The 129,107-nt window shown below is 39.8% G+C and overlaps 1 protein-coding gene across 4 annotated transcripts; it reads right to left on the minus strand.

The window, feature by feature from the left end:
• Window positions 1-1,375: 1,375 nt before the first annotated feature.
• Window positions 1,376-106,801, minus strand: LOC129099932 (kazrin-like). Of its 4 annotated transcripts, none has more exons than XM_054609381.1 (9): window positions 106,245-106,801; window positions 47,500-47,606; window positions 18,767-18,958; window positions 8,613-8,749; window positions 7,924-8,091; window positions 7,359-7,442; window positions 6,151-6,340; window positions 4,282-4,418; window positions 1,376-3,913 (listed from the first exon to the last, which is right to left on the minus strand). In XM_054609381.1, the coding sequence occupies exons 2-9, from the start codon at window positions 47,534-47,536 to the stop codon at window positions 3,743-3,745; spliced, it is 1,116 nt and encodes a 371-aa protein (XP_054465356.1). In that variant the 5' UTR covers window positions 47,537-47,606; window positions 106,245-106,801; the 3' UTR covers window positions 1,376-3,742. The 4 variants fall into 4 exon arrangements, with proteins under 4 accessions (XP_054465356.1, XP_054465355.1, XP_054465358.1 ...); XM_054609380.1 differs by having other exon boundaries at window positions 7,924-8,094; XM_054609383.1 differs by lacking the exon at window positions 7,359-7,442 and having other exon boundaries at window positions 7,924-8,094.
• Between the last annotated feature and the right edge of the window lie 22,306 nt (window positions 106,802-129,107).

Raw genomic sequence — 129,107 nt, forward strand, 5'->3', positions numbered from 1 at the left:
TAGGACACAGGAAACGGTTTTGTTCAAGCAATCAATCCTTAAACGTGCCCTTCAATAGCTGGTGTAATGGATGTTATTGCTACAACACAGCAGCGTTTCTGATCTGATGTCACACTCGGGTTGAGAAGTGAGGAACAGGTAGTGTTGTTTACCAAAATGCGTGTGATACACTTGTTAGATATTTGACATTCATCAGATTTTACAGTGAAAAATGATTTTCAATTTAATGGATCAAGAGTCCAGATGGACATTTAAGATACATGATTACATCCAAGGTGAGTAAAGAGCCTTACATGAACAGATCTATATGTTGGGAAATGTGCTTTCTCCAGACTGCTGGCCGTAGCTTGAATTTCAGTATAAAGGAAGTTAAAAGAATAGTTTATACGTTTATTCACTTTCTTGCCGAGAGTTAGATGAGAAGATTGATACCACGCAATAAATATGAAGCTACAGCAAGCCTGTTTCAAGCCTATGCTAAGCTAAGCTAACCGGCTGCTTGCTCTAGCTTAATATTTAACCTACAGACATGAATGTAGAATCAACTCTCCACAAGAAAGCAAATTAGTGTATTTCCCAATATGTCAAACTATTCTTTAATCTGCTAGATTCATGAGGATCTGTTAAATCTGAAATCTGTGTTAATATTAGTATGTCATAGAAACTTTGAGGAAGAGGATGCTGTTGTAGTGATATCTGTTATCATGAAAGCACATCACATACGGTAGCACTCGATTGTTTTTGGACGATTTGCATCAGAAATAGATTGAACTTGAAGAAGTGCTAAGTTTCCAAGGTCATTCTGTGAGGTTGTTTGAGAGTTATCAGGCATCTGCAAACACAGCTCGCAACCCAGCAGCACAGCTCATTTTCAAAGCAATTGGAACTTGTGTACCTTGGTCTTACTGAGTCTGATTGATTACTTCTTGGGTCACTTCACTGTGTTGAGAGTCCGGTGGAGGTCAGGCAGGAGGGGTCAGTGTTAGTGTCAAATCAAAGCAGAGCATTATTGACACCATGTGCTGACACATATGAGTTCTGTTCCAACAATCTGACATGGCTTCCTTTCCAATCTCCTCTGTTTTCTGATCATTGATTTCCATATCAAAGAGGAAGAAGTAATGCTTTTCTTTTTTTATAAGGAGTTACAATTGGGAAATATTGGAAAGGAGGCCATTTGGAACCTTTTGGGGATGCAGTCCTCTCACAGACGGACTTGCAGGGCTGAGGGAGTATGCGCACGTGTTAAAAATGGAATCCCCTCTAGCATAAAGGGACGAATCAGGATTAGAGCCACACCAAGACAAATGAACATGTGAACACACAAACATTAACACAGGGAAAGAGAGGACAGCCACATGGAAGTTCAACGTTATTTATTTTGTTTTAAAATAATCTTATTCTTAGTTCTTTTGAGCGTAATTTTGTTGCCATGCCTCTAAAAGTTCGCTACTATATCCAATTCTAAACATCTCAGGACCTCACAATAGAAGTCCTCCAATGAGGCCTACATCTTTGACTTTAAATAAAAACTCTTTAATAATAATATTAATTTTATTTCTGTAATGTTATCTCATTTACAAAAAGTAAAATATTTGTGGAAAATAAAAACAAAAAAACCAAGAGACCGTGGCTCAAAACATAAAAATAATACAATGTTTTTCATTTGATATGTTTTTTTCCACCTCAGCAGAGGTCTGTTAAATGAAAAAATAGCCTAGACTTCCATACATCTCATTAAATGCTAAATGAAATAAAGTAGTTGAGCTGTTGTTCTTATACATACAATTAAATACATGGTGACTTATCTATGAATTACCTTCGGGATTCACCTCTAAATCCAATATCTGCGAGCCAGAATGCAGGTTGAGCTAAATGATAATCTTTGACAAGCACTGTGGCTGAACACAGCTCCATTGTAATCTGTGACTCTAGACTGACAAATACCCAGTGTTAGTTTAATATCAGGGAGAGAGAAAAGATTTCCTGGGGGTGGCAGTGCAGACTCCGGCTCCATCCAATGAAAGGATGAAAATAATCCAACGTCTCTAGTCATTCTTGTGCTTGAAGAAACGCTATTAACCTTTGGCACAAAGTTAATTGCTTTTTTTTTCAGCTGGTGGCTTGAACTCTGCATCAGAATTTGGGGGTCGTGGGAGAAGGTATGAATTTGCTTCAGTTTGATTAACCTGCTTAAATATGATTTTTAAGCTCGGTTGGCACTCGTTATTGTTATAACAGTTCATTTAATGTCTGCCTCACACTCAGGCCTTTAAATTGAAGTTCAGATTTTCTGGTTAATTGACCTAATTCCTGAGGTTTGGAAAAGCCTTGACCATCAGCGTAATATCTACAATATCCTATGCTATTATAATAGCTTTCTTTTTTTAGATTAACTTTTCCTTTAGAATAATTTTTACTCACAACAGACTTATTAAGTATTAATAAAACGATAAAGTTACAAGCTACTGTAAGATCCTACAGTAAGAAAATGGTACAAAGCCTCATAAATAAGTGGGGTCATATCTTAATCATTCAAAGTATAGTGCTGGGTTTTCTTTTTGACTGTTGACTTTGCTGACCTTTTATATATTTTAAATGTAAATTTGCATAAAGAGCCTTGTATGTGCAGATTAAACGTTCTATGTTTAGTTTTGGATGTTAGGCTCTACAAAACAAATCTAATAACTTAATTTGTAATGGAGAAAATCATGAATAAACATCATGAAATTAGTAACTGACCTCTCTTTTTTTTAACCCCTCCTCGACAACATACCCAGAGAAAGACATATCTGTTTAGCAGGGTTTTGTTCAACATGCATTTGGGGACCGGGACTATGTGCATGCATGTCACACATGTACCTAAGGCATGTACCTTCTATCTTGACGGATAGAAAACACATTTTTTACATTTCCTGTTTGGCTTGTGGAACAAACTGTTCTGCATAGAAAGTTAATTCCTCGCTTAGCATCGTCTTTGAAGTTTCATTGAGTGAACATCAAGGAGTGCAGTTTTCTTGGCGGCTGAGGGATGTGTTGTACGACCGAATTAGAGGCGGATTTGAGGAGTCTGCATGTTGCCGACAGGAAACTGTTCTCATCATGGCAGCGGGGAAGGAGGGGGGATGGACCAAGCAGGACAATAAACAGGGAGGAGTTCAAGTTAAAAAGGTAGTGAGAGGAGGGGAGTACATGTCAAAAAATAACAAAAGGCATTCAGGACAAGGAGACATTTACACGCACAAAGTGCACATCAACTGTTGTTATTTACAAGTACAGCAGTCCTTCAAGTTTCCAGTTGAGTGAAAACAAAAAGTCAAAATGTAAAGAACAATTTAAAGATTCAAATACACAGCCGTTTTGGAGGGCAGATACAGTAGAACATATCCACATGGTCGCTGTGTCACACTGTCCACTCTATTTACAGGACTGTACATACATACAGGTGCATTTTGCTTGTTAAGGTTCACACATCAGCGAAGCTAGACGCGGCCCCAGCTCCTCACATGGCCTCTGACCATGGACGACACACGCATGCAAACACTCCCACACACATGGAAGTATGGATGTGTGTGAGACTGCGCAGGCACACACATTATTATTTCTGTACACGCTGACATCAAACACACACCCATCCTCTCCCACACACACACACACACACACCCACACACACAACACAATGCTGTCTTCTGATCACTGCCATGAAAGGCTCTCCAGCTGGTTTCGCTCGGACAAGTGTGCTTTACCAGTCTGCATCTTCCTCTATGTAATAATCAGGCGTTGAAGTACCATCAAACAAACCAGGGTCGAGGGACTTGCGCTGCTTCCCCCGGGCGAAGACACGCGACAGAGAGCCCAACCCCATCTTCTCTTTCTTCTTCTTACGCTTCGCCTCCTCCAGATCTTCTAGGGACTGAAGAGAGAAAGAGACAGCAGAGGGAAGGAGAAGATGAAGACATTGGCGGACGGCACAGAGAGATACAAGAGCAGAGAAGCCAGGGAAGTGGTGCAGAGTGGGCGATAAAGACCAGGAAAGATAAAGATCACAACACAGAAGGGGAAGTGTCACTTGACATGCTGCCAGGCATGCACTTATGCAACAACCGCAACTGGTTTTCACATTAACTCAAGTCACAGCTGCAGAGTGAGAACATGACACGCTGCGTGAGGCAAACATGAATTCAGCCAGAACGATGGCGTAAAAGAAAATGACAGCGGCCAGGGAGCAGTACAGCCGGCCGTGACTACAGAGGAGGGTGAGAGGTGGTGGGCAGCTCTTACATTGCAGAGGGAGTGAGTCCGATGGCGTGGTGAGTTGATGTCGCTTGGTGTGGATGACCGGTCTCCCTCCAACGCCGACGCATCGGAGATGATGGAGGGCTGACGCGAGTGGCACGGGCTCACTCGCACGGCAGCCACTAAACGGGACAAGAGGGAAAACAGAAAAGACTTGTTTTCTTTTTGGGGTGTGTTTGGGCACCAAAAGTAGTGAGCAGGGCACATCTGATTCTTCTCAACAGTGTCACTACACCCTTAAATTAAAATATATTTAAAAAGCCCCTGACCAATACCCTGAAATTATTCGCAATCATATGTAGTTGCTAAGCAACAGAGAAAACAGCTTCACAGAGGTTGATCAAGTGTGTGTGCGTGTGCGTGTGTGTGTACCAACGAAACTGATACACACACAGTACGACCAATTGCAAAGCAATTTAGGGGTTCACAAATGTTCACTTTTTCTTACTTTTAATGTATTTGTCTGCTTCTTCGTCCAGATGTCCCCAACAAGCCGTTTGAGCCTTTTTAAAACAATCTCTAGGCGGATTGAGATGGACACCTACTCTGGTTGAAGCAAGGCTAGCTTTTGTAGAACTTTCTTTTTTAGGCTGAGATGGTAGTCTTTAAGTTTACAAATGTTTAGTCCTATATTTCTTTTTTAATTTTGTTCTGTGTGGTTGGCCCAGACCCTTTACTATTAATCCTGAGGGGGAAGATTATTTAACTATAATGTTACCTTCAAAATGTTTTATCTTGTTCAGTTAATTTATCACGTACCGACTCCCCTGTGCAGACATTTGCTGCTAAAAGGCTTCTTTTTTTATTTCAGTTAAGCTTTGAAAACAGATGGGTCCTGATTATCTAGCCGCACTGCTGCAATGCAACACAGGAAAAGAAAGGACACAGTTCTATTTGCCAGCCACAAGGAGTGACAAAAGTCAAAGTGGCTGAGCTAGGCAAGGGAAAGCTGCCTATTAACTGTGTTTTGAATTTCAAATGGTAGTCATTGACAATTCATGCTTTGGCTTGCAGTTCGCGATGGGCTTCAGCTGCAAATGTGTGCCTGCAGGGTGAGCCATGGTTCATTCAAGTAGTGACAGATAATGTTGGTTTACCGCTTTTGTCTGTGGTGTACAGTACCAGTCAAAAGTTTGGACACACCTTCTCATTCAACTACTTTGAAGAATCTAAAATATAAAACATATTCTGGTTTGTTGAGCATTTGTTTGTTTACCACATAATTCCATATGTGTTCCTTCATAGTTTGGATGTCTTCAATATTAATCTACAATGTAGAAAAAAATAAAAATAAAAATAAAGAAAAACCATTGAATGAGAAGGTGTGTCCAAACTTTTGACTGGTACTGTATGTGAGCACAGGTCAGTAAAATAGTGAAGCTACAGGAGCAAATGTTGTGAAGGTCCTGAAAAGTAGAAATAGGGGGAAAAAAGCAGCAAAATATATATAAAAAAACCGATTTCCTTTAGACGATGGGTCATTTCACTGCTACATCTAAGACAAAACGTATGAAGTCAATTTACTTCTAATTGTTGGTGAAATTACATTTAACCAGACAGAAACAATACTTAACACCCAACTGATCCTCAGCTGCCACTATTTGTCAAATACAGAGGAAATATTTGTGTTCGGCAAAGACAAATGGAAGCTGTAAAGCCGAAAATACGTTCACTGTAACTGCTACATAAAGCGCATGAAATGAAGTGACCGTAGCATCATCGGCGGCCATCAATCTGGTCATACTGAGCAGAAGACGGGAGTAAATGTGTGTGAAGCAGGTCCACATGAGCATGCAGAGGCTAGAGGACGGTAAAACCACGTGGTCACGGTACGTGTGCTCATGTTGTTCCTACCTTGTCTGTCTGTGGGATGGCCCGTGTGGACGTAGAGGGTCTGCTGACTCTGTCTGATGGCTGCCGTCAGGGGAAGGTCAGCCTGCATCACCCACTCCTGGTTGTTGCCGTTGACAACTGTTTCCGTGGGCATGGCCAGAGAGTGGCGCTTGGGCACATCCTTGGTCAGGGTTGCTAGTGACTGTTTGGCCTTGAGAAAGTTGACAAGATGCAATCAGTCAGAAAGAAGAGAGGGAAATGTTTCTGGGTTTTTTTGAGTGAATTGGTGTTTTTCCCTTACTGTTATCGTTGTCTTTATTTATGTGTCATATGTGTGCACATGTACAGGTTGAGTTATGTATCCAGAATCCTACTAAGTCTCAGAGTGCATGCGGGAAAGTGAGTTCTCCCCTGGGCTCCTCATGTGGTTGTTGCCTCATGAAAAATGCAGCTGTATTCATGTTCGTCTTTTGTTGTGTGAAATCTCTTCTTACCGCTCCAGAGAGCCCAGAGAAGAAAAAGAAAGGAGGAGAAAACAATATCTGGAGGAGGTTTTCTGCTGTTTGGTTCCTTTCAGGGAAGAAAGTCAGGAGATGGTGCGGTGTAAAAATGGAGAAACTGGAAATTATGGAGCTTTCCTTGAAGTTTAATGAAAAAAAATTCTCAGTAGAGCCTAGTCACAAGGGGTGGGGGGTGGGGGGTTGCAAGTGTTTTTTGTGTCTGTCAAAAGTTTTGTTTCTTTGTGAGTTTGTTTTCTGATTAGCCTTGACTTGTAGGTGTTTCACAAATCATTGAATTGTTTATTGTGCAAATCCTATCATGCCAAGCAACAACAGGCTGCAAATCAACACTGAAGCAATCAGCTTCTTTGCAATCATCTCTACCTACCAGAGGTGAAACGATTATCAATCATAGTCTTTGACATGCAAAACAGAACACAATCACAAACCTCTGGACTAATCATTAGTTTTCATCATTAGAATATTTTCCCCCAAAGCATTTCTTCGCTCAATTGAAAACACATTCAGATCAATCATAGCGGGAATCCGTGGGGATCACTGATGTTAGGATCACTGGGATCGATCAGGGTCGGCTAAGGGTTAGTCCAAAACGTGCAGCTGAGAGAGGGGGGGGCTTTCCAAAACGACAATTAGGTCACAAGTAGGAGAGATTTCCAAGGAGCGGGAGGGTCAAAAAGGTCAAATTTGAAAGCTGGGGGACCATCTTACCGCCATGACCCTAGGAGAGTAGTCCCTGTCCGCAACCCGCTCAAACACCCGGATCTCCATTCTCTGATTGACACTGTTACTCATCTGGGGGTTGGAGACATGACGGATGGCTGTTCTGTACATTCAAAGGCTTTCTGTGTTTTACTATATGCAGCATAGACAGACAGACGTACTACACACCCTTGAAACAGTAAGGAAACTTAAAATGTCGGATTTCTTATTCGTATCTTTATATACTGCTAATACTTGTTGCGATAAAGATATTTTCCCTGATCTTGTCAGTAGTTTCAACTTGTGTCATATCCTTGATAACTGTACTGGTTGTGTTCAGTATGCATTAGTTGGCCTTTATTCTTTCAGATATTGGCGGTCTTTTGTTGGGGACTGTATTTTAAAGACATAAAAAATACAAAGTATAAACAAAAAGATACTAAATATGGAGAAAAAATCTATATATCTATATATTTGTTTTTTAAAAGCATTAAAAGGGAGTCTGTCTCTTCGCCTGCTTGTCTGTCTGTCTGTCAGTCTAGTAACCCCCCCACCATCTGTCTTTCTGTCTCACCATGGCCAGTTCAGCTTCCAGCTCCTTGATGCGGTTCTCCTTGAGGTCAAGCTGGGAGCGCAGCATCCCTGTGTGCTCCGTGGCTTCCTTGGTCTGCCGCCGCAGGTCCCACTTCTCTCGCTCCAGCAGGTCCTTCTCTTTGGCCAACGCCTTCACTGCATCCTCGCTCTCCTAGTAGACACAGAGATCCTGATGGATTGTTTCACAAACCAAGCTAGGTTTGACTCATTAGGTCTAAATAGACCTAATGAGTCAAACCTGTTAAATAATGGCACCAAACCAAAGTCAAGAAGAGGAGAAGGGTCTAAATTGCTAATTTCACCACTTCTTTTGTTATCTTGTCAGTGGCCTACCTAAACCTAATGTATATGTTAAGTCACAGATACAACCACATGTTATTTTACTTGGAAATGACAACATATAACGCAACAGCAAAACCTGACCATCTAATCTTGATGCCAAAACAAACTAAATTGTTAGTCATGTTAACATCCTCCCGGTCACTTAAGTTACATAAGCATGGAGCTAAACAATTTGGTAATTTCTCTTTAATCTTGAGTACAATGTGCACACACCCATTAAAATGTGCATGAAACCAACACAGCTACACAAGAAGAGACTCTTTTTGGGAAATTGTTTGGGCATGGTCTTGTGTGAGACTGTTTCCGGACAGAAAATGGGGACCATACTTTTCTGTGCTGCTCATAGTTGCGTATGAAGTCGCGAAGCTGCTCCTCCCGGCTCTCCAGTGTGGCATAAAGCTGCTGCATCTGGTTCACCAGGTCCGCCTTCTCCACCTTCAGGCGCTTACGGTCCGACTTCATGGCTGCAAGGAAGATGAGGGGGGGAGAGAGAAGGGAAAAATTGTCAGAAAAAACAGAGTTGTGTACACTGTGATTGGGAGAAAGAAAACATGTTATGGATGTCTATATCCACAGAGCAAATAATCAAAAATGAATGCTGCCTTCCTAGGAGTGCTTTTAGTGAGCAAAATTATTTTTAACACTGGTTAGGCCTTTTAAAATGATCGTTGTTTTGGTTTTGGTCAAAGCAGACATGTTAACTGCAGAAATGTGATTCATGTGCAGCATTTCTTTTTTAACTCTGGACATGTTTTTCACAAGCCTTGATTGTAGCAGTTTATTCATGAATAATTATTAGGTGCTTTCAGATATGAAGCGTTTTAGGTAAAAGCATTAAATACACCTGCTGGTCTAATGTAGCGTGACGGCGTGTTGATAAAGGGGTGAATCACACATGAACCGTCTTGTCAATCTCCTCTCTGCCGCTGGATTCTTAAGAAGCTGGGTCTCTCGTTTCATCTATCTCTCTGCCACACACTCTCTCTAATCCTCTGGCACCTCACCCACGCATCGCGATAAAGAATATGGTTTAGTGTAGTTATTCACAGAAGCTCTAATTTCCTCCAAGACAACATATCCTCTTTCTCTCCTCTGCATCTCCTGCTTTCTCTGCCTCTCTTCATGCAAGGCTGTTTTCCCAGACATCTGCTTAAAGCCGAATTCCCCTCCAGCTATCTTCCCAAACTGACAACATAGGGTTTATTTAGATTTTATGTATTCTCACTGTGTCTGTCCATCTTTGTGTTCTTCCCTTTGAAATCTATTTCCTTACAGCACAGCAGCTCTGACTCCTGGATATTTCATAACCTCACATGGTACTCTGTTTCCCTCTTGATGCTTGTTATCATGTGTTCACCTTTCTTTTTCTTCCCTCTTTTTATCCCCCTCCGAACTAGCTGTGTGTCATTAATTAACTTATATCACAGCCTGGTTAATTGCATGACATTCACAAGTCGTCGTCTGGGGAGCACGCTCAGGCGAGTGGAATCGAAGTGCACTTTTACAAGGACAGATTCACCCTCTCGTTTCTTCTCCTCCCATCCCCTCTTTCATATCTCTCCCTTTCACCCGTTCTTCAGAGGTGGCATTCCCGAGCGAAAGCAATATGCAAGCCGAACTAGCCAGCGAATGAAGACAAGAAACATCTCTCATTGGCCAAGAGAAACAGGAAACCTCCTCGCACCTGCCTGAGGAAGTGAAATCAAAGCCGTCTTTGAGATGAGCCAAGTCACTGTTGCTGCCTCACATCCTGCACCTGTGACCGTTTGGCAACTTCAACCATCCTGGTGTCGGATACAAGAAAGCACTCACTGTGACTCGGTAAAAAGGGTCCATTCACATTCACATCTCGTGTCAGTACTGTTACTTACCATTTATAAACTACACATGAGCACTCTTATTGAACAAAGATGGTCCTGGGCTCATTGCAGTTACATTACACTAGAGAATGTAGGTGAGATGGGGAAGAAGTAACATGTCTCCTCCTGCTGACAGTCATATTAATGACTAGCATTCTCTGTGGCTTGATGCAAGCCTTCAAGAATTATTACCAGATGAAACTAGAGGGGACCACCAGGGAACCATACAGAGCTGAAACTAATGTGTGTGGAGCTGGAGGAGGAGGCAGACATGGAGAGGAAGCTATTGGAGAAGCTTCAATTTAATGGTTGTTTTATGCAGGAATGATACCCGTGCAAGCACCTTTCTTCTGCTTTGCCATGTAGTGCAGGAATATAGTTTTTGTATTTTTGTGCTTTTTCAATCATATAGGGCTTTCCTATTTTTGTAATGCACATCAATGGTTGTCTTTGTGCAACATTGTGTGTGCCTGCATGAAAATCCAGATACTAAAAGCATAAGAAAAGCAGATCAGGACAATTATTCGCAATTATTATTATCAAAAGCCTAAGCCACTGTTCCGAATGCTAAATGTTAAAAACCAAAACACCTGCCTGTATCACGTGTTCCTGACATTCTCTAAAATCTGTGGAGAGTGTTATTTAGCTCACCACATGAAGGCTCTCCAGCTAACCAAAGCCCTTGTGTTATAAAGTAGTTTAATATGTGCATCTACTACTGCAGTCGGCTAAAAGCCTGCTGGGCTCTTCTATAACACTTTGCTACTGGAGGGTTTAGATTACCTGCACCGAGTGGGCAGACTCATTAGTTACTACAGTGGACACTTTGGTATTCAAAATAACTGAAAGGACAAGTTTAACACTTTGGGAAAAATGCTTATTTTCTTTCTTTCTGATAGTTAGAAGAAGAGATTGAAGCCACCCGCATGTCTGATAAATGTTTAAGCTACAGCAGCAGCTGGTTAGCTTAGCATTGAAATTGGAAACACAGGAGTCTCCGCTGATCGCCTGGCAACTTGACAGTGACAAGACGACTCAAGGAAGTTACCACGGCCGGCCAAGAAACTCACATAACCCCAATAAAACTAGTTTTCTTATGGATTAAACATACATGTTAAATTATTGAGCTTCAGAGCTGTTACAGACGGAGCCGGGCTAGCTGTTTTCCTCTGCCTCCACTCTTTATGCTAAACTAAGCTAACAAGCTGCTAGTTTAGCATAAAAAAAAAATAGTTCTAGAGTCACATTAAGTGTACAGACATGAGAGTAAGCATATTTCTCAAAATGTCAAACTATTCCTTTAAATCAATAAATGTATGTACATACATGTATATTGTATATAAAATAGATATAGATAAACATGTAATGACGGGCTGTATCGTGGTCAGGATAGCAAAACAAGGGAAGCTGACGAGCTGGTTACTAATTGAGCAGTTGTACACTCAATTAGTTATATTTGTGTTGGGTATTTGTCGTGTTTCTGCTATCTTAACTTAGTTCTTTGTTTGCTCGATGTTGAAATAGTATAATTTGCCGTTCTGCTTCCTCTTAGTAAAGTAAAAGGGTTGTTAGGGTATGTTCCAGTCACATCATACTGCAGGAGGAGACATGTCCTGTACTTGTAAACATGTCACAACAGGAACTCTCTTTGTAAGTGACAGGATTTCAAGCTGACCAGAGCTGCTGCTGTTTGTGAAGAAGCAGACTAAAAAACGGTTTTACAACCAGCTGCTTTTAAGCCTACAGGGGGGCTTTGTTTGACACCTTGTAAGATATCATTTTAAAACACATTACATGTTGTAAGGCCTGATACTTTGTGGGTAATACCTGGGTTAATCAAGTGTCAAACATTATTCAGTGACAGGAAAAAGAGACATCATGATACTTGATTGTACAGAAACAAACTCAGCCATCTTGTTCCTGCGGATCACTGTGCTTCATATTTCACACCCCACTCACTGCTTCTCTATGGTTAAATAACAACCCTCATTATCTGGTCAACCCAATCTATTATGGTGCAAATATAACAAGATCCGAGCTATGATTTCAGCTGAATAACATTTCCTGCCTTTCTGTTTTCAACTTGCGCTAACAATCAAGTTTTCTCTTTGGTCTCTGACTGAGGAAGATGAATAAATAGAGCGTGTGTCAACAATACAGACGTCTTTAAATAATTAATGTCCTTGGCATTTGCAAAGTTTAGTTTTCTTTTAACTAAATATTGTGTTTTAGCAAAGGCCGCTATCTAAGTTCACCTGAAACGACAGGGTCACAAAGGTAGACCCACTTATCAACAATCCCCCAGAAAATGATGTTCTTCACATCAATGACTGAAACCACTCCACACTGACGCTACTCCATATAACTTCAGACCAAAAGAGAAGGAACAAGCTTTTAGTCGGCTCTTAACATAATTATTTGGGGGAGAGAACAAAAGAGACATTGGCTCATTGGAGGGAATCCACGGTTCACGGTTCGGGATTTTAAATCTGCCAGCTGAATAATGAAGTAGGAGCCTCAGAGCTGCACAGTGTGCTCACCTCCTCACTTCCTTAGCAAAAACAGACTGCTTGAGATTGCTTGGATGAGGTTTTATATCTGCATTGATGCTGTATAACAAGTTTATTAAAATGAATTAGTGTTTAATAATCTACAATCAACAAACCTCAACCATAACATTTGACCTTCCTCATGATTTAATGCTCAACCTAGAAGGTAGCCATTAAAAAAAGATCAAACGTGGCACCGTAATATGTGATCTGTGTACACAAGCTATTTGAGCAGCAGAGCTGACACATCAGGGAATCAAGAGGAAAAATCACACTTTGATCCTGTAACAGCACCTCATTACTCACCTCTCTGTCCTCACTGGGTTCCAAAACAACATTTACTGGCACTGCAATCTTTAAAGGGGCTGAGCCATAATTTTTTAAGGTGCAACCTATGTAACAGGCGAGTACAAAGAGTGAGTCAGCTGCGTCTTAGATTATGATTCAACGGTGCTGGCACAACGTCTCTCTGTCTTACAGAGGTGCACTTGATTAACACTAGGGGGCCACTGCAACGCAACACACATTCAAGACTATCAACAGCAAACCATCCTCATTACCTGTTATCATGAAGCTGCTGCCAGTGAAATAATTCACAAAAAGACTTGCAAAAACACATTAGTTGACTGAGCTGACAATTATTTTCTTAATTTATTTTTTCTCTCTTTTTTTTACTTTTTCAAGAAAAACTTAGTTTTGTTAAAAAATAAGAGACACCACTAAAACTGCTGCAATTACTTTAATGTTATGATATTATGTAGCCTAATGAAATATCAGCGCATTGAGTGTGTGCCTGTGTGTATTGGTGTTTAAATGCCTAGCGAAGGAAGAGGCCTTGGAGTCAAGGACAGAGCTGCTTTCTGGGTACGGTGTAGCGTGAAATGACACTAAACAGAGCAGGCAGACTGTCCTGTGATGATACATAGCTATCTGCTGCTTTCTTTGGGCTATGAACTGACTGGGAGTCCCTCAGTGAAAGTAATTAGCTAAAGCAGAAATAGCTAATTAAAAACTGCAGAGAGGGCCAGCTATACTCATAAAATTCATTGAACACAACTTTGAAGAGAAAGTAAACACCTTTCAGGAACAGTCCAACTGGATTAGCCTTCACTTTAAGCTTTTGAGATCACCAAGACAGTTTCAGTTCATCATCATTTGTGTACTTTAACATTTTGTTGGGGATGAAATTACTTCAAGCAGCAGCTCTTGGGTTGGATCGAGTGCCCACACGCATCATAACAAAACCTGCAATTGAGAGAGGTTGGCAATTACCCGCGATTACAATTATAGTGCTCACCGGCTCATGTCTGGCACACAGTGGGAGTGAGCTCAGGCCTTAACATTGAAACAGTGTGGGCATCGCAACAAACAAAGGCAGAGAGGGAGACAGCGAGGGGGAAAGCAAAGAATAAAAGACCGAAAAGTAGTGTTCCTTTTTGCATTCTCCATTTTGTATTCATAGGAACCAGAAAATCTGCACGTAATTTAACCGAGTGAACCATTACCAAAGTAAACAGGTTTTATCTCAAGAGGTGGAGAGTAGAGAAGGGGATGATGCTTTTCATTCACGCTACTTCATCACTCTTTTTCATCCAAAGCAGAACCACAGGAAAATAAATACATAAAAACTAAGAAAAAACACAAAGCCACTCTGTTTCACAATAATTGTTGGTAGCACTTCAATAAAAAACACCCGGGGCGCTTAAGTTCTCCAAACATTGCTCTCATTCTTCGAGGAAAACTCTTTGCCAGAGCATCTGGTGGGACGTTCACAATATGCCATACTTGTGGGAACTGAGGGATATCAAATAGAGTCGACATCTTGCCTCCAATCAATTGGCAGCACAGGGAAATTGCTGTAGTTAATGAGGTATTCACAAGGACATTAGGCCTGTGTTTTTGTAGCCACTGTAAAACACAACTATTTCCAACTCCAACATCTAATGAGTATTGTTTTTTACTATATTATTAACCCTTCAAATACAAGAAATCAGCAGACAAAGAATGTTGAGCACTTCAGGATTATTAGAAGTTTACATAACCAGGTTCTGTTTATCCGGAAGTGATCCAGTGTAAACAAGACTTGGACTTTGTCGTGATGTATTGCAACACAGTGATTGTTATGCTCGAAGTAGCCAAACACATTGTAATAGTAATGTGAATTCAAATGTGTGCAGGGCAATAAAACCAAAATGTGATTTCAGAAGTTAATGAGATATACTAGATGAGTCAGAATATGTCACACAAAGTGCTTGTGAGATTGTTAAACAGCATCTGAATCCCTCTTTGAAACAGAATCAATGGGGAAGCGACAATTTATGTGACTTTGCTGAACAGACAATATTAACCAGCACAAACATTTTAATCAGCAATTAACCAAGTGTACCAAGTGATGCAAGGATTAAACTTCCTTTTAAGCACTCCCTTATTATGAACAACAGTAAAACAACAGTCAACATCATGAATGTCTTTGAGGACAGTGTGTGCTGCAATCCCCCTTTGTAAAATTAATTGCATCTCGTCTTTTGGTGTGATGGCAGTGTTTTTGCTCTGCTCTTGACTATGGCTACAAACACTTCTGTCTTTAGACGTTGCCAGATGTGGATGATCCTTTGCATCAACAAGTTTGTGTCATGAAACTTACCTACTGCACAATAGAGAAAGGAATTGCTAGCTAGTATAGTTTTCTGTTTCCGCACCTTCACCATAAATGTCTTTAATTGCGGATATTTGTACTTTTCATAAAACATTATCACAATTATTAAAAAAAATTCTCCTCATTGTCCCTCATGGCCTTGAAAGCTTATAAACATATTAATAATAACAAAGTAAACTTCTGCATGCTGTCAGCTATCACCAGTATTGTCTAGTACCATGGCCAGCCAGTACCTTCAACACAGAACATGAATGCATTTCGTGAAAGAAGCTGGAAAAGCAGCACAAACTATTTTAGATGATAGATTTGTTTCTACAAACAACTGCAAATGCTGTGGGCAAAGCCAAAATTGACTGGCTGCAAACAAAAATGCAAAAAGAGCTTAAAAAAAAAGTCTGAGCGCACCACAGTGTTGGTGTATAAAGATGGAGTGTGACAACCGTGGACTAACAAAACAGCTGGGAAACAGCTACTGCTGTACAGGCCAGGTCATGTGGAAAATAACAATGAAAAATATTAATAATTCATTTTTTCCACTGGTCACTATCTGGACAACATATCTACTAACTTGAACATCAACTTCTGCTCTGTTGCTTTTATAAGAAAAGCTCTTAGAACAAAAACAACTAAAAAGCAGCAACACTAAGACCTTCTCACTCAAGCTCAGAGTCAATTTGACTCTCTGGACCTACTCCAACAGAACCAAATTGACAACAGGCAATTTCCTGTTGTCCTCCCACATACCCCATACTAATTGCAGACCAGATCCACCCTGCTTAACGTTTCTGGACCTCGTAAGCCAACCAAAGTCCCCCTTTATGAAGCTTTCATTAGCTGCTGATTAATGTTAGTGCCTGCTGGGCTCTGTAGGCTTTGGCCTTCATTAACAGGCCTGAGTCACACAATTGACTGTATGAGCCTGTGTGCAGTCTGTTCAGACAGTCAAACGTCACTATAAGAGATAAGTATTTATTTGATGTGTTTATTCTACTCTGCCCCAGTCTGTTTTGTTTTTGTTCAATTCTTCCAAAAAGCGTAGGCTGCAAGTGTCAAGTGAAATGTCGCAGCAACAAAATCCACTGACAGCATTTTGTGTTAGTCTGATACCGAATGCCGGTTTTGTGCTCTGCCTCATTCCATAGGGCGATAATTCTTTGAAAAGAATGATTCACTGCCACGCTGATGACATCTTCGCTTTATGCCCTGCAATCCACTGTGCACTGCCTAGCAGAACTCCTTTGTAACTTTACCCTGTGCAAATATGAAGGCAATATGTAGGGGTAGTCCCATTTTGGATACAGTCATGCAATGAACTGACACAGAGCACCAGTGGTTGTTGGTATTTCACACTGAGAAATCTGTACGAGGGGTGGGCCATGTGGCCAAAATCTTTTTTTCCCATAGCGATGTATATCACAATAATGTATGTTTTCTGGTAATTCAATAAATAAATAGTCTAAAAGAAATAACAACACGTTAAAGACTATTTTTGTATATACAAATGAAAAGCACTGAGTATTACCTTAATTGCAACATAAGCAAATCAAGACTCATTGAACTGAGCAGTAATGTAAAGTGTGAGGCAAAAACTAAATTTCGATGTTCAAATGATATTGCATGAATATATTACAAATCAGATTTCCAGTTAGTATGTGCTTGTTTTTTATCAATTTAGAGGACGTATTTGTGTATCCCAATATCTCGATATGTGATTTAATCACAATATGACTATAAAAGACAATAAAATATCATATTGAATTATTGCCAAGCCTAATCTGTACTACACATAGGTACTTCATCGGATAATCCAGGGTGCTCTCTTTTGATAATTACGTTTCTGTGGTAACCTGTTGTCACAGGGACACTGATTTTCAACTTGAAATATAGAAATACATCACTAATTCACAGAGCTTGTTATTCTTATGAGACAAATACAACTCAAGTAAAAAGTCTTCAGAAGAAAAATTACGAGTCAAGAATGAACTCTACCTTTACCTTTGAAGTTTGTGTGTTGTTTTTTTTCTCGGTAATTTAAACAACATTTTTTGTTTAGTGCATTGCTCTGATAATAAAATCATTAAGGAGTGCAGCATGCAAGACCTGCTTATTATTGTCTTATATTTCTTATTATACAGTTAAGGTGAAGTGAATGCAGACATGTTAAATTTTTTTTTAACTCATCTTCCCTCATCTTTAAATTAGCCTACAGCGGTGATACGCGGGAGCTTCTACAGTACATTGTACTGTACGTAGGCTACATCAGGACACGTGGGCGGTGCAGAGTAGGAACTGAGCTGCGTGATGTGCCTGCAGCGGGGAGCGGCTTTTTTGAAAAGTTAAAGCTCTCTGGGCCGTAATGCAGCTAATGGGGAGCATTAACCACACTGTTATAGACACTCATGTTAAAATTAAACAAGTAAAAATGCACCGGTTTCAAGCCTTAAGGAGCAAAATTCAGCAGGTTTTCTCTGAGTGGCAAACAGAAAAAAATCTTAAGCAGCTGGGAGCAGAATGGTTACAGAATGTTATGAGCAGGAAGTGAGAATTGCTGCAACTTCACTTTGCTTTGCATACTTCCAATGTTGCCAGTTTGGCCTAAAAGGGAAAATCCATCCACAACTACTTTTGTTGTGTTCATTAAATTAAGGTTTAACAGTAGGTGGATATCAATTACCCCTTCTCATTGAGGATTGTAGCAAATTCCTATGGGTTTTACTGTTTTTACAGATTTTGTGTGTATGTGTACTGAACTAGCCCGTGCGTGATAGTCTGTCCAGGGTTTATCCAACTTCGCCAAATGTCGGCTGAGATTGGCTCCAGCCCTCCCCCAACCCTGAACAGGATAAGCGGTTAAAGTTTATGGATTGATTGATTGATTGGTACGGAACTGATTTCCTTTTTTGTGACAATAAAATAATATAAACATTTACTACGTTGGATAACTTAAATAGACTTGATTTTATTTCAAAAAGTAGTAAAAGTTTCCATATCTTCTCAAGTTAAATTAAAGCAAGTAGCTTCCAAAAGTGGGGAAAATCATGTAAATATTCACAAGATTATTAAGGATTGGAAATCTGTTTTTTATTCACTATGGTTGAAATTAATCATTCATTTTTTCAAAAGATGTTTGGGACAATGAGAGAGCATGAAATACAACAAAATTCTCCATACAGTCAGAATCAAACAAATGGACATTGCAATAGCCACAAAAGGTCATAAAGATGTTTATCAAACAGTTTATCACTTCAAATATATAATTAATAAAACTAATTATCAATTATTTTACCATTCAGGTACCACTGATAACTGTTGACATTATCCACTAATACACTTGGCCTTCAATCTCTTTGAAGAGATTGAAGATGTTAGTGTTTTAAATATCACACACACTTTCTTGTTCACTGGGGAGGTCCTTACCTTGCAGAGCCTCCTTGGCTCGATCCAGCTCCTGCTCCTTCTGAGCCAGCTGCACGCGGAGCTCGGTGGCAGAGAGCACGTCGGCCGAGCAGCCTCCCTGGGTCTCTTCCAGGTCCTTACTCAACATGTCCTTCATCTGCCGCAGCAGGTGCACCTCCTCCTGGAGCTGGGCCACCTCCTCACGCAGCAGGACTGCAACACACAGAGACAAAACAGAGCTTTGGTAAGCTGACATCAAAACATGGCCCAATATATTCGTAGTATAAATGTGTGTGGTTTTGAATTTGCCAGACAGCGTTAGCAGTGAATTAGGTTTCAAGCCAAAGTCACAATTTAATTCCAGTAGCTAGAGAAGGTCATATGCATACTGGATTACAATCTCAATCTTACAGAGGTGTGTTAGCTTTGGATAGCTACACCACTGCAAAGAGGATTATGTCTGAAAGTCGATTTAACATCACCATAGGAGGTAATTGTTTAATTTGTAATTGAGATAACTACATCACATTACATCGCCAAATGACTGCTTGTAAGCATCACAAGGGTTGTATGGGGTCCAGTAGATGAGTAGAGACAAGTCTTTAATATAATAATGAAATGTATCTTTGCTGCTGCCTGTTGAACCTGACTGTTGGCAGAAAGTATGAGAAAAGGAAAGAGGCCTGTTTAACATTCAGTGACTGGTGCTATAAGAGCTCCTACCATGCATTGTCACAAAGACCCAAACACAAAAATGAAAACAGCAGCGGAGAAAAATAGATTTTTCTTCACAATTTGACTCACTGAAAATGTTTCAAAGTGCTCACAAAGTATCAGCGGCAGAGAGAGGACTTCACTGGGTTTAAAAACAAGCCACTTCAAGTTCTCACATCAAACCTCGAAAAAATGAATATAAATTCTAAAACTATTTTAGAACGTTGAATGTGCTTGTCTAGGTGGAGCATATGGGGAGTAATTCATATAAGGATGAGTGGAGACATTCTACTCAATTTCATGCATCCTCAGGGCAGAGGGTTGGAGGGGTGGGGTGGGTTAACTGCTCAGCCCCATCTCGCGTGGCTCCACTATCAAGTGCCTCGCATAAATTACACTTCACACTCCCACATCCCAGCACCGATATTACTGTCGGAAAAAATAAAATCCATCAGATATGAATTGGAGAATTGAGAATAGGAGACTAAATATGCCAAAGCACTGTGAGATGAAAAGAAGAATTCAAGACAGAATACATTTTAGCTTTTTAGTAAAGTTACTCAATTCATCTGCTTTGCATTCTGTGGAGCATCAGTGGAAATAATCCCATATATTTGCATTTATTGCCCATTTAATACTGCTCGGTGCCATTCACTATTGTTACACCATCAGTGAGATTAACAAATCTGGAAATGACCATTTAGAAAATATTAGGCAGCTTTACATTACCATCAAACAATGCCTGGCTATAACAGTCCAATTTTCTTAAAATTAACAATAATTGAGCCACTTTTTGTAAAGTTGTGTTATTTCATATCCCAGAGAGGACGGTAAAGTAAAAATGTCTCTGTGAAGTGCAGCTTATTCTTTGTTCATGTGACAATTTAGGTATGAATCTTGAATCTTTTAGACTGGAGTATGTGCAGTAGAAGTAAAAATTAGACGAGTCACGATAGAAACGATTAATACAAAGTAATACAAAAAAGCTGAGGAGAGCATTGCATTTTCCCACAGCTAGGATTTCTGATTTGTGGTCATTTTAAGTGCAAGTGTGTCAGTCAACAGGATGATTATAGTCTGAACCATACATGGATTATTATTTTTTTTTTTAAAAAAGGCTTTGTCTGTCATTAACAGGGAGTGTTTTTGTTATATCATAAACAAGGACTTAAAATATTGCACCTGGAGTGAACAAGATAAGCTTCCCAAAGGCAGTGTTTCTGTTTTTCTGTGTATTCCCTGAATGCATCAACTTTGACACATTTATTTTTGTTGTTTGTCGTTGACTGTCACCTCTGGGAGTAACACATGTATCTTTAATCCTGTGTTTGGGCCATGACACTTGTGGTTCATTCTTCACTCCTCTTACAGCAGACCTGGCGTTACACTCCCATCTTCCCCTCCTGCACACCACATGGATCACTTTAGCTCTTACCTTTCCTCCCCTGAAACTAAAATGAACCTTTCAGACCAGATCGGTGCTTGTACGTTGAGCACCTGCCTACCAGGGCTTCTGAGTCCTTTAATTGGTGTTCACTGACTAAATGTAAGCGGCTGAGGCTAAGAGCTGCCCGCTAAATAACGAAAATGAAATGTAAAAGGGGTTATTAGGAGAGAGGTCGAGAGAAAAACGTCTGCTAGCGGAGTGTCATTATACTGAGGTATACTTAATGGACCCGATAATAGAACCACATTTTACAGAGCAACTCAAGCAGCAACACCCTCATTGGCAAACCAAGAGCTGGCCTGTTCTGGAAACCATCGACCACAAGATACAGTTCATTGGTGTTTAAAAATCATATTATGGTCACAGACTCCATTTGATTACTTATTCATTTAGTTTGCATGTATTGATTGTGTAATGTAATCTATAAATCGTGGCTGTACCTGGACCGTGGTCGTGCATCCTGCTACGGCCCTGCTGACACCGACTGCTACCACCATTATTATTACTAGTCACATTACTATTACTATTACCTGTACCATTAAGCATTTTAGCTTTACTTCCACCCTGAAGCCCTTTTGCTTTCTCGTTCTGCAGGTTTCCATGAATCGTTGTGGTACCTGGACCGTAGTCGTGCCTCCTGCTGTGAGCCGACTGACACCCACTGCTACTTCCATTATTATTATTAATCACATTACTATCCCTATTTTCATAACTATAATTCTACTGTAATAATTGCTGCTGTTATTATAAGTAGTCTTATTATATGAATCATTTATGTCATATACATTGAATGTGTTGTATCTGTTATGCTGTTCATTCTGTACACATGACATCTATTGCATTCTGTCCATCCTGGGAGAAGGATCCCTCCTCTGTCGTTCTCCCATAGGTTTCTTCCTTTTTTCTCCCTGTTAAAGGGTTTTTTTAGGGGAGTTTTTCCTGTGCCGATGTGAGGGAAGGACAGAGGATGTCGTATGTGTACAGATTGTAAAACCCTCTGAGGCAAATTTGTAATTTGTGATTCTGGGCTATACAAAATAAACTGAATTGAATTGAATTAATGGCAGCAAAACAGGGAGTCATAAGCATCGGGCAAGGACACTGAAAATGTAGGTTTTATCTTTTATAGCAAGCCATAAATACTAGCTAACAATGATGGTTTATATGATACTCACTCCCTTATAGAATTAAGTTGCTTCTTTGATAAATAGGGCTTTATGTTGAAAATAATTACAAATAAAGTCCCCTGTACAAATCTTTGAATGTAAAGTATAAAGACATTGATTTTAAACCTCCCACAGTACATTGTTATAACCACAACTTCAAACCTAAAAAAAAAATAGATTCACCGCTGCAACAAAGAGAGAAAACTTGACTTGTTATTGCAATCTGCTCAGGTATAATTTTACACTTCTAACTGTTTATCACAGTGGGACATAAAAAAAGAGTAAATAAATAAGATAAGATAATCCTTTATTAGTCCCGCAGCGGGGAAATTTGCAGGCTTACAGCAGCATAGAGTAAAGTGCACACAAGAGACATAGTAAAAGAAAGACAAGATAAAAATAAAAATGAAATAAAAAAAAGTATTATAAATAAGCAATAAAAAAACAGTAGAAAATCAACAATAACTGAAATATTATATTTTACAGACAGAAAAAACTATTAAAGCTATAATTGCACAGTGTATTGTAATACACTGTTGAAATACCATTTCAACAAAGTAACGGACAAGGAACATGGTAAATTATTCTTTCAAGGTTCAAACTAGACAAAGAAAATGAGCCATTTTGTTATCATGAAACACAGAGCTTACGCAAAGTTGAGATAACATAAGACGCTCAGTGACTTTGACTGTAAAAAACTAAAACGGGACATATGCTCATTATCAGGTTCATATTTGGGGATATAGTAAAATATATTGATATGCTTTAATGTTAAAAAAACCTTTAAATTTCTTATACTGTCTGTCCAAATATACCTGTATCCACCCTCTGCCTAAAACGCAGAGTCTGCTCTGATTGGCTTTCAAGAAAAATACGGTGCACCTTTGCCTAGACAGCTCTTGATAAACTGACCGGGTTGTCTTATTTCACAGTTTGTGGGTTACCCCACATCTCCAAATGTATGTGCACAAGCACTGCAAAAAGTCTGTTTTTAATTTCCCCTCAAAGCTTTCATCATCATCCATCTTGCCCTTACACCCTGAACAACTTTATATTTTAATTATGGCATTGTACTTAGTACTTTGAATTACCTTTGTGAATGAAAAGTGTTATATATCAATACACATTGCATTGCCTTACGGAATTTTAAGTCAATGTCAATGGCCAGTTGACTCTACATTAATAAGTTTGTCAGACGCTTCCAAAGTGATTGCATTCAACCTCTACAGGAAACCATAAGTAAGTGTCCTCATATTATATATGCATCCCTAACAAACAACAAAGAATGTGATCAATCCTACAGCACTTAGAGGACTAGACTGAGGTGTCGATGTGTACGTGTTATAAAGACATATATGTACTCAGGAAGTGTAATTGCACCACAAAACTATCATGAAAAACATTATTTATATTATTTGAACACACGAACGCTGCATACTGTACGTGAGATGTAGAGAATACGCTGCAGACAAATATACCAATTCTCTTTCACCCTTTCTCAAAAAATTCATGACGAGACAGACGCTTCATGATAAAAAATAGACCTATGGGAAATTTAATTGAACATCCTCACACTGATTTAAATAAAACACTTAGTGTTTCAGTTATATGTCAAAGCACTGACAAAGACAACAAGGTGGTCTACAATGAAAACTGTTTGCATACTATTAACCAGCAAGAGGACCGCCACATCTATGATAGGAAATTCAAGATGAGCTGTCATTAGTTGGGAGTGTGAAGGGGCAACAGATATGTTATTGTCTCCTCCAGCTTTGTGCAGGCGAGCACAGTGCTGGAGCTCGCTAGATAAGACAGTCAGAGGGGTGGGGGGAGGGTGGGATGGAGGAGGGTTGGAGACAGCCACCTATTTTTCAACGTCTGCATCGTCTCCAGGTTGGTGAGAAGCATGCACTGCAGCTCTGCATTACAAATCACAATCAGAGTGGGAGCCTCCTGATAAGTGCAATCTCCCCCGCAGGACTCCATGCAGCTCGTTCCCACAGAGAGTCCTCCCTGCATCGTCTGCCAACGTTCGTGAGGCTTATAACTTAGCATGCTTATATACTGTGTATGCAAATTAACAGAATAATCTTGTTTCTTGTCTATGGTTTTACATTTTGCCTCACACACGCATACACACAAACAAACGCATATACAGTGCAAATAAACACACATGTTCTTGCTAGTTATTTCTAGGGGGGACTGCCAGAGTTTTATTGTTTTGGACGTTGTGTTTGTTAACAACTGAACTACCAGTACACACACTGCTGAGTCATCCAGGCTGCAACCTCCAGTTCTAATGAGTGAAGCCAATGCGGAAGTGTCTGAAACTTGCATTCTCTCTGCTGACCATTAGGGGGCGACTCCTCTGGTTGCATAAAGTCTATGAGAAAATGATCATACTTCTCACTTGATTTATTACCTCAGTAAACATGGTAAACAAGAGTCTATGGTCTCAATTGTTAGTTTCAAGTCTTCTTCAATACAGCATGATGTTCATTTAGTACATTATGGTCCTATTTAGAGTAAGTAGACCATAAAGTGAAGTATGTTTTAATATGGGCTTAATGTGAATTACAGGTCTCTGTCACTAACACAGCATCACTATGTCACTCCTCTGCATCCAAATACGGTAATTTTCTATTCACAGGTTGCAATAAACCAAGATAGCGACTGCCCTAATCCCAGATGGCAACGGCTTCAGTTTGGATAAAGTGTGTTTTATGACGCCTTACATCCCTCTACTGTCTACACAGAGGGTTAGCCAATTGTGGGTTGTATTCATTCAATCCCACAATCCAGCAGTGGTCCTTTAGACACACCTTTCTAGGTGTTTAATATACTGGACATCCATCAAGTGTTTCCCATTTTCTTCGGATTTAAGAACATAAAATGACTTGTGTAACACATCTGGTGGAGAGATTTCCATTGGAAAACATCTCAAAGCACATATTATGAAAATCATATGTTTTTATTGATGTAGGGGTCTGGAAGAATGAAGTATCAGAACAACTTAATTGCCATATCCCTGAAAAAAGCATGAAAACAACAGCTACAATTTGTAGCTTTGTTTATTTGATATTTTCTTTGAATTGTAGAATAGAATGTCACTCTGAGAGAAAAATAATATAAATATGTTTTTTCAGATTGTATTCATGAAATAATTTGACTACAGCAAACACAAATATCAACATCTTAAAGGCAGAGGTTTTCAGCTCCACTCGTGGTCAAATATTCACACAAACCTTCTGGCCGTAATAACTTCTCTTTCAAAACAGAAGAAAGGAGACAACAAATATAAAAAGAGATGTTTCTGTCGGTGTAGGACAAACAGAATTTGGTTTTCAGTGGTGTGACTCTGTTGCCATCACAACCTCTGTACTGGCAGGTATGATAGGTTGTATCTCTCCTGTTAGCTCAGCCTTCAACATCACATGTTCCCCACTGGCTGACAACATGTTTTCTGCTCCTAAATGACAGATTCACATACATCTGACAGCATCAGCATCTCAGACTTTGAGCTTTGATTTTGTAGGCCTCATTTTTGGAAATTTCTTGCCATTATGTCCATCTATTATAATAAGATTATAGTCACCAAAGTTATTGCTGAGATCTGGGAGCACAGTAAATATCTATCTACTAATATGTCAGACAGGCTTAACAAGCCAAGAGTTAAACAGATTATCTAAATCAGTTTATCTGGAGAAGAACCCCTTATTGCACACTAACACTGTGAGGACAAACTCCTACAGTACAGGAGGTTAAAGTTGAGTCTGTATCCTGTAATGAGTGTTTAAGTTTATGTTTTGGCCACTTGGGGGTCACGGAAACAATTTGTGAAGATATCGCCGCCTTACAAGTTCATATGGCAAACTTTAGCAATCATTTGCTTATTAACACATCTAACAGTTATGGGGCAACATTAATGTACTTCTGAAGTCATTTTTTTGGGGCATCTGAGATTTGCAGGTCGAATATTCACTCTTTTTTAACTCTGTTTTTGGTAATTACCAACTCCTGAGGGAAATACCTGGCTCTACAGATGTTTAGCTGCTAGCCACTCAATGTGTCTTTCTGTCATTTGGTCCTGAGTAGGTAGAGTACAGTAAGGTTTTTAGTTTTTTTGCTTAAAATAGCTGCCTGCTGCCACCGAAAACGACAGTATGAGAGCAGTGAGGCAAAACAGTAGTTTCCAGTTAGCTAAAACTCACTGTAAAGCTCTGTATAGCCGGGGGAGCTGCAGAGTTGGGTGAAAGGTTCATCACTATGAGCAAAATAAAGCTGATATAATGAAGCAAATACATTACATTACATTGTAATGCACTATGATACCATAAAGAATCACAAAATATAGAGAGAAATACCTAAAAAAAAAACATTCTCTAAAATAAAGCTGATGTTTGCATTTTCTGTTCCTAATATCCAGAAATAGTTTCTCTAAATAGTACAGGCTTAATGTGTTTCTCCAACTGAAGTCTTATGCAACTGTGAAGTGCCAAAGGGACTAAACTGAGGCTAATGACGACTGATCTTTGTCTCTGACTCGACTGGCAAAGAAACATGTGCATTCATTGACCCTCCCTCCATTTCTGCCTCCATTCCGTTCCAATTCCCTGAACAGGATCGCTGGTTATTATGATTCATCGAAACAGTAAATAAAATCTGCATCCCCGGCCACTGATGTAAACGACAGCTTTAATGTGTTCATTTGCATAATAGCGGCCATGCATCAGCTGACATGCAGTTGGTACAATGAAATATGAATCTGATCAGTGTCATTTCCTATTTGTGTGATTTAAGCAAAAAGACAGAAACTGTCTTCTTAAATAATCCTGCAGCCTTTCTGTAACAGACTCGGTATATAGAGACCAGTCATAAAATGGTTCCAAAATATCAGCACTACTCTGCGTACCCCAAAACTGTCATCTCCTGGATTTAATGGTGCAAAAAAACAGATTGAACATTTGAGGACAAAACACATCCTATTTTTCAAAGATTTATACTTCTCGCTCCTGTGTGTGAAGTTATTGACTCAGAAAATCTACTATTTGTCTTAAAATCTGCTATTTTTCTGGGTCCTCTCTGCGTCTGTCTTTGGGTCTCTGTGTCACTCTCAGGAGCCGCACGATATCAAATGTGAATTAGTCGTATTTCCATCAACTAGTTTGATGTAAATAAACTTGGCTAAAACATAGTTTGGTAAGAAGTGGGCGGTATAAGCTTGATGTCTGTTATTCTCCAGAAGTAGAGCTAGTGAACCAGAGACAATACAACTCATTCTACCTCAACCAAAAGAAAAAAAATGGAGAGAGGTCTTCATCAATTTGTTTAAATTTGGCAAGTTTTAATCAGGTCGGGCTTTAATCAGGCTTTCATGTAAGGTAGTTTTGACATCGGTTCATGCTGCCCTGAGACAAAGACAAGCATTCACATGTCATTGGAATATCCAAGAAGGTGCTGACAACAGAAACAGCTCTCACTCATGTGAGTTAATGTGCGCTAAGACAGAATTGATTGGGCAAAGGTGTTTCCATAATTCATTTAGCCCATCAACAAAGACAAAATCCACCTCAAGCTAGCCTAAAAAACACTTTTTTACTGTTTCCAGACAGGTTTTTATAATGCGATACTTCAAAAACATGGAAACATGGCCAATGTCCCCTTAAACTTGTCCTGTACAGTTCTTCCGACTTCCACTTCCTCCTTGCACACTTCTACAGCAACAACAGCATTAAGAAACCAAGGTTTCAAAAGGTCTAGCAATGTGTCAGAGAGTCCAGTGGCCACGTGGCAGCTGAAATTGGACTTGGCTGGAACGGGATTGGAGGTTGAAAATTGATAGGGAATGACAGGAAGTGTCTAAAGGGGGTACATTTTTAGATTGGTTCTCCATCTTCAGAGTGAGTGGGAAGGAAAGACGGGGTGGGGTTCAATTTTTGCCTGTTACTGGAGACAAAATCAATTAATGGGCCTATTGTTCCCACAGAATTCTTATTCAGTCAGCTTGCAGAGGGAGGACACAGCACAGGCAACAGTAGAGAGCAGATGATGGCTGCTGCTATATAATGGGTACATACACTGTATGCAGGCTTCTTAATGTATGAATAATAGAGCAGACACACTAACTTCGATATTTATGTCACATAAATATGTCATTTAGACACAGTCTGTGTTTTTATACTGCTTCAATTACTGAAATATAATATTCCATCTGACAAAATCAACACATCATGAGACAGAAGACCAAGTCCAGCTACAGTGCAACATAATCAATTCCTTCACACATACATCTTCATGAAGAATGTTGCATTTAATGACAGGGCAATGCTGTAAAGAAGTGCAGCACTAGCTTGTTTACTACATCATTTCTCCAGCAAAGATGTCTATGTACAGTTATACATTAAACACAGTATGAATGGAGAGCATATTGTACCACGTTTGTTCAAGACAAAGTAGCAGCCCAAATCAGGAATGTGTTAAATATATAAAGGGGATGAGGAGAGCAGTCGGGGTCAAGAATTTGAGCAGCAAGTGCTTTCATGACGGGAGGATACAGCCCACATCCTCTTGTTTGTTTTGGACCAGGCAACTAAGCCATGGCCATGCTTGAATAATTACATTCAACCTTATTCTCTCTTAAACCCATCGGAGATGCCACGTTTGGTTAAAAGCTTCTTGGCACTCCTTTTGAATATATTTGAGAGTAAATAAAGTCCTTGATTTGTGAACACTCATGTACGGAAGCCGTCAGATGCAAGTGGTGAATTTTTTTTTTCTGGTGGTCCATTTTCTAAGTCTAATCTAAATTGATTTCTCTATACTGTTTATAACTTAAGAATAGGTGAAAAAAAGTTTTTGCCAGGATAATCTTTCTAAGTTCCTTACCTCGTGTTCTCAGCTGTGAAACGGGGAGAAAAAAAATAAGAGTACTCAAGAAGTACTACCCTGAGCCTTCCTCGTAGCACTTATTGCATTCATATTAGTTGTTGCACTTACTGTATTCATATCAGTTCGCTGCACTTATTGAATTCGTATTTGTTTACTGCACTTATCCTATTCGTAGTAGTTTGTAGCACTTATTATATTCGTATTAGTCTGTTGCAATTATTGTTTTCGTAGTAATGTGCCTCTGCACTATACTTTTGCTCTGGCTTATGCTTTAAGATGCTTGTTTAAGAAAGGAGATGCACTTATGACTTCTGGTGACTAGTAGTTCTCTTGAATACCTATGTTGAATACACTTCCTGTAAGTCGCTTTGGATAAAAGCGTCTGCTAAATGACTGTAATGTAATGTAATGTAAGAGTATGGCCAGGTTTTTGTTGTTGTAATATTCATTCCAGCCACAAGAGGCTGAATTCACCAGACAAGACTTTTTCTCAGCTGTTTTCGCGGATGAAAAAGAAAGTAGGAAAGTTACTAAGATTATCATCAGTTTCACAAAAAAATGAAGGTGCTTAATGACAACTTTAACACATTAGATAAAACAAATCAGATCAGAACACACAACAACACACAACAAAAATCACAACATTATTTTTTCTATCTCAGTAGCCTATCAGGGCTTCACTAATCAATCCCTACAACAGATCTCAATTCGGGGTCTTCAAGTTCAGTTGGTATTTGACTTTCTTTCTCAACCTGTTGCCTCTATTACCTGTGTCACAGAGCAAAGAGCAACAGAGCCATCACTACCAGCTAGACTTATAGAAAATATGAATCCATGAGAATCAGCTGTGTTATTCAATAGAAAACTACATGCAAGGCAGCCTCCAGGCTAATGCACCAGCTCCGACACGGTCCTATTTCCCTGTAATGATTATATCCCAGGAAGCACATGAATTTCATGGCTTTATCCACAATCTTCAATGTTAGAAAATTGACCCAGAGGGGTATTGAAAATGCTATGCACTTAATGGTGTTGTGGGTCGTTATAGATATACATTATATTTCGAGAGCATTGCCTTTTATTCGCAAAACTTATTCAATTTTCTTTCTTATTTAAACTCAGAAATACTCAGAATGTTAAGTTTTGTTTTTTATTCATGTGAAACATTCTGCTATACACACACACACTTGGAAAGGTATGTGCACACCCCCACACATTACTGAATGCATGATGGGATACTGATTAATGTTTGCCCTTTGCAGACATGTATGCAAACATCAGCCATTATGTGACCTTTATATTCCGAAGGGAATCTGTTTGTGTCCTCAGGACAAAAAAAAAAAAGAAAAGAAACATTGGACAAACTGCATTGAAAATGATGTTATCAACTTTTCTACTTTGGCTGTAACTTATTCTGTCTAGAGATTTGGCCTCATAAAAGTACCACACCAGTGATTTAAACACATTATTTATACTTTCCGTCATAACTTACCATTTTGCAAATGATGGTGTTTGACTGCATTTTTTTAGTTTAGCTGATTTCCATAACAGCAAATATGATTGTAAAGTTACTTAAGTTAATGCACAGAAAGGTAATGCAGTTTTGACATTTTCAAATCAATCAGCACTTAGAATACCACACAACTGTAACACTTGCAAAGATAAATGCAGATGCACTGTGCAAATAGTGATTAATTACACAACTGAAGCAAGTTTCAAGCATCTGCGAAACCAAGACTATCAGCATAAAGAAATAAACATGATGTACAAATGTACATGACATGCAAACACACTGATGTGGTTCTTTTAATCTGGTTGCAACTGGCTGCCTGTGATTTGAGCTATTTGATATTATCCGAGTGTTAAACACAGAGAGGGATTGATCAACGACAAGGGTGCAAATTAAGTGTCTAAAATCAGCCAGAGGGGCAGCAATGGTGAAAGCATCTTTTTCAAATGAGGGTCCTTGCAAAAGTGAAAGCACATGTGCACACTTTCACATCAGATCCTGAACACCTCATCCAAGGCAGATTGCCAAAATGTATTTCATAGAGTCTTTCATCCTGAATGAGATGCAGGAGTCATTAATAAAAGTCAGAGTGTGCCTCCATCTCGCACACACACTCATCTTTATGGACCATTGATAGCAAATTCATCAGTGGCTCATGACGGTAGTAACGCCTAAGCGCTGACTGATGAAGGCAGCCTGCAGTGTCTGCTCTGTCTTGGAGTGCTCTGCTCTGGATTAGCTAGTCAATTCTCATGAGCAGAACAATCTCCCTGCGTCGCCTGAGGAGATGACAGGGTCACGCCTGATGAAAACGGAAAAAAAAAGGAAAAAGCACACCTTGCCTTGAGGCACTCCATCACAGAAAACAGACTCTAATATTCTGTATTAACAGAGACAGTGATGAAGAGATATTGGTATTTAGGATAACTCATACAGGGATGGATTGCTATTTATTGATGAGCACACCAGTGTGAAGGCAAGCATGTCACTGAAGCTCTTAACATGCCAATGTTGGGGATGAAAATGTAAGAAAATGACCCAACTGAAAGCTCAAATTGTTTGTTTGGTCTGACATGGCATCCAAAACTAAATATGCAATTAACAATAATATAAAACAAATTAAAAAAATCTGCAAATCTGGATCCTGGTACCAGAAAAAAAAAATCTGCAAACTACAACCTGAATTCCACACAACTCGAGGCCGTCGCAGTTAATTCACATCAAAGACATTTAAATGAGGATGTCGCTCCCTGCATGACTCCCTCCCCTCTAGTCAGTCAGTGTCCATCAAGTAGTCTGCGCTCTTACATCACAGAATCTGACATCCACATGCTGGCAATCCTATTTCATGCTCCAGGTCCTTGGAGTAATGGGGGCTGAACTTATGCTAGAGTTGGGTTGGAACAGAGCTCGACAGTGAGCGAAAAAAAAATGATCAGAGGGAAAGATAAGACAGTAATCTCAACTGCATTCCACCACAATCCGTTGTCTTAAAACCCTCTGGTGTGTCTGTGGATAGCATCAGCCACACTGGCCAGAAATTGCATTGCTTTTCACAGAATAACAAACATGCAAACAGAGATCAGTTATGTATAAGTATACCCTATACCTCTCTTTATATCTATAAATATATATATATATATGCATTCAATCATCTTCCTTTTTGGTGTCCCTTGACACAGTTACATAAGCAGCCCTCTCTCTCATTTTCACAGTCTGTACTTGTGCCAAATTGATAGTAATCCGTCAAAACAATGCGTCGGCTTTAAAGTCGTTCTCCCATCTATGACGTGAAAACCACAAACAGTGAGATTACTGTCGCTCTTAGGCTTCAGATGGACAGATACACTGGACAGGATTTAGAATTTCTTTCGTCGCGGAGATTAGCAGTAGAGTTTCCATGAAACTGGAAGAGGTGCTGCTCAGGTCATGAGGGACAGACGGTTGGAAAAAAGATAAGATAGCTGATGGATAAAGCCATTAAAACACAACTGGGGGAGTCAGAGACTGCAAATGAGCCCTTCTACAGAAGTGATAATGAAGGTGCAGGCTGGCAACTTTTCTCCTTCCTGATCTTCTTATTAGGTCTATGTGATTTATCATCCTCCAGTATTTTTTATTAGCAGGCAATAAGGTGGCAAATAAATGGTGCGAAAAATTCACACAGAGCCAATCCTAGGATACTTTATAGCAGAAATATACACCATGTGCTTATTTGGGGGGGATAACTTATAATGTGTACATTGCTCTCTGAGTTGGTACCTGTATGAATTGGTGCTTTACTTAGTTTTTCCTTCCAGATAGAAGCTACAGTTTGTGCTTTTCTTATGGACAGCTTTCACTTAATATGATGAGAATGTTAATTGGTTGCGTCAGGCCAGGCGATAATTGCTGCTGGTTATGCTTGATGAGCTGTGCTGGTAAGAACATGTCATTCATTCAGCCATGATACAAAATAGCATCTTTGTGAATACACAAGCTGTCTACATTTAACTGGGTTTGTAACATCCATTTTCACTGGCTTTTCCTTTTAGTTCCATTTTATTGTTACACGTTGTTAACATAGCGCCATTATGTTTTTCTCATTCCCCACGGGTGTTGCTATTAAACATACTGCAAACAAATAAACACTTATTTTCATAGATTAGTCTTGTTGTGCATGAGTGGGAGTCAAGTAGAAAACAAAGCAACAATATCTGATGAAAGTGGAACAATAAAAAAGCTCTGTTTTAGAGAGAGATCTTTGTAAGATGACCAGGACACTCTGCCAATAGCTGCACAGAAAACATATCGAGATTCAACTGCATAATCTTATTAAGTGGATGAATGGATTAGCTGAGACAAGTAGCTTAGAAGTGTTTGGATGTGTGACAAAGCAGTGTGTGTGTGTGTGTGCATCTGTGTTTGTGTGCATATAGTTGAGAAATGACCTTTGGTGCCGAAGGTTAACAGTGCTGTTATTTATAGTCTTGGCCAAATGGGAGGGCAGACACTGTGTCACCATGGATACTTCATGAACTTGTGGAGTCCACACATACGGCATCTGCACACCTGTGTGAGGTGGCTCCTACCGCTGCGACTAAGACCCTGCACTTCGTCAAATCAGCAAAATAAACCCATCAACAAACCTGCTCTGCCGCCAAAAATAAATACCGCCACCTAGAAAAGCCAAGCCAAAGTGACAATGATGATCTGGCAGACAAAGTAGAGTACGGCAGTGGAGAAACAACCCTGGTTGCCTCTTGAGATACCTAATAAGATTCTGGGACTGCAATACATAACTAATGGTTGTGGAGTTACATTTGTTCCCAGTTTTTGAAAATAAGCAGGGATCTGCTGACAGCTTCAGCAAATAAAAAGCTGCAAGACTGAGAAGTCTGTCACTGCAAATGTGAGCTACCTTTTCAGTGACTTACAGAGTCTGTCATCCACCCATGTGTACTGGATGAGCTGAGGAGGAATGGGCAGTGTTTGAAAACGGCAACCAACAAATGGAATAAATCTGATTTCTGGTGGTGACAAAACAGCAAAATTTATCTGATATTTTGCTTGAGAGCAAATGTGATTAGACGCCAGAGAGTTTAAACAGAGAGCGATAGATGGAACATAATAAAGACTCCCATCAGTCCATCCTCATTATAAAACAAAATGACTCCGCAATCTCAGAAAGTATTCCCAAATCTGACGCTTCCCTGACTTCATTCTGACAGGCGGCTGTTAATCTTTAACTGGTTCGAAATTGTCTTCTGTGTCCGCAACAACGTGGAGTAACTAGCTAGCACCCGAGGGAGCCGCTTTCCACATTCACCTGCAACAAAGTCAGTGAAAGAATGCAGCTGGGACCAAACGCCTCTGCTCAAGCAATTATGTCGTCAAACCGATCCACATGCACATCACGCATCCATGCGTTGAATAACATAGGCACGGACGGACATGTGCATGCATTTGGATGCATATGAGTGTGAACATATTAGGTTTGGTCAGTCAGATCCAAACCAACAACAGCTTTGCTTCATAGCCAGGTTCACAGAAGGTGTTAATCCACAGTGTTAAGCCCTCTCTGACATCATATCACTCATCTGAAAACACTACTTCCTCTCTGAGTGACAGCCATGAGACATAAAGGAGCGATGTCATGTGAAATGATCTGGGGTGTCTGCTGGACTGGCAGGCGGAGGAACTGATGTTTGATGTGAATTCAACACAGAGAAGATCAAAACCAGAAATGTTTTTCTGTTATTCTGCTTGGAGAACATCAACAGCAGGTATGATGACACATAATCTGCTGCTATGGTTACAAGCAATAAAGGCTGCATGACTAATGTTTTACAGTTTCAGTTTGCAAAGACAGACCGCAAATTACCTAAACGGTAATCACAGAGGCTGCCACAGAAATGTGAGATGGAAAGGTGAGTAAATGACCACAATTACAAATACATAACCACACCTGTGTTAGTAAGGGTTAGGCAAAGATAGCCATCCATAGCCTCCAGGCGTTTGTATTGCTTTGAAAGCACTAATTGTGTCACAACCACACCTCTGGGTTGAGCCTGACGGATTTAGAGGACGTGCTTGAAAAACGTGGAACAGTTTGACCAGTTCATGCCACATTTCTGGGTTGCTAGCACATGGCATTCCTAGAAAACGTAAGAAACATAGGGTTCATCTGTGTAATGTGAACTATTACCTCTGTGTTTAGGTTATCTTTGGTCCAAAGTTGAAGGGCAGGTGAAGCACCAGCATATAGATAAAATGCAGGTATTTGGAAGCCAAACAGCAGAGCATTTGTTCTCAGAATCGCAGCTCTTCTCAGCTGTTGTAATTCAATGCTTTTCATTTAAAATAGTCTGAAACCAGTCTGGCTGACACAGCAAAACTCCCTGTGTGAATGTAGAACATACTTTCAGGCTAAAAAACTGGATCCAACAACCCCAGACCACAGTGTTTACAATATAAACAAAAAAAACAATGCCTCTTTACATGACCATGAAACACTGTTTGGAGACAAACTGACAAAAAACAAGACCGTGATCTCGTCATTGACAGTCGGCGAAACTCCCTCACACCTCTGTACCCAGCAGCTGAGAAACATGTGAATAACTGCAATATTTTCCAATCTTTTGAATTTATAGGTCAGGTGTCAGATCCCCATATTCACAACCACATGGCTCTTCATCTCTTACAACTCTTGGGAAAAAGTATCAGCTCAAACTAACATTAAAGACAACTGAGAGCATAAACAGGCAGGGTAATGGTGGAGTCTCTACTCAACAACTACTCTGAGGTCACTCAGTGCAGGTTAAAGTCTCCCAACGGCTCAGCACTAAAACAGGTGACTGACTGGCTGATCCACTATCAGACACTCTTTGAGCTAAATAACTTAGATTTCTCCTCTTCTAAGATCTTTAGTCCAGAAAGACACTGAATAAGCCACCTTTGCCTGGTCACTATTTGAAAGTGCAGGACTAACTCACTTTCATACACTCGTCTAATAACGCAGCTACACCTGTCTATTCCACTCACTCACCAAACTTTCCCTGCTCCCCGTCTGACTTCATCCCCTCCTCCGAGGGGAGTTTTCCAGCCGATTCCAGGATTCCAGGATATGTCAGGTGTGTGCTGGAAACTTTCAGGAAAGACACAAAGACTCCAAGCTCCAAAAATCCTCCTTGTTCAAGCGGTTTTCACTCAAAGCACGTCCATTTTCGACTATTTTCCCAACTCAAATCAAGCTCAGTTGACACCAGGAAATGCATCCAGGAGCTGCCGCTGTGTGTTTTTCCCTCTGTAAGTGTACCTGTTCAAGGCGACTCCCACGGCTTCAATGATACAGTACACTCGGCCCCTCCCCCTCAACTCAAATGGTTTACTAGGTAAGGAGGAGCTCAGCGGTGCTGTCACAATGATTTTCCCACATTACTCAAACAAACACAACACACACACACACACACACACAACACACACACACACACACACACACACACACACACACACACACACACACACACACACACACACACACACACACACACACACACACACACACACACACACTGATGAGGGGAGGAGCCCAGCCTTGGTGTAGGCTTACAGGCAGGTGAGCGTCAATGTGTTTGTAGTCTAACACCGGCAGGCAGCGCAACAACAGGTCTACCAGCTGTTGACCTGCCCGAGGGTCTCAGTAACCTAATACCATTTAAGACAACACCTATGGTATCATGAACACCTTGAGCACCATTAAAATGAGCACTTAAGTCCGAAACACTCGCCAAAGAAGAATACTGTAATGTTTGTTCTTACCGTTGTCTGCATTTATGATCAGCCAGTAAAAAACATTATCATTCGTGTGTTTTCTCTCAACGCCTCGACCCACATTCTCTGAGTATCTTGAACAAACTTCAGTAAGGTGGAGCCTTAAAGAGTAAAGTAAGCCAAAGCACCACAATAATGGTCGGATTTAGAACTACAACCACGGGATACATACAGGATATTGTCATCTTTGAGTGGATTAAAATATAGCTCACTTTTAAATTGTAATAAAGTGGATAAGCTGACTTTCCTTTGTAAAATGTATCTTTAAAGCCTTCTTCATTTTAGTTTAATTAAACATTCATTTCTCTGGATGGAATGGAAAGTAAACAAACAGACCTTTACTATTAGTGCAGGCACGCATGCTCGCAATCTCTTAATGCTTGTTCTATTCAATCACCCCTGCAGTGATAGTAGTCTGAGGCCGACAGGTCAATGAGAGATTGGTGACTTGTGAGCAGTCATACAGAAGAAGATCTGATTTTAAACAAAGGTGATAAGCCTATGCGTTTATTAAACTTTATTAATCTGCCTGCAAGGACAAAGATAAAACCTCTTTAAATAAGCCGAATGATGAGTCAGACTATAAATGTTATCCCTACAAGTCAAGTGCACATAGAGAATAAGTCATAAAAAGGGCAAAACAACCTTATAAAAGACTCATTCAAACACTGATTGAATCGTATCTTGATTTTGTTTCACTTTCATGCTTTTAATAATTTTGAATAAAGCGGCGTTCTCTGCATAGCCTTTGTGTGCCAACATGAATATTATCAGTGAATATTATTATAGATCACTCCTACTTTATCAGGTGAGGTCACATTCAAATTTAACAATTCATTATCTTAAAAACAAAATGTACCTCACAGACAATGTGTGAATTTCTCTATATTTACATTCAATATATGGCCCCCACAGCCACTGATGCATTAAATACAATGAGTCCGCCCACAGGGAGTAACAGGAGCTCTCACAGGCCTCCTGGTGGCTGAGTCCAAATTCTCTCAAGCTCCATTAATCAACGAGGCCACTTTAGACTCAGCCTAGACTTAATACTCTTTTAGAACCTGCCTCCACAAAAGTGTGGCAAAACAATGCAGGATGTGGATGTACATTCAATTATGCATCTATTCATTCATCAACAATAATGAACTAAGCTTAATTACATGGTTCATTGGAGCCTCTGTAACTCCCCACTGACCAGAAAAGCATGTTCTAGCATGGCAAATCACAAAACTGTGGACTGTAAATTCAGCAACAAACTTAAAATAATGGAGTTTTTATTGTTCTAAATCTAGCTGATGTTGGTATCAAGAGGCTGTGTGCACACTTCATTACAATGCACCTACATCCCAAAAGTGTCAATCAATGGCTATGCCAAAAACCTTGATTGGGTTCTCTGCAAAGTTGCTAATCATTCAATGTACCACCCCTCTCTCTGAGACAATAAAGCAGCTGAAGAAAATAATCTATCGTCGCCAACAACGTGAGGAAATTGAATACTGCCTACTCAAAGGAGTGTTTATGGCCCATGCAGGCCTGCAGCTCAGCTGATATGCAGCAGATTAAGAGCTGTAGGTGCAGGCACAAGCAGACAGCGAGAGGCTTTGTGTTGTGAACATGCGTGTGCATGTGGTTATATGATGATTTCACTCCATGATAACACCCAAAGGGAGCCCAGCAGAAAGCAGGGAGAGAGCTGCTGAGCTATATTATACCACACAATTGGCATCCAGTCATTGATTTAGGTTGGACCTTACTTTCCTCTTACAGTCACAAGGCTTTTTCACGAAATTGTTACAAATGCCCTTTAATGCCAGTGAAGAGGAAGGCTGCAGTAGTTATAATGCCTCAAATTAACATCATGAATCTCTGCCTAGTACCGCTTGGTTTAAGAATACAAATCCAAGAATGAGAGTTGACTCAGCACTTTCCCCATTCTGGAGAAAAGACACACTGAAAGAGAATTTGAGAAAAAATATAATAGTGCCATTTATCATGTGAAGCTGTGGGTTGTAAAGTTGTTAATATAATCGTGTTGGTCCAATTGTCTGCTGGAGTGCATGCTAAATGATTGCATGGCAGTTCACTAAATGCTGTATGCTCGGGGAGGAGGTCATTTTATGACAAAAGGGATTTACCATCTAAAACGAGGTAATGCTACAGAAGCATGATGTCACTATGAATACCATTGTGGGCTACCATGCTCCCATCCGTGCAAAAGTGAACAAGTTTTTATATTTAACATTTTACAGTAACTCACAAGCAATTTACATGGACCAAATTACTTTGCTTGCATGCTCAGTAGATGGCAGACTACAGTAAATTAATTATGCGACTCTTGCTCCGGACCTGTTGGGACATGCTAGCTACAGTGTAAGGTAACTAGGAAGTGGCCCAGCTGTGGCTCAGGCTCAGACACTTATGAAGATGAAGTGCTAATCAGTGGGTCTGTTGGGTTTCCTAATTAAAAGAATGTACTTGGCACGCGCTGGCTATTTACACTACATTAAGACAGCATCAAATGACACTACAGGGATGCACGGCTTGGTGCAATGATGATGTTGTAAAAAAATATATAGATTTAGGGTCAAAAGCAGTTTGGATGAAATTGTGGACAGTCACCTTGTATGATGCGACAACACACACAAGCACACACACATTTCTAATGTCTGGCATGCCTTGCAGTGATGAGCTGAGAGCACTATGCCTTAAATGAAAATCAATGGCGGTAGGCGATCTCTGTCTCTCTGCAGTCAGTTTACACAATACCTCAAAGGACAGCAGCACCACGGCACACTGCCAAGAAGATGTCAACCTTTTGTTGTTTATGTGAGAGAAGAGTGAGAGTAAAACATAGACTATGAGGGAAAGATTTGAAATCAATTGAATGCGTGTGTGTATGTGTGTGTATGGATGGTCAACTTTTATCGCTGCAGCTTCTTTCTGCTGCTTGTTAACAATGTGGTGTCTGGGCATCTTTTTTATTTCCCTTCTTCAGAACCGCTTAACTGCCCTTTGTTACAACACAATGCACGTGTTAATGGACAATCTCTTCTCATAAAATCAAACTTTCCTGTTGCCAAGAGGTTTCTCAAAGCTGCATCTTGCAAAGATAAACCTTAAAACTACCTCTCTACAAAAGATCAGCCCACGAGTCACAAAGTGGGAACTGGTAGAGAAAATAAATATAGCCAGTGAACTGTGAAGATGACCCATTCAGTGCTGATTGTGGATTCAGGCCTTTAAGAACACAAATATCATTGCGTACCAAACAACCGGTGGTGACCATCCAGAATCTGAGTTGCCGAGAGCAAACGCTGACTGGTGGTGCCTCGGCTCAAAGTGCCCTCCGATGCCTAGAGAAACTGAATCATTCTGCTGTCACGAATGTCAGCATGGGCAGTTTTTGTTGGATGCCGTTGCCAATGACAACCCAGAGAGAGAGTGAGCCGTGTGTTGCTTTACAATGCATGAAAGTTTTCCTTCTGATTCAGTCACAGGTGTGATGCAGACCTTCTTCAGGATCCTGAAGATAAACTAGAAAAGTCACCCAAGACCAGCAGGGCGACTTTGGGGCGATGTTTGTCATGGTAATTTGCTAATTTATTGTACTGCCTGCGAAGAAGGAGTGAGAGCCGCCAACCAGCTACTGCAGCTGGGCAGCAGCACAGCAGAGAGACGCACTCGAGGAAAACCGCATGCAGAGTGGGAAGATTTGGAAGACTCTTGCTAGCACATTCATGAGTTTCAGGGCTTATCAGGTGTCAAACACTGCAGAGCAGTTTATAATACTCTAAAAAGTACTTTGACCATAAATCATCACATCCTCCGCTGACAGTTGTGAGGTTTCAAGGCATTCTACCTGGAATGTGCCCTTGCACACATTTGTGTTGCTAAAAGAAGTCGGATTAAAAGAAAACAAAGGTTTGCTTATTACATGTCAGTCCCTGCATTACCTAAGTGGGTCACGAGTGGATAGCTGCAGCGGTAAAACAAGGAATGTTGAAGACCCAGATTTGTTGAGACCTTCAAGAGGATGTCCAATAACCTTTCACAACCCCACCAACACGCCCCCACCTCTTTACTCTTTTACCCCAGCCGATTCACCTACATTTGGAGGGTGCGTCAATGTTAAAATGTCAACTTGAAATCTTTTGTATGAAATTAGCACTCAGGGTGTGCAACCATATTGTTGATTTACAATGAGTCTTAAAAGTATCTGCCTTTTTGCACTTCATCCTCTGCACTTGGTTTTCCATACTTCTACTACTTCTCTGCTCATCACTACTACTACTGCTGTACATCCTAAATTCATACTTCAGACCGGCTGCTCCCAGCCTTGGTCTTCAAGTTATATGCCTCTCTATTCTCCCACCTTCCAACCTTCTTGTTCCTAAATCAGTGAAACGGAACCGGCAGCCACCAGGTGCCACTCAGCTCTCTTCCAGAACTGGCAGCCCCGACAGCCCCCGTCCCTCCCCACTATCGTCTCCGCTGCCAGTTCAATACTGCCAGACGCCAGCTCAGATTAGCCGCCCGTGGGCCTTTTTTAAACAGCCATTTGAAGGGCAGGCAGACGGTATTACAACCAGTGACCGGTTGTACCAGTTGGCAGTTCGCCTTGTGTCAGGACTGCAAGGTGGAATTCAGAAATAGAAAATACACCTCTAGTAGCACCTTGGCTCAGTGCTACGCCTGGGTGTAATTCCAAAACCTAATGAGGTGTAAGTGAAACATTTGGAATTGTTTCTTGAACTGCAAAACTCAATATACAATGTGATAGAGAATTTAGATAAGTGCAATACTGTAAAACATGAAATTGCCAAGTTTTTAGGGCATTAATTAAAACGAACAGCATTGAAGCAGCACCATGTCTATTCTGGATGTCTGATCTCCTCAAGGTGGGCACAGACACCCTGTAAAGCTAATTTATTTCTGCTTAGACCCACAATCTTAATTTCTAGGTCACTTTGAGTTCATGGCTTCTGATACTTTACCTTAACCGTTTGTGCCCAACAGTAAGTTATTGGGGACAGGTTGGGTTTTACGGCTCAATGAGAGGTTCATAAAATAACAGGTTTAAATTTCTGGCTTTGATGGGGAATGTTAAAATATATACACTAGTAATTTAATGTAACTCATATTGCATTGCATGAAAAATATATCCAAAGTAAATGAAACATGGAAGATACTTGAAGTCTATTTTAAACAATACTGTGCCCTGTAACATGTAACTTTTACGAAAAGACAATGGTTAATACACTAGGTACAGCTGTACAGTGGTTTATTATTATGTAATACTTTTGAATGCATATAATGTACATTCACAAGGTTTTATATTTTAAGAAAGTACACATGAGGATATATATATTTTTTTAATTTACTTTTTTAACTTATTTGACATTCCTGCATCAAAATACAATTGCTGTGACTTGGTGATACTATCACCAGCGGATTAAGGGCTTGCTAGCTTTTAGACGAAGGTCACTGAACGCACATTTGCTGTTTCTGGTCCATTTACTAGAGAAAAATGTGCGTGCCAACAACAAGACTGAGTCTGAGACCTGGTCATTTCAATGCATTGATAGTACAAATCACACACATTCAGCTTTGAAGTGGGCACATTTCTAAGCAACTTTCACTGCAATAAGATGAATAAAGACACGTAGTGACCAGCGCTGACCTGTGCTTCAACATATTCTATTCTTCTGGAGTCTTAGTATGAAAGCTGCACAAGTATATAAAAAGCCTTGATTGATGCGAGTATGTGGCAAAGTTAAATGTCACAATGTAATGCAAATGTATGTATGTATATGTCTGTGGTGCAACCTGCCTCTGAAAGGATTCCAAAAGAAGAAGAGAGAAGAAGAAAACATCAAGAACATTTAGAAAAGGCTCAGAGGAGGGAATTTGTCTGATGTTTTAGTGCAACAAAATGTTGCTCACAGACACACACCGACACAAACTCACATGTACCTGCACACTGCACACTTTTAGGAACAAGTAATGTCTCATTTGATGGCTGTTCAAATTAGGTATTAAATCTAGACCTCTTGAAATTCACTTTTTGACTTTTCGACCTTTGAGTTCCACTTGCCAGCAGTCTTCTTTAATGAAGCAGTTTGAGAGTGACGGATGGCTGATAATCGGCCTGCTGCTCTGCTCACTTTGTCAATATCAACCTCTCAGTGGTCTTTAATGGAAAAGCCAGAGGACAGAGGCACACAAGCACACAGGGAACCCCTTTGTTTATGAATGTTGCAGCACATTTTCACATTTTTAATGATTCAAATCTGATCTTTTGGACAACAACACAAACAATATCCACGTTTTGCATCCTTGCATAGTTAAATAATACAATCACATAAAATAAAAATAAAAAGTCGAACTAGCAACTAACAGCAGTCGTGTCTGAGCATTTCTGAGTGGCTATTTCTGAAGTGTGTAAATTACAGTGGAGGGGCCTGGATATTGCTGCTGGAGGCAATTTGAGTGCCATTCTCCCAATGCCTATAAGAGGGCTTCGGTGGGGGCAGGTGTTTTGGAAAGTGTCAGCGCATGAGAAAAAATGGAAGTGCTCAGCAGAGACCTCTTCACACATGCACCCACACCCACACATACACTATCACATGCTCTCTTTCCATATTGTTCTTTTGTTCATTTCTGTCTCTTTATCCTCCCCCTTCGCTATATGATTTTCTCTCATTAAACAAAATACATTCGAAGGCAATAATATGTCCTTAGGCGATCTCTCCCCTCTTCCTTCTCCTCACAGTGCTTTTCACCTTACCCCCTCCCAGTTTTTCTCTCTCCTTCTGTCTCTCTTCCCTCATATTCCTATTTTTTCTCGGTGCCCTGTTTGACTTCTTGACTGACCCTCCTATTTAAACCTGCCCACATGCCAAGCTTCACCCAGCCAGTGATATCATTGCCAGTTAATGTGCAGAAGCAGCACCTGCCTCTATAATGATATAGTGCTCACTGCTAATGTTTGTTTCCCCTCTCCTTCCATGTCTCTCTCGCTTTTACTGCAGACCTTGGATGAATTTGCTGATGACACAACCGCTCAGTTCCCTGTTCTCATTCGGCAGAAACTTGTGGTGATATACAGTACGTGGCCTTGGCCATTGCAGGGGTTGTTTGGTGTGTGTGTGTGTGCATGCGTTTTTTCCTGAGTCTGCACAGCACCCAGGAAACAATCACAGATCCAATGCAGCAGCTGGTTTAGCTGAAGGAGAGTGTGTGTGTGTGTGTGTCCACGTTCAAACATGTTCATTTAAAAAGGTGCATATAACTAACCTCATCAAAAAAGAAAAACCAAACCATTACAAGTATTTGACAAGAGTATCAAGTAAAATGTACTTAAAATATCAATAGTGCTTATTATGCATGGATGGTCCCATTCATATTATTGGAATATAACTGATTAACTGACATGTTATTACAAAAACTTTATACAGCATTGGGTAATCTATTGGTTTGATCTAAAACAATGCAAATTTTGTGTATAATGTAATGTATAAATAATCAGATTATGGAAATAATTAATTAAAATACAACAAATTGTACTTGAGTAGAGTACTTGAGTACTGAGTTCAAACCTGTTTTTCATACGTATGTGGAAGAATACCAATCTGCAAAAAGTCTGCAACACTGTTCCCTCTTTTTCGAACGACTTGTGAGCACATTCAGTATCATCACGACATTGACAGACGCTAACGGGAGAGAGGAGAGATCTGGCAGCCAAATACACCCCTAAGCAGGACATTCTAATGAGGAAAGGGCCCCTGGGGCTCCTTGGGTGACACTAGAGATCCATACTGGAGCTGGCAGCCTTACAGGATCCGCAGTCCAAGAGATGTGTTTGTACTGGAGCCATCGATAGCTACTTTGATCCTCTCTACAAGACTCTAACTCCTTCAAAGTAGCTTTTGTCATGAAAAGGCTGGAACATTTAAACAGACTAGAGATAAACGACTGTAACTGTGTTTGTTTGGAGAGCTGATGATGCCTCCATGAGACCCGTCTGACCACCCAGCCAGATAGAGGCCGTTTCTCAATACCAAGTATGGTCAAGTGTGGACTTGCAAACTTGCAAGTTCAGACTTGGATAGTTCGACTCGGGAGTACAAACTCCCGAGGATGGGAGGACGCAGTACGGTCATTTTGCAATTGGAACAGCAGCGAACTTGATGACGTCACCAACGTCACGACGTCACCAACTCAGCTCGTCGGTCCCGCCTACTCCGGTTATCTTCAGTCATATATATTGACAATAAAACGAAATATGATATAAAACACAACCCTGCCTTTTTTCGTTTTCATTTAGAAAATATTAAAATATTAATATGTATATATTTTGTGTTACATCTGCAACCACAACCACAGAGACACCGGAGCCAGCGGCACATCTGGAGAGGCCTTGCCGAGATAAGGCTGCTGTCAGCGGGCTACATGAGCATCACCGCCCGGTCTCCTCTCTGGTCCTCTCATATCTCCGACAAACGTCGGCGCTTTTTTCAAACAGGCTCTATCTTGATAAATTGACCGCATATTTTAAGTCTTAACAACTACATTCTCGCTTAAAAAAATGTTAAAACTAAATTCCGTTACACAACAACAGCAGTATTTAGACAATGATAACTGACAGTTGTGAGCCGTCTCCGCCACTGTCGTCTCTTGTTTGCTGGTGAAATGCATTCTGGGATACTTGGCTGTCCAAAGTCCACACAAGTCTCCTCCGTTGCATCCCCGATATAATGGGCGGAGCAAGGACACTTCCGGGTATTTGGACCGTACTTGGCTGAATGCGAACTTGTGTATTGGAACAGTACTTGGGCCGCGCTAGATGACGTTTCACAAGTTCAGGAGGACACAAGTACAGAGAAGTTCACTTATTGAGAAACGGCCAGAGTCTAGCTTAAAAGTGTATAGGCTGCTTTCTGGGGAAGCTTCATGTGAGTGAACAAAAACAGCAGATGACTATGGAGCTTGATAGTATTCACTGTTGACGGAGACATTTTGTTGCATCACTTTACAGGAGGACTGGAAGGTATGAATGCATTCAAAGTAAAACTATTAATAATTCAGATTGTCCTCATGAGAAACTTGAGAACGTCTCTACTAGCTGTAAGTCAGGACATACTGTGAGTATACAGGTCAACTCACGGAATTTAAATGTTTTCTGATGAATTTGCAATCTCTATTGTACAAAATGTAAACAGCTGGTGGAAGATTATAATGTAGTTGTAGGAGAGTTGACCCAAAACCATGATAAAATGTGGTTGCAAATGGACAAGTCAAACAAATTTGAGAGTTATGAAAAGCAAAGATGAAAATCCTCTTTACTGGAAAATTATGTTTAACAGCTTTGAATTGTGGTCGTTTCTTACATCAGTAACCTTTACTTGTTAAGTAAATTGTTATTCAGTAATCATAGGATAAAGTTTAAACTTCTTAAATGTCTAAATTGGTAAAATATCAAATACAAATTTGAATTAATTCTTTAATAAAATGTAAATAAATAGTTTATAAATGCAATTACTACTAACATTTCGACATGTTTAACTAGTTATATTATACTTACTGACACCATATTGGGTTGTTACATTCTTCTTACAATTAGAATTTATGTATTTAAATATAAACATAGAACATTTTTAGACCTGGACTTTTATTTACTCATCGTATCATCACTGTACATACAGCAGTTAGTTAGAATTTCTGCCCTGCTTGTCCATCCAAGAATGCAAAGGCCAAAATCTCAAGAATACAAACTGCATATTTAACATAAACAAACAGTTGTCCGTGATTGTTGTGTCCCTGGTTTTAAACTAACGTGCTAACAGACTGAATTAAGAAGTAGCTTTTGTCTGATTAGTAACACAAGACTCGCTGAGTTCATTAGCAGCCAGATGCAACCTGGATCGCAGGCAGTCCTAGTTAGCCGGAATAACATGTCTACTGGATACTCGTAACAGTGCAGGCAGCAAATGCTGAGAAGGGAGAGGAATTGATGCAAAGGTGGTACTTTTAGCCCTTCTTGCTCTCATGTATTACGTCTTTTCAACTAGAAATGTCTGTTTATGTGCTGTATCAAAGGTAGAAGAAGTACTCAGATCTTGGACTTAGATATAAATAGAAATACCATACATTTGAATTACTCTAGTACAAGTAAAGGTCCTGAGTTCAAAATGTTACATAAGTAAAATTACAGAACAGTATTACTAGCAAAATTTACTTAAAGTATCAAAAGTAAAAGTAATCTTTAGGCAGAATGGGTCATTTAACAATGTTATATTATTATAGTGTGGTGCATTTTAACGTTGTAGTTCATCAATGTGGAACAAATTTGATTTAGTAGAATAGTACTGCATCATTTCATAGAAGCATATCATATATTTTAAGGTATAAAGTATCAAACAAATGAGGTGGAGTAAAACATTCAGTATTTCCCTCAGAAATGTAGTGGATTAGAAGTATAAAGTTGCATAAAATGAAAATACTAAAGCAAAGTACAAGTAAGTCAAAATTGAACTAAAAAGTACTTGAGTCAATGTACTAAGTTGCATTCCACCACTGGTATATACTGTAAAATTGCATGTACATTCTTCAATGCATATACTTTATATGCCCCATCATCCTCCCATAGTTGCACTGCGGGAAACAAACCTTTAAGTCAACTAGCTTAGGTTGAACAGAACAGTTCAGGTCTTACCTTTGTCCAGTGAAGCGTCCGGAGAGTTGAAGTCCATTAGACTGCTGATTTCAGTCTTGTAGCAGAGGTCAGTGGCCGGCGGCTTCTGCCTCGGTGGGAAGAGGGATCTGTGAGAGAAAAAAAAAAGAAAAACACGGTTAACTCAACAGACAACATATGAAGTCATTTAGAAAGATAACAAAGAACCCAAGCGTGTGTACAAGATCATGTGAGAATACTATCATTCAATAGGTACAGAGAGAAAGACATTCTGAAATATATCTCACCCAGATTACTGTTCATTTGTGTTTCCGTGTGTGAATTATGTTTGTTGAAGCTGGAGCTTAAACATTTTTTTTCTCACAACAATATAAAATCACAATAGCGTAAAGGAAAATAGCAAAAAGGCCTGTGTAACACACATCCCTTTCAATAAACACACAAAATTTACTTTTTCTCCCCACTCCTTAACTCCACAGTAGCTCACCATTCATCAACACAGCTTCTGTCTCTGAGGAGAGCTGAACACCCCGCTGCAGTAAAAGCATACAAGCTGAAACGCATGCAGGCGCACAAACACAGTCACTACTTTAGGAGACTGCTGCATATAAATATTAGCATTTTTATGACCAAAGTGAGATTTGATTTCGGGTGAGGTTCAGTGGTTTCTAATGTAATGTTGTCCAGCCTCACCAGTGGCACGTAACGAATGCATATTGAATGCATTGCTCCAGGTCAGCTCTCATAAAAGTTTGTGCTAAAATTACTCTTGCACTTGAACATTTGCAGTCCACTTCTGCCGTCCTCCCATCCCAGCCATGCCCACAGATGATTTTATTCCAAACTAAAATTCACAAAAGGTCACAAGTGTCACTTCTTGAAGAAGACTCACTGGCTGGTGGAAATTCAGATATTGCTTTGCTCAAACAAACAGTCAAATTCACAATCCAGCAAACTACATCTGTTCCACTTCACTCTTCAATCTCTGCTCCTCTCGTCTCCTCATCCTCATCCTTTTCCTGCTCATTCTGCCATAAGTGTACCATCCAACAACTAAGACGCTGTTACTGGTTGAATTATTTACCATTATTGAGATCAAATGTATCTCGGTGAAGGGCTCAAAATCCTGTGTTAGTGCTGCCTTTATGGCGAGATGAATCTTCATGATGGTCGAGATGGACCTCATAGGGCTACAAAAACAGCCTGGCAGTCCCTCCACACCTTAAGTGATTCCTAAGAGTGTATGAGGGCTGTTTTTATTGAACTGTACATAACATTTCGCCACCCCAACTGCAAATCTATAATTTTTCTAACTTGCCCGTGGTTCAGCCTTTGGCCACAGGAACACAGTTGTCAGTTTTTTGAATAATGTTGAAATTCACAGTGCATACTTATCTGCTAGCTTCAAGCCGCTGCTGCCCAATAGCCTTATGAAAATGTTTTATCATCCCTGCATCGTACCCTTGACAGGCCCTCAGCAACACTTAGAAACGTATCCAGGGGAAAAAGTGAGCGTGGTGAAATAAATGCCAAGGAATAAGTAAGTCATGATGGTTGCTTGATGGGGAGGGAGAGGAAAAGCAGATATGGAGGAGAGCAGAGGAATGTGCTAAAGAGTGAGCTCAGGTATGACTTGACATTTTGTTTACTCTATATACAAGGAAATTAAGTTGAAACTAAAATATTAAGACCTACACGTTACTTGATGCATTTTCTGTCTTCACCAAATATTTAGGTGAAGACAGAAAAATTAACCTTTATTGATCCCCAGAGGAATATGTTTGTTGCAGAAGTACAAGGACAGAAATAGATACAGGTAAGTATAGAAAGTGACAAAAAACAACAACAAGAGGTATATAAACTAAAATGAGAATAGAAAAAAAAGAGCATTTGGACAAAAAATGACATGGTAAAGTGAAAGTGGTGTGATTAATAGCAGCAGAGATGAAAACACCTGACTAATATATAATATGATTAAGTAATGATACTTTGTGTATGTGCGTATTAATAGAATGGAATATAACACAAGAGTCCATGTAACATAATAATGTATATTATGGTTCATAATGTGTCATTGTATCAATGTAACAAAAAAGTGATATTGCAACTGACACAATAACATTTTTGCAAGCAATCACTGCCCGTTATAAAGGAATTGGCTGATCATTTAATAACAGTTTTGCATGCAATTTAATTGCGAGAGAAATGTCCCACGAATGACGGCATCAAAGACCAAAACAATCCAAATCATAATGTGGATACATTAAGGGAACATTTATGGACTCAACATTATGGAGAGATAGATGTCTTTCTTCACTCCAGCCCTATTTTGCATATTTAAGCTGTTAAAATTGTTTTTTCACACTAAAATCTTAAAATACAATGAGAAGCAAGAAAGCATTATCTCTTTCTGAGCTGCAAATCATTTTTGATGATTTTTGTTTTTTTAGGACTTACAGAGAGAGGTTAGAGGTCAGGCTGCTGTTCTTATTATTGTTTCAGCTTCTAGACCTTGTAGTGTACAGTGATGGCATTTTTTTTTTTTAGCTACATTGAGTTATCAAGCAGGTAATTGTAATGTTATCTGGGTCATTGTCCAAGCCTCTGAATGTATCTCCTTTTCAACACACTGAATATTCAGGTCTGGTAAGGTCCAATAGCCTCAAATCATCTTTTAGTCTTCATCTCTGTTCACTAAAGTCAGAGAAACACTACCGACAGCGACACACAGCGTAGATAGACAGACGGTGGGTGGGAGAAAAAGACTGGATGAGATATAAGAGTCTGGTATTATAGAGAAATTGTAGAAACAATCAAAAACAATCTCTTGTGTGGCTTTGGCTCTCTGCATTTACTACCTGCTACACTGCACCTTGAATGACAGTGAAGCTTTCTATAAACCTTGTTGTATAAATCCTGTTTGGGGTGAACTATTAAGGATTTGCGATAAGAGCATCATTACCTCTCTCTGCTTCCATCTCTGTTCTTTTGTGTTTCACATGCCGGCAGGAATATTATCTGACAAAGACACATGCTCACCTCTCAAATCACTGCAAGTGTGGATGTCTGCCACACAGTTTCAGTTTGGCATAAAATTAGAGGATCACTATGTTCGCGGAACCTAAAACAATGCATACATTTTATTTATTTATACATGGTAATTTAAAATATTAGATGGAAAGATTGTCCATCATTTTACTAATTTCAATAAAATTGCTAAAATACTAAAACTTAAATTCCAGCTTTCTGAAACTCTTATAAGCTGGAACGAAAACAGAAGGCTTGTGCGACATGATTTGATGTTCACATCTCTTCTATCAGCTCTGTCCTCACTGTTTTCTTTCTCTTAACTTGTATTTGGTATTTTGTTTGATATACACAAAAGAAGTGAAGGCATGGGTTGTAATAATGCAAGATATATAGTGTTCACAAAAAGCAATAAACTGAGCAGAATAGTTTTTGGTTTCTTTTAAACACTGATGAGAATGTATCACACTTCCATTATCCTCACAATCAAACTTCTTCATTTCAATTTATCAATAATAAGTAGTTTAACCAACCGAGCACACAACTGAGGGAACAGGTAATTCTGCTGTGATGAAATAAATAATGATTTAGACCCAGAGACTAAAACGACTGTTTTACCGCATCTGGCTTTGCAGTGATGTAATTACCCGTATCACCGTATCACTGTATATCAGTGATTCTCAAATGGGGGTACGTGTACCCTTGGGGGTACGTGAAGGCACTCCAGGGGGTACGTGAGATTTTTTTAAAATATATTTAAAATTAGCATCCATTCAAAAATTCTTTAAAAATAGTTATTTAATAAATATTCAATAAAATATAATTGTAAGTTCATGAACTGAATTCAATGCAACAATGCAATCTTCAGTGTTGACAGTTTAATAAATCAGACACTGATGGCAGAGCGCTGTGTATTACATCTTTTTTTCAACCAAAAATGCTTTGCGCTTGTTAGGGGGTACATGGCTGAAAAAAATATTTCACAGGGGGTACATCACTGAAAAAAGGTTGAGAACCACTGCTGTATATAACAGGGTCTACTTGCACTGGGAAAAAATCTGTAAGACAGTTGCTCTAGACTTAAAACAGCTCCTTCCCTTAGTGAGGACCACTTATGAGAGAGGAGGAGGGTATGATGGAAGCTTTTCATTTTATTTTCTTATTTTCTTTAAATGCTGTCGTACAACACAACATATGAACCGTTTTGGCCAGAACTCTGAACCCATCAGACAAATTAATTCATTATTTAGAGAACTATATTACTAAGGAAGAACATCTCAACGTATAGCAAAAGACGAAAAGAAAACTGGACATTATTCTCTGTGGTCACCCATAATACAACAAACTCACAAAGTTGGAGCAACATTTACTAGAAGAACTGTGTGAGGTTTTCAACACACACACATATTTGGTCTTTGATAGCAAGTTTACTTCTCTCTCTCTCTCTGCTTAGAAAACATATCTTAGGAACTGGATATCAGAGACAAATATTTACAAAAAAATTAATGTTTGCAAGCAAAAAGGCAATGACAAGACGCTGGCTTCTTAAAGAGACTCCTACCCTGAACCAAATCGACATATACTGCATAATGCAGTATGGAGCGTATGATATTTACTCTAGGATAACAGAAAGAGAGGGGAGAAGAGAACTGCACTAAATGGGATACATACGTACAAGAATACAAAGTGTTTGGCAACTGAATCTATAGAGAATGCAATTGTGAAACATTAAAATGAATGTGAATGAAAATGGGCCATTTGTGACAAACAATTCTTCATATTTATTGTGTTAAAAAATAATAAAAAATAAATCAATCTATTGTGTTTACTTGCCTATGAGGCCCTTAGTCTTAGGAGTATTTCTAAAGCACATACAGAGATGATGTCATTTTAGGTTAGATGTTGACCAATAAATTAGACAATATGAGCTTATTGCAAATATACCAGCATCTAGTATGTGTACGCCGATAAGTTATTAGAACAAATAATTGCAGTAAATCAATGCTCAACCAGGTTTGAGGTAATTTACCTGAGTTTGAGTGTTTAATATATGGCCCTCTGTTTTTCTTTGTCCATCAAAACTGTTATGCCAAAGAAGTGTCTCCAGTGACCCTGAGTACCTCACTGTGGATTATGGGAGTCTGATGCTAACCTTTACAATGTTAAACTAAAAATTACATGGAGGACTCAGCCTTTGTCAACAAGGGCCCCCTGTTGTTCCTGTTCTCAGCATGAATGCAGCAAAAAATCCCTTTCAGTGAGAGCTGCATCTCCCAAAATAAACTATTCCCTGAAAATAGAGGCAGACTAGCTCGCAGAGTTCAAACTACAGACTTCAACGTGCATTTTGTGAACAGCTCAGACACTTGCTTGAGGGGATCTATATATTTAGTAGTCGGTCAAAAGGTAGTCAGTGAAGCAGAGGGAAATATTCAGGCGCCTTATGGAGGCTTTGATACCTTTACATAGCAGGAAGAGGAGCCCATGCTCCACTAAGAATAAGAATGATGAGTAAAACCACCAATGGAGATCAAGTTACAGCACTAGAACGCAGTACTCTACATTACCGCAGAGTTCAAGTTCACAGGTGAGTGGAGGTTATTGTAAGGGTAATTCATGCAGTCCCAGCTGTAATGAGCAGAGCTGTGTATGATTATGATGAAACACTCCCCACATTGTACTGCTTTTCTGGTTGAGTGTTGCAGCAGTCAAGGTAAGATCCAGATGAATTACTAGTCTTCATGCTCGGACAGTTCCTTCCATCCCTGTCACCACCCCTCTCCCTTGAGTCCTCTCTTCTTCCTTAGCTGACTGACTCCACCACTCCAACGTCACTTCTCCCTTTTCCCTCCTCATTTTCTATCCCTCCTCTGTCATCATTTAATGGCGTCCTCCAAGCTCCTCACTCTTTTGAGCCCTTCCATATTTTATCTGCTGGCACAGTGCAGGAAAAGACAGTGGCTGGAACAAAAGAAGGCCCTAATGAGTAGTGGAGGTGATTAAGGAATGAATAGGCACTGTTGCAGGCACCTTCACCAAGCCGCCCATGTTCCCCGACTCGGTCTGCAATCTGTAGATAGGCACTGCCTCTCTCTTTTCTTACAACTGCCACCCGCCTTTAATTGCAATGACATTCTCTGGTCCCGAGGCTGCCGGACTTGTGATAAAGCTTGAGTATTCATGCATTTATCATCACCAGCCAGGACGGGCCTTTTTCCCCCACCCTGCATCACCTGCCCCGAGACCCCAATTCAAGGCGCCTTATAAATACCCTGCGGATAAATGGAGCTAAAAGGACCAGGGGTGTGCTCGTGGGGAGCTAGCGCTTTATGTTTAGCCTCCCACGCTAACTATCGCCGATCTCTAGACGACTCGTTGTAAAATTCATATTGCAATGAAAGGCTGCTGAATGTTCTAGGCAGGCCATTCAAAAGAAGGGTGTAAGCTGGGGATGTTATTAGGTGGTGTAAGGACGACTCGGGAGAAAATGAGCTGCAGTCTGAGTCTCTAAACCGAGAAGAAACAGGCTTTTGTTAGTGCGTGAATGTCATTTTTACAGTGGCCATCAGAGGAATGTGCACATCATCACTGTATGTATATATATATATATATATATATATATATATATATATATATATATATATATATATATATATATATATAGATATAGATATATAGATAGATAGAGAGATATATAGATAGAGAGAGAGAGGGAGAGAGAAAAATGGCCCATTTGCTGTGCTCTATGACACACCAGGGACAGGTGCCTGCAACACAACCGCTTTAAAATGGCCTGAGCACGGCCACCTCAACACCATATTTATCCCTGGAATCAAAGCACTTTGGGAAATGGAGAGCTGTGTGACAGCTACTATCAGGAAACTGAACGGTGATAAAAACGTGTGTCCTCTGACAAATTGCTGCATTTATATCTCATATGATAGGTTTTAAATAATATGTGAATTGTTCCATCTCCAGTTTATTCTTATCTTGGCTGATACTCTACAACAGCCTGCTGTAGCTGTGAAGATGTTTGCATTATGTATACAGCAATAACGAGAAAATATGAGTGGCTATGTTAATGACATGAAATGTTAACTGTCAGAAGCTGTAACAGCTGTTGTTATTTCACCCGCCAGCCTTCATGTGTGAAGATTCACTGTGTAAGATGGTTAAAGTTGTGGTGGAGATAAATTAGAATGCACTGTCAATTTTATAGATCAAACATAATCACAGGATAGTTTATTGTTGTAAAAGCTGAAGTCAAGTTTTTGGAACTAATTGTTGTATAAGACTGATTCAAAATTTTGGGAAATACACTTTTTAGTAAAGAGTTAAATGACAAGATCGATACCATTCTCAAATCTGTTAATCCAATAAGTGTATTTCAGAAAGTATTCCTTTAAATCTAGAGTAGTCATTTTGACAAACCATAACACCGTATTATTAATATTCTGACAATATTAGCAAAATGCACCCTGGGACTTGGCATTACACCTCATTAAATAGAAAACAGAGGAAACGCGGATACTTAATAAACTAATTCAAAATGTGCCTTGAGAATGAACATATTTGAATAATCATCACAATTCTATTAACATATGCTCAAAACCTAGATAGGTAAAATTGAAAATAATTCCTCTACAGCACCGCCCAGTTTGTGCAGAATCAATTTAATGAATTATTCAAGTGTAGTATTTCACAAAGGCCCCTGGGCAGCTGTTTTTCTTTCATATCCCCTTGCCTTGTCAAAGTACACCGGTTTTATGTGCGTTGTTTGCAGCTTATCTTTTAGTGCTGCTGAGTGTAATGTTTTATAATATAATAATCTACAAGCATTTCATAACATTTCATCATAAAAGCCACTTAACATGTTTGGCATGAAAATGTAATATTCTACTTTTGTCACTTTAATGGGTTTCTAATTGAGCATCTTGCTTTGGGATACACGTCTCAGAGCAAAGGTTCAGCCAAAAAGAACAAAGTAATTACTTATTATTATGACTTATTGTGTGCTCAAGTTCATGATCAAGTCCAGATTAAATATAAAGTGTTAATGAATACAAGATTTATTTCTGCCTGAAATCAGCCTTTTGTCATTATTTGTAGTTTCTTCATGCACAAGTTTCAGTGAACATTTACATCAATGTTCAGGTTTGTGCTTTTGCTGAATAAATGATATTGGGTGCAGACCCATCCTGTATCACAATATTTCAGAATTCACTTGGAATTAGATTGACAGTCGGCTCCATCCAATGTCTTCCTAGCTAACTGACATATTCCCTTTGGCGTCATTATGTTTTGGCTGTTTTCTCTGAAATGGGGCAACTAACCAAAAATAAATGCTATAATAAAGATGCTTTCTCTCTGATGAGAGGCTATCAGCTGAGGCTCTTCTACGTTCCACCGTCTCTCTTCACTCTGAAACTCCCTAACACCTGACAAATACTCACCTCTGTTTCCTCACCGTCTCTTTCATCCGCTGACTGTTCTCTAACTCCCTCCTGCTCTCCAAAGGATGCCCACTCACACCTCCACCTCCCTTAGTCCATGTCCGTCTCTTCTTCCTCTCTCCATCTTCCTCTCTTATCTATTTTTTTCTACCTCATTCTTCCTCTTTCTTTATGTCTGTTCTTGAAAAAAAAACTTGAGCAGATTACAGGAGGCCATTCCCGTATTGTTTTTTTCTGCCTCTAACACACACACACACAAAAATGTGTTTCAGTGTGTTTATCTACAACATAAACACTCCCTCTGTCTCAGGCAATTTTTAAGGGAATGAGGCCAGCATCAAAAGCCAATATTGAGTGTATAAATATACAATAATATTGACAGTTAACTACCATCCAGACCCAATAACAACACAATATGTGAACAAGACAAGAGCATAAAAGTTGGAAAATTGATGGATTCTGTGACTTAAGTGCCTTTTGTTCATGATGTTTATAGTTATCTGAAACAATGCAGAGTTGGTACAAACCGGGGAATCTTCTACGGCTCCTGAGACTGTTGCTACTGACAACCAAATCTGGGTTTCTGTTTGTGCTTATCCAGCATGCAACATAGTGTCCATTAGTGGCCCATATCTCTGAATTGACTGTGGCGTTTGGAGAAAAAAAAAACACAGTTATATCAGAGAAAATGTAAGTGGTAAGTAGGTCTGAAGAGCAACACGTTCGTTAATCCTGAGATGAGGGAAACTCAGAGTTTTTAGTTTCAGTTATATAGGTAACTTAAACTCTGGGTCTGTTGCCATGGTAACAGAGTGAGTTAGTGAACCTAACCTAACCCTCATCCTAGTAAAGTTTTTCTTAAACAAACCCTGAGATTCTCTCCGTTTCCTCCCTCTTACAGAACCAAAGAAGCTGTTTCCTTTCCTCATACATTTAGTCCATACGGTAGCGCATTAATCAGCCAAGGTTTACTGTCTGTAGAATGTAAGTCCTTCTGGGCGGATATAATATTGTTACTCTACTAGGAAAATCTAAAGTGACTGCATTTTGTTCCCCTTACGTTCAAATATTACACAGAGTCAAGTCACCCCAATGTCCTTCTTTTTGCAAATGGGAGTTTTTGTAAATTTATAATATAACACTGGGACTCTTTGCACACCGTTGATGTCAGCGGTCAGTAATGGAACATATTTACTATAACATTGGAGGCTATTTGTTAATACTTTGAGTGAGCAGGATTGTGGTGCAGCTGTAGAATGTAGTTTGAAAGTGAGTCTAATGGGCTGCGTATAATTAACGTGTGCTTACAGTCGTGCCGCATATGTCTATTGATCTATGTATTTTTTAATTACCAACTATATTTTTCATCTTCAATTGGCCCCCTGTATTTTTTACCCATGAGATTAAAGCTTACATATATATTTCAACTGTAGACTACTGCCTAATACACTGTCAGAATCTTATAAATTATGAATTCATTGACAATACAAAATAAAAACTTAATTGTGCTCATTTACTTACTCTTTTCCCTTCTCTGACTCTTTTTTTAAGATAAATGTGCACAGTCCATATATATCTTACACGCATTAATAGCTTTACTTACACTGAATTAAAATGGAGGCCTGTTGTTTACCTGTTGCCATGGTGAAGCGCGAAATCGGACCTCCATTGATGATGGCTTTTTCATTCACCACACACAAGCTTAACTCAAAGTGAACAAACTCAGAGTTAATTGAACAAACGTTGATCAGCTGTTCTGGAACAGACAACAGAGTTTCCCATCTCTGGGTTAGTCAACTCAGAGTTTGTTAAACCTGCTCTCTGAAACGGGGCCCAGGAGAGGGCAGTGAAAACTGGGGAACTCACAGGAAAACTGGGCTGGCAATGTCCTCTGATGTGGCTAATCCTCTGGCAGGAGAACTTGATGCCATATTGAAGACATTAAACTGCCTTCTGTGTAATTTCTCCCAAAGTGGGGAGTCTGGATTCAACTGGAAAAGCATACAGTTTAACTTTAAACCGGTAGGTCCAAGCAGGAGTTTTAAATTGTGCTAAACAATGCATTTGTTTGAATGATGGTTCACCATTTAGGCACATTTGGAAATGTAATACTTATTTTTATCCAATGCATACATTTGCCTATTATTAGTTTAAGTCAAATCAAGTTATTGTTGTTTTATTTATAATAGTATAGTATAATTTTTTTCATAACATTTGCGCAGTGCATAAAGGTACTTTGTCAGTGGTGACAGAGCACTTTCACTGTTCAGTTGGGGTTTACTGGTTTTGTAAATTAAATCAGTTTAATAATAAATATATATGCTCATGTTCCTGCACAATGAAATACACAAAAATTGATAAAAAACTACAATAAAAAAATGAAGCATCAAACTGCTGGAACAAGAAAAGACTCAATATGAGATCAAGGGGGATTTGTGCAAATTGTGAGTGATGCATTTTTTCAATACAAAAAAAATAAACAGCGGTACGCACTCATGAATTTTCTTCCCAATTAAGGCTGCAGAAGTCGACACAGGAAGAGTCTGTCCATTCAGGGATCATTATACCTGAGTGTCTGTGTTGATGTTTTCTGGCACGTGCATTCTGTGATAGATGTACCACAGTGTTGCCTAGAAGCAGCTACAAATTTTCCCAATTATAAGACAATGTGTGAAAACTGACAAGGAATGGATGAGCAGGAGGGAGAGATAGAGCGAAGCCAGAGGGAAGTACATAGCGTAAGAAGTGTGTATATATGTAATGTTACTGTATGTGCATCTCTAGGCTTTACTGTGATTAGTGTGTATTTTAGGTGTCATTTCAACATATTTATACTGTTCTTGTCCCCAGAGAGACCACACTATGCAACAGAGTGATGATGCTGTGTTTTACTGCTTGGTATTGTAGTGAAGAGTGATGGGTCTTTATGGGAAGGATATGGCTGCATCAATTACAAACAGCTGTGGCCAAGCAAACAAAATGTTAATGCCTGCTTGTCTGTATCTGAAAAGCATAATTACAACAATGGTCTTCTTTAACAGATGAATTGGACTAGGCTGTATTACTTTTCTTATACATGTTCCTGAGCCAACGTTCGCCTCGTTCTTTTTTTGCAACCAATAGCAGAAATATGGCAAAAGCAAATTTCAGCATTTTTTAGTAACACTCCACATTGCAGAGCACTGACGCAGTCTGAATCAAATCGTTGTGCAATGCCGGCTACTTAAAAAAAGGGATCTTGCAAACATAAATGGATTCACTGTCAAGATGCACATCAAATTGGTCTCGGAAGAGAAGAAGCACACTCCTCCTCCAGAGATAGCAAAGTCGTGCAGATACAACAAATCAAACATGTTACCAAAGTTCCACGCGGCTCACGGAGCATGACAGTGCCCGGTGCTACCCTACTTATTCAATGCCTCAGACTGCAAAACAAATTGCCAGTAAAACGTTGCTGGCCCCCACTTCAAGGGCAACCAACTGTCAGACATAAACTTCGGTGGGCTCTGAGGCATGTTACATACCAAGCAAAATATTTTCACAACTCAGCACTTCAATCATCCACTGGGGAAAATCCTGCATCATGAATAGCAAATGATGATCGTGGTATTCCCTCAGAGCTCTGGAGGACATGAGATATATAAAGTGGAGCAAAGTATTCTAGTTTCCATCTCGCGCTAGCCATGTTATACATTTTCATGCATTTTATGTAAAAAAAAAAAAAAACAGTGCAGCAGTAAACCTTCAAAGTGGTTTATACTAATGGTTGTATAACTGTTTTGGTCAGTTTCAAGTAAACCAAACAGAAAGTCAAAACAAAGTAGTTGCTCGAAGAGACCATGTTTATGAGCATAATGCAATTTTGCATGTATTGCAGATGAGACTGCTTAATTCATGGATAATAACTTGGAATTACTGAATTATTTTGTGACATTTTGTATAATCAAAGAGATACTGGCTGGTGTTGACTAGCTAAGCATCAGCTGTACTTTTGAACATTCTATATCTCCAACATCACATGAGTATTTCTAACAAGAGACAGGTGCACAAGAGGAGCTAGGTTGGGCTGGAAAATGAACAAACACACTCCTACCTGAGCAGAGAATGGAGTCATTCTCCCTCTGTGTCTGTCTTTAATTTGAGCTTCTTTGTTGACATAGACGGGCCGACCGCTCGTGCTTTGTGTGCATGTTAGTGCATGTAAGTGGTGAGCATGCCCCATGGCCCCATGGCTCACGGTTGCTGCTCTGCAATGCTCAGATCCGGCAGTTTGGCTGATAATGCCGTCCCTCTGGCTCCCCCTCAGGTAAACAGTTTTAGCTCTGTCAGCACTTTCACCATAGTTTACACAGTTAGCGCTGTTAGCACCGTTAGCTATGATCAGCTGGCTCGCTGTCAAGATGTTGAGGGCAGTTGAGATGCAAATGAAATGCTCCAAATCTCTGATCTAAAACCTTCAAAGAGGTTTTAAAAATAAATAAAAACATAACAAATAGTAATGTCACTTTGACCTTGCTCAGCTGGGAGATTCCATGCAGTGAGATGAAATACACAGAAATATAGAAAAACTGCTGCAAGGCCCACATGGTGGCAGCTGAGACGAGAGCAGGTCAAGGGGTTCAGATCCCAGACCGGTTTGGGAAATGTGCGTGGGGAAAGTAAAAAAGTTCCTCCTCCATCAACAGCTACAGCTGGTGTTCAACAAGCCACTTAACCCCTCGCTGCTCCAGTGGAGTGCTTCAACAGCCAACAGAAGATAGGTGAGGAAGCATTAGACAACTCCCAGATACTTGTAGGGGTGGGTAAGAGTGCGAGTGGGAAGCAGGGGGAGGCTAGGAAATAAGAGTACTTAACAACTTTATATGGATAAAATACATTTGAATAGAGACCTGCATAATAAATCGGGTTATCCAATTTAATTTATCCATATCTTAAGTTTTCTGTGAGGAACTTTTAACTGGTTATGAAATCATCTAAATGTTTTTCATTTTTCAGCAAGAGGATTGGCTGTTTCTATAGAGTAATTCTTAATGCTCATCATTGGTGCCACCAGGTCAAACTCACCGGGTAGAACCGCGCAAAACCAGACGAAATGCCAAAATCAACAAATTTAAATTCCTCGTAGTAGTTTAATTGATTTCATATAAATGTATTTATTTATTTTAGTTGTCAATAAAGTTATCAGATATTTTCATTCATCTTATGGTGTAAAGAACACATTAAACGCAAAGGTAGTATTCCAACTGAATCCTTTTATTTCCATCAACAAGCCCCAAAGTTAGGACACAAAAAGATAATATGTCCCATATGCCATGTATACATTATCCATGTGGACTGACTTGACATAAAATATTCAAGAGAGATGAATATTATGAATGATTTGGGTCGCAGGTATAAAACTGTCCTGTTGGATTTGACTAATTTGGCAGCTTAAATCTGCTTCATGCTAGAAATAATGACTCCAACAGCCTGCTCCAAAGTTTGGCCATCACCACACAGCATCTCCAGATGCTCCTGTTACGGCTGTTAGGTTCTATAAAGCCCAACCAACCCTCTTCATCATTTCACCAAAGCACTCAGCAGCAGCATTAAGGCGGCAGCCATTCAGGTGTGGCTTAGAGCTTTATCGATTGGCTAATGGGGAAAGGAGGGGACTTGAAGGGGGACTCAGCGGGGGACGGCGGGCTGAGACGAGCAACAGTCAACACCAATCAGCATCAGTAAGCTCAGTCTCAATATCGGTGTATGCTCACAGAAGGATTTACAAATGTGTTTTGTGATAAATATATATAAATTACTCTTTCCATAAAAAAACAAAAAAATAGTTATTGTTGTTTACAAATGTAAAAATAACCCACATATAAAAAACAAAGTTCACAAATATATTTCAGATGCACATACAAATATTTTTTTGTTTTAAAGAAATCCACAAATATATCTATTTAAATATTTGCAATTTGAACCTAAAATATATGTGGATGTTGTTACATCTATATACAAACTGTTGAACCTGCATTTATAAACTGCTTGTCATGATTTAAGAGACTCCCCTGAAGTCAAAAATGAGGGTTTTTTTTAACAGGGAATTTATCTGTAGCTAATAAGATTTCTCCTTCCTTTTCTATCGATCACATGAGCGCACCCTCATGAAGATATGATATACATCATGAACAGGAGAGGACTCTCCCAAAAACGACTAGTGGATTAAACCTTCAATACAGTCGATGCTTCCCTTTCTCTGGCTTATTTTGGTGCTCTTTATAATCTAACCTGCTCACTTTGATTGTTTCAAAATGTTGTTGGGGTGCACAAGTCAAATGTTGGACCACTTCGCCAAAGCTTATCTGACTTTCCAGGAGAATGTGTTCGACCCTGTTCTTTACCTGAGTATGGCGCCCTAGTATACCTTTGTACTTTATCTCTCACGATAAATTGACTACAGATAATTCCCAACCGTTTTAATATAAATGCGACAATGTCGAAATATGTTTTTGATTAAAATTGCAAAGCTGTTTGACATTCTTACTATTTATGTGTGGATTTATTTTACATTAGTATATAATGACAAATTTGTGGGGACAAAATATATTTGTGAATCCTTCTTTATGCATTCAATAATATTGAGACTGATCTGACTCAATAGTAGGCTTATCAACACTACTGACATATTGTTTCAAACATTATATAAATATCTGTTTTATCTATTTATATTTAGAAATGATTAAATATAATTAAATGCAAGGTTTTTATTAAAAAGTTTCTACTGTGAGGCAGAAATTTTTTTTTTTTTCAGTCACTATCAAAACAAACACAAACTGTTTATCTCCATCAATTGCCACATTATTTATTTGTGTATGGGCAAAAGCAACCAAGAGGTCAACGGGTCATCACCTCAAGTTGAGTTCTCACATTGAGAAAAGGCAGTTAGAAAAAAGAATTAAAATAAATCAGTTACTCTTTCAGCTTTAAGGGAAACAGGCGCAGGCGTCTGGGTCACTGCAGGTCCACAGCTAACAAGCTCCTAAGAGACATATTGGTTTGGGGTTGGCACTGGAGCGGTCACATTAGTCAATGTGCCATGAGAGAACGGAGCGGAAAACTCAGTGGCTGTAAAACCTTTCCTTCTAGCAAGACGAATGTACAACAAGACCGGGCATTAACCCTAAACTCTGGAACACCCACCGTCCCCAAATAACCCTTAAACAGCAATACGTTTATATCTTTGTTATAACGTTGACAGAGTCACGGCATCCAGAGGGGAAACTAATACTATTATGCCTGTTATGCATGCAACTATCCTGACTTATCTTTGCAAAAGCTGACGATGGTTTTAGGACTCAGGCCTTCTGTTGAAGAGATCCCAACCTCTACAGGACAGAAATATCTGACATTTTCAACCCAAATCACAACAAGCTTCTTCTCGTCATTTCTGGTTTTAAAAAGGCAAGCAGTGATTCATGCCGCGATCCACAAAAGCAGATTCATCTTGTTCATGCAACATTCAGAGGTGACATCACCACAACCAGTTTAAAAGGCAAATTTAAGCAGTCTGACGGAGATTGATGAAACAGTCTGACTAATGAAAAGGGTTTGATCACAGTGCAAACACTTGACATTTACTGTCACAACAGTCAGCTGCTGTGTGATTAGCTCAAACATAATAAGAATTAAAATCAAAACAGAGTGGTAATAGATGCTATGGTTGGGGATGATAGAATATTATCTCTTGTCAACAGTCAGTGGAATTGTGTCGTGCTGATATATTCATATTATTGTTATAGATTATGTCCAAACTAATTATTGGAAGCTTCAAATTAGTCTGTGAAGTTGTTCAGTTTTGTCTGATCTCTAGCAAAAGAAGAAGATCGGATATGACTTTGTAATTAAATTATTTTTATCATGTGCAGGACCGTATTAAGGGAAACTGGAAAAGATGACATTACCTTGTGTTTCTCTGCGCTAACATTCATACTAAACATGCCATAAATCTTACTGCAGTCATCTACTGTAATGCAATAGCCACGTAGATTCCAGATAGCAGATTTGATTTGTTATCACCACACAGAGATGCAACATTTATCATTGAATAGCTGCATGTGCACACTATGTGCTTGATGTCTCTCTGTGTCTGCGACTCCGTGGGTACGACTGTTAAACTGCCGTACCTAATACAGTAAAATTGCCATCATTCATGCCATCCGGGAGTCTTGGGAAAGAAAGCAGGTGGCTCATGCTGCTATCTAAACCAAAACACTCTATTTTGGAAAGGCAAATATAACTACGGAAAATTAGATAACGTCTGAGAATACATATAGAATACATATTTACTGTTAAGTGAGTATCATAATCCTTGCATACATGACATTGTGACAGGTGAATTTAAAGTGAAAAGAAGCAGATGTAGAGACTTAAGAGGGATAATTAGGCTCCTTGTTGCCTCACTTATGTAATAAATGACACAAAGCTCCATTCCTATAACATGCCTCTAAAGACACGCGTTACTAATGGTCATGAGAAGTGTCATTTACAAGAGACAAAGACTGTGAAATTCATGACTGCTGCATGGAAGTGAAAAATATCAGATTGTTAAATAATTGGCATGAGGGCTTACAACACATACTAGCATAATGACACCCATGCAGGTGGGCTTGGTGCATGTGTAGCCATCACACACACTAAAATATCATTTTATTACAGACTTAACTTAAGACAAAACCACTATTCACTTACAAGAATAGTTTCCCACTGACAAAAAATAATATCACAGAATGGGCCTAATTGTTTTCAGCATTTCTTATCACTTTTCTGTTTCCGCGCTTTGCCTTTTAACATTTACAGATAGCTGCTGAGAGGCTTGTGGCAGAGGAAGCGTGGTGATGTAAGCTGTCACTGCAATGTGTTGCTAGGCAAAGAGGTGGAGAGAGTTCCTTGGTGTTGGGGATACGGGGCGTTGACATTTCTGTCTGCCTGCCACCAGTGAGAAGTGCTGTGTCGAGTAAACACTGCCAACAACAGCAGGAGATAGACCCGGTAGAGGCGGGTGCTCTTTGAACCTTAACACTGCCGCGATTTTTTTTACCCTGCCAAGTTGCTCTACTGCTAGATTTCCTCCATGTTATTCGGCAACTGTCTTTGTCAAGTTGCTGCCTTGTCCTGCCAATTATTTGTCACATTTCCAGCATATCTGACATGTAACTGACAGAGAGGACCATGGCTGTTTCACCAATAACCACCAGGTGCTTGTCTGTTTCACTCTGAATCTACTGCTACTGATGACATAAAGCATGAACTAAGAAATGACAGTTGATCAGTACTGAATTAATCGGTCAGTAATCACATTTTTTTAAATCATTTTTGACATTTTATTGACTTAGATTCATTGAAAATAACAATCATTCAATAATTTTCTGATTGTTAGACATTGGTGAAAAATAAACAGTCAAGACTACACGTCTTGTTTTATGGTTGGTATAAAACTTCACATTTAATATTAGCTGGAACATTTGAGGTTATAAATAAAGTTGTATTTGTGCTTGAAAGTTTACTCTTTCCTAAAAATCTGGCAACTAAGAAAAGAAAACCTCCAAATAACAACAACAGTCCATCCTTTAAAAAATAAATACACCATACTATACTGTTCCTATCAGGAATTACAATACATAACCCTCATTCATTTTCAGGGCTAACATTCTGTACATTGTAAACAGCAAATGACTGTCTACTGAGTGGAGTCGATGTTGTCCTATATTCAGAATAGCACAGTGGAGCAGCCGATCCTGCAGTCCGGTCACAGGTCACATACAGTAGCGTCTCGGTTAAAAACAGCTTCTTGTAATGGATACTACGCTGACGCATTCTCAAAGAGGTCAGTTTTGCTTTCACAGACTACGTGGTGGACAGTGTGTTTGGTATTGTTATGAAAGAAAAAGCCTCTTGTGTTGAGTACAGCGAGCACTCCATGTTTTGACTAAGAGACAAAAGAGTTGTTTGGTCAAGGTTACACAACAGGCTAACCACTTTCTCAGCACCAGCGATCGCTGTGGTCCTCATATAGTAACAAAAGTCTTTTTCTAAATGAGCTATAGCTGTGTCCTAGTTAGTGACCCTAAACTTACTCCAGTCTATCTCTCCTTCTCTCCACCCTTCACATATCCATCTTTGAACTCTGGGAACTATCCTGTTTGTAAGTGCACTCTTAATCTGAAATTAACTTTAACAGGAACAAGACGTCCGTTATTTCATCACATGCTCACTGTCTCTAGCGTTCCCTCAGCTCGGCAGGTCCGCCCTTGTAGTTGCATTTTGGGTACTGCTGAGTACCTTACTGTAGTTATTTCATGCCCTCCAGCAGGGCAAAGGCAGCCGGCAAAAGTGAAAACAGCTGTGTGTCTCTTTATAAAGAAGCTGAGGGTTTGACCTGGCATCATTAATCCCTCTGCAGTAGGTTTTCAGGCCCTGGGGCACTCCCTTTTTAGGTCTGTCATACTCTCATACTCTGTCACTTTGGCTCTCTTCCTCTTTAGATCTCTGGATCTCTTTCACCGCGTCTCTCGCTGTCTCTCCACCGTTCTGGCTTAAGATCTCCCAATCGCTCTCTGTCACTCGGGGCTCTCCTTCACTTCAAGGATACTCATCCAACAAGTCAGCATTTTGCGGCAGTCAAGGGTTCCTTGTCTTTTTTTTTTTCCTGTCAGTTTACCTAACCAGTGGAGAAGTTGTCATTTGCTGTCCCTCTTACTTTCCTTGCATGTTCTCAGCTCTTCAGTAGAGAAGGAGGAGACATTGATGGAGTTCAAATCAATTTTCGTTGACATTTATGTTTATTTATAATAGCTACATAAGCTGTTCTTGGGCAGGACTTCTTGTTTTATGTTGTTGGGGAGAGACAAGGGTGGGAAGATTAGGTAAGCTCACCAATATGCTACGTGTCTTGTACTTCATTGCTTTATTTTGTTATGTTTTCTGTGATATACTGCTTCATTTCATCCTATGACTACGACTATTAGTTTGATCTGGATAAACTCTTCTCTATTAACTGTAAAGTAATTTAAGATACATTGAAAATGAATTTCCTCCATTTTCCATAATTGTAAATGGAGTAATGCTAATGTTCAATAGGTGATTCAGAGCAGGCATAGCTCAGATCAGCTCATCACCTTCATCCAAAAAAAATATACCCTGTCAGTAGAGCTATTGTGCTGCCTTCATGCTGAACTTTGAGGAATTAACTTATACTGTTACTTATAGAATATTTCATGACTAATTTTCTGACGATGAACCAATTAAGTAATTGTTTGGCTCTGACCTGTAGGTGTATATTTGGCCAGAATATGCACAAAGAAATTACAAAAATAAGCATGAAATGCAAAGCGCATCACCTGTTCTGTGGCTGTTAAAGCGCCCACACGTTTGGGATGTATTGCATCTATGAAAAACTTTCCATAACAGTAATAATTTCATTCTCTTTTTTTGTCTGTCCATCTGACTTCCATCTTGAATTCTCCTCATATCTCTTATCCTTCCTCTGACTCTGTTTAAATTGATCGTCTCCTGTCCCTTCTGTCCACCAGTCTCTTGTTACTGCAATGCCCTTACTCTCTAAACAAGAATAGGCTGTCCTCATCCGGCCTGTGCATGTTTGTGTCAGACAGGTCACCATACAAATTAGAGAATGATAGCTTCTCCTCTCACCTCTTTCCCACAAAGCCATGCAAAAACTGCAATTAGCTCAAATCAAATGAGGGAAGGCAGTCAAATGAAAAAATATCGGAAGAGTAGACTACTGCCAAAGGATGACAGCGTGCATAACAAGACTTAAATCACTGATCTACATTGACACAATCCTGTGCCAGCTAATGGTTATCCTACTAACTGTCAATAACATGAGCACATCTCAATGGGGTGATATAAGTGCCCTGGCATTGAATTCAAAAATGAAATTTGTTGAAGATTTGCAGACAAAACTGACTTTTTAGATCATTAGCATCACCATGTCATCGTTTAGACAAGTGTATGGCAGATTACTCCTTTTTGTGAAGCTTTAAAGACTTAAAATGAGAGTCTGACTGAGCCTGTCGAAAGTCAATCTGAAGCCCTGTGTGTAGATTCTAATTACATTGGTGCCAGCTGACACCTTTTCAGAAAAAGAGGGAGACAGAGGGTGCCTGGGGACAGATGATTTGATGAATGAAGCTCTATTCACTGTGCATCAGCTTTAAAGCTGGTGTATCAGTGGTGTAGCAAATAGGGGCCACTTATCTTTCAAGCCTCAAGATCTAACATCACAGGCCAAACGACTAATTTTGTCTCCAGCAATAAAAGCTGAAAGGCAACAATGAATTCACATTGTCGAAACAACTGGTAGTTCATCCTGAATTGGGGCCATGGGTTGGTTGCGAAAATAAGAAGAATTTCAGCAAAAAGACCTCTTATCATTTTCTTTACAAAATAAAACTATAAGACTTATGACACTACGATTAAACCATTTTTTTCTTGACACTGATAAGTTGTAGGATTTTAAACGGCAGCGATACAGAGAACTGAATAGTATAAAGGAGAACACAAAGGCAAGCTGTTTTGTGACAAGAACAAGGACATAAGGGTGAAGATTGTTCACGTATATGCAAACAAGATTAAGAGTCTACTGCCACGACTCGGCGGCTCTGCTAAACACAGCAGTGCTTTGTGCTAAATGCTAACATCTGCATGCTAATATGGTCACAATGACGAAGCTAAAATGAAGTCTGATACTGTACTCATGTACTTGTAATCGTAAAACTACTCCAATAAAACATCACCCAATACCGCTGCATTGATTTGGTGGAGACTTATTCTGAAAGTGGCTACATCCAGGACAATTAGTTTAGCTTGTCAGCTGTGTGTCTGCCTGGCATACTCGGTTAGGTTTTCCACTAGTGTAATACAATCAGTAATGTTATAGCTGTGAACGTGGCAGTGCATTGTGTGTGCAGTTTATTTGTCGGTGAATAAATGCTACAAAACTCCTCTAGACCCAAGCCAAGCTCCAGTATCTGAAGCTAGTGACAACAAAGGCCCAGGCTCACATGAGTAGGGCTGACCTTGAATGTGGACCAGCTATTCTCATTTAAGCAATAAGCCACTCCTCTGAGTTTTGCTCAGCTTTCTATTACTATTTTACTGATTGCATTAAAAGGTCACTGTCGTTATTGTAAGTTAAACAGCTAATTACAAACTTCACTACTCAGTACAGCCTGATTGCAGCCGTGTTAGGGCAGTCCTTTTGTGCTCTATAGCAACAGCATCATGTTGTTTATTTAATTTGTTACAATTGAGGAACATTTGATGAAAATAAAACATGTTTTCAAAGTCATTGTTAGCTCTAATGCTATTATTAGGTACTTATATCGGTAATCTGTATCCGTAAATACCCACATGTAAGTACTAATTGGCCTGAGGCAAAAGTGGTACCTACTGATAAAAGGTGACTAGGTTTTACCATAACAAACACATTCCACACTCTCTGTTCACAATCCGAGATTCACTGCTCAATTGATTTTGCCGACCAAGCAACAGCAGGTAACCAGGATATGTGGAGTCTGTGAGTTCAGAGCCCAGCTTTGTTGTGACAGCTCGCCATTTTAGTCAATCACCTATCAGAGCGTGACTAAAGGCTAAGGCTCTGAGGTGAAATCAAGCTGGCTTAGCCGAGCGACTGTGCCATTTTCTGGATAAGAGGCAAAGAGGCGTAGAGGTCAAAGCTCCATGGCTGACCTGGAACAATCCTGTCATCTCCTCAGCGGCCACAAATTGCAGAGTTGGGGGAGAGGGTGAGTTTGGGAGAAACAGAGTAAGACTCATGGAGTGAGAGAAAGAAACTGTGTCAACTGATAGGCCAGGGCATGACTCCATGTTGTGGCAATTCTGCTGCCACATTACGGAGGAGAATTTCACAGGATCTTGTTAGATACACCAAAGCTCAACTAACATATGGCACAGAAGTAGGTGTCTGACATGAAAGAGAGAAGAAGAAAAATACATCTGTCCACCCACACTGACTAACCTTAAAACAAATCACAGAGAAAGAAAGGCTGAAAACAAGCTGAAAAGTGAGGAGCAACAACACAAACAGGAATTTTAATTAAGAGAATGAAGAAAACACAAAAGCATGAGCAGAAAAGAAACACCTGAAGTTGACATTTGGAGAGAAGGAGCAAGATAATTTAAAACACATCACTATCAGACAACAATCCCTAAGGGATAAGAGGGAGGATGAAGGAGAGAAGAAGAAATTAAAGGGAGAGGAAGAGGACAGAAAAGTCACTCCAAACCCTCTATTTTCTTTAAGGAAGGAAGTAAATCTGAATCTTCCTCTATCATGTAGCAGTTGCTAGAAGGCTGGGACAAAAGAGTAAAGACACAGATTGTCTACATATAGGTCCAGTATTAAAGTTAACCTGACAGTGGGGAAGTGTCTGCAAAATGAGGAGCTGAGGAACATTTTTGAAAAACAAAGAGGGCCAAGGTGGTTTCTTAAAAGACACAAACATCAACACACTGCAATGGAAAATAAATGTAAAAAATGTGTCAAATATAAACCTCCATTAAAGTTAGACTGACTTACAAAGCCTTAAGATTCAACATTTTTTCCCTTCTTTCACAGAACATTGTTTTGCTGGTTTGTTGGTATTAATCACATTATGTAACTGTATTTTGCAGAGCACACATACCAAAAGCCAAAGCTTGATGTAACTACATATTTGATTTCTTGTATATTAGCAGTCTGCTCTGCACAGAGCGATCACATTTGGGTAATCAAACAATAATTTGAAACATTACTCTGTTTGTTTGCATTTCATTTCCAAATTCATTAGAGAGCAAATATGTTCAACAAATTGCTTTTGGCAATATCAACAAAGATTGTTACTGTGGATAACACCTCTTAGGCTGACAGGCAGAGAAGAAATAAACTTTCAGTCCTATAATACTTGCAAAACCGGGGTTTGTCTCTTGGCATTGGTTTGAGCATCAGCACCAAGGTTTACTCAAGATTGCCTTTCTTTGCTGCAATTTGCTTGTTTAGAGAATCACACTGCAGACCATGGTCATGGCAGCCATAATCATATAATACATAAAAGTTAATATTGACTGTCTGACACAAGATTTTGTTTTGATCATACAATCAAATGGATTTTCATTCACTGCCACCACTGTGGTGGAGCAAAGTAACACATTAGTGATCAATACCAAGTTGTCTGAGGTTGTTGAGACAAACTCAGACAATTCTTTATGTCTATGGATAATGTCTACTACAATCCCATATGAATCTATGTGAACAAGAGACGAAGAAGAGAGAATGAAAATGAGAGAAGATGGCGCTGATCAAAACAGGTCAAGCTGCTAAATGTTACATCATGGATCATCATCAAATGGTAAATGACAGCTAAGGCTATTATATATTTACCATGTGTCCATGTCAAAGTTAGATGCATGGCCTTCTCTTCTCACATGCACCTTACAGCTGTTAATATGAACAGTCATTTATTTCAATAAGACAGTTGGGATCTCCTGTGGTGGGCGAGATAATGTCTGTAGAGAAGACCCAGCTGCAGTCCAAATCAGAGCCATTGATTTGGCCCTCAGCTTTAGGGGACACTTAGTCTCCCACAGGAGACAGCACAAGGGCACTGGCAGGCATCAGCTGGCCTCCTGGCCCCCTGCATTAGTAATCATTCCAATTAGAAAGAAAGTGTCCAGATGCTCATCTGGTTACATAATGTCTCTTCCCTCCTGTTTGTGTCCCCACATTTAACTTGACTGACAAGCACCTGGATTTACAGACGCTGCATATTTTGAAGACACCATTCAGGGGGGTTTCACTATTATGGTCCATTTATATTCCTATTTCTTGTTGCTGTCCATTTGGGCAACACACGTGTTAATTCAGCACCTCCATCTGCCAGTTTACTTAAAGAATAATAATCGGATTACTTGCTGCCCCCCAACTAGTTTCTGATTGTGGGAGGGAGCATACAAACACAAATTGCACAAAATCCGGTTGCCTCATAAAACTGTAAATTCTAATGAGTTAAACTTCCTTTAAAAAAAGGATTGTTTTAAAAATAAAGTAGAGGTTTGTTCACTTCGCCTAATTGAAATTGGAATAGGTACTGTATGTATTGTTGTAGTATTATCATATGCTTATTCAGTGTAGTACACTTTCCTGCATAGAGTACTTGATAATTTACTTTAGATGTCATCTTGATGAAATATAAACTACTCAAAATTACTAAACCACATGACAAAATCAAGTTTATAAACTAGACTACAAGTAGTTTGATCTAAGCTAATGTGAAATAAGGATGTTTATGACTGCACCTGCAGAGGGTAAGGTCCCCTTCTGACTTCAGACACTTTTTTTGAAGTAGGATTCTTTTTGTGTTGTGAGGCCTGTTCAGTATCCAGCAGAGATGGTGACAGCGTATTTTAAATTTTCCATACATCTATCTCTGTGGCTTCGTCTCACAGGAAATCACATCAAAAGCTCTTCCCAGCCCAAAAGAAAGCCCAAAAAACAGGCTTCAGAAGACCAGAAAAAATGTCTGATATTGCATAGCGCCATCGAGTACCTGAATCTAGAGCAGGATAACGGATCTGTCCAGCAGCGTGCTAAATTAGTGAATTGTATCTAAGAATATCTGTGTTTCAGGCCTTTTCATTCTCTCATTACTTTCCATGCGTGTCTCAGTTTAACAATAGTGCTGCTAGTACAGAGTGAAGGCCAGAGATCAATGTGTAAAGGACAAAGTGTAATCTTCAATTATCTGCTCACTGTTGTGCGCCCTACTGATAAGAATACCTTCATGCTGTTTGGCTTCAGCTTTTTGTAGCCTCCACACGACAAAGGAGATTAATACGCCATGATCCATCTGTACTAACTAAGGGGGAAATTATTTGCCTAAATTCATCCTGTGCATCAAAATCGTAAGCCTGACGGATAACTCAAATTTTTCAATTGAGGCTATTATTAATGTTGAAAATAATTAGTTTATCTTTAAACTTCAATCGCTTTGCTGCTTTTCTGTTATTGTACATTTTATATTTTCGAATTTTTAAAAAACAAGCAATGTGAAGATGTTGCCTTAGGCTTTGGGGGTTTTTGATGGCCATTTCCACCCATTTCCCAACATTTTACACCCTTAACAATTCATTGATTAAACATATATGCTATTTACTGCCCTATTATGTGGAATACACAAATTATAGTATGAATATGCATGAATGGTCCAACATGTTTAGTTGCACTCTGCAGCTTGTGTCGGTGTGTCTGAACCAGTTTCAGCTGCTCCCCGTTATGGCACTTTGCTTAATATGATTTGGGTTTTGATATCAATGAATGTGTGGCTGAATTTCTCCAGCCTGATCCAAGCATTAGCCTTGCAATCGCCTGATGTCTGCAGCCATCTCAATGTAAGCTCTGATTAAGCCATTCGTTACACTCGGGCCATAATTTGCACAGCACTTCCCTCAAGTGCAATTTGCACCTACTTTTAAACACTGATACATGACGGATAGATCAAAAACAGCACAGTTGTTTAGTTAAGGGGAAAGATGCAGCCAGAAATAACTGTGTATATCTTTGATGTGAGGTGGGTTTTTTTCTTTTTCCCATCAAAAACATGGAAACTGCACTTCAGGCCAAGTTTATGCTTTATAGATGTCGGCCTCTGTATTTTCCCTTCAAATCTGAAGAGTGATGAAAGGCCTGTTTTCATTAGTGGCAGCTGATTCTCCGTCGGCCTATCGGATGATGTCTGTTATCTTGTAGAAGACAGACAGCTGGAGGATCAGATAGGCCGTCTGTCAACTGATATGCAGATTGTTTTATTTGGCTTCTCTGACTGATGTCATTAAGTCCCCGCCTGACTACCAAGATAATAAAAAAAGGAAATTTTCCCCCATTAAACTAATCATACGTGTCAATAGTTTTGAAAGCTAAAAAAGCAATGTGAGGGCTAAGCTATGGGTTCTGCTCTTAAATGTCTACACGGTTTGCCCGAGGGATTGAACTCAGTGGGTCAGAGACGGACACAGCTCTAGGCTGGGTCGGACAAGCCCGGGGTGAAGGTGGCTCGTAGCTACGGCCGTGACCTTTTCAACACCCCATGCCCGGACCTCCCTATTTCCACGGGCCGAGGATTTAGTGCTTACTCTGCCCTCTCTCCCCGCATGGATAAACAGGGCCTGACTTTTGCTGTCGTGCCATCACCATTCATATCTCTTTAACCAATGTGTTTATGATTAAGTTGTTAACAAGAGCACAAAGCTCTTCATAGATCTAGCTTCTCAAAAAAACAAAACAACGGCTCAGATTAAAGAGTTTCAAATCGACTGCCGCCCTAGATTGGACTTTACTCCACACTTTGAGTGCTTTGTGAAAACTCTCCTCAGCTCCAAATGAACATCAAGGCAAGTAAAAATGTACTGTTTGTTTGAAAACACAAGGAACGGTTTCCACACTGCTTTCCAGAGAAACTGCAACAACAAAAAAGGCATATTCAGATGTATTTGGCTTCATCTCACCATCTCTCACTCTTCATGTGTGGCAGCAATTCATGTGGAGCATCTTTTGACAGCTTGTGCATAAAATCCAAGCACTTGGCTGTTTGCTAAGCGTTATGAAAAAACAGCCTCTTTTCAGTGTTTAACTTACTTTAGTGGAAATTACCACTGGGACCCGAAATGAGTTAAGACCGACAGCACCATTGGCACATCTCTAGTGAATGGCATCATTAATGCTTGGCTGGCAGATTGGCAGCTGGGTATTGATGGTCCATTCCAGCATGTGACTGGGGACTTGGGGTGAAGGGACAGGGAGTTGGGGGGGTGGCTGTGCTAATGTGATTCAAACACGCCCTTTGTATAATAGGGCTTGTCCCTGTGCCAGGGGAAGCGGGTGGCATAAACTAGTGGGTGATTACGTTAAACAAATGACTGCCTCATTAGCTAGACCCCCAGAGTGTCTCGTGCATACATACAAACACAGACACACTCGCTCACACTGTCCCATGATTTCTCTCCTTCTCACACACACATTCAGACATTCACACTGACATAAGCATTCGGTTTGGCTTTGTACACAGAAAAGGGCAGAGCACAATGGCAATACTCAGGAGGGTACAAGCTCCATCCAATGGACTAATTAACATCTCCCAAGCCAGCACTCTATGGTGCTCCAGTTAGCTTTGGATGATACTACACAATACAACAGAATGTGTCACTACCAACGTCCATGTCCAAACATCTGAGCCGCTCACCCAAAAGCCGAGCTAATGACTGCAATTAGCATCATTAGATTCAGAGCTGGGCATCAGCTGGTGTGAAGTTGGACAGACATTTCATGGTTTTTGTGAGAGAAGCACAAATAAAGACACTGTAGCGGACATCCAACAGATAATTGCTGAAATAGCTGAATATGGTGTCGGACACAATATTTTTGAAAAATAACAATTTAGTAAATTTACATTCATGTATTTGTTTGTTATATTTTGTTTTTCAAAGAACGAATGATTCAGTTAAGCCGGAAGTTGCCTTACACATAAAAGAATGATCCCAGTCAGGTCCAGCTTATTAATTAACACTATTATCAGATCAGTACTTGGTATCGACTGACACCCAAAACCCTGGTATTGGTATCGGGAGAGAAAAGGTTGGTGGGGAGTCTCTTGTTTTTGCCACATACTCTTGCTCAATGTATGAAATTTAGGAACAAATGATTTAGCTTGTTTAAACAAAACAACAGCATAATGAGAGGCTAGATTGATATCTCAGGTCATTACTTGACCTGATTTGCCCCGAGTGACTATCTTCATTGGTGACTGCTCCCTTTTTTTCATTAATTAATTACTTAAATAGTGACAAATGTCCATCAGAATTTGGATCAATAATGTTTTTCAATTTTCTGTATGTTGAAAAGTTCAAAAGGCCAAAGATATTCCATTTATGATCAAATAGAAACAGACAAAATCTTCAAATCCTCACAAAAGAGAGGCTCAGAGCAGCAACTGTTTGGCATACTTTCCTTGTTAAATGACTTAATCAATCATCATAACTGCTGTTGAAAAGAAACTAATCAACTAATCATTTCCACAAAAAAAAAATTCACTCTGTGCACAGTTTCACATCACTTTCATCTTTGTAAATACATAGGGGTTTGAGATGGGTCCATCATTGGAAAGAGACATGAAGTTTCTTTGTCATTATTAACAGCAATAAAAATCAACTGTATGCGTTGACCTGCCATCTAATATACCTATATAAAGTAATGTTTTAATATACAGCCAAAATGATGCTGTACACACAGCTGGCTTTCTCTTGGAATCGAAAGTGCATCTCTGGACTCTATTGTCGTCCTGCTGTGACTAGTCTGATTTGATTTTTTTGATCATGTAAATGTGATGGTTATTTCTGCACTCAGCGTTGACATTAGCTGTTAAAACTGTGGGTGGCTGCAGGCTTTCAAACACAAGCCCCTGGGATGCCACATTAACTACTGGGAGGATACCCAGAAACACCCGAGTGAGCTCACTGACCAGTGGAGGGGAACATCACTGATCTTATTCGGGGGGGGCAGCCTTTGTCCACTGGGACGTTGGTCTCAGCGCAAACACTCCAGCATCTGCCACCTGACCATTTGCTAAATAATGCAACAAGGCTTGTGGGAGGCCTGTCACAAGCAGCCTTATACTCATTACAGCTGCTGAGTGGTGTGAAAAGTCAAGTCAGCAAATGTGCCAGGGCAGGACAGACACGGCAATGCATGCAAACATGAACAACACCACACAAACACACATGCAAAGTGTGGCTTCCCAGAGGCTTATAGTGAAAGCTTGCAGACATCCACAGATTAAAGAAGGTTCTTGAGATTACGTGGGAAAGCTAAGTGTGTGTAGATTAAGCTCTCTGCCAAAACTGCAACCAAAGTTTAGGACACGAGCAGTTCATCGGTCAATCTTCACAGCAGAGACAAGATTAAACAGCATGTGTATGAAAATAAGAGAGTGAGTGGATGTTTGTGTGTGGTTGTATCTTAGTCTGTCTGTTTGATTCTCAGCACTAAAGCAGCCCTTTGAGCATTAACAGCAGGATAGACTTACAGTATATCCGCATCTCTGCAGGCCTAAAAGTCACATTGACCCAGGGCTCTCTCTCTCCATTCAGGAGCATTTCCCATCAGAAGCTTGTTACACCGCAAAAGGCCATTTTACTCCCAGAATAGCAAATCTGGGGAAATGTAATCTTTGAAGCCCCGGCTAAAATAGCCTGACAAAGCCATTTTCCGGCAGAGCAACAGAAAGAAAGCTTAGACACCGGAGCTAAATCTCAAACATTATTTGTTCTTGGTCTGACATTACTGTTATATTGGTTGACCTAAAGCACGTTGCTTGTTGGGTACATGGATGTCTCAAATTTCAAAATCATGAGAGCAGTTGCTTTGGAAAAGCAGGGACATCAATCACAGTTTTCATTGCCAATTGACAAGTCTCTCTCTTGATTGTTTTTGCCATTAATGGATTCATAGTTTAATCTATAAAATGTCAAAAAATGGTCCGAAACCCATTTGATTTATATTGATAGAACACCAAAAAAAAAGCAGAAAACCCACACATTTGAAACGCTGGTACGAGAGAATGTACATAACTGTAAAACGCAGCACTTTAATCCGCAAGACTCTATCAAAGCTCCCCGATCCCCCTGCCACTCTCCTATTGCCCATTGCTTTCATCAACTCCCTCCTGCTCTGGATAATTAACAATCGCGTAAAGCCTAATCATATGGACATGGGAATTGATTTGATGTAACCTTGGTTTAACTGGGAAAACCCTTCTGAGACACTGGCAGGAGGTGCACACATCGGACATGAATGGTAAACAGACTGACAGAAAAGCGGTGGGAATTTGATAAGCGCCATCAGCTGCTCCCCCAATCTGGTGAAGAGACTGCAGGAAACAACAAGACTGCTGCTGCAACAGGAAGAGGATGCAGGGTTTTCTAGTGCTACTACATAGACACGTGTACACTTACACATGCGTACACACACACTAGAGGACACATATAATATGTGAACAGGTATGGACAGTCATCTGTCCCCAACAAATTCATCTTCATTTGATCTGCACAATATTAACAAAACCATCGGATCAGAGCTTTTGAGTTTGTCTATATGTTGTGGTCCTCATTTTGCAGAATATCCAGTAACACAAATAAAAAATAAATAAACTAGAGGGGAATTTCCCTCAATGATCGCATTTCTGACAGCAAAGATGTCATGCTGTTATTTCTGCCAATTCTGGGCAGCTCTTCAGTCAGAACACAAAATAAGACCTTGCACCTAGTTGACGTTACACTGTACTTACAGGAACAGTGCACAGGTTATGAATGTCAAGGGCTCTAATCTTAAACAAGATGAAAGGATGTCACTGCTCTTTGACTGAGGCCATATGCCAAGACAATAAAAGCAGAAATTAGATTTGAGTTTCAGGAGGTTGCAGACCTGCTTTGCCAATATAAAAATAATACATAACTATACCTTGAACTAAACTCTAAAACCACACAACGTAAAATGCTCACAACAGACTACAACTGACCCACTAAACCCAGCAAGAAGGTGTGCTGCAATAGCAGTAGTCAAAATACTGGATGACAACATAAACCCAGCAGCAACCAACAACACAACATCTTGCTCAGAAAGCAGTTCAAAAGGTTGCATATACTTCCCAAGTGTCTTGCCTAATAGACTGTGCATATGCACTATGTCTTCATACACCAGGAGGAGCAGTTGACAAAGGCCTTTTCTAAAACAAAAACAACAGTTTTTTGGACGTCAATTTTTTGGGGGACATGAAAGGGAACAACTGCAGCAAGAACCAGACCAAACAAACCCTTTACATGTCAAAAGTTAAGTAAAGAAAAGTGAACATGATATCTCTAGACGTTCCACTAGATATTCCTTTTGAGGCATCTGTTCTTGTGAGCAGATATCCTTTTGACAAAGTTTTTTTGGCCAATGCAGCTTTTGCACGGCATGTTCAGCGACAACAAGTCCGTCCTAGAAATGTCAATGTGCCAAAAAGAGACTGCAGGATCACAGTTCATTTCACTCGGTAATTCCTAAAGCCTGTAGCGACGCTAAAAGAAGGTTTCAGAGTGAGTAAATTGAGTTGGGCAACAAAATGGGTTCAGAGGATGACATCCTCTGAAAGCCTTGAGATGAAAGTGACTTTTAAGTGTCACAATTCTATTTGCATCCTCAATTGCACTGAGCCTTACCTATCAGTTTTGACTTGTCTGTGTGGTCAGATGATGGATAGGTTAATGTGTTTGACACTATAGTGGTGTTAACTACAGTGTAGCCTAAAGAAGTAGTCCTCCATAGCAATCAGAAATCAGAAATGCACATCTTTCCTTACAGGTGCATTGTTTCCTCTATCAAAAGAACAAAAAACTTAATTAACCGCCTTGTGGTTGTATGAGTCCAGTGAATATTTCCAGTGAGAAACCTAATGTGTTCACTTTGAGATTAAAGTAAAGATGACTGATAGAGAGCTTCAACACATAACACAGAAACAACAATCACCTGAAGCTCAATGTCAGCAACACAAATACACTTGTGGTGGACTACCAGAGAAACAGGAATCCCGCTGTCCTGGTTGCCATTCAGGGAAAGGAAGTGAAGATGGTAGACTCATACAGTTAACTTGAGGTCCAAATGAATAAAAACAAGACTGGACTCACAACACTGAAGCGCTCTAAAAGAACGGATTAAGCAGAGTGTTCTTCCTCTTAAGACTCTGATCCTTTGTTGTGCAGCAGGCAGATCTTCTATCTGTCTGTAGAGACCAGTGATCTGTTCTTTGCGGTGGTGTGCTGTGGTGGTGGCGTCAAGGCTCAGAGGTCAGCAGTCTCAACAAGTTTTTCAGGACTAACTGGACAGTGCGGAGAAAGTGGCGGAGAGAAAGACTGGGGACAAATCAAAGCCATCTTGCATAACACATCTTCATTGCAGAGATGGATGAGGGACAAGATCAAAGCCTGGGAGTCGTACATCATCAGAGTCGAGGGCCTTTGGATTTTGTTTGTTGTACAGATTCTGAAGCCCCTCGAGGCAATTTTTGTTGGGATATAGTGACATAAATAAAATTAATTTGACTTGACTTAGTTAAACTTTCAATTTTTTTTCGGCTTTATGTTTATTAGTATTTGAGATCATTGAGAGAAACAAAAAAGTATCCGACCAAATGTGAAATATGGTTACAATCTCCTCTTCTGGTTCCTGAGTCACAGTATGTCTTTGTATAATGGTCATTATGATGACACAGTAAAGTTGACCTTTGACCTTTTGGATATAAAATGTCAACACTTCATCATTTTATCCTAGTAGACATTGCGTTAAATTTTGTCATAATTACAGATTGAATTATTGAGTTATGGCCAAGAAATTCCCCCAAGGCGTTTTCTGAGATTTTGTTTTCACAAGAATGGGACAAATCAACAACTCAAAAACATGATCAAAATAATGTATTCATTATTGAACACTCTTGTATTCCAACATTTACTACCCCAGAATCTAAACCTACAACTGCAAAAAAGCTTGGCATCAGCTACCAAGCCAATTAGGTTAACTGTATTTCCCATTCATCTGGACAAAGTAGTGGAGGATTAATGTGGCAGATCACTGTTATCTATCCTAATGACACCGGTTTCAATGGTTCATAACTGACTATCAGAATCAGGCCATCTGGCCTCATAATGTCCTGTACAACAAGGGCGCATGGCCCAACATAATACCTCTGCTTCATCTAAAACATGACTCACTTCACCGCTCTGCCACATCTGGAGCCCTGCAATCATTTCAAACAAGCGCTCTTGTGTAAAAATCAAGATGTAAAAGTGAAGGATTATTTTTGTTTAAGAACAAAATCTTCCTGATCATTTTTCTAATTGTAACGACACTTATCTTCTATGGTATCACTTGTTTTATTCTAAATTAAATTGCTGTCAGCCTCTTAAGAGGAAACAAATGAGATTGATTGACATTGAATAGACTAGCAATGGCACTGTACAATGTATTTCTTTGAGGGCACAGTGAACTAGTTGGGCCACACTATTCCCATTGCAGTTTGCCCCAGGAAAAACAATACAATACACATTGGCAGCTAATTATGCTACATGTGTGCGTCTGCTAGCCTTTACCTCCACTGGTCCCCATTCTTCCAGGTTCAGGGCTGATGCATATCCAACGTGGCAGCCGGTCGCCAACACTGCGCCGGGATGAATAGTTCGTCATCCCTGCTTCCCTCTCTCCCTCTCCACTCTGCTCTCCTCCTCTTGCCAGAGCTGTTTGCTCAGCTGTTCCCCTCCCTGACCGCATTTATCCCAGATGAGCGGCGCAGCTTACCCCGTTAATCTGTGTGTGAGTCAGTCTGTGCCCTGAGAGTGTGTGTATATGTGCGTCTCCATTCTAGGCATCCTCTCATTGGCCCCCCGATGAACATCTGAAGACACGCCCTGATCAAGACACACACACACACACACACACACACACACACACACACACACACACACACACACACACACACACACACACACACACACACACACACACACACACACACACACACACACACACAGTGCTTGAAGTGGAGGTCATTTGGAGTATATCCGGAGATGTCAAAGCACACAAATGTAATGCATGAATAAAGTTGTAATGAATCCTCAAGTCAATGATGTTGACTCCTCCCCCTACCCCACATTAAATGTAGCAAGGCTGCAATAACAGTCGCTAAAACTGTGTGTATGTGTGTGTGTGTGTTGATGCTTGATTAAAAGGTTGACAAACACCTGATTGGCTTAATAGTAGCATCATAATGTATTTCCAAATCTTTCCCTCCTCCTATAACTGACACAATTACACAATTCAGGATAAGGAAGAACATCCCAGCTTCATTCATAACAACGGCACTTCAAATGATTGTATGTTGAAATGGTGACTGGAAGAGAAATGGTGCTGGCTGACAACAAAGACAGTGACATAACGGCTTATTGCAATGCCAAGAAATGTTTTTTATTACTTACTTACATACTTGGAATATTTCTAAAAGTTAAAAGATATAAAGCAGAATGATGTTTTGAGATTCAAATGGGCAAAGATATGAGCAGCAATTAAACCTTATCAACTTGACCCAAACTGAGATTCGGGACAGAGTGAAGTGAAGATAATCATTCAAATAACTTTTGAAATTGAAACAATTTCAGCTTCTGTGGACACATTTCTAACTCCATCCCTGCCCACAAACCTATAACTATTAACCTCCTTTTGCACCTATGATGTATCTTCTTACACTGTACAGTATAATGCAGCTGTAAGTAGTATCCATAAGAGTCTCTGCTGAAATTGGGCTGCATGACCACCTCAGGATGTTTGGAGACTGTTAGTCAAATCAAGTGTGGACAATTTTACAGTATCTGGAGGGAGGGAGCTCATTGTGACCTTATGTTCCCATGTTCCCATGTTCCCATGGGGGACAAAGAGGATTAAGAGAGAAATGAGCATCATAATGAGAAAATGTTTCATTCAGATTTTATTCTTGAGCATTATTTAGATAAGGATCTGTTTGTTAAACAAGTAAAATGTATTATGTACTCCACTTTGCATTTCACATCAAAATCTTTATGGTAAACTATTATAGAAAACACAAAACGTAAAATTTAGCCATACTCTAGTTTGTTTTCTGTCAAACTTAAATGTACCATGGTTGTTTTGAATGGGTAACAATCCATCGTGTGTTGTACCATGAGCTGAATACAACCCTGTCTGTCACTACATACATTCACAACTAACTGCAAAATACACCATTCAGAGATCCTAATGTCCATGTTGAGTAAGGTACAAGAACTTGTTTTTTGTGCGTCTGGTATAAACACAGCACATGCTTTCAGACTCTGCCAAAAAACTATGTCTTCTGTGTCAATCAACAGATTGCATGGTTGGCTGCTGGCTAACATGGCAGTAGCCAGACATGAGCAGCTGTTGTTTTGGTTCAACCAATCCCCAGCTCACTATTTATCTGCCAATGTGAGTAGGAGTGTGTGTGTGTGTGTGTGTGTGTGTGTGTGTGTGTGTGTGTGTGTGTGTGTGTGTGTGTGTGTGTGTGTGTGTGTGTGTGTGTGTGTGTGTGTGTGTGTGTTTCTGTGAGTGAGTGAGTGAGTGAGTGAGTGAGTGAGTGAGTGAGAGAGAGGGAGAGAGAGACAGAGAAAAATGCATACGTCTGATTTGATGCATTGTACCAAAAGTTTTGCACACACTCACACAACTCAGAAAAACCATTCATCCTAAGTGTATCTTATCTACAGCCTATATACAGTAAGTGTGTATTGTTCAACTGTAAAAGAAAAGTATACCCACATATCATCTAAGTAGGCATCTGACAGTTTTTATAAAAATGCAAATTATGGCACATAACAATCACAAATCACCCCCTCCAAAACTGTTCATCCTCTCAGCTGTCCTAGCTTTTTCATCAGGCTCTAAAACCTTCACTAAAGACAAGGTGAAATCTCCACCACCCACCCACAACGGACTCCCCATAAAGTGAAACAAATAACCTTTCTCATCCCTCTTTTAGAGGAAGCACTCTGTATGCCTTGACTGAGATTTATGTCATGGAGGGCAGAAAAGAACAGTGGGCAGCTAGGATCTTAAATGCTGGCTTTGTTTTTCTAGACACTGGCTTTTTTGTGATCCATCATGTTTGGGAGGGAGAAAACTCCACGGCCTACTCTTCCTGCTCAGTCAGAAGTGAGAAAGGTGCTGCTGTGAGGCGTGAAGTTTCATCAAATGAAATAGTATTTGAACGGAAATAACATAAATAACATTTAACATTGAAATATTTTTCTGAAGAGAGGAAAATTGATAAGAAAAGAAGCACCTATCAATCTTTTGAAAATAACATTAAAGCTAACCGAAAATAAGCTATTGATTATTTCTGTAAGAATAGCTCTTCAAAGGTCAAGACATTCTCAAGAAAATGTAAGTAGTCATCTACTTTTATATAAGGAGTTTTTGTTATGGGTTTAGAGATGCATGCACTGATGTGCTGTATGTAGCTGTAGTAGAAATCCTAATGCTATTAAGATATATAGTGACATCATAAGTTATTTATTCCCAATAATGCCTTTATACAGCCCCTGTATACAAAGGTTTAAATATATATTTTAAACATGTTACATCTCCTTACATTTTACCCTTCCAAAGCGATCCAAACAGCAGACAACAATGAACCTTTATGGTCATGAACCTTTATGGTCATGGACCTTTATGGTCATGGACCTTTATGGTCATATGGCTTTATACCACTATAGCCATGTAACTATAGGTAGCTACTGTCAAATCCTCCCAATAATAAAGCAGAAGACATGACACAATCAAAATGCTGTTAAAAACTGTAGCAAAACCTACACGGAGCACTTGATAAACCAGTGGTTCAAAGACGTCTTTCAAATATGGCACTCCTTCGTAGTGATCGTTTTTCTCTCACAGCACCCCACCACCACACACTGGTGTTTTGTCTCAACATGTCTCTCGAGCTTTCTCTGGACCATTGCCGCATTTAATAGCTTTTCCCAGCAGAAACACCATTCACAGTCGATCTCCTTCAAATTGTACCATATACTGTACAGTATTGCACAATTTTGCTGGCTTTTGGTATACTTTGACATTATGGCTTCAGCTTCTGAGTGCAACAACAATGGAATTCACACATAAGTGTGGAGCCTGGGGAACAGTGAAAAGAAAGAAAAAGGCTGTCAAATAGAAAGGCATTCATCATCTTAGTCGTCTATGGTAGACGATACAATAGAGAGAAAACAACAGTGTATGACGAACGAAGATGCATTAGTGGGATGTTGCGTAGGCTGTATATGTAAGTCATGTGGGACAATTTTATTTTGTTTCATCAGAAAAGCCCTTTCTGAAAACAGTTTAGGAGGTAAAAATAAAGTGTGACTGTGGTGAAAGTGAGTGATCTTGCAGCTGCAGGTTGTATCTTGCATCCCGAGGGTCTTATTTTACATGTATAAATTAAAGATGCTGTGACGCTTGGAGGAAAATTGTGTGCCTCTGAGAGATCCTGCTGATTTAGAGAATAAGAGTGTTAGAGAATATGAGAGAAATAAATGTGTAGCCTGATGTTTTGACTCAAATAACCCTTTTCCTTCAAAATGAGAGGATATTAGCAGGTTCAGGAAGCTTTCAGGAAATTCAAATCTATAAGGTTAACTATTATAGAAAACATAAAAGGTGTGCAGAGTCCTCACAATAAACAAATTAAATGGATGTCCTATTAATGATGCCAACATACTGCAAAATCGACGAGTTTGACCTGGGATCTGATGACTGCAGGGGCAGCAGTATTTAGAAAGTCTGGAGTTGTAACATTAATTCAAGGCTGACAAAATCCCACAAAGAGAACAAAAGAGATAACATTACAACATATGCTTCTTATTCAGCCTCTCTTGCAAACTCTCAAACCAGAGTTGGTGATTGTTGAAACAGTGGAAAGACTAACAAATTTGTTTTACGATGACCTGCGAGGTAAAAATGAATGTGTGTTTTGAATGTTAATAAATTATAGTTAATGTCCAAATCCTTGTTTTCCATCACTGCCAATCTGAGCTGGAGCCGAATACCGGTGACTACCGCAGAGTCTTCTGTCCCAAGAAGGAATGCCGATTATAACTTTTCCACTTAAGACAAAAGCAAGATGTTATTTTTACTTTTTTTTTTTCTAATGGGAAAGGAGCTATTATCAGTTTATGGGAACTGACTAGAGTTCCTGTATCTACAGCTGCAGTTTGTTAAGTTACAATAAACTCATCAGTACAAGTAAATTCTCACATAAATCATATCTGATGATCATTCAGAAAGTTTACGGTGGAGTAGCTGTTCATTTTCACCATGACACTGAGGCTTCTTGTCTGGTTTAGTATGCAGAGCGCTCCATCTTCCTGAGAAAACCCGCTGCTATGAACGCTATATTGAGATGCAATGGCCAGCTCTCAGTTTTAATGGTGACTGATGGAGGGCGCAGATGCATTATTGCTCGCCGTTCATCAAGTTAACTTTGCACATTAAGAAGTTGAATGAGTTTCCAAGAGATTCTATCAGTGTTAATTATAGGATGAGCGAGGAATTAAAGGGGGAGAACATTCGAGTGAGTTAACCCTTTATCCTGACTGGGGTGTCCATACCCGGCATGTTGTATGTGATTCATGTGGTCTGGACAAAAGTGTGGATGTGGCTTTTTACACCACAAAAATACATTAAATACATCGCCATTAAATGAGGCTAGCATTCCAAGATCCCCAGACTTTCAAGCAAACCATTAAAGATGTACAAAGAATAATCATGTAGGAGGAACTAAGTGCAATCACATATGACCAAACGAAGCTAAGCAGAGAGGATTTAACATGCTCTTTCTGTTTCTGTGTATGTTTTGTGTCATATATTTAAATTTTTCCCCCCCAGCTTCCTCCTCGCTGTGCATCCCTGCTTTCAATCTCCTAACTGAATGTTTGTCACTTTCTTTCTCAGCTCCTCTCTCAGCCTTTCCATCTTCCCAATTTCTCTTTTCCAATTTCCGGTCGTCTTTCTCCTCTCCTGCCTTAGCTGCACTGCAGATTGCAGTAAACCCAGAAAATCCTCTTCATCACACAGTGCAAATACCATCAGTATTGGGTTAGCCCTCAGCCCCAATTAACTGCTAGATATATATGCCCTGTAGCATCTGGGACAGTGTCCGACACTCTGGCGTGTGAGCTGCACAATTTAAACACAAACATGGCATCACAGGGCAGAATGTCAAATACCTACACGGAAACAAGCCTTAAGGGTTGCATATGCCGCTAAATGCTGGAGTTACACAGCTTGTTAACAATGTGTGATTGTAGATGTTGACCGTCTTATCACACTAGTCTAAATTTGGTTAAAACATTAACAAGATTTACCATTTTGTCTCACCTTTCCATCCCTCGCACAGCCATCACAATATGGATGTGCGAGTGATGTGTACTAATTAATCCCTATAGCTAGCATTACTTTTTTAGAATTTGGTACCTCATAATTATTATTTGTCATAGACTATACAGTTTATGATGTCTGTAAAGTATTGATTGAGTCGGCTTGTGAATTTAGCTTTCCATTATTTCTCCAGAGATGTTTATTGTTGGAGCAGCTGATAACATCAGCCCGGAGAGAAGCAACCCTGTTTTGAGATTTGCAGGTCTGAAGACATACATGCATCTATTAAAAATGAGCTAAGAACTTCAGGACTTTGACATTGAAGACCAGGCTTCACATCCTGAGTTCTGCATGTGGTTATGTTACACTATTATCGTGCAGGTTTACAGGTGACACGTAATGTGGCTTTGCTTTTTCTGTTTAGTGTACAATGTAGGTGGTTGCAACTAAGCTACAATGACAACTGTGTTGTGACGTTTCCAACACACAACTTTTCACACACCAGCTCAAGATATGACCAAAAGTTCACACTGAGCTCACAGTGCAAGAGAGGCAGCATTGATAATGAAATGTGACTAAACCACCCGTCTGTGCTTTGTGTGTGGGCAGGTGCCTCTGAATGTAATTAGCCAAGTAGTAATGACTTGTGACTCTGCAGCAGCTACCGTGGTAGCAAGAGAGTGAATGACTCAGAGCTCAAAGGCATAAATAAACGACATAGCAGCTTTGTTCCCTTGTCTAGAATTAAGAACATTAATAATTAAATTGAACAATAAATGAAGGTGGCCCAAGGGTGGGGGCTGGTGGGTAACGGAGAGGAGAGAACAGCAGGCTGCAGAAGGACAAAGAGGGCATTCAATAGAACAAAAAACAACACAGTGTTGGAAAAAATATGACTTAATAGGAACTTAAAGCTACATCCAACAAAGGAGCACACAAACAAGTTCACATTAAATATGCTGGGCTGAGGCTGCATAGAGATATTATTGGAGAGCTAGTCATTTTTGCCTTGGATGTAAAAGAGGTTTATAGAGTTCACTCTGGAACTAGGGGAAAATAAAACATGTGGATGGTAAGTTAGAGGTCTGTACTTAAAAAAAACAAAGTGAGGTGGGTGGTAAGTCACGGTGAGGGTGGTCTAGTGAGTCTAATGAAAAGGTACCGGCTGAAAAAGATGAAGACAAAAATCAAGCTCCCACGACCCACGATCATGTCCTCAAAGACTGCGAAGTCTGTCTTTGTGGTCACAGATGCTGAAACAGACCCCAAAGAGCAGTGACCTTGGCATTGTTTATTCTAGCCGAGGCCCTCAAAGACACCAGGAGCAGGCAGTGCCAGATTTACCTCAGTCTCCATGGAGACGGTGTACTCTTGACTGGGAACTTTCCAAGCTCATTCATTACCAGATGAGGTAGTGGGTTCTACCTCGCTGCCTCGCTCTATTTGCTTCCATTACACTCATGGATCCCAGAAGCACGAGAGAGAGAGAGAGAGAGAGAGAGAGAGAGAGAGAGAGAGAGAGAGAGAGACAGAGAGAGACAAACAGAGAGCAAGAACAAGAGAGGGGAGCTAAAAGAAGACAAAAAAAAAGAATAAAAAATGGCCTGAATGAAACTGCAAGTCACAGAAGGACCGGAGGAAAGGACTGCAAATGAGAAAAAGAAAGAAGTGAGAATAAAGAGGGAGGAAAACAGGGAGAGAGAAAGGTTAACTGACAAGAGGATGAAGATGAGGAATGACTAAAGAGGGTGTTTCTTAAATGTCGTCCAAGCACAGAGCTCCAGAACACTAGCGTGGTGGTAATGGACTGTTTAGACGGGGAGGGGGGGGGACTCCAGCTTATAATATCTGCAAATGACCTCATTCATACATCTTTCACACTTCTCTTAAATCAAAACACACAGAAACTTAAATGCTGCCCTATTGAGATGTGCGGCTCTTCAAATGAACGTCTGAGGATTGAGAGGCCTTTAAAAAAAAACAGAAGGAACACGATGAATGGAAGAGGACGGACGGAGGCTCGGCCGCTGACACAGACCAACGGCGTGAAGTGAGTCAGACTAATGGAGCAGAAAATAGAAGAATCATGAGCCTCTTATCTCTCTACTAATCACAGCCAGAACAGCAAAAGTAAAGGGAGATAACAGGGGAGGAAAGAGATGGAGTGAAAGAAAAGTGAGAGCAAAGAAGAGCTTGAGGGTCTCTATAATCTTCATCCTTCCCAATCACAACCAAGACCCCTTCTTACTGTTATCAGCATTCCTAAATACTTCCCATCATTAGCAAGCTAGCTCCTTCGCTATGCTATCGCTCTCCTGGGGGCCTCTCTATCTGGAATCTAGTCGGACGGCTCTATTTAGCGTGTCCAGCCTTACAGGGCCAACATTCCTTCCCTGCTCATGCCCACCAGTACTCTGGACTACAGTTTGGTTTTGATCTATTTTTGGCCCTCCGCTGCCTCTCCTCTCATCAGTTCTTCTCATCTCATCCTCGCTCGGCGGCCCCTGCAGAATCATAATGAGCAGAGAAAACTTGTAATTCTTCTCTCAGTGCCCCTCAGCAAGAATGACGCCATGCTCTCTTATCTTGCATCTACATAGATACCGTCACTGAGCTTCAACATACGTGTAACCATCGGGCACACCTACAGTGAGAAGACTTTTTTTGCCGGCTCTTCATTTTGTGAAGCTGTTAACATCTTTAAAGGGCTGGCGCAGACTTGTGCTGGGCAGCGGGCATGAGCTTTGATATTGTGATCGTGTGGCTGTGATAACTGTGAAGCTGGATTGGAGGCAAATGCTTAGAAAATGACTTTAATCCTAAAGCAAGGCTCTGATCTGGGGCAGCAAGGCAAAGCCCTCGCCAGCCTAGAAAGAGTGCAAAGCTTTGAGCGGAGAGTTAAGGGAGTCTACAAGGTTGTGCCATTATGAGCTTTTTTCATGTGGTGATCAGCCTAGTTATATTATACTTACAATCAAAATGTATCTTAAATGATCTATATCTTAATCTAATAGGGTGGGTGGCTTTAAGGACCTAGGTTTTTAATGTACATTTCCATTAAAATTCCTTTATTCCATAAATATTTAAAGTGGCCCTATTATGCTTTTCCACTTTTTCCCCTCTTCTTTAGTGTGTTATATATTTTTTTATACACGTAAAAGGTCCGTAGAGTGTAATACCTGAAGTCCACACCTAAAAGGAGTTACCCTCCCCCTCAGAATCTCTGCTCCTCAGCTGCCTGAAACGGCTCCATTGAATTCTCTCCTTCACTTCCGTAACTTTATGAGGTCATAATGTTCACGTATAACTCTCCGGCTAGTTTGACCCACCCTCAAACAACAAAAGAGAGAGCTGGAGCTGAAGCTCCGGAGGAAGAGTTTTTTTAAATGTGAAACGTTGACCAATCAAAACAGAGCGGGTTAGCTGACCAATCAGAGCATGCTTTGCTTTCTGGAGGGAGGAGCAATCGCTACAACGGAGCATTTCAGAGAGAGGGTGAGAAGAGGTGCTGCAGGACAGCCAGGATGAGAAAAACAAGGAGGATTATGAGCATTAACACATATAAACATGTTGTAGCTGAAACTTGAGATAAAAATATGCACCCGGAAAATAGCATAATAGGGCCTGTTTGAACAATATAAACTGTCATACAATGTTATCCGGTAAAGTAAAGCCGAAAAAGAATTAAAAAAAACTGAGCATCAGCAGCACTAAACTGTAGTTGTAAAACCGTCCTCCAGTGTAATAACATGACATGAGAGGAGCAGCAGGAATAACAAACACTGCAGAACAGCCACAAAGGTTTATGTCTTGTCACAGCGTCAAGAGAGGAAAATTGGACATCTCGCCAGTTTGCACTGCATGATCACCATTCAATTTTCTCTTTCATAGCCATGGGGCCATTTCTTATAACTACACCATATTTACCTTCCTTCCACTGAAGAGCTCCATACCACTAAATTAACCAGCAGTTGCAACATTCAAAAGCGTTGACATTTAAAGTGAACAATACATTAGTTGAGATTTAATCAAACACACTCATGTTTAATCTTTAATTGAGGAGGGCTTGCAGTAATATTACAGTGGTGCTTGAGTTAAACTGAGTCAGCGACACCAGGGCTTGGGCTGAGTTTTCATTAACAGTGCAGATAGGAAGCCCAAATTTGGATGAACATACCAAAACAACAACATTTTCGATTCCTTAATCTGAGCAATATAAACACAAAAATCAATTTTTCATTAAACAAACAAAAAGTACTGAGGTTTGATACCAAGTCCTACAAACACACAACAAACTGAATCTCATCCAACTTAGAAACATTCAGACAAAACCTCAAAGACCATCTTGTGTATGGTCGACATGTATCAAAACAATATATTCAGAATGACCAAATTTAAAATCTGTTTGACACTTAACATGTGTGTTGTCTTTTGTGTGAGTAGAACATTATTCTGTGCTGACAGGTCTAGAAATAGGAGATTCTGAGGGGAAAGACTTGACGAGCAAAAACTTACAAGAGTTATGTTTCCTTCACTCCCAACTGGCCATGTAATAGGTTAAAGAATGACAGACAACAGCACCGTAGATTTACGCTCATAATTGTTAATCTAGAACATTCTCTATTGGGCAAAAGGGTAACTTAACATTGATTTCTCCTGTTATACCTCATTTTAAAATGTATTCTTGATGCAATAATTTAACTGTCTATAAAAATACTTTGATGCAGCTTTTTTCTTCAGAAACTCTCATTCACATTGGCAATGACACTGTGTGCAGCAGTCTAAGAGGCCGAACATCAATGAATCAATGGTAGACTTTGGCATCACTGTGTGGGGCATAAGCCTGAGAATAGTTGTCTGACATCCTGAGAAGCAGAGCAATATCTTAGAGCAAAGCCAAGTGTAAGTCAATTTTGTGGGGAGAGACAGACACGACACAGGCTGGCACATCACGGCCGACAAAGATCGATTGTCTGTGAGGCGATGGACTTTATTCCTCCTCACGAGCCGTATCACCCGCCTATCCATCCATCCACTCAGACAAGACATGCAAAGGGAAAACACTTATCGCATTACAAGCTGCTGAATTATAGGACATTATAAAGTTGAGGGGTCTTGGCGGGATCAAAATGTGGATTTTTGAGCATCCAAAGTTTGTGTCAATAGTCTGATCATGGATTGTGGAATGAGAGCCAAGATGTTGTTTGGTGATCTAAAAGATTTAAACTCTAATAAAAGCGGCTTAGTGCTTTGGATCCAGATACGCGCTGACATCAATCTCTAGGATATTCTTGAAATAACAAGACATTATAGGAGGGAACATAGAGACCTGCACATACCCTCAACATGATACTATGCAGTCTAAAGCTACTCTTTATTATAAAAACAGAAGTATTTTTACTGTGATTATGAATGCAATGTTAGTTTTGTGATCAAAACATCCCTCAAGGCATTAGGACTTCTCTACAGTAGTTAACGACTCATGAACTGACCGGTACATTAACGGTCTGATAGCTATGAACTCATCACCTCCTTTTCAATGGGTAAGGTAAAGAGAAATATCTCCAGGTATCTCCATCAGAACTACTTCAGTTAGCACAGTGTGCTTGGGAGATATGACGAGATTGTCGTTCAAAATGATAATGGTTGGCCAGGATAATTGTCCTCACATGTTCAGACATGTTCAACCCCTGTTTGTTAGCTTTCCAAAACAATACTGATTTGTTTCCTTTTGAAGAAGATGAATGTATCTTTAGGTGGGGTGGTGTCCAATCTCAGTCAATGTTGAGGCCCCCTGTCTCCTGAATGGTTGGTCCTTCTGTTAATTAAACCACTATGTATTATAGATAATCACGTAGGTTAAGATGTAGGGAAAAGCGATGAGGTCAGAAAGGGATGAATTTCTGACTGAATGCCCCAGTTGTCAAACAAAACACTGACCCAACAGTTTGTCAGTAACAGACATGGGGGAAGCATCTCGCTCTCCCGTTCAACTTCCTTTTGAACTCTGGCTGAACTCACCTTGTTTGGATGGGAAATACATACAAAGCCTCTACGCTCGAGAGAAATGGAGTACCATGACTACTTCTAGACTGACAGCAGCTGGCAGTACCTGTCTCTTTGTTATGTTTCAGATAAGAACCAGCTCCTAAAATACAAATAGGACTTGCCACAACATTGTAGAGGCTTCTTTCTGCAGTAGGAGACATTTTCATGGCTTGATGTTTAAGTAAGTACTTTTCAGCTTTATAAATGTAGAGTATAGTCTCACAAAGCCAGGTCTAGGCCACCTCCACAGCGCTGTGTCAGCCCTAAAGCAAGGTCTAGCACCACAGATTATAATTCTGGTATAGGGAGATAAAAATCTCGGGCTTGTTTGTACTTCGTTAAACCAATTATAATGTTCTTTGGGTGGCATAAACCACAGGATGCAACAAGGATGACCTTGCAAAATAGATGAGAATGCAACCTGAGATATGCGGCCAATGGAAGACTACATCAGGTGATTCATAGTTAATGAGTTTACAAATCCAAAAACCTAGAATGCTCAAATGTATTTTTAAATCGTCATATACATGCAGTTACATACTGAAAATGTGACCTCTGCATTTAACCCATCCCAAGCCTTTAGGAGCAGAGTGCTGCTGTAAAGTGCCCCAGTAGCAACTTGGGGTTCAGCGTCTTGCTAAAGGACACTATGCGAACAGTAGGAGCCGGGGATCAAACTGCCAACCTTGTAGTCAAAAGACCATGCACTACCCACAGCAAGCAGTATAAAAGAATAGAACATCAGGAAGACGAGAAAACAACATCAGAAATAAAGTTAAAATGGCAACCGTCTCAAATATATGAAAGATTACTGAGAACAAAAACGTGAACACATTGCACTCTTTTTCTTTCAGCAATGGATGGTTAGGGGGGCTTTCTTTGGGTGACTGCTTACAAAAGAAACATTTGGTAGATTGTCTCTTCTGCTCCTTTTCCCCGGCCTATTGATCAGGCATCTGCCTAGCTTCCTCCTGATAAAGATTCAATGGGCCTTAAACAGACACAGTGACTCATTGAACACTTTCTAATGACTCGGACATCACATCCTCAGTTTGAGGGTCATGTGGTCCACAGTTAAGGGTCATGTGGGTTCAATGCTGCATCGATCCTAAACAAACACCCTTGCTTGTTGAGTCTTATAGGCCATTTACATTGCATGCATCCCGATGTGCTGCTTCGGACCAGCAGTTCAGATAATCAATGGCAGTTTAATATATTTAACATTGCAAAGAGATTGCAGATTGCTTTTAACGTATCATCTGATTTCTTTTTACTAACCGTTTAATGTTTTCATTACATAATTTAACGACAGCAAACTACAGAGTCGGTCATTGCAGTATTATCCCGATCAATAAAATGAAAGACGATGACAGGACAGATCCTTAAGTGGTATAAAGGCAAATGCAGTTCTCCGTCTGCCAACATGACTACTAAGACCCAGCCTTTGTTTATTTTATGTCAAGCCATTATATCAGACGAATGAACAATACTTACAGGACAGACATATAAAGGTTATTCTTTGCAACTCAGGAGAAATATTTGTGTTATTCCCCACTTTTCTGAGATGAAATCAACTGTGAGAAATCTGTAACTGTAAATGAGAAATTTTGTTTCAGCTTGCTAATAGAGCTCTGATGTAATGATGCAAAATACTCATTGCACACCTGCAACTTAATTGGCTTTTAGCCACCTGTTTTTTGACTGGTATGATCCGCGAACTTTAATTATTTATTGCCTGGTATCAACTGAGTTTTTTACCAGCAAAGTCCACATTTGAGAGTCATCATTGCATGGAAATTAAACACTGAAATTAAAATTGTTTCCTCACTTGCCAGTGTATGCTACTTCTGAAATCTATGTAAAACACTTTAGAATAGTAAACAGTGATACCAGATTTATCATGTAACCCTGACTATTTTTAATAGGAATTTCTTTTTTTGTTTTTAATATACATTTATGTTATAATTCGTTAGGTGGCAGGTGCTTATTTCATTCCCTGCCTCCTTGTAATTTATGGTAATCTTCATTCTTAGAAATAAGTGTTTCAGAAGGGTTTTTACTGAAGGGCTGAGGTTCAACAAAGAACCTTCTTTGAAGAAATCATGAACCTAATAATATTTAAAAAAAATAATAGAGTAGAAGCATCTAGTCTGGCTTTGAGCCACTTGTATTTTGAGGTAATTATATGTTTTTGCATGTCAGCATGACATGACAGTTTTCTGCAAGTATACAATTTAATAACAGCATAACACTAATTGAACTGCATACACTTTAGGCAATTCAGTGTTTTCAATTAACTTTGACAAGCATGTGTCTATAGAAATGTAGTCAAGATATCACTTCCACTACCTTCAGGCAACACTGCTCATCGTGTGGTCTGTTATTCTGATGGAGCAAACACTGCAGCTAACCTGACACTGCAAGAAAGTGTGTGGGCATTTTCAAAGCACAAATGCATAAGCAGATAAAATATGATTTTCAAGTCATTCTTCATACTAGGTATTAGGAGCAGAAAGGCAAAGAAATTGGTTTATGACACGTGAAAAAACTAATGAGGTAGAGGATGAAAAGTATCCCCAGACAGACATTGTGTACGTGAGAAAAAAGCACCCACGGCAGTATTATTTTTTTGGCCTTGTTATAGAAGGGCAGGTCCTCTCTCTCTCTCTCTCTCTACTGTCTCACACACATTCGGAGATCACTTATTGCTCTGTTTATGTGTCTTTCCATCTGTTTACGTCCATTAAAATAAGTAATGCTTCCTCTCCTTCAGCATGATGCCAGGGCTGTGATGACACACACATCTGCTCTCCACCACCCTCACCCTCACCCCTCCCGCTCTCTGCCCACTCCACCCACAGTGCCAGTCCTCCTCATATGTCAGCCTCACACTGGCACTGCCCTCGCTATTCACCGGTGGCTTTATCCAATTTGTCAGGGTTGGCATACACATGGCTCAAGATGCCTCCCTCTCTCTCCTCTGTCACACGTCTCGTCGCCATCACACAGCTCTGAGACGGCCCCGTCTGTGCCAGTGGGCATTATGGTACCTAATGGCAGGGCCCACCTGCCCCCACTGGGACATCCCGGCTTGCCCGATCTGCCTCTCCAACCCAGCAGGCCCCAGCTGGCCGGACAGCCCGCGTACTGATAGATGGACAATTGTAGGCTCAACGATAACTCATTTTCACAACAGCCAGGCCTGACTAACGGACTTGAACAAACAGCATTGTGTCTGTGTTTGCTGATTGTTGATGTGATAATTAGAAAGGAAAACAAGGAGTGCCTTTGCCAAGTTAGGTTTTTTTGTCAACATTTTGTTTCTTCCAAACAAAGGACACATTGCATATGGGTACACTCTTTCACAAATCAAAGAAGGAAATATCTCAAACTTAGCTTTGATTTATCATGAGGAAACTTTGAAGGAGGCCTTACCTAGACAGCTGTTGGACAAGATAATGAAACTGTGAAGGCACGCTCTTCTTAGTCATGCCACATCTTGTTTTCACAAACCTACTTTTCATCAAAAGTAGGTAAAGCAATCAATAACTTTCTTTTGGCATTTGTTATCTCCTTTGTTACTTTAATTCAACTCAGTATTATAGCTTGCTAGCGATCAAACCTTGTGTTGCATAGCAATAACAATGATGATGTAATGTGTCTGCACTCATTGAACTGGCTTTCTGTCACAAGCAACACTGACAGCAGCACATGTGGTTTAAGCACAGGTGTCCAATGGGCTCACAGCCAATGTGATCACCAAACTGACCAGTGCCTAAATTAAAGAAAGGGCATCAACAGAGGAAGGAAACTCTTATTGGTATGCCTCAATAGAGAACGTATTTAGACCCAACACCATGAACAAGATTTCAAGGCTTCATTCCAAGCAGCATGTCAGGTTCAAATTGTGGGAGGCGGAGGGGAGTGTTTACAACTTGAATAGCTACGTTAGTGTCTGCTGTACACGAGTACCTCTACACTCCCACTGATCCTTGTCTTTAAACATTGATCGTCATTGGTTTAGCCCAAGAACATAACATCCTGTGCCATTCTCCAAGAGCGATGTAGCAATTTCAAGGCAAAGATATTTGGAAACACCCTTGCAGCTCCCTTGACTGGTCCTTGGGAGCTGGTGGAAGCAGTTTGAAACTCGGGTGAAGGCCATACAGAATCACTGATCCGAGGACCCACTTTATTTGTCAGCTCCTTAACAGTTGCAGTGGGATGCGCGCAAAAAGAAATCCGACCCAGGACCAGTACATATGTCTGAAAATGCTCTGAGGCAAGGCAATGCCTCTGCAGAGCTATGCAGTAATTCTATTCGGCTATACCTACACCCAAAATACCCTAATCATCTCTGGTTTCACACACCCCGGCTAAGATCTAAAAATAACACTCTGTTGTAGAAGTAGAAGAAGATGAACATTGCTCTGCTTACAAATAAATAAAACAGTTAAATTATTTCATTAATGGTGCCGGGATTTGAACATTTACATTTCATGCTTAGTAATGTTTATTTTGATGTCCCACAGGAATACTGCAAAGAAATAAAGTGTAAGGATGACGTCAAGAGTTACACCGTCCCCACAGAGTGCTGCAGCTCTTTGTAACGATCAAAAACCACAGCACAGGCCTCACAGACATGGAACAGAGGACAGAAATAGGCAAAATTCACAACATTTCTATCTACCATTTCCGGAAATGTGAGATGAACAGAGATAATGTCACGTCATGTCACCATTGCTACTGCCACAGCCGATCGTCTCACTGCACCTCATTGTGAATAATTGCTGACAAAAATCATAGGAAGCCCCGCAGAGGACCCCCTTCCTCCCCGTTTCACCGCCACATCAAATCATTCAAAAACCACTGGGGGGCTCCGCGCCTGACGAGCACACACTTTCCTCATCTCCTATCTCAGGCTATTAGGAGCCATTCTCTGGGGCAACAGAGCAGAACTATCATCTTCTACTGTGTAGATTTCTGCGCCGCAGTCCCATCCGATGTAATTGCAGAACAAACATGTATAGACACAGCTGTTCTTATTTCTCATTACATTTTCTTTATAATCACTAGATCACTGTCAACGATACAGTTTCGAATGATTCTCTCCACATTTTCTGGAGGAACAAGTTTGTTCTAATATGAGCTGGGCCTTGTGGCAAACATATGAAATGAAGGCCATCTGGAGACTTATGGGGGTCCTAGTGGATGCAGTATAAAAACAATGCCCACCACCTACTATCACCCACTAATGAAGCTTTCCATCAAATAAATGAGAGTTTTAAATCATTGTTCACAGTAGTCTATCCACATGGTGCACAATCCATTACACTGGACTATCACCTTCATGGAGCTACAGAAGATTCCAGATCTCTCTGGAATGTCTTTCTGTTGGAAAAGTACAACTTATGCTGTGCTAAAGCACTTTGTCCACTCTCTCTCACCCTCTGCTTCCACAGTTTTGCATGAAACAGCTCAGCATTTGCACTTCATGGCATGTGAATATGTGCAATGTCACTGATTACCAAGCTCACTCGCCATCTGCCGTCGTGGTGAGAGTGCTGTTAGCATCAGTTTTCAGGAAAGTCGGGCTGAAGGACAGAGGGCAACAGTAATTTACATACCCGAGAGCCACTCAAACTCATTAATGCAAACTGTGACCAACCCAAAACCCCAAATATGCACTACAGACCTGACCTACCAAATGCTATGAAGGGCATCAAATTGTCTATTCAGGGAGAGAATATATGATGTGTGTGTGTGTGTGTGTGTGGTAGTAGGGGTGCAAGTTAATTAGTTATAGAATTGAAGTGTCAAACAAAGCCGCTGCTAGTATGTCAAGGCCTGTTGATAGCTGATGACTGTCTGGAAAACACTTTCCCCCTCTGCTCAATAACTTATGACAAGGCCACAGTGAGGTGTGTTTGTGTGGCAGCACTGTAAATACACACCAGAATATGGTGAACACACACATAAGAGGCAGCACATGACGTATTAACATTAAACTACGTGGTAATCAATCTAATTTACAAGGTTTTCTCACTCACTTGATGACTAGATGTGTATGTAAATGAATGACCTTTAAGCATATGGTTACAGACTCAAATCACTTATCATTAACATGCTTTATAGGCAAGTAATTACAACCTTCATCCACATGTTCAGGTTTCAGCCTTATTAATTATACCGACATGGGTCGTTCCATTTGAAATACAACCTTATGTTGGTGGCCATTCCTTCTAAGCTTGGGATTCATTAGGAAAGTTACAGCAGTCGATGCCAGCAGAGGTGTTAAATGAAGTTTGCCAAAGGCAAAATTGTGGCATTCACAATTTCTTTTGCACTTTTCAAGATTGCTTTGATGAGTAACCATCTGTTGGGTAACTTAGTCAAATAAATATCCATAAAACGTGCCATAAACATGAAACCTGAAGAGGACTATCATTTTGCCTCACACAAGTCATTAAGTTTCGCATCGCCATAGACAGAGATAGACTCAAAAGCCATCTCCATCTACTAAAAACACTAATGAGATTTGGTGCCATTTTCACAGCTTGATATAATTCATTGCAGTCTTTTATGATTGCATTACCCCTGTTATATCTTTCCGGTCTTTTTGTTTCTTTGTTTTTCAGTCACCAGCTGGCATTCTACACCAAATGCCTTTTTGAGTGACAGCAGTGTTACACCTATCCCTCTTCATCAAATAAATGAAAGGGGAAGTGTAAAAAGATATGAAGGTAATGACATGTTGCAAAATGTTTCCAGACATCGTCTTAGCAGACAAAAGACAGTAGAAAATGCAATTCTTGGCAAAAACCTGTAATCTACGTGAAGACATTCTACACTTCAATGAGTCTGCTGGGATTTTGACAGGAAAACAACTTAACCATAAAAGAAGACAATGGTGGAAATTATATTTCTGCCCTGGGAATTGATGCAGCAAAGGCAGTGATCAAATGTTCACTGCTTTGGAATCTGGAGTTGTTTTCAGGAATGTAAGCAAACTTCTTTAAATAAAGCATGTAAATGAAACGTACAGCATGAATCCCCAAAATTTGCCCAATGTTTTCATGCATCAAATATTTGAGCTAGTCATATTACATTATATTTCCAGGGCTTTTGGTATGTATTCATAAACGTGAGTGCAGTATAATGTAAAAGCACTCACACGGTACTCTTAAGTGACATTTGAAAGCAAAACTGGAAATATTTATACCAATGACTGCTTTTTGCATACATTATCCTAATTGAAGAGGGTTGACCATTATGTGAGAGCCTGTTGACATTTTCCAGTGCCTGAGATATAAGAGTGTCTTTCCAAATTATGCAAATCCTGTCTTTATTTAATCTATACAAGTTAAGAATTAACAGTGAGTCTAAAACAGTTGTGCCTTTGAGAATCTGCATTTTTATTTATTTTATATTAACTTGGAAATGAAATGTTAAAAGCAGTTTAGCAGATAGATAGTAGCACTGGGATGATATACTGTAGATGTTAAAGAAACTAGCTGTGGAACAAAATGATCGCTATATGTTCCATGTACAGTAGCAGTTAGTAAGAGCTATATATAAATGTGATTGTGTTAGCAGGAACTGAGAGTTCACATCACATGTGTCAGTGTATGCATGTGTAAATGCTGCACACTGCAGGAATACAAATGTCCAAGCTCTTCTAGATGTTAATGGGGGGGCGGCTATGGTGTAGTGGAGAGCAAGGTAGTTCTCCAATCAGAAGGTCGGTGGTTCGATACCCGGCTTCAGCAGTCGATGTGTCCTTGGGCAAGACACTTAACCCCAAGTTGCTCCCGAAGGCTTGCCATCGGTGTGGACTGGATGTGAATGAATGTTAGTTAGAGTCTGATGGTGGCCTGTCATCAGTGTGTGAATGGGTGAATGATATGTAATATACTACTGATTGTAAGTCGCTTTGGATAAAAGCGTCTGCTAAATGACTGTAATGTAATGTAATGTAACGGTGCGAGGAGCGTCACTCTAATATTCTGACAACTGAATGTTAAACCTGTACACAGAATGATGGGAGCCACACTAAGCAGAGATGATCTTAACGCACTCGTAAAAATTGTGATCAGAGAGCAAAGCAATTCAACTGAGATGCCATGTTACCAGACAGTTTTCCAACTCTGTCTGGTTCTTGCGATTACAGGGAGGAGGCAGATCATTTTGCTGCTCCTCTCCTGTTGTAAGATGCCAATGGGTTCTGACACAGCTGGTGGAGAAAAACATAGCCTCTCACCTTTCACTTTCAAAGCCCTGAATTGATGAATGGCCGGCCATCAAAATACTGCATTGACCTGGAGACTGCAGATGGGGCCAGTTTGAGAGAGGTGTGTCTACCTTAAAGAGATTGTGAATTAGAGATTAAACCAAATTACAACACCTAATACGAAATGCGGTGCATGTACTTGTAATGAGAACTGGCACATTTTTCAGTCCAGTTCAAGCCCTGGCTAATATTATTTAAAGCATGAGTAGTCTTGTCATGTCTACTTTGCTCTTCTATTCACCTCTAATGGAGCTACTTTTTAAGCAAATAGCCGCCCGATATTCTTAATCCTGTTTAATATCTTGTGTCAATGACCAAGAAAGCTTTTCGTGAACAGAATTAAAGAGCAACACACAACTGTAATCTTAGTAGCATTTTAAAATGCAGAGCTTGTCTGCTCATTAATGATGTATAGAGACAGAAAATCCTCCCTGCTAAATGATAATAGGCCTAATTCATTGGTGAATTCCTTGATAACCCCTCCTCGAAGATAAATATATTTTAGTATTTTTAATTATCACAAGGATAAAATCTGTCTTTAATTCAAATGATTACCCAGGCACCGTGTAAAACTTTTTGATGAGGTTAAGATAGAAATGCATGCCCTTTGTGTTGAGGCAGTAATGTACCGGCAGTCAATAAGCTTGTGAATGCTTGACCAACCACGCTTAGCGCAAATACTCTCACTTTCAACTACAAGAATGGATGAGTTATTGAATGCAATAGAACTGACCTTCGCCCATAACCTTTGAATGCTGAATGAATACACATTATCAGCCCCAAAGAGATGTCGTAAGAATACAATCAACTGCAGAAAAATATTCAAGGCTTTATCCAAAAACGTACAGTATCAGCATATTTTCACACTCTGACCCAAATTAAGCTTTGGATAAGTCAGTGCCATTCTGCGAGGTATGGGAAAGCGGTAGTGATAAGTAAACAAAGTTGCTAAACACGAGAGGACTATATCAAGTAGGAGAAATAACACTGCCCGTTTCCACTGGCCACAGACAAAGAAATATATAGAAGAGCAGCTGACCAGAAGGTTTTAAGACTTCTAAAAGCTGTCAAAAGCATCAGTTGTATGTAAAATTAAGCCCTGACACATAGTCTAAATTAAAAAAAAATGTATTACTATTCTAATTTGCAAAACATGTAACCAGTTTCCCTGGTTTGAATCTAGCAAGGGACTTATGTTTAATGTCATCCTGTATCCTTGTACATGTTTATATATACTATGACTGTATAACAGACTAAGAGCCCCTCTTGTTACAACTTCATGTGATATATAGTTTGACTGGCCTTTTCTGTTGAATGGTTTTATTTTAACGAAACTGATGACTAATATGTGATGTGTTCTGGTGATATAATTTGACACAGGCACCTTACCTACATTAGCCAGTGTAAAGTTAGCATGAGTTAATTAATGCAAAACAATATGTCTCTATACAAGATAATACTAAACGATAAGGTTTCCCCAATGATACATAATATTTCCTCCTAGCATTTTTTTTTGGTCTGTATCAGGGCACCGTATAGGGCAAGAAGGCGATGAAGATCATTTATTGAAGATAACAAGCGAGCTTTGCTTGCTAGCTAACATTTACAAGCTAACTCGCTAACTTTTGAGCTACTGCTAGTCTTGTTTTCACCATGAGTCAGTTTACTCTGATGTTTCCAGTTGATTAGGCATTAAACTAAACATTTGTCATAATGATCTGCAGAAATACATGTTGGAATTGTAACAGTCAACACAGTAGATATTGTAGCTAGCAGGCACATGACACCAGCATATCTATCTTCATTAGCCTGTAATGCGAGTACAGAATGATAAACTCACTATTAATTGAAAAGAACGAGAACATGACATTTCATGTATTTTCATTTATACTGAGCAGGGCTTAAAAGCAGTGACTAAACAGCTGATCACATCATGACAACTGAGCCATCGCCATGACAACAGAGTGCATTTCAACTGCTGTTAAATACTGTGAGAAGCAGCAAAAAGCTCTGGAAAGCTTCTAAGTGCAGCTTGTCAAACAGCTGAGAACTGTGTTTTAGATATTTCTAAGACTCTGTCTAAATCCGACACCGCGTGGTAACAGTCAGTGTAAAATAATGTAAGTTTTGGTTCATTGTAGCCACAGGCCTACCTCTATTATATGTATACTGGGGAGGCCACTATCTCTTACACTCTGCATCCACCAGGAAACTGTACAGAATACGGAGATAAAACTAACAGCACAGAAGTTTGCTCTGTGTTTTTGTGCCATATTTAATCAAGGTAACCAGAGTGGATCTAGCTTGTATAATTGTGGTTTGATTATGAGGGTCAAACACAAAGTGGAGACAGCAGATGGAAGAGTTTTTCCACATGTATGCACCTCTATGAAATTGGCTGTTAGGAGCATTTCATTCCAAATCTGTAATTTGAATAAAAAGCTTTTTGTCCACTACAACCATTACTGAAAACTTAAAACTAAATTGATGAAACTCAAATGATATATGGCAGCACTAGAACGGGATACTCATTCATTCTTTCAATCTCCAGGGGGGAGCTAGACGTGACATTCTCACAAAAGAGAAAAATGAAAACGGCACAGGTACAAAGTTCGAGCCAGTTTTATGGCTGCTCAGCATTCCTCTATATTAGCAGCCCCATAGTGACACAGAAAATGTAGTCCATTACATTCCAGGGGCAAGCTCATGAACTACCTCATGAGGATAGTTGTGAGCTCAGAGGACAGACAAGTTGAGAGATATTGAGGCTGGAGATATTGTGTGTGTGTGTTTTAGAAACATCTGTGAGCATATACCCCTCCATGGACCACCAGCGAAAGCTAATACACGAAGTACTGCCATTTATTCCCAACTTTTGCACTTGCTGGGATGAATGTAACATGCAAATGAAAACCCCCAGGCAGTAGAAATGCAATTAAGGTAAGCTAGCCTGCTAGCAAGGTTAGTGCTGCTGGTAGGGAAGTGCCAGGTAGCACACCACCAGCACAGCTTCCCTGAGGACTCCCACTCTGATGGCTGTGCAAGGAACCAGCGACCCTGAGCACACACCTCCATTCCCAACACAGCCACTGGTAATAAATTACCTAATCCCCTTATCCCCAGCTGTTTCTATTATACACCCCGGGCTTGTAAAGAACAGCTAGGAGAAGAGAAAGGGGGTTGAAACAGACCGTGAGAGGTGGGCGTGAAACGAAGAACAAAAAAAGACTTATTGACATAGACAGTGGGAAGATATATAGGAATAACAAAGGCAGGAATCAGGCACCATTACCTTCAGTATAAATAGGATGTGTGTATCATTTTTGATGTTCAAAAAAGGGGCACTTACTGTAGCACTGTATTTCTACTCTGACAAATTCCCTCTCCAGAGAGATCTACAGATAGCTGTCAGTTTCCTAATGTGTATCATTTCAGGAACATTTTAAGAATGTGTTTTTTAAAGGTGGTATTTATTTGAGTTTTATGAATCTTCTCTAGAAATGAATATAATTCCACCACTGAACATGCACATCTCGGGCATCATTTCAGCTGAGCAGAGAAGCAGCTACAAGGGACAGTGACATCAGTGCTCAAACCCCTTCCAGAGGAATGCTTGTCGTCACTCACACTGGCACACACACTGCTATGGAAACAGCAGGGGTGCGAGCGTGCATCGGGGTTAAAGGGATACCGCAAGTCACACACACAAACACACGAGCAGAAAGAAATAGCTGAAAAACAAAGCGACAGGGGTAGTCCATTGAAAACAATGCTGACACATGACCCAACTCTTCCTGACTAGCTGTGTAAGGGAGCCTGCGCAAAAAAACCACTACAGAGGTCAAATGAGGACTAAATGACTCTCTGTCATTGTGAAGGGAGAGTTAGCCAACATATTTCTCCTTGTGAATGTGAGAGAGGAAACACAGCAGACCTTCTATTGAGCTTGATCTCGGAAGTATCTGAGAGATATGTGGTTTCAAAGCGGAGTGCTGGCAAAGCCAAGATGGAACGTATCCTATCAGCCGGCCCACTGTACCCACTGACTGCTATGGAAACAACAAGAGTATGTGTGTGTGCCAGAAGCTGAAAGGACATGACAGCACGGTCACACATAACCACACATGCTAATGCAGCCACCCGTGCTTATGCATGTACACAAAGGCAAAAACACACACATCTGTTTCCTATCTACATGTCAAACTCAGTTTACAAAAAGTTGGAAAAGGGCAAAGAGAGCAGCTGCAGCTCACACACACACACACACACACACACACACACACACACACACACACACACACACACACACACACACACACACACACACACACACACACACACACACACACACACACACACACACACACACACACACACACGACAGCATTCTACAGACTGGGCAGCCATTCAAACAGCGCTCGGTAACAGTAACCCACGGCAACCCTGAAACCAGCCCCCTTTTTCCCCTTCCTCCTCAAGGGACACAGATCCATTGCCCAGTTAAAGGTGAACCGAATGAACCAGCAGACAGAGTGCCCGAGTGAAAAGAGGCTGTAACTTTACCCACTCTGCCCTCACTAAAGAGCAGCTCTACCCCCCTCTTGAAGGTTCAGGAGGTTAATTATTCAACATGAAAGAGGATTTGTTGGAGCACTGAGAGTGGACACAAGCCACCAGAAACCCCTCACCTCTTTTGTTCAACTTTCGAATATGCACTTACTACCATGGACAGAGGCGTGAGCGGAGGCTTTTTCAACTCACACTCTCGAATATATTACACGCCTAAACACACGTGCACACATAGCAGGATTATGCGCAGCTGCATCAGAGTGTACTCATCCTTCTCCACATGCTCCGCAGCTTCTCAGCACACAGTCTCAATCTACTTTCCTACCGTTGTGGTTTTGCTGCAGGGTCTCAAGCATGCTGGCAGAGTCACTTGCCCCCAGTTCGGCCAGTCTGCGGCTGGTGGCGCTCAGCTCTGACCGCAGGTTTGTCACCTCCTGGCTGGCGGACTGGATTGCCCCGTCGATGCGCTGAGCCAACTGCTTGTTGTCATCCATCATTTTCAGGATTTTTGCCTGAGGGGGAGAGGGGAATCCAGACAAAGTGTCATGCTGACAAGTTGTACATCTCCAGTGAAGAAAGGTGTCCTCAAATTAATCCCTCCTCTTTCTCCTTTTTCTGTCTGTTCTCGCTCTCTTTTTTATAAGAAAGCCAAGTTAAATCCTCAAAGCAGTTTGTCCTTTCCCTGAAAGAGAGGCATCCAGCTCAGGGGAAATGAGTATCTTTGGAGATAATGTGTATGTGTTGTGTGAGTGTGTCAGTGTGAGCGCGTGCCTGTTTGTGTGTGTGTTTGAGAGTTCGGTAACAGCATGAGAGTTTGTGTGTGTGTGTGTGTGTATGTGTGTTAGAGAGCCAGCACTGCCCCTGTGAAATGTGCTCCCTGCAGCTGACTGTTGAAAGGACACAGAGCATTGAGAGATGACAAGCACCTTTTTAAATGGACTGTACCATTTGCAGAGAAAGTCAGAGGGGGGTGGGAGTGAGCTAAACCATATAAGCGCATGGAAGTCAGAGGTCCTCAGCACAGCTGTCTTCAGGAGATAATGCAGTGAGGTTCAACGATTGTGTGTATGACTGAACTGACACATATTTGGCTAAGCCTGTGAAAACTAAACACTGAAGCTTTTCCTCTTCTTCTCTCTGTGTACACTGCATGCACATCCCTCCATGAACTCATTGACAAAGGGAAGGAAGCCATTAGCTTGACAAAGAAGCAGTTGAGGACCGAAAACAATAATAGTTATGGAAACAAATCTGTCTTCACAGTATCACAGCAAGGCATTTTTTCCTGCAAACCAATGACATTTTTTATGCCTTAAAAATTCCATTAAAACATTATATTTTCATCTTCATTATATTAAGGGATTAGTTAGTTGGTCAGTCGCAAAAAACAAACCCAAAACAAACATCTGCTTGATCCAGCCTCAAATGGGAGGATTTGCTGCCTTTATGGGTTTTATATAATTGTTAATTAAATATCTTTGGGTATCTCGAGATTTCTTTTTATTGAGGCTCTGGGAAATTGTGCTTTTTTCTAACGTTATGGACTAAACGACTATCAAAAAATCCCTCACAAGACTACTGAATAACAAAAATAATAGTTAGTTGCAGCCCAGAGTATAATGATCAAAACCAAAAGGAGGCTCATTATTTAACTAAGAATGTTTGGGGTAGTTCTATATTAATTTATTTTTAAACCTTGAAATTTAGCAGGGGGTTTACTGTACCAAAAGAACCATATACCAAGAGCCTCTTCTAGAAATGAGACAGGGCAGGCACCTTGAACCAAGGACTCCTAGTTGACAAACTAGGTAAAAAATAATTTACATCACTGAATGCTAGAGGGGAAAAAGTCTGTTTGCATGCTCTCAGTATCCAATCTCACAGCCCAGGAAAGACGTTTTGACAGAAGACTCTTAATTGTTGGTTGTAAAAATAAGCACTTATAATTAACTACTCTGTATGGTTGTCTTTGAGCACCGAGACTGAGGAAACTGGCCCAGTTCTAAACACCCAACACCCCGACTCAATCCTGCATTTCTGAGCTATAATCTGACATTTGGCTGTCAAAGCATGCCCACTCACTCAGCCGTACAGCTGTGTTGTTATTGTTTCCCAGGGTTTTGTGAAGTGAGACCCCAACCCATCCTGCATGTGGTACGCACAAATCGGCCACCACACTGCACAGGGCAGCGAGCAACTGCTGCGTACCGTTGTCTTTGCCTCAGGCCCTCTGAGTGTGTGTGTGTGTGTGTGTGTGTGTGTGTGTGTGTGTGTGTGTGTGTGTGTGTGTGTGTGTGTGTGTGTACTTAATTTTGAAGTCCATACTGTGGTCCCCAATAAAACCTAACTGACCGTCCGCTACAGTATGTAAGCAAGAGGATGGGCAACACACACACACACACACACACACACACACACACACACACACACACACACACACACACACACACACACACACACACACACACCCCCGTTCACCCATCTGCACAGACACAAGTCACCCCTCCCGCTCAGTAAATGAACATCATGTTGTTATTTATAGACGACCCTGCTGCGGCATATGATACATTAGTCACAGGGGAGGGCAGGAGCAGACACACGCATACTGTACACTCATTCACACACACACAAAACACTGGGGGACTAATAATCCCAAAGTCACTTGATGTTCATTAATGAAATTCATCTCTTGTCAGGTGTCATAAAAGTCTATTGGTCCCTTCTGGGTAATTAAGAGGCTGTGGTATCTCTGCTGGTAAGTGGATTTGTTTTTATCCATCTATATATCGTATCTCCTACCCTTTCAGTCTTTTCTAAGGAGTTTGTATCCTGACAGCAAACCTGCACACTGTATGTTGGTACACACATTCCCCCTGGGCTGCCCCCCAAAACATTTTTTGTTGTTGCGTCATTGAATAAAAAGCAATGCAGGGGGGCAACAGCATGGCAGGCTGTAAACTTTACAAACTTCTCAAGATGATGTCAACACAAAACTAACTGGGATGGAGGTAGAGAGGGGTAATGGAAACAGACGGCGGCATGAGGCATAAGACAGCGTGAGGCAGGGGAGTGTGGTTCGAGTTTGTTGGCGTCCCCAGTGATGACTGGCAGTGAAGTAAGCTAAACTTATTTTGAACCAGCCAATGGTACGACCTTCTCTACTGCTGTCCATTGTGATTGACTCGTCGGCTGACAGTTCTGTCAGCAGCCTGGCAGGAGAGACGCTCCGTGGTGCTCCTGGATTTTAAAACTGAACTAAGACGAGGACAAAATCTATTGTTTTTGCATCACAGATGATGAACAGAGCCATTGAAACGTGGGTCTTTGTGGTAAAACATGGGACTAATAACAGTGTGTGTTTTTATCATATTTGTAGGTTAGGTGATGAAGAAAAGAGTGTTTATAAAAACTTAAAATGTCGATAAGAGCAGGAAGCCATATGGAACAGCAGTTAAACAATGAAAAACAATCATAAAAAATGGTTTTGGGAGTTGTTCATTCATTGGTTGCTTCTTTATTGCGAGTTAGGCAAACATGTGAACGTGAGTTGTAGATGACTCATGTCTGTCTATACATCACATAAATGATGTCTCTCCCTTGGGGTATTGAATGTGTCTGCTGGTCAGTGGAGTGAATCGGGACCCACTGGCATACTGAGGATCAGTAATTAGTGGGTGTGCTGGGGGTTTGGATTAGCATATGAATGAAGACATAACAGTGGGGATTGGGATCAGGGCTCTGCGACCATTCTTCATTGTGGCAGACCTTTTCCAGCCGCGTAACCGCATTCATCTTAAATCATGCAAAACGTTGCAGAGCTGGGGTCTGTATACAGTAGTTTTTAAGCCTCGCTTGTTAAATTTTTTACTTACTGGGATGCAATTTTGCTGCTAAGCAATAACAGTCAAGACTCAAAAGTGTTCACTGGGATGGTATCTGTTGCCTGGCAACAAAAGAAACAGAATCCAGCTGTGGTTGGGAAAAAACTCTACAGAAAATGTATACATATTTCACTGTAACAAAGTGTTTGCTTATCTAATGCATTATTGTTTTCATCTAAAAACATTATATTAAAAAAAAACTACCACAGCTTGAAAATACTGAACATTTGTAACTCTCTCTCAAAAAAAGAGTAATTGTGTTGTCTTACTGCAATGACTATGAGTATTATAATTTAGGAAGTAGATGTATCTGACAGATTTTATTTTATTTATTTATTTTATTTTTATCTTCTTTTACCTGTTTGATTGTGTTTCTTATTTCTTTTATGTTTTTTTATGTTTTATTATTTGTAACTTTATTTGGAAGGTGCTTTATAATAAAGTTGTTATTATTATAAAGTCATCATCTTGTGATGATGACTTTATAATCACAGTGTCCTGTGTCTGTATGCGTTTTCTTCTGGGCTGTCTCATAAAATTGCTAAAAGATTCAGACAGACAGCCATGGACTAAGATATGTAATTTAGTTTTTTCCCCTTAAGATAAGCTTCATTAATTAATCATTGCATGGTCCAACAGGAAACTTTTATGTGAGGAGCATGCAGGCACACGGATCTGTAGGTTTGTGTGTTCAATAACAAACTTCATCAATGTATCTTCAAGAACACATTTAACTAACTTCATTCATATGAAAAGAAACATTGAGAAAAATCAAAATATGACCGAAACAAAAAAGCTTTATTGTTTAACTCTAGGAAGGACAACGCATTGTGTTTATTACTTTCTGCTTAGAGCAGTCAGGGTAGCTGCTGTGCAGAAAATCTCATTACAGGGTAAAGATAGCTACACCACAATCTGTATGTAGGGATTCAGACTATGCCTCTGCAATGCAGAACTTACTGGCTGCACCAAAATCACCTGCTCATTGATAGCATCTGGAAAGGCCGGCCAATGAGGTGGAAAAGATGCTGTAATGCGGGAGCCATGCTCATGTGCATTCTTGGGTTGCTTGTTTTTCTATATCTTCCTAGCAAAAGGAAATGTTTAATGTCCCCAGAGGAGTAAGGAAATAGTTTTTTGTAGCTGAATGCTATCTTGATCTCTTATCAAGATCAGTTTATCTTAGGGGAGAATGGGGCTAAGCAAAAAAGTATTTCTCTGCAAAGTCTGAACACATTGCACACAAATAAACACACACTGTGATGGCAGGGGAGAAATATCGGGGGGATATTGAGGAAAAGAGACATCGAAGAAGCTACTGATAGTATAGAGATGTTCCCATAACGTATACAAGGTCGCTGTCATTTATGCCCACTGTTGTGCAGAAAGTCTATAATCTTGTCACTTGTGGGTAGCACCTAAAGGAAAAGAAACCCATGCCTTCAGGCTCTTTCCACAAATAGAGAGCTCACATTGGGGCAACAGATCCTGCGTGACAGAATCAGAATAATCAGAAACTATTGTGTTCTTCCTTGTATGAGTCACTACTATAAGCAGGGGAAAAGTTTTACAACGTTTTTTTTCTTTACTCTTGCTGAGTAATGATGTTGTGGATCTGCTTTAATTGTCTATATAAAAAAAAAAAAAAGCTTTACCTGATTTAAGGTCAATTCTACAGCTCAGTTCATTGTTAGCATTAAGTAAAGTTCTAATAATGAAGTCCGTTTTGGGTTAAAAAGGTAACAAGGGGGTCAAATTAAGTGAACAACACTTGAGCTGGTCTGGTAATGAAGAGAAGACCAACTTCGATGAGGAGTTTGTATCCACAGGCTTCACTCATAGACGAGACAGACAAGCCAGATGACTCACCCTGCTCCAAAGCGTCAGTTTCTAAAAAGCAGTTTTTCATACCAATAAATGCATAGGATCATTTCTGCAAAAAGGGAGCAGACAAGTAAATGTCTAACCAAGAAAGAGAACAGACACATGTCTTATAAAAACACTTAAAAATGATGCTAACTGAACTAATCTGTTTCTTCTCAACCCTCCCCTTCCTTCACTGTTTAAACTATCTGAAAATGGATAAGACTTAGGAGAGGGAGAATAAGAGAGATGGCTCCATGCAGCAGCAACTGTCTGCCTAACACCAAAGGGATTATACAGACAGTTGTGTAACTAACAGATCACCATTTTGACACAAAGCGAACACTGTTGAATTCTAGAAGTGTCAGTGAAGGACATACTTCAGTTCCTTATCTCTGAAGATAAACAAAGTTAGGCACATTTTGTAATAGGGTGGAGTGTTTAGCAGTTGAAGAGCAACATATATATATATTTACAGGAGTTGGAGACAACCACCAAGCCAAAAGGAGAGTGAATATTGGAAAACTCAAACTGAATGCTATTGTGGATCTGTTTCTGCTGGATGTGCAAATAGGCAATAGAAATTTTAAATATGGTTGCCATTTTTAGTCACCTTGTATTACTATGTAGTTATATGTCAGTTTAATAATAAAATTGCGTCATGTGTACATGTCATGTGTGTAAATGGTTTGCAGTCTAATTTCCCATCCTGCTCAAAGATGTCGGGATACTTTGCCTCCGAGGACTTCACAAATTTCCATATATTCAAAATGTATTTATTTTGGGGTGCAGATTTTGCTGTTTATTGTCAATTCTTTTTACATGTAAAATAAGTGGTTGCCGCTGATGACAGCCAAATGCCAAGAATTGGTTGCCAATTTCTCAAAATGGTTGCCAAAAGAAATCTCTCAACCCCTTACTGTGGAGCCCTCTACACACTTTTATTTCATGAGCTACTTTCTCCAAATACAGAACAATGTCATTGATTGAAGCTAAATTGTATGAATGTTTGACTAAGAAATTTGGCTACTGAAATTGCCAGGACATTTTTGGTACACTAACGACTCGTAATCGAGTTGTACAAACCGGCGAAATCCCATATTCAGGTTTCTTTCTCTGTGAAGATATTTGGTTGAGTACAAACACCAGCTTGCAGAGACATTTTTCAAAAAGACAGTTGCCTACTTTCAATTTGGCCTTTAGTAGTTATGCAAGCGAATCCTGCTAGCCTAGAACTTGATCCGAGATGGAACCAGCTATCGGAAATCAATGCTATTCAGCTGCTAAAACCAACTTTAAAGTCTTAATTTCTCAGTTAATTCTGCTTTTTTATTCGGTGCCAATAAACAAAAGAACATATCTACTGGGTTTCTAAACAAAAAAGATACAATTTCTCTGTCAGGAAGTGGCTTTGGATCTCCAAAGCAAAAGTTTTCTTAGTTTTCGCTTTAAGTTTAAAAATTTTCAATTTTTTCATATTCCTGGTCCATCATTATTTTCTATCCAAAAGTCTGTAATTATAATCACCTCACTGAGGTGAGCTATTCAGGTCAGGCAGCAAACATGCTCCAAGTGAATAGATAGATGCCTCTACTGTCCTCGCTCCCGTCAGCACTGCTAGACTGCCGGCTAAGAAATAAAATACACAGATGCAAACCGGTAGACAGTTTGTTGACACACTGATAAGTTTTCCATTCTGTCTGACAAGGATGTGGAGGTTAGGGGTGGCGAATGCATTATTGGAATAGCCTGTCCTGTATCCTCATCCCAACTCTCCCAATTTCTCTAATCTCTTGTTCCATTCCCACTAAGCTCTTGCTCACATCCTCCCGCTTTCACATTGCCACTGTCAGCGTGAGGCAGATCCAGACAGTGATGGCAAACAGACATTTTTTGGGCACACCATACGGCCAAACGAACCCTGGCTCTGTCTCAAGGCTAGTCTCAGACACGAATAGGTTTGCTGTCTTTGATGGGAATTAAGATACACATTCCTTTTGAGTGAGACAAGCAAGGAACAAAGATCTTACACAAGTTTATGTGCAAAAGACAAAAATGCTTTTATGTCTGAATCTGGTTGAGTGATATTTTCGATCTCCTTCGACTGAAGGTGGTGAAGGTTATGATCGTGTTAAAAATGGAAGTGGATTTTGTGCCAAAGCTTAAAAAACACAAATCACATTAAAAGAGCTTCAAATTCAATACACAAGGTAATGAGTATTCATAAAAAGAACATGTAGCAGGGGCGCCCCGGTAGCTCACCTGGTAGAGCAAGCGCTCCATGTATTTAAACTGAATCCTTAAAGTAGCAGTCAAGGTTAGAATACAACCCACGAGCCCTATGCCGCATGATGTCCCCTCTCTTTCCATTTCTATGACTGTCCTATCCAAAAAATGCCTAAAAAGTATCAGGATAATAACATGTTTACAAAGATAAAAATGTATTTTTGATTGTCAGCAAACTTGTCCCACGCACATTGTCCTCTCCACTTAGAGGCAGAGATATTCAGTGATAATGTCACAACATAGACCTTTTTTAGGTTATTTAAAACGGTTCATGTAAGTTCTTATCAATATGAAGTTCATATGTTGAGAATGTCATTCTGTTATAACTTCTGTATTAAACGTGCTGTAGGCTATATAAGCTTGTTGCAAACGCACCATAAATAAAGAGCAAAGAAATGCTTTAGAATCCTGAAATTCTCACTTCACCCCAAAAATATCGATATATTAAAGTGTCAGTTTGAACTCTGTATCGATGGATACCCAATATTAAAAGGACTCTGGTTGAGATACGGAACAAAGAGACTTGATTTGAAATCCCTACTTACTACACTCAAGTAGAGGATGTTGACTATATGTGAAATATTATTTTAGACTAAGCAATCTGGTGACATCAGAAAATTCAATCAACTCAATATTCAACCTCATAAAATACAGTATAAGGATACAATCTCATTTGCCTGATGAGAATGTTTTACCACCTTTGTAAATGTGTTCAAAGATGACTGTAGTTAAGATAAAACCGCAGCTGAGAAATGAGTGAAGCTTAGTTCAATTACAGCGGCTCTTTTCATATCCACACAAGGATGTTTGCAAAACAACAAGAACAAAAAAAAAAAAAAAAAAAAAGGCTTTTCAAAGGCCGAACGCTGGAGACGGCTGCACGAAGATTTAAAATGCAGTTCACGACTGCTGTTAAAATGAGTCCTAAACAATGTCATTGGCTGGTGGCCTGGAGAGCTCACAGATGGTCCATTTTTCCTGCTGAAAGGGAGTGTGTGGTTGCACGTCTGATGCTGTTAGTGTTCTAGGAACTAAAAATCTCTGTGTAGGTGTGTGCGGTTTCACTTAGTGTAGTTAATTGCGCGTGTGTATGCATGTATCTCTGTCTTTGTGTGTGAGATAGGGAGAGAATAATTATGTCTCAGGGTGAGGGGCAGCTCCCGTCTCCTCTGCTCAGTATTCAGAAGCCGCCATCTCTGTGACAAGGATTGAGAGAAGCTCTGTTTAGGTGCTGTAGGGGGGGTTGATGCTGGCCGGCTTGATGCATCGTTTCAAAACCACTTTCCTTCAAAAAAGGCACAGCACTTGGCTGACAACACTTTATCAACAGCAAAAATGGAATTGGAAAAATACCAAAAATTGATTTATTTACTTTGATTTGTAACAATATGAGAGGAAGAAGTGAACTTATTTTTACGATGCTGTTAAGAGCCAACCAAATGTAAAGCAGTATATTTAAAAGTTAAACTGAAATTCAAATTCATTGTTGATAAGAATTTAATTATACTTTGAAATTGTTTTGTCCTGTGTACTTAAATCAGACTTGCAGTTACTAAAATAAGCCAAAAAAGGACATTTATTACTCTGGAGTGACAGCGCCCCCTACATTATTTTTCTCCTAAGGCCTTGCCTTTTAGGTACTTCTGATAATGTCGGTACTATTATTTGAACAGTGCAATATCTGTATGGGTGAGGAATAACGACTTTATCACTTCACTTCCAGCAGTCTAAAAGGCTTTTAATCAGCCTAAGTTGATACACAGTGTTTAATACCATCACCGATCTGAGCTCTGCATGTGTTACAGTTACTCCTTGATATGAATCATGATGACACAGTGTAACATACAGAGTGCTGAGGTCATAGACTTCACTTTGTTGTGAGTTTTTACAGTCTGGTCATTTGCCATCACCCAATACTGGAGCCCATGGGTAAGCCTCTGGGGGCAAGGAGCTATATTTCTGGGGATCCAATGTAGCCAGCAGATATCCAGGCAAAGACCTCACTTTCCCCTGCCCTGCTCGTTGTTAACAGTCCAATGAGCACATGGAGATTTGTGACTGGAGTTGGAGTTGAGAAATAACAGGTAGGCTAAAGCCGGATTGTTTCACAAGTAGCCAATTCATAAGCTAATTCTAAACCAATAAAAAGATAAATCGTCATCAGACAACAGGCCATGGATGGACATGCTCCTCATGATCCCCCTGAGGAAAATGTTGGACATTATAAAGTTTAATGCATCAATGTGGTGCACTCTTAAAGCAAATTTATGAGGTTAGATTCATGAAACTTTAAACATTTGTAACAATGTTGTGCTCTTGTTCAAGCAGTGGTGGAATGGAACTAAGTACATTTAGGCTACTCAGTACTGTACAATTTTGAGGTACTTGTACTTTAATTGAGTATTTCCATTGAAAGTAACTTAATCCACTACATCTCAGAGGAAAATATTGTTAGTACTTCCCTTCTTTTATTTGACAATATTATAGTTTGGCTGCTTTGCAGATTCAGATTCTTAATACAAAATATAAATCAACTAATTATGTAATATTGAGCAGTGGCAGTGGCCTAATTATTAAGTATAGAAGGTAGTTCAAATAAAGCTGCAGCATTAATGTGAGAAACACATTAATGCATCAATAATTATATTCTAATGAGATAAATAGTATAATAATAAACATATTACATGAAATAGGCCATTCTGCATGATGAGCATACTTTCATTTTGGTGCTTTAAGTATATTGTTGTACTCTTAATTAAGTTACACTTGATTGCACGACTTTTACATACAACAAAGTATTTTCACACGTTACACAAGTAAATAATTTAATCATAAACAAATTGGTTGTATAGGTATGAATGGCGATGACACGGCAAACATTCACACTCATATTCACAAAGCACAGTACACCAGATCGCGTCCATGTTCCAAGACAGAGCAGGGGGGTTGCTGGCATCGCAGCACAACAAACCAGAGCCATTTGCTGCGCACCGCTACAGAGGAAATGCACCCGGAAAGAGCTAGGCAGAGAGTTGAGAAATTTGAAAATAGTTTTGGTTAATTATGAAACTGTGGTGGAACAAAATAAACTTTGGCGGGCCGCCACAGCCTAGGTAAGTAATGAGAAACACTGATATTCATGTCTGGATTCAGCTCAATGCCATGTAGTTGATCTAGTGGAGCATACCAAACTTCATTTTGTAACTTAATGCAATTCATATTAATACCAAATGATGTTTACACTTGATTAATTTGCAGCAGAATTAAGTAGACTCCCATTGTCATTATGATTACAGAGAAGAAACAATAATCAATTTGAGGGATGGGGAGAGCAGCCTCTCAAACACCGTGGGGAATCAGCTATTCCATTCATTGTTCTTCTCCTCAAAATATGCAGATCTTTGCAAATTAACTCATTACCTCCAGTATGAATTTAGCGTTGAGTGCTTACCGAGAGCTTAACTGCTGATTATGGGAACAATGGGATATGGACACCTATGGTGATTACAGCCAGTGCAGAGGAGGATAAGCCAAAATCAGCACCTGTGTTGTAGGAGGTGAAGTACTTATGCATTGTTGTGTGGGACCGGTAAGTGTTCCTAAAGTTTCTGCTCCATAGTGTAAATGCCAACATTGGTATCACTGTGTACACTTGGTTGTTTAATAAATTACAAGAATCATTTTTTACATAAACAAATATAAGTATATATTTAAAGCCAACTCTTCATTGTACTGGTAACTGAATATGACACAATAATATAAGCCATTACCCTGAACTTTTTTTGTAAATACATAATTTAGATAGTGTTTTGATTGTCAGTAAGATAAGTGGAATTTTCAGTGTAGGAAAATTATAAAAGTTATGTGTTATGAACCTTATCAAACAAAAAAAATCACCTTTTTTGTAGATAGTGGTTCATTATTAGAAGCCAGTAACTCGACTCAAAGATGTGAAGGTGACGTACAGTATTGTGCTGTCATGGATACGTGTCTCACTATTATTCAAAAGTTCAGAATTATTATATTTTGTGGAAACAAGGCACAGAAATGACTCCACAGACTCAAATATTTGCCGTGTAAATGCTCCACTGAACTTAATAAAGACTGCTTTGAGCAAATGGTGATGAACAGATGTATGCACGTTTTGTTCTGCCAGCATTCCCTATAAAAAAAAGCTACTTACAAATGTATCCAGTTCAAATCTAAACACAATTACTCCTGTCTATGCGTCGCCAGATAAAAGGTCATCGCTGTTTGACCCTGATCTGATAGAGCAGCACATGGCCCAACATCCTCCAGCACTCTACAGCTGGGTTTGGACAACAAATGAAGGTAGAGAAAGATAAGCTCAAAAGTGTGATAAAAAAAAATTCTTGCAGAGACTAATCTGAGTTTTGCCAATAGGGAGATGAAGCACTAGTGTTTGAGGATGCCTTGCAGCTGTTACCAGTCCAGTCCAGAGTTCTGCATGTTTGGGATTAGCTCGCTAGCTGTGTACTCAAATATGATTGAACTCAGTAAGCACAGTGAGCACCGCTGTGAAGTCAATTATAATGGGAAAAGTGGAGTCTTAAAGCAGTAAAGTAAGTAGAGGCGCGAGGTGAGGTAAATATTAACATGTCAGTCATTCAGCTCGCCTGCTGTGTGTTTGTGAGTGTGGGTGTCAGCATGTGGCTCTCCTTCAATGTCACAAGAGTCAGAATATATAAAAAAAATGCTGAGGACCTTGGTGACACTCGAAAACTGCAGCCGATGAGGATCATGTCATGGAAGTTAATCTTTTGTGATATTTTATTGATTTCTTTTTCTTGCCTCCTCATCCACCGGGCTTCTGTGTCTGACAATGAAACTTCGGTTCAGAGTCCTCTCTCCCTGCCGATTAGACCAACCTCCAGCCCAAATTCATATCAAGAAATAGTATTTTTTTTTTTACAAATTAATAGTATTAATATGCCTTACTAAATAATGTGCTTTAGATTGAGTTTATGATAACAGTCCAGCCTTCACTGTCTGGCTTTTTACAGATTAATACACTGATAGATAAAAAAACATAATAAATTGACTGATTATATATGCATTTAAATTATGCATTCAGTGGAAGTAATTATATTTCCTTAATCCTTAAATGATAATGCAATATTTCTTATGTTAAATTAGGATCTCACAGCTAGTTTTAAAAAGGTTTTATGTTGTGCCTCAACACATCCTCCATTACAAAGGGTTGCTATTGTGCACAGTTCCCACAATTCCACTATATTCATATCAGTGGGACAAGACTCACAGGTGGACCTTAAAGGCATATGAGTGATTCATCTTCATGAGAGGTCTGGAGGAAGAATTAACATGATTTATGGCCTTTCTCACTGTTATTTACAACTTGTGTCAGAAGCAGATAGAAGGTAACTCTGAGAAAAGACAAAATCAAAGATAGCTAAAGTGTAATTAACTGAAGGGAGAGAGAGGAAGAATAAAAGGAACCGTACTGAAATCCTTTCCTTGTCACTATAAGTGTGTCCACAGGCAAACACATAGGTTCAATAAACTAAGTTAGACAGAATGGTAGAGAAACACAGTGAAACACATAAATCAAAAATATTTCCTCCTTGTAAATTTTGACAGCGGGAAATAAACTTGAATAAGGAAGAAGCAATTATGTGTTTGACAAATCTCACTTCTTCCAAAAAGACAGAAGAAACGACTAGGAAGTGTACTCCACAGGGCTCAGTCAAGTCAGTGAATGATCAATATTCAACAACACTCACGGCCCAGATCAATGGTGTGCTGCTGAAATATTCCAGCTATTCTTATTCTAAACTGAATGCACACCCTCGGCAAACATAATGAATATTTCATGACAGTGACACACATTCTGACATCAGAGCGGTTTGTCGTTCTTACTTTCTGTCAAAACTTGGGAGCAAAAATTGTCGGCATCATTTATAGTGCTGTGGCAGAATCTCATAGTTCAAGGTGAATGATAAGGGGAAAGCTGAAATAATAAATAATGTTTATGTCAAGAGTTTAACTGTCAGTCAGGACACTTTACCGTGTACTTTGTCAGTATTGATCCTAATATATTTCAATCTTTGTTATGTGAAATAGCATCATCTGTCAATCTGATGGGTTTTTACTTTTGCCATGCTTTGCTGTTTGAGAAATCTTAGCATGCTTTGTTTAAGCCATTATTGAGGAGTTTGTTGAAGCTCAACAATATGTAATAAAATGCCTTTGGGGGGATTAAAACTTATTAATAAGTCAGAAAACCAGTGAGGGTAAATTAATGCCAAACAAAGTTTGATACTTTCTGAACAGTAACAACCACATAACACACTGCTGTGTGTGATGCATCAAAGAGATGCAGCCTCTTCCATTACAACACTGCTGTTTACACACTGCGATCAGCTGACCTTTTCAAACAGAGCCACCGCACTGCAAATATTGGGAGGAATTCAGACGCAGAAAGTCTGACCTTCTTTTAATTTGGCAGGAGCTCAGTGTGATAATGAAGTTATCAGACCTTTCCATCAAAGTTAATGTGAATCGACATCAATCAGAAATGACTGCATTCTCTAACTCTCCTGGTTGTAGCTGGGTAATAGACCCCAGCAGAACCGTGCATATATCATGATAATTCTACCTTAGCTAGGGTCATTTCCATTTCTTCCAGTTAATTAATGCACAAAACATATTAAATTCATCTGGCTGTATTAATTGAAAAATGTCAATCATATCCCTGCACAATTCACCAGCTCATGGTTTGCATCTGACTAATTTCTCACATAGTGTCTGGAATTGATATGTAAATCATTGCAAGCCATTAATATCCACATGCAAACCACGGGAGACCGCTAACTCACCCTTATTTGATAATAGACAGCGGGGTCTTCACAGAGAGGTCACACTGCAGCTACATGTCTAAGGACAGATTCTGCAATAATGTTAAACATTTATCAATTCTCTCCAGGCACGCACTCACACTGTGGAGGTTTCATGCTACAAAGATTGCACATGGTCTAGAAAAATGTTTCATTATATCCATTTTCAAATCCTCTGCATAGAGACATTCGAGTAGAATTTGCAACTGCATTGCAGATGTGCCAATAAGAGACTGCCTTCTACAGAGAAACAACAGCATCGGTCATTCTTTCAAACAGCTTATACCAACCCATGTTTACGTCTAATGCCAAAACAGGACAAATCCTCAAAACTAACAAAAGACTTATTTAGTTTGGTTGTCAATTCCATCCATTATAACCTGCTGGTGATGGCATAGTTGAACAGGACATTGTGTGGTGTTCTTATATCACAGTGAATCATTGATTTGGTTTTATGTACAGTCTCCTATTAACTGTTCCTCCTAATCCTTCCCTAATGCCAACAAATGCTTGTTTACCATTATGGATGCTTTAATTACAAACAGCATAGAGTACCATGAATGCATGCCGTTTCCTTTTCTTTTGGTTTCCATGGCTGGCCCTATCGCAGATGAAAGCAAGTGTTTCATTATTGTAAGCCGAACGTCACTTATCTACACATGACTTGTTCAAGTTTAAAAAAAAAAAATACTTTCACTCTACAGTGAGGCGAAAACACATGCTCTGTCAGAGAAATTCAGTGTGTGTGTGTGTGTGTGTTTATTCAGTTTATAAACATACACTCGCATACATACTGTACAGTGATTGTATACATAGTTTAAAGACAGAGTAGCATAAATATATAATAGACAAAAAGATAGAAAGCTGGTTTGATAAGAATTCAGGAAAATAAATAGAAAGACCAATACCAGATAAATAGATGGGCTAGAAGACGGATAGGTATATCAATTTTATAAAGATTGATTTAACAACAGTGATAAAGCAAATTGCATACTTGCTCCAGGATATTGCTCTCACTGCGTCACACTGAGGTTTTGCTGCTGCTAAACAGATAAATATGAGCCATCTGCAGCTTTCAGCATGGCAGCATGTCCCTATCACACAAACCATCTAATAACTCGTGCCAGACAGTCAGATGCTACACAATATTACCTCCATCCAAAAGTGTTCCCCCGGGAGCGACACCCAATCAAACTCACTTGTCTTTTGCCATCCAAATCATGTTATACTAATAATGTTACACACTCAAACAGGCTTACAGGATTACAACCTTCTCTGGAACCTAGAATCAGTGCTAAAAACAAACATGAAGAGGATTTGCAAGAAGATTATTTCTGTATATATGTATGAGACACTCATCATGTCGAAGAAGTAAAAGCATTACAGCGCAGCACATCTATCTTTAATTTAAAAAGCCCATCTGAAATCCTATCCTCCACTTTATTGTGGGAAATTCATAAAATGCAGATTCAGTGAAAGAAATGTTCTGCCTTTAGCATTTGTGACTTCCTCTGTGAATATGCAGAGCTGATCTGAATAATGTCCAGTTATCCCGGGGAGGCAGCTGGAGGGTTACTATCGATAATGCAAAGGGCGTTAATCTAGCAGGTGAAACGCCTTGCTGTGCGCTTTGTTTTTCTGTTCCTAATTACAGATAGCAGCAGTGCTTGTTTGGCTGATGCTTAAGGCCTCAGGGGAAGAGGACACGATGGCCTGCTGAGAAAGTGGGGGTAATTTGTTCTAATTTAATATTTATCTAGGAGGCTGAGTTATCAGAAGAGGCTAAATTGAAAGACGCCCAAGCGTGCCCAGACAGAGTCAGCAAAAATACAGAAAATAGCCAGCTCTAGTGGCCTTTAAACAGAAAGTGAAGAAAAAGTACAGGAGTACAGGGCCACTTTACATGTGTGTGTGTATGTGAGCGCGTATGTGAGCAATTGTTGTCGCTTTGACAAGGTCTGAAACCACAGACAGGGCCTTCTTAAACTGTTCAGTGGTGGCTAACGTATCGAACACGTCATGTCAATAGTAATGTTGATTATGCAAAAATCCTTCGTTGGTTGATAATATTCAAGAACTCTCTCCACTCAACAACCCCCCTTAAAGTTACAATGTGTAGAAATTGTATTCAGCATAAGTAAGGTATCTTTGCAGGTTCTGTTTTATAAAAAATACTATAACAATCCTGGGAATACCTTTTGCAGTCTGCCTCCCAAGATGTGCCTACATACCCGGGTTCACAAAAAGAAATTTGAGCGTTAAATATTAAATTCCTGCCATCTTGGGAATTTTTGGGCACCAATTATTGGTGGAAATATTTTTTATTAATGTTAAGAAAAAGACAAAATCCTCTGTCATGGACAAAATGTGTCATAATTTGTCAAAATTTCAGATTTGTGGAATAATCTTTGGGAATCTCTGCAGCTGGATGAACTAGGAATATTAACAACACTGATTCATTCTGAAACACTGCTATGATTCCTGGTTATGCATGGGGCATTGTCTTTATTGCTGTCACGGCAACCAATTTATTTAAAGCTGGATATTCTACTTTGGCATGAAACTATAGGTCTTAGGTTACACTCAAAGCTCACTGAACTGAAATATATAGTCAGGCCTGTGCTAATAGAAACACCTGGCATCGGCCCTCACTAAACTACTTCAATGAAATATGTGAATTCATTGTTCTACCCAGGGTTTCAGAAATTAATTTTAGCCATGCCTTTTATACAAATCCAGTCTACAAGAGACAGTCTTCTGAAATTAGAAAGAGTTAGAAATACACATTTTAGTGGCACTATGAGGAAAGGAAAATGCTGTTATCTATTAGTCGGGCAGCACTGTGTTCATCCCTAGTGTGTGAGCTTTGCAGGAAGGCTCAGTTGACCTCATGGGAAACCAAAACCTAATCCCATTTATTCTGGTATTTAACCACGAGGAGATCTATCCTGTCTACTTTTACAGTCTATAATCACTGCCCAAGATCAAAGACAAGACTGGTATCACTCCACATTAGGCATAATGCTGACAGAATTTTTCCCTAGCAAAGTAATAGACAGAAGATTGAAAAACAGAAGAGATCGGACCCTTTTGGAAATTTTGGTCCTTAGCTTTTTGCTGCTGCTTTTAGTGTTATGTTTGTGCTATATATGGGAGGGAGAGTCTTGACAGAGAAATATGCCCAAGGGATTATAATTATGCATCACAAATGTGTTATGGCAATCTAACCGTTGAAATAAGATATTAGCAGCATCTGTTTTAACACTTATACTGAATTAAGTTCCATTTCACCAGTTGTTTCATTTCTATTTCTTTTTCTTTTTCGGATGGATGGTTCATTTGCCACAAGGATAATACCACCCTTCAGCGTACCACCCTTGACCTTGGAGTCTCGCAATTTAGAAGGATCTGCATTAGAGATATGAGCCACACAGTGTCGTAGATCTGTGTGTGGTTGGATGAGCAGAGTAAGTAGCAGTACGTAGGGTAATTCAATCCGATTCTTCCATCTTATTTTGAAGGTATATGCTGTGTTGCTGTGTGGATGGACTCAAGTTGTCCCAATGGAAAGAGTTTATGGTTGAAGACTATAAAACCTGCCAACAGATTATTTTTTAGTTATCATGAGCTTACTCACCCTTAGTAGAAAACAAGCCGGGCTGTTAAAAATGTGTAATATAATTTTAGAGTTTTACATTAGAGAGTAGTCATTATGTTATTCTTGTGGTATAAAATACTTGTGTGCTATTGGATGCCTTCAACACAGGACTTCATTAGAGAATAAATCAATCCACCCAATAATGGAGAAAAAATAATCAGATTTAATTGAAGCCAATTATAACCCAAATTCCTAGTGTTGCACTGGGTATTCTTATCTCAAGGGTTCCACAAGATCCAATAAGCTTTTCCCACAGCTGCACTACACAGATATTCTTCAAAACTGTTGAAATGGAGAAGGGCTGGCCTCAATTCATGCTTGAGCACAACAGGTTAATGATTCCAAAGATGATACAACCCTTAATTATTTTTTTCATTATGATCCACTGAAAAAGTGATTATTCCAAAACAAAACACTGCTGAGCCGTGCATTGTTAAGTCTGCTCTTTAGTCATTGATTCCTTTGATGACAGCATCAGTGGCTTTTCAAATCATAGATCAGGACAGAATTAATTGCTCACCCGCCGACACGCCTTGCCGTGATAACTAAAGTGATACGTGTCTGCAACGTCACCTTCAACACATATTTCAAAAAGCTTTTTTATCATCTTTCAATCAGCACGGTCCAAAGCAAGGCTCACACTGTTATTTTTCCATCAAGACACATGAAATGAGCAGCTTCGGGTTTAACAATTTCTGTTGTGTTTAAAAGAAATTGCAAAAACATCTGACAAGAAGAAAAATCTATTTGACAATGAATCCGACATTCAAGACCGACAACAGCTGCAGGTTTTGGCAGCAGGAAGGAAAGCACAGTTCATCATATGCTTATTGATTCCCCTCTGTCTGAGAGGAAATGTGATCACATACTTTTTCAGCAGCCACTGGCTGTGAATGTGACCATGACAAGCGTGTTTGTCTGTGTTTGTTAGCCTGACAGACGTATCAACCTATCGCCCAATGCATGCTGGGATAGGTTTCAGGCCCCCTGCAGTGTTACAAACTCTTTCCAACAAAATATAGCTAAAGCCTACTCTCAAATCACAACATCTGAATATACATGGTGGTGTGAAGACATCCCTGAAAGTGATACAAAGTTTCTACATTTGTTACTAGTCTCATAGGGAGGCAATTAAAATACCCCCAGTTCCTGATTGCTGCAAGGTCAAAATTTGTACTCCTCCCACATTATACACATATTTCTAGATTCAATACGACTGTGTGCAAATTAAACTCTGAGGATATAATTATCTCCAATGTCCATTCGGAATAAAAATCCATAAATCAGCTTATACATCATAGAAAATGTCAGTCATAATGTCATAAATCCAGTACTTAGAATCATGCATTCAATGGGGCTAATTTTTCAAAATCCAAACAAATGCAGACCAAACTGACTACAAGGCACCAGTTAACCAATTTGGCAACTGTATCTCCAAAACTTAAAGCTTGATTAACCCCAAATCAAAGTGAGACAAATCATAATAACAATAATAATAATAATGTTAATATTAATATTAATATTAATATTAATATTGATATCAATATTAATATTAATATTTTGAATGGGGATGGGCACATTGTTCTTTAGGGCGTGTTGTTGTCTCACTGTTGTCTGAAAAGGGGCCCACTGTGGAAGACTTTGAAAACCTAAGCATATAACAATATTATGATCATGTTTTAATAAGAGGGTTTCTTATCTTCAAAAAGTCTTCACCGAAAAGCATGTAATCTAAAAGGAAGGGGGTTGTCTTGTAATAAGCATTTTCTAATATTCAGGTCAATAAAAAGTACTATGTGGAACATGACTCCCACTGTGCAGGCAAGCGTACAGAGCAGAGAGCTATTGTAATGAGCTGAATCACTCATAATGCAGATTTCAGATTTTACAATCACACCTATGCTAAACCTCCTGAGGTCAAGTTTGATTTACTTCAGTGTTGTAACATCGATACGACCAGCTGTTTACCAGGGATACCGTGCTGCACTTGACAGTAAGACGCAAAGTCAAAGTAAATTCTGTGGTGCAGTTCACTTGTTGCAGGTTACAGACTGGAGGCAGTGGTGACTCCACGTGCATGTTTTTGCTCATAAACACATACATGGGACCATATGTTTTATATATAGCTTTGAAGCATTTTCACCTCTCAGGATCATGACTTAACCTCCGCTGAACTGTGCAGCTATGAGCAGAGCACACATCTGCGTCAGAGGCAGACAAATATAGCTCTGAAACCACATTCAGAATTGAGGGCCTTTGATCTCGGGAGATAGAAGGTTCTGCAAGGTAATATGAAGAATACAACACACGGAGGAAACGGGGAGCAGAAACACAAAGCAAGAGGTACTAACAAATAAACAAGCCATGGCTCGTACCTCTTCTCCTATAGATATAATTTATACAATCAAAATAAGCCTATGACGGCCTGTTTCCATAGTAACGTACTGCCTCATGTGAACGCACAAAGACACACCTGAGGGAACAGTCCCATCAACTGTGTGTTTCCACTTAAGACTGCATCAATAGATGAGCAAGTTAGATTAGGAGAGGGTTTCAGCCTCATTGAGACTGAAACTATTCTTCACATGAAGAGGGAGAGCACTTAGCCGTTGTGACCAAGAGGCTACTAACTGAACTACCTGTAGTTGTCAGTTTCTATTTGTTTGCAATCCTCTTAGTTTGACCATAACCATGGCTTCCTGTGAGCTGGCACAAGGCAAAAAGCTTTCAAAAACAAAAATAAAATGGAAAACGCATGCAGTGCCAGGGTATACTACACTTGAGATTATATGTCTTTCTACCATGACAAGCCAAGAAAAACAGCTGATGGAAAACAAAAACAAACAAAAACAGATTTAACCATGAACATGGCTGTCCGTGACAGTGTCTGTCTGACAAGCCAGGTTGCCTGGCAACCTAGGTTTGACTTGGCCAGTGAGCTAATTTTCTATTTAATACCCAAAAGTATAAGTTATTCAGTGGTTTCCTGTAAATGATGTGCTCTGGGTCCATTAGCCACAACACTAAATGCATTGTTAGACAGTCTGTGAGTCTTAAGGTCTAATGGCATATACAGAAATACTCAATCCTTACCAAATGCATTCACAGCCTAAAATAAATAAAAAGCAAGAGTCTGATAATATAATGTAATTAATATTGTAAATAAGTTAATGTAGCCATTTAGTATATAGAAGTTTAGTGGATAAATTGAATATGGTTATTAGCTTTGTTATATAATCGCTGTTTATCAAAGCCTAACAAAAGGTCCTGTATCGCTTTGCAGACAATCCCACATGGGGTTCACAACACACTCGTTACAGCCAGATCAAGCTGAAACTGCCTCCTCACTCAATGGCAAAATCAAACACAAATGATTTGGGAAACCAATATAGCCATTTCCCTGAGGAGATCGAGTCCAACGTTTCAAGCCCAATCGACAATCTGAAAACACTTTGTTCTGGGTTAAATGTCTGTACTTAGCCATTTGCTTGAATCTGACCTCAAGCTTGCGTTTCACCTTGAAGGACGCACATTTTTCTTTCCGTATCCCAGGAGACCGGAAAGGACAGTTAGTCATTGCTTCAGCTGGTTTCGGAGACCAGCTCGGAGGGCTGCGAGTTGCAGAATCTCTGAGGCATTGCATTCTGGATCAATGCAGACTATTAACCATGTTGTGGTGCTATTCCCATGGCTTGTGCAAGTCCTTGTGAGAGCCACACCTTGACCTCTGATTGAAAGGGTTAAAGCTTGTTGAGAGTAGGACTTGGAAACTGTGCAGTGTGTTAAAGGCTTGTACGATCATCAGCTCTTTCCTTCGCTCTGTTAAGCGCACCTCCGAAATCAATGGAATAGTCATTTACAGTTTTCATTGCAGAGAGCTCGCTTCAAACATGCCGTGATTTATTCCATGTAATGGGTCTTTAGATGTAAGCTGAGTGGAAAGATTCTCTGCATTACAGCAGTTAGCAAAACATGTGCAAAAACCTAAAACATGACTGATACAGTATACAGCTAGCTCAAATTAACATACAAAAACTTTACAATAATTCAGAATACTAAAAACCTCTTTTTGAACTTCAGAAACAGCACAAAATACACTTTTATTAGAATCAATGTAGGGTGGTGCAAATGGCCTAAAATAACATTTTGATAAGGATCCCATAAATTTGGTTATATAGAAATTATGACCTAGATATGTACTATGCAGGACATTTTACAGTAGAGCAATACATTTGTTTTCTGGTGGATAACCTTTCATGTTACTCATCTGCTGGCATGTGCTGGTACTGTTATATCAGCGATAAACTATAAGGGTCCACTTAACTATAACTCCTTGCCAATTATTCCCTCAGACTCTACTGTATATCTGTGTTTATCTTAAATAGATTTTGTTTGCTGTGCACTATGTCCAACTGCTATCTAATTGTTGTCTGTTGACACAATTACTGGCGGCTCAGTGCTGCTTCTGGGACATTTGTAGGATGCAAGTTGCAAAGAGTAAATGGTCACAATTTGAGAGAAATAATTACCATACATGTCAGGTAACAGAATATAATTGGACAGTCTAGTAGGATCATAAGAAGTATTTTCATGCAACCCAAAAGCCCGTCAAACTCTCTATACTG

Source organism: Anoplopoma fimbria, chromosome 12 (assembly GCF_027596085.1).
Source record: "Anoplopoma fimbria isolate UVic2021 breed Golden Eagle Sablefish chromosome 12, Afim_UVic_2022, whole genome shotgun sequence".
NCBI lineage: Eukaryota > Metazoa > Chordata > Actinopteri > Perciformes > Anoplopomatidae > Anoplopoma > Anoplopoma fimbria.

Bases quoted from the DNA above. Each gene is read 5' to 3' on its own strand.
- LOC129099932 (XM_054609380.1), bottom strand. From the start codon at position 47,536: ATGGACTTCAACTCTCCGGACGCTTCACTGGACAAAG. The intron at 8,750-18,766 runs GTAAGGACCTCC...TCTTCCTTGCAG, and splicing joins AGCCAAGGAGGCTCTGCAAG to CCATGAAGTCGGACCGTAAG. The intron at 4,419-6,150 runs GTAGGAACAACA...TGTCCCGTTTAG, and splicing joins CCATCCCACAGACAGACAAG to TGGCTGCCGTGCGAGTGAGC.